The sequence below is a fragment of the Periplaneta americana genome, chromosome 1 (genome assembly GCF_040183065.1).
Source record: "Periplaneta americana isolate PAMFEO1 chromosome 1, P.americana_PAMFEO1_priV1, whole genome shotgun sequence".
In the NCBI taxonomy this organism is placed as follows: domain Eukaryota; kingdom Metazoa; phylum Arthropoda; class Insecta; order Blattodea; family Blattidae; genus Periplaneta; species Periplaneta americana.
The window spans coordinates 202,869,332-203,013,510 of NC_091117.1; the positions used below are offsets into that span (position 1 = coordinate 202,869,332).

A 144,179-nucleotide genomic window follows, 5' to 3' on the forward strand; every position below is an offset into this window, starting at 1 on the left:
TATAATAGTACATTATGCAACGAGCCTATAATGGTAGTAATTAAGATGCGAGTATGTTTATGAAACGAGCGCAAGCGAGTTTCATAATTTTCATACGAGCGTCTTAATTACCATTATAGGCAAGTTTCATACGACTTTTTATGCTCGACCATATTTCTAATTTGAAATTATTCATAAGTATTCATGTTATTCTTATCTGACTGAGGGCGGAACTAACCTTGTGCAATACCTCGTAAATTGTGAGATGTGCGCAGACGCGAAAGTATTGATTTTTTTCGAGAAACAGATGTCGACATTGACCTTGACATTGAAAAACGAGATGACAAATTGAATTTATTTGAATATTATTTACAAATAACCCTAATTATTATAGTAACAGAACTGACTTTATTTCAAATATAGGTGATTTATTGATTTATTGTTGTCTTTCGATTGCATATCCGAGAATAATCGATACTTGCGCTTTCATATTGCTACAATGGTATTTTCTAATTGGTGGAACACCTGAACTTTAATGAATAGGTGTACTTTAATGAGGTCCATTAAAGGGCTGCTACCAGGTGTATAATTACTACATTTCGGCATGGCCGAGCATACAAATTTCAATAAAACATTTTAATAATAAACATTGAAGGCAATAAACTGAAAGCAGTGAAATACTTATAAATGTCCCTTAATTTAATTTGGGAACATAGAATCATTTTTCTATGTTGATTTGGAAATTATGTGAATTTCTTTTTAAATTTAAAGAATTAATGTAATTTTCTTCATAATTTGCAGTGATTATTGGTGTGGACTTATATGAAATAATTAAAATATTTAAATAATTTTAGTTTACAAAATTCAGACATGGTTGAATAATGTGTGTGCGAATTTTCATGCAGGTTGATCCAACCAATCGTGAGAAAGATTGGAATTTAGTTTGAAAAATTAAGTTTACGGAAAATTAAGAAACATTACATTGTCCACTTTTGAAACAAACAGAGAGCCGAGTCGAGTCGAGTCGAGTCGAGTCGAGCCGAGCCGAGCCGAGCCGAGCCGACCCAAGAGCCTTGTTTTCTCATGTCTAACGCACAACACCATGCGAATACGCTGTCACCATTGGAATAGTTTAGCTCTGAATGATCATGGAAGCAAAGTCACAGAAGATCTTTATACTCCAGTTAGCAGGTAATTAGTAGTACTCTTAGGACACATTGCATAAAATACAGATCACTCAGATACATATTACCTACCTCAAACATAATGAAGTCACAAAATTATAAGAAAACTACAAACAAATCCACTGACACAATGCAAGCGTTTGAATCAACAGTACAGCTCTAACACTAGACTGGATTGACGTTACCGATGTTCCCGCTAGACTAACTCACCAAACACGGACATAGAGTGCTGCCATATCCTAAAACTTAGGCCCGGTTTCTTCAACCTTTGTTAAAATGCACCTAACATAGCGTTAATTAACTGTAAGTTAAAAGTATGAATTGCTGTTAAAAATATTGCGTTTCTTCAACTTTACATTTCACATTTTAACATTCTGTTTGTTAACTCTCTGTTAGGACGAGAGATTCTAGAGTTTAACCATAACCTATAAACAAGTATAGGCTCACTTCCGTTTTCTGAACTCTGACAATTGCGATTCTCGCTTGTTTCCGTTGTTTGATTCAGAGAGGAGAGAAGTTTTTCTATTCTCTCAGGTTTGATTTCTGCTTCTTTCCTCGTCTGTATCACAATAGCGTGGAGCAACGTATTGGTATTGCTGTTATGAAATGGAAAACACTGGAACAAAAAGAAATCGTGGGACAAATTTCTCTCCGTTCGAAAGAAGCCTTCTGCTGGAAATTATTTCGCAGTATAAACCAATTAATGAGAATAAACAAACAAACGGATCTAAGCTGAGGGCGAAAAGTGAGGCTTGGCATTAAATAGCCTACAACTTTGTATTAAATTCTGGTCTGTCAAATCACAGAAATCATCCGCTCTGTTTATGTATTCATGGATATCATTTTCTAAATAATCCAGATATATAACCATAAGTTCAGCATCTAACGCACCAGCCATATTGGATACTTCTATGCTAACAGAGAGTTAAATGATTTAACTGCATCAAATTGGGCAGTTAAATTAACATAGGTTTTAACAGCTTGTTAGTACTAACAGTAGTTGAAGGAATGCTTCAACTGTTAAGTTTACAGTTAAAATGGAATAACACACTGTTATAATTTAACGAAGGTTGAAGAAACCGGGCCTTAGATGCGTACCATTACAAACTTCGTATGAAAATCCTACTTTCCCCTACTCTCAGGGGTATATGGATCGGTGAAAATATCGAAAAAAACTATAAAAATGAAAATTTTGTTTTTAACCCTAAAAAATAAAATAATGTTTCAGTTTTCTAAATCTGTACTTATTTTCGCCCTATGACAGTTTAAAGCTCCTCAGGACGAATTTAAAGGGACCAGCGCGTGCTTGGAGCTGCAGCCCTTTAAACTGACACTCAGCTGTCGTTCTGACAGACTTTGTTCTTCACTCTAACTCGACTTTTCATTCAGTTCATATTTCGCGCTGTTATGTAGGAGAAAAATATGTGTGCTAGACCTGTATAGGAAGGAAGGATATCGATAGTATACGTATAAGCCTATCATATACATGCTGCAAATTAAAATTTCTCTGATGAATGCAGTTTTTCTCCAATCTCAATGAAATTTTTCACAGAAGTCTACAAAAGCTTGTGAAATAAACCGACACATGTGTTTTCTTCTGCTATTGAAAGTATTGAAATCATGTGTTAGGATGTAATAATTTTAAGAAATTGAAATATTAACAACTAAGAGGGTAAATATTTCTCTTCTCAAAAAACAATTTGAAAAATATGAAAAATATGTGTCATATTTTAAATCGTCTACTAGAAATAAATTATATATAAATTTAAAGAAAAATTAAATAAACTTTGAAAAATGGGACAATTATAATTCAGTATTAAAAAACAACAAAAATTAATTACAAGTAAACTAATTGGAATAACAAAGAGAAAATGTATGTATTGCATGTCCACGTTATAACAAATATGTAATAAAAGTTTCAGATTAATTGGTGTAAAAATGTAGAAGTTAGTAATTTCACAGATCCATAGCTTTAAAAGAAAAAGCATTCAATATTAAAACTCAGACCAGACACTTCATATCACAATATTGTCATTACCTTTCAAATACATATATGTTATTTTTGTTAGCAAACTGTATTAATTCATTCCATTTCTATAGAAGGATATACATGTACGCTTTTAGGCTTTCACGTATAATATGATCAGAATAAATACCGTACACGTTTTCTTAGGTAGGTCTACTCCATAACCCAATTAGTCAGAGCGACGATTCTGATGATATTCCTTGCATATTTGCTGTACTTTATTTCTTTATTATTTCACATTGTAAACCGAGGTTTTTAAACTTTCAGTTTGCAGAGCTATGCTGGCCACGCATCCAATCACCAGCAGCAGAATTGCACTCCAGAATTATTCGAAACAAATACCTGCGATATAAGTGTATATCTATTGATCCGTCCTCACTTTTGTGCCTTGTAGCTTTTCATTTAAAAAAGCTATTAACACAAAAATCCCATTAAAATACCAAAGAAAACTGTAACAACGCAAATATATTTTCGTTATTCAGCCAGTTGCTGTTCAAAAATTTAATTTTTTTTCTGTATTCAAAACAACATAGTTCGTAAAAGAAACATATTAACTTTTAAATTGGATCCTAAAAATGTTTACGTTGACTATTACACTTTTACTACGTCACACTACTTTTGACCAATAAAACGGTACGGAACAACGTATTTCAACCAATCATGACTGCTTCTCCCACAAATTGTATCATCTCCCTAGCATTTGTTATCACCTCCCTAGCAATTGTTTGTTTTTATCACATCTCTTTGTTTGCCAACATTGTGCGTGCGATAATTGTACAGGGACATCACTTTATTTTTACCAACATTTTTAACATTAACCTGGCTATACTCCGAAACACTGTTGCTCCCTTCCATTACAGGAGTTTGATGTTACTAGTGCAATATGTAAACAAATCATTTTACTAGGTATAGGAGGAGAGAAAAGTAGTGTATCCATTTATGTTCTAGGGAAATACGATATTACGATTTTCAGTTTGATGATCACTTTTACGGAATTTATCAGAATACAGTAGAGTAGTAACATTTTTTTTTTTCAAAAAACTCAACTTTTCTGGCGGCTATGTTCGTTATGTAATGTCTACTTTATTTAGCATATTAATTATTGATGTTAACATACAATATAGAGAGTGCATTTAAATTGAGGGGGTCGTAAGTAAAGGGCTGTAAGTGCACTTAAGTTACTTTTGAGAAAATGGGGTTTAAATATTTAAGCTTTCGTAAAATCGGTGAAATTTTTATTTAAATTTTAATGTGTGATGCGATTAAAATATCCCTTTGCCAGTAAAATTTTAGATACTTTAGCTTACACTGGATGCACTTAACTCATGTTATTACAAATGTCACTAGCATTCCTTTGCTTCTAGCCACCTCAATTCAAAATAAGCTAATCTGAATTTTTAAACAAGTTGCTGAAAATGGTTGCCGTTCATTACAATGCAGGCTTCAATTCTTTACGCATATTATTAAAAACATTTTGAAGCATATTCTCTGAAATTGAATTTATCGTTTCTTGAATATAATTTTTTAGTACGATATTATTAATATAGGTTCTTTCTTCTATAGAAAACGCAACCATATTTCTGAAACACACTATACACTGCAGTGTTTACTTCACTGCTTGAAGAGTTCGAATGCAACAGCGGCCGTAAGTTTGTGTGTCTGACGGGAGCAAGGACATTAGTGAAGGGGTGGGAATGAAGTACATTCAGAAATGCAGGTACAATAAAAATGCAAGTAAAAATAAAATGATGTCCCTGTACCTTTTAAAATAATTCATGTTCTGGAATAACAACGTAGCCATAACAAGCGTAGACTTCTTGAATGATTAGGCACATTAAAATGGGCCGGTAATTTTATGATCGACTGCTCTTCGTTTATTTGATTCCGTAACCATTACTGTATTAATACGTCAATTTTACCTTGTTTAAATACATAACTGCTGCAGATAATTCTATATTTTATATCACCACATAGCTCCTTTTATTGTTACTGCCGTTACTTCTACCACCTTCCTTCACTTCGTAGAAGCTCATTCTCACAACCTACTCCTATTTTTGTTTTAGAATTCATTCAACTGAAAGGAGTTAGAACAAAGCTGATGTTACAATGACGAGTGCCACATCTTTAATGTCTGAAGGTGACCTTGAAATGGGTGTTTACTGAACTATCCACGTATTAAATTTGATTACACACTGCTACAACGCTTACGAGTTATTAGGAGGTCACAACTTTTAAACAAGCTCTTCATGTTGACCATAAATAGCAAACAGAATTAAAATAGCAAGTAAACGAGACATTTATAATGTATTTTAACACCCCCCTGCCCAGTAGAATTGCCTCCACTTCCGTTATCTATGTGAACTTTCAGGTCTGTACTGATTGTTAAATTTATAAATTTTCATGAAGAGGTAAGATTTGAAAATTGCATATTTACATGAGTAAATATATTTCGGAAGAAAATTTGCAGTAAATGGTAATAAGTAATCAATTACGTCTATTATTAAAGCCTTCAAAAGAAATTATCTTCTCCGCGTTCAGTAGTAACACGTATTGTAGCCATATACCTGGACATCACTTTATTTTTACTTGCATTTTTTATTGTACCTGCGTTTCTGAATGTACGTGACTTCCACCCCTTTCACTAATGTCCTTGCTCCCGTCAGCCACACAAACTTACGGCCGCTGTTGCATTCGAAGTCTGCTAGCAGTGAAGTAAACACTACAGAGTATAGTGTGTTTCAGAAATATAGTTGCATTTTCTATAGCTTATTTCGCACAGGTACGGTGTGTAGCATGACTGAGTAACTTCATCTGTGTGGACTGAGCAGAAATGAAGATTAGAGTTACCGAAAATACGGTAATATGCTGAATAAAGTAGCCATTATATGAGGCCATGAGAAGTGAACATGATTAACTCCTTTTCCACAGATTTTGAGATATTCAAGGTTGAAGTTAAATACTTATTATTAATTCTATGATGTAGTCAAGAAGAATACTGCATTCTATGGGCTTTTTACTGAACTATGGAGTTAATCACATTGACCACTGAAAATATGGTCAATTTAATACATTACCGACTTAGAAACTCTGAAATTACCAAAAGTGGTGTTAATCATTCTGACTTCTGAACGCTTCATATAATGAATACAACCGCCTGAAGAGTTGAGTTTGTGAAAAAAAACCTGTTATTACTCTACTGTATTTTGATAAAATATTGTAAAAGTAATGATCAAACTGTAAATCGTAATACCGTATTTCCCTGTAACATAAATTGATACACTACTTTTCTCTCCTCCTATAGCTAGTAAAATGATTTGTTTACATATTGCACTAGTAACACGAAACTTCTATAATGGAAAGGGGGTAACAGTGTTTCCGAGTATAGCCAGGTTAATATTAAGAATGTTGGTAAAAATAAAGTGACGTCCCTGTATTTTATTTATTTTATTGGGTTATTTTACGACGCTGTATCAACATCTAGGTTATTTAGCGTCTGAATGATATGAAGGTGATAATGCCGGTGAAATGAGTCCGGGGTCCAGCACCGAAAGTTACCCAGCATTTGCTCGTATTGGGTTGAAGGAAAACCCCGGAAAAAACCTCAACCAGGTAACTTGCCCCGACCGGGATTCGAACCCGGGCCACCTGGTTTCGCGGCCAGACGCGCTGACCGTTACTCTAGTAGCCATATATGTTCATGGGTAACACAAATATTCAGTGCAGGTACGTAACCGATTTAGATTTATCAATAGATCTACATATGTGAAAATATTTGTAAAAACTACGCTTATTCAATGTCGGAATTTTTAAATGGTAGTAAACCCCAAACTGAAAGTTATAATTTGTAAAACAATTATATTACTGGTTGTTGTGTATGGTTATGAAACTTGGATCTCACTTTGAGAGAGAAACAGAGGTTAAGGGTGTTCGAGAATAAGGTGCTTAGGAAAATATTTAGGGATAAAAGCAATTAAGTTACAGGAGAATGGAGAAAGTTACACAACGCAGAACTACACGCATTGTATTCTACACCTGACATAATTAGGTCACTACATCGTATCACACTCATCGGACGAATCGCACGGATCGGAAAAAGACTATCTTTACTGTAATTGTTATGTAACCGCGTTCACTACATCGTATCGCACGTATCGGCTCTCGACAAATCCGTCCACGTTTCTCGGATGAGCAATTTTTCCGATGAGTGCGATCATGGCCTTCTTTAATAAATTAATTTTAATTGCTCAACTGTTACTATTATGTCGTGCCATGTTCAGTGTCGCGCCAAAATGGCAGACGGAAAACTTATTTCGCTTGTAGAAAACTGCGAATAATTATATAATTTGAGGCATTCCCATTACAGTAATCAAGTCGTTTCTTACATATATATTATGTAACCAATATCTTTTTCGTTTCTTCCTCTTCAATTAAGAAGCATGAAACAATTACAAATTCTTATTCGTTAACACTCATGAATAATAGACCTAACCTCAAAACTCCTCTGTTTTCAGCAATGTCAATATCGTACGTCATATGTTTTAAACAGCTGATAGAGAATCCGATGAGACGATGAGGTAGAGTAGTTACAGTGAACGCATTTCACTTAAAATATCCGTTGCGTGCGATTCGTACGAGGAGTGCGATACGATATAGTGAACGCCTACCTTAAATCCAGATGTTTGAGATGGGCATAGCATGTAGCACGTATGGGTTAATCTAGGAATGCATGTAGAGTGTTAGTTGGAAGACCTGACGTAAAATAAATTTGAGAGAGATGGGATACGATGGTAGGGACTAGATTAACCTTGCTCAGGATAGGGACCGAAAGCAATGTGAGGGCGGCAATGAACCTCCGGGTTCTCTAAAAGCCCTTTGTAATTAAATAAACTCTATTTATTTCCAAATGACTGAAATAACTGAAGTTAAGTCTAAAAAGGAGTAATCCAATTTCAATTAAAATGTATCTTGTATCTGGTAACAAAAATCCAATTAAAATTCGCTCAATTCCGTAAAAGAAATTATACTTATGAAGAAAAGAAGAACAGTGAAGAGTTTTGAACTCATGACAAGTTGCGCTATCTTATTTCCTCATTACGAAAAGGGAACAGAAACGAGAAGACTGATACAGCGCTATAAATAAATCAACGTCAGAAAGAAAAATTATAATCCGAATACACAATGTGAACGAACATTCGAGCAGAAAATAATACAACTTTTATTTACAAGTTTAACAAACCGAATAAAAGTAGTGTATCCTGAAAAGAAACTTTTGGCAACAGGCTATTGTTGCCAGTTGACATCACATAGAATGATAAATGTTCTTCAGTTCTGCTATGTAGCAAATATATTCTTGTCATTGCACATCCTCTGGTTAAGTGGAAGAAAAGGCCTCACGGCCTTAACTATATTAGAAAAAATAAAGCATTATTATTATTATTATTATTATTATTATTATTATTATTATTATTATTATTATTATTATTATTATTATTATTATTAGTAGTAGTATTATTATTAGTATTATTATTAGTAGTAGTATTATTATTAGTATTATTATTAGTATTATTATTATTATTATTATTATTATTATTATTATTATTATTATTATTATTATTATTATTATTATTAGCCTATTCATTTCTCTTTGTGCGTTCAGATTTGTACCTGACTCCTCTTCTTTAAATTATGAACTATCTAGTAAATATTTTAACTGTACCAGTCTGTATTCGAGACGTCAGGATATTGATTACACTTTCTTTAATAATGCTATTAATGGTGTCATTGATTGTGATTCTTTTATACATAACACCTACCTTAGAATTCCCGTGAAAGGTTTTCGTGATCAAAGAATTTTCTTCACTATATTATTTAAATCCCTTTCTTCAATAGTCAAGTGTATTAAAAGTGCTAATTTGCAAGATAAGATTTGATTTTACTTATGCATGATATATTCTTACTTGTTATTTAATATCTTTTATTAGGAACATATTTGGGGCTAAGCGGGATGAAGTTACAGGAGAATGGAAAAAGTTACACAACGCAGAACTGCACGCATTGTATTCTTCACCTGACATAATTAGGAACATAAAATCCAGACGTTTGAGATGGGCAGGGCATGTAGCACGTATGGGCGAATCCAGAAATGCATATAGAGTGTTAGTTGGGAGACCGGAGGGAAAAAGACCTTTAGGGAGGCCGAGACGTAGATGGGAGGATAATATTAAAATGGATTTTAGGGAGGTGGGATATGATGATACTGGATTAATCTTGCACAGGATAGGGACCGATGGCGGGCTTATGTGAGGGCGGCAATGAACCTTCGGGTTCCTTAAAAGCCATTTGTAAGTAAGTATATGTTGTCCCGCGCCGTGGCGTCGCGGTCTAAGGCGTCCCGCCTAGGACTCGCGTTACGGAATGCGCGCTGGTTCGAGTCCTCATGGGGGAAGAAATTTTCTCATGAAATTTCGGCCAGTGTATGGGACCGGTGCCCACGCAGCATCGTGATGCACTTGGGGAGCTACGATAGGTAGCGAAATCCGGTTGCGAATACCAGCTATAACGGCTGGGGGGATCATCGTGCTAACCACACGATACCTCCATTCTGGTTGGATGATCGTCCACATCTGCTTCCGCATGTGGGCGTCAGGCCAGCAGCCGGCTGGTCGGTCTAGGCCCTTCACGGGCTGTAGCGCCACGGATTATTATTATTATTATTATTATTATTATTATTATTATTATTATTATTATTATTATTATTAGATATTGTTGCCTTTGGTGAATGATTAATGTTGACCATTATATTGATTGTATTTCTATCATTCATTCTCATAATCATTTGTTCTGTTTTTTATTTTGTGCTGTCCACACCTGTGGAGTAACGGTCAGCGCGTCTGCCGCGAAACCAGGTGGCCCGGGTTCGATTCCCGGTCGGGGCAAGTTACCTGGTTGAGGTTTTTTCCGGGGTTTTCCCTCAACCCAATATGAGCAAATGCTGGGTAACTTTCGGTGCTGGACCCCGGACTCATTTCACCTTCATCTCATTCAGACGCTAAATAACCAAAGATGTTGATAAAGCGTCGTAAAATAACCTACTGAAAAAAAATTATTTCGTGCTAACTGTAATTGGTTTTGTGCTGTTGTTTTGCACATTAATATTCGAAATAAATAAATAAATAAATATTATTATTATCATTATTATTATTATTATTATTATTATTATTATTATTATTATTAAAAGAACTGCAACAGTATTCTATCCAGACATCCTCGAAAGTCAGTACGGGCAGATTAACTCTGTAAACATTTCAGATCAAGCAGCTGGAAAAAATTCTGGAATCTGAGTGCGAGAAGCTCCTGAACGATCAGTAGTCATTGGCTGCAGTTTCATGTTTGGCCACTTATCGAATTACGGAAGTGTCCATAATGACGGAGATCATGAACTGTTAATACATACAATGGCTAATGCAGTGGATTTCCGTGCCACACAACACAATTCATGCATCAGCGAGTTCGTATTGAAAGTTTTTTGTGGACAAGATTGTACTGAGGCTGCTTTCGTGACTGCATTCTACAACTCTGTCATCAGCATTATGTCAATTATTTGTTCACTAACATCACATGAAGTTAAAACGTTCACTAAGTCGTAATTTTACTACCTATCAATTTAAATATTGACGGCATATGCAAAAACTACCCACCTGCTACAAATCCCTGCCTTAACAAACAATATTGTGCATGTACGTATCATATCAAGTTCTGTAGTTGGGGCGGTACGGGCCGGTACGCCGTACCGTCTGAAATAAAAACTCGCTGTTACCGTACTGGTAATAAATATAGACTCGAAAATATATTATTTATGTTTAACTGGTGTTTAATACATCTGAAATGAAGGATATTAGCTGTTTGAAAAACATTTATTTTGATTTTGATGTCTGGCATCTCAAACCTTTGCTTAAAAATGCTTGTCCATTCGTTCTTTTATTGAAAACCATGGACTGGCACATCAGTTTGTAAATTTCAAGCCTGAAGACTGTCGTGGTATTTCTATGTAATATAACTTACTTACTTATTGGCTTTTAAGGAACCCGGAGGTTCATTGCCGCCCTCACATAAGCCCGCCATTGATCCCTATCCTGAGCAAGATTAATCCAGTCTCTACCATCATATCCCATCTCCCTCAAATCCATTTTAATATTATCTTCCCATCTACGTCTCGGCCTCCGTAAAGGTCTTTTTCCCGCCGGTCTCCCAACTAACACTCTATATGCATTTCTGGATTCGCCCATACGTGCTACATGCCATGCCCATCTCAAACGTCTGGATTTAATGTTCCTAATTATGTCAGGTGAAGAATACAATGCGTGCAGTTCTGCGTTGTGTAACTTTCTCCATTCTCCTGTAACTTCATCCCTCTTAGCCCCAAATATTTTCGTAAGAACCTTATTCTCAAATACCCTTAATCTCTGTTCCTCTCTCAAAGTGAGAGTCCAAGCTTCACAACCATACAGAACAACCGGTAATATAACTGTTTTATAAATTCTAACTTTCAGATTTTTTGACAGCAGACTAGATGACAAAAGCTTCTCAACCGAATAATAACAGGCATTTCCCATATTTATTCTGCGTTTAATTTCCTCCTTAGTGTCATTTATATTTGTTACTGTTGCTCCAAGATATTTGCATTTTTCCACCTCTTCGAAGGATAAATCTCCAATTTTTATATTTCCATTTCGTACAATATTCTGGTCACGAGACATAATCATATACTTAGTCTTTTCGGGATTTACTTCCAACCCTATCGCTTTACTTGCTTCAAGTAGAATTTCCATGTTTTCCCTAATCATTTGTGGATTTTCTCCTAACATATTCACGTCATCCGCATAGACAAGCAGCTGATGTAACCCGTTCAATTCCAAACCTTCTGTGTTATCCTGAACTTTCCTAATGGCATATTCTAGAGCAAAGTTAAAAAGTAGAGGTGACAGTACATCTCCCTGCTTTAGCCCGCAGTGAATTGGAAAAGCATCAGATAGAAACTGGCCTATACGGACTATGCTGTAAGTTTCACTAAGACACATTTTAATTAATCGAACTAGTTTCTTGGGAATATAATTTTTATTTTGTATTCAGTCTAAATGACATATCATGGTTTAAAAAACATCAACAACACTTACAAATGTAAATATTCATTGAATGTTATAGACAACTAATGTGCTAACTTTTTCGCCCTCGGGCTTCTTCAGGCATTTGACTCAACAATATCTTATACAAAATTTTACCATATGATGGCTGTGAAATATATATCAAACAATTTACGTCTAACATATTTACAAATCATCATAATTTTAACTTAACTAAATAATGGATTCCACCAACAAATGGATTATCCTATCAGTGAGATCTGTGTTCGCCAGGGGCGATTTCTCAGGGCATGCTATGCTTGCTGCGCAAGCCCAATATTTTCGTAGAATGTGTATTTCTCAAAATGGCGTTACATACATTAAAATTTATTTTAATTTTTGGAACATTGTATAGGCGTACTACCATCCGCAGGTTGCACACCGCAAGTATCGCAACGCTTGCTCGTTTCTCAGAGCTACAGGAAAGACATAGAAATAGTGAGAATATGATGAGCGCGCAAGTGCCTTCCTCCTTAGTCCGTCCTAGGCGCACATGCTTCTGTTATGTGTTATTTGAAGCTCTGGTCCGAGAGCTACACCAACGACTATTTAACGTTACACAGACCAGTATTGACAGCGGGAATGTGCTGTGATTTGCGAGTGCAATGTAATTGTATGAGCGGAATGCATGTGTTAGCTGCTGCATGTATTATTCATTCTTAAACATTAATTTGAAGTATTGCAATGAGTTCGGAATTGTGTGTTATTGAAACACCATTAGTATATCCATTTTCCCGAAGGACTATTCAAGAGAAGACAGACATTATAGAAAATATGTGCGCTCGTTCAGTGCAGCTCAATGCAACAATATGCATTGGTTGGCATGGTCGAAAAAAACTAAATAAACTGTTTTGTTGGCCATGTTTTATATTGTATCTAACTTCTACATCTGATAAGCGAATATGATCCATGATTCATAATGATTTCATAATTATAAAATAAATTATTTATGTGAGTCTGATTATTTTTATTAATTATGAATTATTATATCCTCCCATCTTCCCCTATGAATAAAAGAGCAAGCCTAACTTTCCTGACTAGCATTCGCCCCTGATGTTCGCACTCCAAGTACACAACTAACAGAAAATTGATATTGACCTATTATGAAGTTTAATAGGACTAAGAACCATGTGATTTTACTACATTATTGTAATAATCACACTATTATGAATTAAGAAATATATGATTAATACAACGTTTTTAGTCACAATCAATTTTATTACAAATGTAATTTTATTTTAATATCTGTACCTTTATTCGAATTTTAGGTTGTTTGCTTACCACAGAGATAACCATTTAAACTGTTATTCAATGATGTACACATGATTTGTAAATACGTTAGATGTAAATTGTTTTATGTATATTTCACAGCCATCATATGGTAAAATTTTGTATAAGATAATGTTGAGGCAAATGCCTGATGATGCCCGAGAGCGAAAACGTTAGCAAATTAGTTGTCTATAATATTCAATGAATATTTACATTTGTAAGTGTTGTTGATGTTTTTTAAACCATGATATGTCATTTAGACTGAATACAAAACAAAAATTATATTATAATACAGTGTATATTGACTATCGGAAAATCACTATTACCGTGGTATTTCTAATTAACACTAACCTTATGGAATGCCGCCTCAAGAAATCTACTGCACTGATTTGCTAATTTCAAAACTTGTGTAGATGTCTTCGCATAACACGAATCTTATGATGAGGCGCCTCAAGAATCCTGCTGCAGCGATTCACTAATTTTAAAACTCGCTCAGACGTAATGCTGAAAGTTTACTAGAGGAAAATATTGTCATTTTTATGTGTTCATAACTCTTGAGTTTTACGATAGTGTTCGGAAAGTAGAAAGTGTTGAATTAGTCTGATAGTGGATTTATGCGTTCTAATGGGTTTTCTTGTACGGGCGAACCCTGAAATGCATATAGAGTGTTAGTTGGGAAACCGGAGGGACAAAGACCTTTGGGGAGGCCGAGACGTAGATGGGAGGATAATATTAAAATGGATTTGAGGGAGGTGAGATATGATGATAGAGACTGGATTAATCTTGCACAGGATAGGGACCCATGACGGGCTTATGTGAGGGCGGCAATGAACCTGCGGATTCCTTAAAAGCCATTTGTACGTAAGTAATGGGTTTTCTTAATTGGTTGAGTACTTCAAAAAGGAAAGAAACAGAACGTAGTATTCACGTACAAAATATCTCAGAACACGAGACTTAGATTTGGAGGATGGCACTTTAGAAGCTGTGTCCTAGTCAGTCGAAGTAAGTGATATTTTGAAAGCTCTACCAAGAGATTTTCCATAATGTTGGTCAAAAGCTCAGTACAATAGCCTATTTTAAGAAATAAAACAGTTGGTTGGCTATAAGGAATGAAAAGTTGATTGTTTTATGTGTGTTCAAGTATGTAAACTTGGCTTAGATCCATCTCAAGGCACATGCTTAAAATCAGCCAAAGAGTGGGTCGATTGTGACGTTAGAGGTTTTGGAAACACTAAGGAAAAACAGTAAAACAGTCTGCAGATGAAGATACATGAATATAAGAAAAACTACTAGTCTTACAAAAAAAAAAAGTAGAGTAAGAGTGATGCTAATAAGAAGTCTTTAGAAACTGAGTAGACAAAATGAATGCGGTGCAGTATGAAACAACTATTAGAGTTTAAATCAGCATATAAAATTGGAAAATTTGGTATTTAATTAACTGATTTTCCAGCAGACATGAAGTTCTGTATACTTGTTTTTTTTTTTTAAGATGGGACATGACAGTTAAGCGGCCGAGCTTGGAACTACAGTGTCATGTTGCCAATATGGACTACCACGCTGCCAGCTGATGGAAGGTAGCAATTGCCGTTAAGATGGCTGACGTTAAAATATTCATTGACAACTGACATGAAGGTAAGAAAACAATACAAAAATCGACAGAGAATCAAAGACGAAACGTACCAATGCTAACATTGTGTACACAATAAATGTCGCCAAGAGAGCTATTAAACACTCGCCACGTATGAACTCTAAGTTTGGCAACTCAACCGCTGTTACCATAGCAACAGGCCTACCACGCTATGTGACATTCAGTCGTTTTTCCGATCGCAACGCTCCTGTCATGTCCCATCTTAAAAAAAAAACAAGTGTAGTTAAATGGATTAGATATTATGGGCAGAGCTTTACATTCCAAATTTAGCTGCACTAATATCTTGGTTCACATACCGTACTCGTATATACATAAATGAGAATTAGAATAGCCAAAAGCATATAATTTCAAACAATAAGCCTGTACTGCTCATACGTTTGAAATGTGCACTGGTAGAAAGTATACCTGTGCATTCTTTCTTTTGGTACCTAATTAAACTTCGAGACACAATAAATTAGAAGTTCGGTCAAAGATGCTATAATGTAGAATCTGATTTTCTATGGTTCTGATGAAGTTTCTCTTAAACAAATGATTGAATTTCCTTGTAATGGAGCTTCTGTTATTTTGGGAAGGAAAAACGGTGGTGTCAGTGAGTTACAGAAACTTTTCCACAATTTGATTGAATGGCAGTTCATCAACTGGCAATCCATGATACAAGAAATGAAATAAAGGGCTTCAATCATTTCTTTAACAAATTAAGTACCGGTACTTTGTTTAAAGTATGTCCTCAAAAAATCAAATAAAACTTCAAGGCTTCACCTGAGCTGAGTGAATAGTTCAGTAAAGTTGGGAAGATATTCTCTATTAGATGGACTGTCTCCAGTATCAGGACAGTGAAGTCAATGTGGGAAAGCGTAGAGCACTTGTAGACTTCAGTGAAATGCCTTACAATTATAAGCAAAGAGACTCTGAAGGAAGATCTGAATATGCATGTTGATTTTTTTTTTTTACAATATGGCAGTAGTCTGTGATGGCCTTATTATGAGAGATATAACAATTCCAGAAGCTGATAAAGCTATTAAGAGCACTGTTAAGGTCTTTGAATCTATGGTACATTTGTCAAGAATTTATGTTGAGCAGGTATTCTCTGCTTCAATAGGGTATAGAACATTTTAAAAAATATTTGACTACACAGCAGCACAAAGAAGTTGAAATAAACTCTGGTCAATTTCACAGAAGCCTAACAGAAAATCTCAAGCAAAGACTTATCAATCCCACACAAACATTCTACTTACATTCAGAATCAATTTTGTTTTCGTAGAGGCTTCAGCACAATACAATTCAGCAGTCTTCATCACAGACATACAAAACTCCTTCTTTAAAAGCTTCCCACTGAAGGAGTCTTCCTGGATTTGACTTTTTCTATGATCTGCTGCAGCCTATACTTTTACAACAGTATATATAATCTGGGGCCATAGCCTACCCGCGTTTATATAATAATAATAATAATAATAATAATAATAATAATAAATGGATTTATTTAACCTAGCAGAGGATTAAAAGTTATAGTTTGACAACTTCAAGTGAAACCCCGTAAAATACGCCAACTTCTGGAATTTCTCTCTTTCTTCTTCTCTCTCCCTCGCTCCTCGTCATTCAGTCACCAATCACCACGTAAATATCTGAGAGGGTGAGTGTGGGCACCGCGACCAATAGAAGAACCACTCTCCAGTATTACCACAATAACGGATTCTTCATTTTTGCCTCGACTGTCGGCTAGGAAGGTTCCATTATGCTAGCATTGCAGGCAACTAGTCAACCTTTTAATGCTTCTGTTAGCAGGTTTGACAAACTGTGAGTGGACCTGCAAGTACAGTGCAAAGTGCTCTCTCCCTTCCCCCCGTGCTTTCCAGTAGCGGCTGGTGATCGAAATCCTCGATGAGGCCAGATGCAACTAGTTTAATTGCCTCCGATAGAAAATGTTTATTTATGATATTAATTATTATTGTTGTTATATTATGAATATCATTATTACTGTATTATTATTATTATTATTATTATTATTATTATTATTATTATTAGTCTATTATTAGTCTATTATTATTACTAGTAATGAAAAATAATAATTCCACTCACCAAATAAGCTGTTATGCTGCGAGTTGCAGTGTAATGAAGCAACACACATTATATGTTGAAATTTCCCTTTCTTTCTTTTCTTTTTATTTTTTCCTTTGACAGCAACAAACAAGACCAACAGAGAAGTTTATTTTGCACCACATTACCACTTAACCATTTATGTTGCCCATACCAGGATGCAATAGAAACTCGCGTTTTAAGATTGTCTGTCAGAAAAATTGTCAGCGATGTCGTAGGTATCTCGGTCGGCTCTCTCTTTATTTAAAACTTCCTTCCTTTCAATATTATTTCTTCTCGAAAAAGGACACTCTTACAATGAATTAATTACACCAGCATTATTTCTGGCATATGTTTCTGTTTATATTTTCCCGAAATACATAACAACATTGGCCCATATTCACTACACGAAGTACAATAATACAACACTCTCTCTTAAGTCATAAACTAAGACATAAGAGGAGAGAATAGTGTGGGTCTCTGCCTGCCAAAGAGCTGGAATGTTTGTTATTTATGGCCTATTTAGGAAGACAAGTCACCCTATTCCCACCCCACTCTACCCTTAAGACCGGCCCATGGTTGAGAGGAGTGAAACCTGACCAGGCCAGACGAATTGTGCCTCAGTTACAACGTTTAAAGCGCAACGTCAAAAGCCCGCGAAGATACACGAAAATCCAGAAGCAGACCCGGCACGAGCGATCCTGGCCTCAGGAACAAATTTTACTGCAAAACAGGTCTATCTACATTACAAAGTTTTCAAATGCTTTTACAGCGATATATGCTTCATTCAAATAACTAATAGGCCTACATTACATAAAAACAAAATTTGATTTCAGTTAAGCCAAGTGACTGAGGCCCGGCCTCACTTGCCTCAGTCAATCAGCCGCCACTGGTGCTTTCTCACTTGCTCCTCCCCAAGACAGCCAGCGCTCACGTAGTAACTCGGTCAGGGTTTCAGTTCGATTTGTCAATCTATAGTTACATAGTTCAACATACAACTTACTTACATAGAATATTAAAGATTTATTAATTTGTCCTACAGAATAATATCTGTAATATTGACAATTAATATTTGAGGAGAAAAATTCGCTCCGGCTCCGGGGATCGAACCCGGGTCCTTGGTTTTACGTACCAAGCGCTCTGACCACTGAGCTACGCCGAATTCAATCCACAGCACCAGACCGAACTCTCCTCCTTTGATGTTTTCCTTCGTGGCCTGACTCCAAGTTAGGCACATACGTTGACGTTTTATGTCCAAATCAACTAACGTTATACAATGGGCGCACTCAACTGAGTGACTGTTTGGCCGGGATTCCACAGTTAAGTGCACAGTAATCTGTACAGAAATATGCACTGCTAGTTATGAGAATATTAAAGATTTTTTATTAATTTGTCCTACAGAATAATATCTGTAATATTGACATTTAACATTTGAGGAGAAAAATTCGTTCCAGCGCCGGGGATCGAACCCGGGTCCTTGGTTCTACGTACCAAACCGGTCCGGTGTCGTGGATTGAATTCGGCGTAGCTCAGTGGTCAGGGCGCTTGGTAAGTAGAACCAAGGACCCGGGTTCGATCCCCGGCGCCGGAGCGAATTTTTCTCCTCAGATATTACTTACATAGTTCAACATACCACACTTTATCAGATTCAAATAATTACATACAGATAATGAGATCAAAAGAGGCAGTTAAGTATAAATTTACCTAATAAAATAAAATTAAACACAGTGGAATACATATTAATGTCGTTAGAATCAGAATACGAATCACATAAAGTCAGAAGCCGATAATTCAATAAAATGTACACAATAAGAATAAAAATCACACCGTAAATCTGTATTCTTTTAAGTGCAAAGATGTACCAAACGGTTGGTTCTGGAACGCCAGCCTCACGAGAAGCACGCCGCGTTGATTTCGAAGGGCTGCGAACGAAGCTATCCCCTCAGTTTAATACATTAAAATAACTACTGAATTATCCAACACTTTTCTTGCCGACACTCGACAGCTGAGGCGACAGTAGCGCCCAAGAGGCCGGCTAGGTGGAGCAATAAGTCATAGGATTGCTACTATCATAAATCATATTATAACAGATTGCTCATCCCTATGTTTTTTGCTGGTTGAGTGGAAGAGAAGGCTTTACGGCCTTAACTCTGCCAGCTAAAATAAATTATTATTATTATTATTATTATTATTATTATTATTATTATTATTATTATTATTATTATTATGTTAAAGTCGGTAGCACTTTAAAGAGAACAACCGCCAGGATCGCCACCTGTCCGCCGTAAACGAACACGAGATGGCAGTACAGTCGCTAATGCAATTCAAATGGGAGTTATGACATGACGTACATGAGGAGAAACGAGCAATCTACGTTCCAACCATCCCGTATTATAAAGATAAATACCAACTTCACGATATCAGTGTTACGGGATTGATGTTTGGAGCAAGAGGAACGATACCCAACTTCTCTTCTCAATTCTGTAAGACCCTAGGACTGCACAAATCTTTTCTGAACGAACTGGCCCTCCTCATAATTAAAGAATCAGTCAAACTTTTACGGAACCACGTATATGGACTCTAATTCAGTATATGGAAAAAAATTGACGCACCATTATCATTTTTCTTTTTCCTTCTTAGCTTTCATTGATTCTTTACTTGAATTTTTTTTTCTTCTGTAAACTGCCATTGTTTGTTTTTATGTATTTGTTTGCCTTTTTCTTACTCTTTTAGCTCTCATCTTCTATTTTGTTCTTGTATTGTTTTGTATGCTTTGTCTAATGGCAGCCTCTAATTTGAGGAAGCTCTGATAAATAAAAATACCAACTAGATGGCAGCATAGTAAACCTGACAAGTTATCGTCAAAGCCTATAAGGCCGAGCAATCTGAGCATGTATGATCTAGGCTATTATAGACAAATGTTACAAATGCCAGCTTATGAAAAGAGTTGTTAATACATTTTTAATAATGTCTTTGAATAAAGGAAATGTGTGTAGTGCTATAATTTGCAGTGACAACAAACTAAAATCTTTCCGAGTCTGTAGTTATTCAGATTCTCTAAAGACGAAGAGAGGTCATAAAGTCATAACTCATAATCATAACCAACAGTTACCTGTTCGTCTGACAGAAAGAACAGTTTAAATACGTGTGAAAAAAGACGTACAATCGGTGTATGATTATTATTATTATTATTATTATTATTATTATTATTATTTTATTTTTTTAAGTAACACAGATTATTTGCCTTTAGGCTTACTTATCCATTTTACATCTTGTTCTTTTTATTTTCAGGAGTAGAAAATACTGATGATTTTTAGAAGATTAGATTTAATGAACAAAATTTTCGATTATTTTTATTTGTAGGCCTACATTAATACTAAAATTTGGTCACTTCATTTTGAAGAGTGTAGGACTATGTTAATGGATGCTGAAGGCAAGAAACTTATGTGGAATGTTACACATAACGTTATTTGGCATTCCCCATGCACCAACCCTAGATCTAAAAGAATCCTCACAAATTGAGCATAAGGGCAATGAAAATATTTATTCAACTGATTTGCTACTTCGGTGGACTTTGTAAGAGTAGTGCCATTAATGTCAACAGCAATGTGTAGATGGTATTTTCTTTTGTTTATTTATTATTTGTTAAGTTGCTCTAATTTTGTTATCTGAACACAAAATGAGAGATTCGATGTGAGATTGGTGTTGATTTTACAACTTCAATAAAAGTACAATATTTATTTGTTAATGAAATTAAAATTTCTTCATCAAACCTGTGCATTCACTTGTTCGCACGTACGTCATATTAGCAGTGCATGTAAATGTATCATATAAGTAGGATAAGTTAAAAGTAGGCACATGTGTGGAAAGTAGAAATGTATTGCAAATTGGAGTAAACTTACCTTAAATAAGCCATAACACCCCTATTGTGACTTAAAATAATAAAACAAATGCCGATTAAATATCCTTTTTTATTATCAAGTTTACGTCAGCGGTCGAGTTTACCAAAATTTACGGAAAATAGTTAATTTCTAAGGAAATAATGTGGATTACGCCACTCGATAAGATCTGCCCTCAAAAATTAATATTGACCCCCTTCCCTAGGCCAAAACTGAAATGAAATCATTTTTTTGAGAATACTAATATTGATTTTTCTCACAGGAAATATGTAGAGAGTTCAAATGATGCATAAATATATTTAGGAATAAATTGAATTTGCCAACCAGGTTCGAAAAATTATATATTTCAAACTATGATTCACCTTAAAGTAAGAAGCAGAAGAATTTGTTTATTTTCAATTTCTCGATTGATTTATAACTTTTTTCAGCTTAACTGGGTGTAAAATTCTTGTAGGTTTCTAAAATAAAATGAATAAGAATCATATATAGTTACTGTATGGTACAAAAATATAAAATAAATTACGTAATAGCCTATCGTTTCTCTGCTGTGTTATGTACTCTGCACACATTCAACTTGCCTGCCACTGGAGTTTTCAAAATTGTAAAGACCTTTTTAAGTCACTCTGTAGCCCTATATAATCTTTGCTACCTCTGTACAGTGAGAGTAGTTCCGAATTGTCCCACTAAATTGTCGTGTCGCAGTTTTCGCAGCATACTTTCGCAGACAAGAAAGAAAATATAAAGCTACAGTGCTCTATCTCTATTACTAGTGTCATTAACAATAACAAGAACATGCGCACAAACGTGCAATAATAACAGTTAGTATAATAAATATAACAATGTTAAGTACTGCCAAAGACAGATAGACTTATATTCTTTGATCACGGTGATATGATATTCAAACCTTCCACGGTCTATGAAATCGTATCTGACGTATCTGATCAAGTAGCATCATAAGCATCGTTTGCGATCAAAGTGGGTTTGTTGTTGTAAACGGCATACGATATTGGTTAGTTATAAGATTTGTAAGTATATAAGTTACAGTTTAGTTGGAAGAATAAAGATGTTTGTAAATTCCAGGAGCCGTTACGATGTTTAGAGAGTTACATATGCTTGGTCATCGTACTATTTCGCGAATCATTCAACAACATTGAGAGTAGCTTGGTTGTGTGGCTGTAGCCATCTTGTTTGTTTGCATGCCGGTCTACGAATCATAGAAATATGTATGGATGTAAGTGAACACATGTAGAATGTTTAATTTATTGACGGTGTTGTATATATTTATTTTTGAGGTAACTTGTGAAAGGTCTCCCGGCCCCATTTGACTACCATGAGTTTCCGAGATCAATTCAAAGGGGATGTACCCAATATGACTGATCCATCAACTGCAAATTCGAGGATATTCGTGGGGAATATACCAACCAGTGAAATGTCTAAAAAAGATCTTGAAGGAAGGTTTAATAAGTACGGGAAAATATTAGGTAAGTTATGACTACAAATAGGATGTTTCCGTTCATTTAATTGTTCACCAGTGCATAGTTGTTTCCCTAATGGCTTTCAGTTGGGAGGATCCTTTAACCCAGATTACCACCATTATCATGCATATTAATTTTCGAACAGAAAGATAGTGGCCTGACTTCTATTTGTTCTTTTCTTTTCGGAAAAAAAAAAATGGGTATTTTGCACTTTCGCCTGTAGCTAAGTAACAGGAAGCCGAGGAATGTGACAAGGTTAGAGTGGGTTAGTAAGGGGAAAAATTTTAGAACACGGATTGCAACTACCAAATTATGTCTGTGACAAATTTTGAGTACGTTATGAGAGGAAATAGCTAAATGAAGGGAGGCAGAGTACTGTGACTAGTTGAGAGTATGTTAAATGAAGGGATATCTAAGTAAGAGTGGGTCCATCGCTGTGGAGGAATGGTCAGCACGTCTGGCAATGAAACGAGGGTTCAAATCCTGGTTGGGACAGGTTACCTGGTTCAGGTTTTTTCCGGTGTTTTCTCTCGACCAATTGAAGCAGAATTGCTGGGTAACTTTCGGCATTGGATCTCGGACTCATTTCGCCATCATTAATTCACATATCATCATCCGGTAATTTCCTAGAAGACTGGCAAAATCTAACATGGCTGACGAAAACTACCAAAAACGTTCTGCCAACTATGAAGTTCAAATGTCGCCAAACATCACAAAAACAAAGATGGAAATTCAAATATATATCCACATTTTTGAAGAGGAACAAGCCCTCCGAAAAATTAAAATATAATTAATTTTTCACCTTTGATTTTTTTGGCGTTTGATGGCATTCGAACTTCATAGTTGGCAGTACTTCTCTGGCAGTTTTCGTCCGCACGTTACCCCCCAAAAATCACTAAAACACGAAACAAATCATAATTTATCACCTTATCAAATAAAATTCAATTCTCATTGACGTCTTCAACGACAACCACTTGACTTCAAGTATATGACACAGGCTTTAAGGCAATGAAGCACTGAACCAACACTTTGTCGTACAGTCAACTTCGCATAAATAAACCATGTGTTTACACTAAATGAAATTCTTTTCGAACACTTATTACACCTTAACTTATACAGAAAATTCAGTAAATAATTCCTTTAAACCACATAAAAACAGTTTTCTCCTCAACATTCAAACACATTTGTTATTCACCAGCGAAAGAACTAAACCATAATCGGCACAAAATTTAATACTTTGTTCTAAGTTCACACATCTTTCACAAATATACAATGACAAACTTTCAATAGTTTTAGCTATCAGACACAATATAACAACCACTCACGTCAAACAACCAAGAACAACTGACGTCATTATCCATTCAAAATTAATGAAAATTCTAGAACAAGTGACAACTATAAGCAATCAAATCGAAAGAAAATCACGGCGACACCCAGTATAAAAAACCTAGAACTAACATATAAAAGTCACTAAAAGTTCACTAACATTTAACTCTGAAGTAAAAAAAAGTTGATAATGCTTACTACATTCAACCAAGTGCCCGTCTTCTATGAAATTACCCATCATCCATACAATAGCCCGGGTTAGGTTCATGGTGCAGCGTGCCGTACTTCTACAAGAGCGCAGCCATTCGGCTACCCAATCATTCACAAGAATAGGAGTGGTAAGTACAATAAGCCTCAGGCTGCAGGTGTAAGCCTTCAGGTCCCTTCGTACAAAGGAAAGAAAAAAAGTAAGAGGAAGCGATAACTGTAGCAAGATTACAATCTGTTAAATGAGGCGATAGCGAAGAGACATGAGGCCGAGGATTGTGACAAGGTTAGGAGTGGATTAGATGAGGGGATAGCTAAGTGACATACGGGTCTCCGCTCAGCGAGTTGCCCGGCGCTAGCACGGATGTGGTATGCGGGAGATAACAATCACTCTCCGGGAAATTTCAGGCATGTTTGACGCTATAAGCACTTACCTTAGTTTTCGAAGTGTTGTCCCCCGGCCCGAGTACAAGCCTCACACCTTGAGAAGAAGCTGTTGGATACTCGTTGTCGTAGCTCCTCTCTCGTAATGGCATTAATTTCTCCACGAATATTCTCCTTCAGTACATCGAGGGTGCGAGGGTTGTTCACATAAACCTTGTCTTTTAATTGGTTTTGATAGTTAAACTGAATATACGATTTGGGTGTGCTTCCCTACAGGGGCAGTGGCATTTCTGTAAGGTTAGAGCCCAGTTTAGGTGTGTGTATTAATCGAAAAAAATGTTATATAAACATGCGTCCTATTCTCAATATTTTCTAGCCCCTAATTTTCAATTAATACACACATACACACACATCTAAACTGGACTCTAACCTTAGACGAAATGCCACTGCCTCTGTACGGAAGCGCGCCCTATAATTTGATTGGTATGATTTATTGTCATTAAGCAAAAACACCCAAAATGGTTGATGGCCCTTCACATTTCTGTATTTAGGAACTCACCATCACTCTTTACAGCTTCCTGTATTAACTATCCAGTTCTAAAAAAAATTACATTCCTACTCCTACAGCCCCATCACTCTAATTTCCGGCAGCCAATCGCGTTGCAGGTCCTCTACATTTAAACGTGTGCATCTTGTGTTTCACTGAGGAAGATGTTATTCATTTCTTAAGGCTCGATAAATACTTAATATAATCGCCCGCCATTTTGACTCTTTCATTGGCGTTCGCAGAAAGGACACAAAGACGTTATTTTCTGCTCAATTATTTGCTGAATTACAGTGCGTTTGATTTATTATCATAGGAGCTACGACATGGTAATGTTTAACGGTGTGGCAAATAGATTCCTCATATGGTAGTTCGGCAACGAAAGAACAAAAATGGCGAACGATACTACCTACCTGGACTTTATAGAGCCTTCACTTCCTAAGACGTAAGCAAAGAGGAGGAGTCACGCCGGGAATAACAGCGTCGCAACTATAACTGAACACATTTCCAACCGTATCTATTCCAACGACCATCCTCCAAATTCCTCTAATATCTGACTATTCCTTATGCCCTAAAGTAGCTTTCTGTCCTTCTCTATACGTTTATGATAATCACTACAATAAGATTCACTCAGTATTATTGTTCTTGGTTCATTTTTAGATCTATTCAGTCATTTACACTCGTTTTAAGACAACGTCCACACTCACACCATACTTGTCCGCATGACACTAAACTAACCAGTTCTCAAAATTACATTCGTACAACTGACTTCATACATTTCTAACCCTCTCTATTCTAACTACCACTTTTCAATTTTTTCTGTGCTTCAGTGGCTGGCCATGATTATATCTTTGAAAAAAATTGGAGTGCAAGAGGTCAAATGACTTTGTCAAACGCCTGGCATTAGAAAACAACAATAACAACTTTTCAAATTTCACTAATATCTGACTAATACTATCCTCTCCTATGCATGATATTTCAGTTCTATTTAATTTTTATTCTCGTTTCAAGAACTATGTACCACATTTACACCACACTTGTCCACATAACAAACCTTCTTGGCTACACTCCTAATGTCTGTTAACCTTGACCCTTCCCTTCTTCACTTGAACCCTTCACACCAGTTTCTTAAATTGTAATGTCTCTTCTTTTTTAACATTCTTATCTTCTCCTTCTTACCAGATCCCCTCCCCGGGTCTTACTTCTTTTTCAGCTCTTGACTCATTTTGGTATTGCTTCCAACAGCTGAGCGTTATGGCTTTGTATTGTTTGGCTTTCAGTAGCTGACTCACACGTTTCATTCTTCTTCGACGTCACACACTGATTAACATTACCTGACATCACTAGCTGTTCCTCTCGTACATTTAACCCCATGATGCACTCTGTCGCCTAGTCTGTTATTCCTGATGCTGACATCACATTATACCTGAGCATTGTCTTTCCTGCATTGTTGCATAGTTCTTTGCATGCCAACATATCATTTGCTCTCATGTTACACATTCCCTGTTACCAAATCCTAAACTAACCTAACTTAACAGTCACTAAAATCTTAAACTAACCTAACCTTCCACTAAAATGCCAAACTAACCTAACCTGTCATTAAAATCCTAAACTAACCTAACCATCACTAAAATCCTAAACTAACCTAACCTGCCATTAAAATCCTAAACTAACCTGTCACTAAAATGCTAAAGTAATGTAACCTGTCATTAAAATCCTAAACTATTCTAATCTAACCTAATCTATCACTAAAATCCTAAACTAACCTAACCTGCCACTAAAATACCAAACTAACCTAACCTGTCATTAAAATCCTAAACTAACCTAACCTGCCACTAAAATACAGAAGTAATGTAACCTGTCATTAAAATCCTAAACTATTCTAATCTAACCTAATCTATCACTAAAATCCTAAACTAACCTAATCTGCCACTAAAATACCAAACTAACCTAACCTGTCATTAAAATCCTAAACTAACCTAACCTGCCACTAAAATACAGAAGTAATGTAACGTGTCATTAAAATCCTAAACTATTCTAACCTAATTTATCACTAAAATCCTAAACTAACATAACCTGCCACTAAAATACCAAACTAACCTAACATGTCATTAAAATTCTAAACTAACCTAACCTGTCACTAAAATCCTAAACTAACTTAATCTAATCTCACTAAAATCCTAAACTAACCTAACCTGTCACCAAAATCCTAAACGAACTTAACTTGCCACTAAAACACTAAAGTAATGTAACCTATCATTAAAATCCTAAACTATTCTAACCTAACGTCGACCTGGTTGGCAAGTTGCTATAGCGCTGGCCTTCTATGGCCAAGGTAGCGAGTTCGATCCTGGGCCAGGTCGATGGCATTTAAGTGTGCTTAAATGCGACAGGCTCATGTCAGTAAATTTACTGGCATGTAAAAGAACTCCTGCAGGACAAAATTCCAGCACATCTGGCGACGCTGATATAACCTCTGCAGTTGCGAGCGTTAAACAAAAACTACATTCTAACCTAACCTAATCTATCACTAAAATCCTTAACTAACCTGTCACAAATCCTAAACTAACCTAACCTAACCTGTTACATAATTACGTAAGGCATAATAAAAGTCTAAACTCACTTAACTTGTCACAACACTCCATTTTCTTATCTCTACACACTTTCCGCAGGGTATGAAAACCAATCCAAGAACTTCACCTGACACCTTCTCAATTTTTCTCCTTATATCCAACACCTTGAGTGGGCTGATGAGATGTCAGAACCCACATTGAGTGCACACAAACTCTGTGTGACTTGAAATTGTGGTTTTCTATTAACTTGCCTACAGTATACTTGGCTCGGAAACATGACGGCCTCTCTTCTTGGAATTGGTAGTCTCTCATAAACCCCCATCCTCTACTCAAGCCCTAGCTGCGTGCCAGAAATACAATAGAGCCCAGCATTGCCAAATCTAGTAGTCATTGCCTCTACCTGTTGGGTTTCACCCATTCTCAGTGTCTTTGTCGACGTGTTGTTTTATACCGTTGTGCGCTTCAATATGTCTAATTTATTCCGGCCATGATTAATGAGTATTGAGCAGATAATCCGCAGCCAGGCCTCCTGATACACCTGAAGATCCGGGACCATCACAAGAACAAATAACACTGTCGAAGAAAACAGAATATCTTATTTACAGAGGAGCGTAGCTAAGAAAACAAAGTGTTAAAATTGTGTCTAACGTTAGAAATTCTATCCATAAAGTAATCGAAAGTTCAGGCAGTTTAATAAGTATAAATCTTAATCACTTAACATCGGACGCAACCGGCGGAGTTGGATATATGGGCATAGAAATTAAGAATTACGGTTCACCAACTAAAGAGAAAATAAACAAATTAAAACAGAATTCGGTAAGATAGACGATTTTATAAGTGATTTACTTCGCCGAACAGTATGTGAACATTACGCGAAATAGATATCGCCAACAGCAACACCATCCTTAGCAACCTAAATAATGACATTATTCACAGCAGTGCTTAAAAGTTTTCTAACTTACAGCAGTGAATTAAATGTTTTTAAATCACTCTACATGACAACCAACATATTAGCAATAGTAAAATAAATGTATATGAGCTTCTTCGCCAACACATTACAAAGAAAAGCCCTACAATTTAAAATTAAATTTACATACCAGTAATGAATAAAATATTGTATAGCATACTAGAGTAAACAGATTTTACGCGTTCGTGGAAATTATCACCCAAGGCGAAGCTGATAAAATCTAACTTTACTCTTTTGTACTATAAATTCTATAACTATTCAACGATCACAGTTTCAGAAAATTTTACCAGCGCAACATTCTTAATTAAGTATAAAATTCTGGAACTTCAATAACATGAGAATTTAACACTTATTATAGAAGTCTGCATTTTTTTGTTTATTTAGGCAAAACATGTTAGTGAAAATATAAATATAAAGTGTTTTTAAAATAAGTTTGTTCATTTTTATACCAATTTTGTTTTAGTAATTATAAATTAAGGTATATTTACAAAGATAATATAGTCTTTCTGAAAATCGCGGTTTCACGGAACACAGTTTGAAAAACGTTCGCAAATCACAATGACTTCAAGAATTGGCAACTCGGCTAAGGGTTTATCCCTTGCGCGTGCCTGCAGTTAACTGGTGAAGGGGATGAGGGAAGGTCGTCATGTTTGCGTGCGAAGTATAATGTATATATTATGGAAATCTAGCTTTCAGGTAAAGCTCCCTGTGAAGCAGACTTGAATAATTTCAAGAGAAAAATTATTCCGGGGTCAGGTATCGATCCCTGGACCTCTGGCTGAATGCACCAGTGCTTTACTCACTGAGCTACCAAGGAACTTCACCAGTCACCATCTCAATTTTTCCCCTTATATCCACACACCTCGAGTGGGATGATGAGACGTGTATATATCATACAAATTCCTTCACTGACATAAAGATAAATGTCCACTCTTTGTAATATAAAAAAAGTATTTGAAAAATCATTTCCTGAATTACAGAGACTTGTGTGTTTTTCGCTTATGGGTATGACGGTGTAACATTCTTAAATATATGCGTGATCTTAGAAACTCGTCTAGGGAAAATAAGTGTATTAGATTTTCAGATGGAAAATAAATCTTCAAGATGAACTCTCACAACAATGTGGATGTTTAATGGGACAGAAAACGTAAGGTAGCAAACTTAAAGTTAACTTAAATTTCAACAATAGATAAAGTTACAAATAATATACTGGTACTAAAAAATTGAAGTTAAAAAAACTATTGTTCTAGAAAAACAAGAATACAGGTAAGATGTAATGGACATGTAATATGAAGACAAGACAGCAAATTAAATAGAGAAATCTCAGATTGGATACCACCTGGAAGAAGGAAATATGGAATGACTGAATAAATGAATGCATGCATGAATTATAAAATGCAGAAAAGGATCATGCAAGATGAAGATTGTTTGGATCATGACATTTGGAAAAAGAAAACTAGACTATTTTTTGGTTGAGGAGACCTGTGTATGAAAGAAATATCTCTGTATATAAATAAACTAATCCCACTGCTCTATTTCAGGCAATTGCTGTATGAAAACTGAAATTATACCCATTCCTGTACATTTAAGCAGTTTTCTTGATGTCAAAACACACAGTACTAATTCTTATATAAGATTTTAAATTTTCACTTTCATGTTCAATCCAGACGTGAAAAGGAGTCTTCAAATCACTGTTCACTCACTTCTCTGCATGACTAACTATTTTTCAAATTGAAAACACTATCACGAGGTGAACAATGTTAATTACTTATTAAAGTCTATATCTATTATGTTATAGCTTAATAAAGTAAACTATGATTTGAAAGTGTACATCGATTTTTATTTTATATAGTTACCTAAATGTGTTCAGATAATATTACATGTTCAAGTATTTGAAAGTACGGCTTCTACTTTGAGTACCCTTTGAAAAATGATCATACTTTTTGAATAGTGAAGTAACATGCATGATCAATGTTTTGACAGTAGCCGTTACTTATAAAAAATGGGTAATTATGGTTACTTTTGGACTTAACCCTAACTTAAGATTGCCAACTTTTCAAAATTAAAAAAAAGTAAGATTTTTATCGACTTTTTGAGTGACTCATGCTTTCTTAATTTCTGTTTAAAAATTACACATTAAAGTATTACACATACAACCATTGTACACACACATTTTTGTGTCTTAATGTCTCATTTTTAACGACACTTTCATATTTTGAAATTGATTTAGCTTCATTTAGCAATTTACTGTCATTTTTTAATACATAAGGAACTCTTTGCAGGGCATATTAAAATTTATAACAGTTTAAGCTCTGAATTTATCAGTTCTGGTGAGCATCTGTTCCTCACATCAATCCATTTGTGCTTCATCATTGAAAACAAACACATTTGATCTAAGTATGCTCAGTATGGAACATATTCGGGAAATATTTGGCAGTTTCTGGTGAGCCACCAGTGTAAAGAATTTGACCACTTAGACACATGATCACCTTCTTTAGCAGTACAGTCAGTAATCAACTACCGGTACTACATCCATCGATAGTAGTATCGATTGTAAGCACTAGAGTGACCTCTGCAATAGTTCCAACGTGAAAATATTTTCAAAATCTAAATACAGCGTCAAAATAACAAAAATAATAGAAACTGTTATACAGTATTTCACTATTACCCAGCGCCAAATTCGAAATAAAGGAAGAAAGTGTTGTATAGAGGAATAAAAAAATGTAAGGCCACATTAGCATCCAGAAATGTAAGAACATAGGAAATAGTACATTATGCAACGAGCCTATAATGGTAGTAATTAAGACGCGAGTATGTTTGTTTATGAAACGAGCACAAGCGAGTTTCATAATTTTCATACGCGTGTCTTAATTACCATTTTAGGCAAGTTTCATACGACTTTTAATGCTCGACCATATTTCTAACTTGAAATTATTCATAAGTATTCATATTATTCTTATCTGACTGGGGAGCGGAAGTGACCTTGTGCAATATCTCGTAAATTGTGAGATGTGCGCAGACGCGAAAGTATTGATTTTTTCCGAGGAACAAATGTCATTGACCTTGATATAATCTAGAGAGTAAAATGAACATTAATCTTGATATAATCTGGAAATCGATTTAGACATTGAAAAACGAGATGACAAATTGAATTTATTTGAATATTATTTACAATTAACGCTAATTATTATAGTAACGGAACATAACCTTCTGCGACAGTATTGGATTTCCAGCCTCCGTGATGTTTCGCTAGTTGTCTTTCGATTGCATATCTGAGAATAATCGATACTTGCGCTTTCATATTGCTTTCTGATTGGTGGAAAACCTGAACTTTAATGAATAGGTGTACTTTAATGAGGTCCATTAAAGGGCTGCTACCAGGTGTATAATTACTACATTTCGGCATGGTCGAGCATAAAACATATAACCTGGCAACCCTATCCTAACTGCCATTTTTGTTCTTTTTTCTTTGGAATTCATGTTTATACCCTGGAGTTATCTTCAAACTAAGGACATGAAATATTACCGAAGTTCAATCAGTTCAATATCATGTTGGATTGGTGATGAACAAAGCAGCTTTGAGGTGGTCTTTTTCCAAATAATTTGCATTCTCAATGCATGACAATATAGTTGCATCAAAAAAGTTCTTGTTGTTTTTTAATGCCAGGTGTTTGACAATAAAGTCATTTGACCTCTTGCACTCTAATATTTTTCAAAGATATTATCATGGTCAGCCACTGAAGCACAGATTTTGAGGTGTTCCGAATCCATTTCTTGGTTTGAGTTGTACAATGTGCAGTTAGGGGACAGATATATTCCAAAAAAAGTTGTCAATTGATTCTGGCAGTGGTAAATTTTGATGGACCTGTATCGACATTATTTTATTGTTTTTGTGATTGTTGATAAGTGCACATGTGTATGGGAAGTCTGTTCATATGCTGCTAAAGAAAACAAAAGCTGTTTTCCCATAACACTAAAAGAAATGCTATTTTAATTAAATCAATATAAATTCCATTTAGTAATAGCGAAAGAGAATACACACAGTGGCTTGTCAACAGGAGGAGAATTTGAAGTAAATGTTGATCATCGAGAAATGAAACATTCCTCACTGAATGCTTTATCCCTTTATTGGGCATCCTATTACATTCAGTAATCCTCTACTTTGGGGAACTGTGGGATGTTCTCTTTAAAATATCTCTGTTTTGCATGTAGCCAATGATACACTCATTATTAGAAAACTGGCTTAAAATTTCTAAGTGATTCATATTACCAACAGAATGATTCCATAACTGTCATGGCACTGATTGTAATATTGATTATGTTAACCTAAAGATACGGTCACACGTCGCTACTTTTGCTGTGCAACTTTTGTACTGCAGATGCAAAAGTTGTGTGTCGTGTTTACACGTAAGCCAAAAGTAGCGTGCTGCACGCTACTTTTCGTGCTGCGCAACCCGAGTGCAGCAAAAGTTGCAACTGGAGTTTGCGAGTCTGTTCACACACAAGGCGCTACTTTTGCAGCCGCAGTCATGCTGCAGGTTTCCATCTCCGTGTTGACTTCTCAATATACATTTTGTGGTTATGTTCGCATTATTAACAAACTCATGCGAAAGCTTACTTATCTATTATTTGCTTTTCTGTCCTAACTAGTATTCAGAAATTAGCATTATTTTTACTATAAAGCTTTTAAAAACGCCTATATACTTAAATGATAACCAACAGCATATTCATGTAATCAATGTTGGCAACCCACCTGTTTGAAACTATGCTACAGAAAATTAAAAAAGTGAATTATATCGTCAGCAAATATGTTCAGACTGTGTTGTGCATTTAATAACTGTTACAAATAATTTATTTTCATCACATCTAACATTAAAATACATCCAAACAATAAAAGTATAATTGGCACATTTGGGTGGCAACACTGATCGCAACCGCAGCAAAAGTTTCAACAAAACCGAAATCAAAAATGCTGCGGCTGCAACCCTGAGAACCCTGTTCACACATCGCTACTTTTAAGCTGTGTGCAGCATGAAAAAGTAGCGAGCAGCAGGTTCAGCAGCCGCTACTTTTTGGGTTGCACCGTTGTTCACATGTCGCAGTACGTGAGTTGCGCAGTTTTTCATACTGCATCGCTGCAAAAGTAGCGACCTGTGACCGGTACGGACAAGTTAAGAATTAATTGCATAAGAAGTGTGCAGAAAGCATCATCACTGTGTATGCATTACCATTCATGTATCTCGGTAACAGTAGAACTGTGTGCAAGAATAATGTATGTATGGAACCATTAAACTTTATCATTGCTTCTACCCTAATCAAGAAAATTTATTCACACATTTTTAGCTACTTCATCCTAGAACTCGTGAATAATTAGCAATATCAGCAGCAATGTTTGTGGCAATAGATAAGCGGCATGAGTTCATGAGCCAGTGGTAGCAAAAAGGTTTTCGTCACCGTCTTGAAAAGATAGATCAGAAATCTGAATTACACACAGTATTACTGTAGCGGGTTTTCTTTTAGTTCCTCACTATCACTGTATCATCATTAACACTTTTTCTATTCATTCTAATATAAAGTTGGCATCAAAAAGTGACGAACTGTATAATTTAAAAGTTCATCTTACTGTATTGTAATAGGAAACATTGCTAATTGTCGAATATCATTGGGGATTGAAATATAATTTTAAGTATGATTTAACAGTTTTAAGAAGTATCAGATCAAGTCAGATTAAACAACGTTACCATAATTTTTTATACATCTTGATCACACAACTTTTAACGCTGTATCACTTAGGAATATGTATGATAAGACTTTCTTGTGTTAAATTTTAACGTACCTTGTGTACATGTTTCGACCTATTTTGGGTCATCTTCAGAACTGGTCGTTGTTGGTCTTGGCGCCTCTTGTTTCCTGTGAGGGTGCATTCGTAGTGTAGAGTCAAAGAGTGTATGTGTTTTGAAATTGAGTTGTGTGTTGAGAATATCGTTGGGGTGTGTACACTACGAATGCATTCTCACAGGAAACAAGAGGCGCCAAGATCAACAACGACCAGTTCTGAAGATGACCCATAAATAGGTCGAAACATGTAAGCAAGGTACGTTAAAATTTAACACAAGAAAGTCTTATCATACATATTCCGAACATAATTTTTTGTTTGTCATAACTGAACACCATTATCCTTTCATGTGCTACAGGAATCGCATTAAATCGTGGATTTGGATTTGTCCAGTACGAAAAGGAAACTAGTGCAGTTGAAGCCATAAAGGAGGAACATGGTGCAATATTTCGAGGCAAGAAAATTGGTAAGTTTTGTTGCAGAGTATATTGTTCAATACTAGTGAGTCACCACAATCATCTTCAGAAATTCTATTTGGCCGAGAATGTTTGTCAAACATCATATTAAAGAAATTACCCCCAAACTAAATTCAGCTTGTTTTGCTATTAGATCTATGCAAAAGATAGTAAATATCAATACCTTAAAAACAATATACTTTGCATACTTCCACTCGGTAATGAGTTTTGGAGTAATATTCTGGGGAAATTCCACAGACAGTAACAGTATATTTCTATTACAAAAAAGAGTAATTAGAATAATAGTAGGTGCCAAATCTAGGGAATCGTGTAGGACTATTTTTAAAAAAAAACTACAAATAATGCCCATGGCTTGTCAGTATATCTTTGTTTGTCAAACAGATTGGTAAAATACACTTTAAATTACTTTTTGCAAAATCACTTCAAACTCTTTGATACAGCTCTTATTGTTAGAAATATTACACTGACATTGATCATCATGCCAGGTGTATAAAGTACTCACAAATCAGCCTATTTGTATGTAATTGTATTTAGGGTGGAACAATGGGAAAGGAAGTAACTCTCAAAGCTTAACTTCCCTATGGATGTTAGAAAAACTGGATCAGCATCATTATGTTGAGTATAATATGTGACTACCAATAGATATAGAAATATAATGTGGATAAAAGATTGGCCTCTTCATGATGGCCCAAACAAATGATTCAATACATATATCAAAAGTAAGGTCTGTTGAAGACCTTTTAAAACTTGGATGGAGACTACATGAAGTTCATAATGAGCCACTAGGATCAATAACTTGCTATTGTATTGTATTGTATTGTATTTATTAACATTCCATGGTATTCATACATTGCTTACAGCTAGAATATGGAACAAGTCAAAAAACTTAATACTATTATAAAATCTTAATTTATAGTCACAGTTTAGATGAAATATATACAGACGAGATTTACAATATAGTCTACTAGTACAACACAAAGTTTTAGTATCAATTTCATGAAGTGTTATTGAATGTCATGAATTCACCTGTAGACTAGAAGGCGTGAGAAATTAGGTACTTCTTTAATTTGGCCCTAAATAATTTTATGTTTTGAGGTTCATTTTTTATATTGATAGGGAGGCTATTAAAAATTTCTACTGCCATATAACGCACTTCTTTTTGATAGCACAATAGACTTGACGATGGAGTATGAAAGTCATTTTTTGACGTCTATTTATGCTATGAACTGTTGAATTAGTTACAAAGTTTTCACGATTACATACGAGGAAGATTATTAATGAAAAGATATACTGACAAGCCATGGGCATTATTTGTAGTTTTTTTAAAATAGTCCTACACGATTTCCTAGATTTGGCACCTACTATTATTCTAATTACTCTTTTTTGTAATAGAAATATACTGTTACTATCTGTGGAATTTCCCCAGAATATTATTCCAAAACTCATTACCGAGTGGAAGTATGCAAAGTATATTGTTTTTAAGGTATTGATATTTACTATCTTTTGCATAGATCTAATAGCAAAACAAGCTGAATTTAGTTTGGGGGTAATTTCTTTAATATGATTTTTCCAATTTAACACATTATCGATTTTTAAGCCAAGAAATTTGGTTATTGTTGTTTCTAATAGGGATCTATTGTTAATTATTGCGCTAGAAATTTGCGATGTTGAATTTGGATAGGATTTAAATTGAATTATGTTATACCATTAAGTACGAGAAAAAATTCGTACCGGCACCGGGAATCAAACCCAGGCCCTCTCAGCTGTGCGCGCTGAGTGCTCTCTAACCAACTGAGCTATGCCGGGACCCGATTCACGACGCCGGCCGAACTCCTCTCGTAGTATCGTGTTACGGCCTTACTGCCTGCACTTGAGACGATACACATCATATATGTACAGGAGCGCATATTACATGACTTTATGGCCATATTCAACAACAGTTTCTTTAAACTGTTAACATCATATATGTATCAAATATGAATGAGGTCTCGCCCACCTCATTATATTTTGCTCGACTAGTATGACTAGTCAGTTTGTTTTTATACCATTAAGTACGAGAAAAATTCATACCGGCACCAGGAATCGAACCCAGGACCTCTCAGCTGTGCGCGCTGAGTGCTCTCTAACCAACTGAGCTATGCACAGCTGAGAGGTCCTGGGTTCGATTCCCGGTGCCGGTACGAATTTTTCTCGTACTTAATGGTACAAAAACAAACTGACTAGTCATACTAGTCGAGCAAAATATAATGAGGTGGGCGAGACCTCATTCATATTTGATACATATATGAATTATGTTAGTTTTGTTACAATTTAATACCAATTTATTGACTGAGAACCAGTCACATGTTTTGAAGAGAATTTCCTCTGTTGAAGATTGGAATGTGTTGGAGTTATTGGCTGTAATTACTATACTTGTGTCATCTGCAAATAATATGGGATGACCTACCTATGATGATTATTATTATTTATTTATTTATTTATTTTCCAATGGCGAGAATTGACAATCAAATCATTTTCTCCCTAGCTTCCCAGTACAAGCTAACAAGATCCTCAGTCTGTTGTGCAGTTGGGTTTAAGGCTGGGCAGAACAGAAGGTGTTGCTTATCCATGATTTGGTCAGGGTTGTTGCACAAAACACATCTGTTGGATTAGTATATGTGTAGATGGTGAGCCAGGCAGTTAAGTCCTGACATCAACCTAAATTTTGCTACAGCTTCCTTGCGGCCTTTATATTTTACTTCTGTTGATAGTTCATCAATTTTTTTCCCTGTGACTTCCGTCTGGCAGCTGTAATATTTTCATGCGTGTTTTCCATTTGAAATGCTTTCTTGATGTCTTCTATCTTTCTGCAGAGGTTTGATTTGGAGTGTATTATTGTTTGGGGTTTAGTGCCTTTTTTGGCAAGTTGATCTGCCATTTCATTGCCACATAGTTCAACATGTGAAGGTATCCACTGGTATTATTATTATTGTTGTTATTATTATTATTATTGTTATTATTATTATTATTATTATTATTATTATTATTATTATTATGTTGCTGTTGTTTTCTAATTCCAGGCATTTGACAATAAAGTCATTTGACCTATTGCACTCTAATATTTTTCAAAGATATTATCATGGTTAGCCACTGAAGCACAGATTTTGAGGTGTTCCAAATCCATTTCTTGGTTTGAGTTGCACAATGGGCAGTGAGGGGACTGACATATTCCAATTCTATGCAGGTGTTTGGCCAAACAATCATGGCCTGTTGCCAATCTAAATGCAACTACAGACGATTTTCGTGGTAAATCTGGAATTAACTGTGGATTATGATGCAGAGAGTTCCATTTTTTCCCTTGAGATTGTGTTATCAAATTTTGTTTGTTGGAGTCTAAGTATGTAGATTTAATAAGTCTTTTCAAAGAGTAATATGGAGATTTAGTAACAGGTCTGTAAGTAGCAGTGCTGCCCTTCTTTGCTAAAGCATCTGCATTCTCGTTTCCCAGGATTCCACAATGTGATGGTATCTATTGGAATACAATTCTTTTATTGAGTGATATTAATTGAGAGTGCATTTTAGTTATTTCTGCTTTTATTAGTATATTATTGTTATTATTATATTGATGAACAGAAATTAATTAAAAACGAAAAATGTTAATAGAAGGAAATGTGATGATGTTGCAGAGGTAAATCAAGTAAGAATGACAGGTGGTGGACGACGAGGTATGGATGGACCTGGTGGTCCTCGCAGAGGTGATTCAATGGACAAAGGAGATAACTGCAGGGAACGATCTCCTTTGGATGATAGAGGCAGGGACCGTGATAGGTATAGTTATATCTTCAATTTCACTTTAGATTAATGAGTATAAACCCCAGTTTGTTTACATATACAGTATTATCTACATTCTGTCTTCTGCATCTCCTCCTTTTATTTATTTAGTAAACTTGAGAAGAGAAACGACAATAAAAATTAAATTTCCGAACTTTGCCCAACACATGTTTACATATAAGGATCTGTTGCAACAGTAATCTTCTTTCTTTGTTGCTAAGAGTTGAGTAGGGAGTTTAATAAATTTCAGAAAATGTCAATCCTGGGAGAGAATGAGATAAATGCAAGATAATTTCCAAACTCCATAAAGCTATAAACAGTATTAGAAAACATACGTTTTTATGAAGAGAAACTTTTGCAACAGAAATTCCATTTCTTTGTGGTTCTCAAGTAGAGAGTAACTTTTTTCCGTCTATTTCGGACAAGTGCTCAGTTTTGCCAATACATGTTCAATCTCACAGGACCACAAAGACAAACCTTGAAGATCACTTGTGGTCTGCGGACCATAGTCTGAGAAACACTGTCATAACACATCCAGCCTCATAACTTTTCTGCCTTTATGTACTTGTTTTGTAAAGGAAGTGTCTGTAGTATAAGATCTTCCATAACATCACAATACTTTATGTTCAAATTGCAGAACTTGTCAGTAATGCATTAAAACCCTTCATTGATCATAACATTGCAAATTGATATTTGTACTGAAATAACCTCATCAAAAATTATTAAATAAGTATATAATAAATTTTCAATCTTAAGACATATCAACTTGCAAATGTTTATTTGCTATTTAATGAGATATATGAATGTTTTCGCCGTTTGGGGCATCTTTAGATATAACAAAAACATATAATCTGAACCTATAATAATAATAAATTATGCAAATAACAAGAATAAAGAACAATGTATGTATGCAATGCATGAGATTCATGAGCTTTATGTAAAATGTGAAATAATACAGGATAATTGTTGAATAACTCTTCTCGGGTTCTCAGCCAGGTGAGTTGGAGATTAGCTTCCAAGCTTTCGACGGCTAGCTCTGCCATCTGGCTAGCCGTCGAAAGCTTGGAAGCTAATCTCCAACTCACCTGGCTGAGAACTCGAGAAGACTTATTCTACATCAAACGCCGGGAAAGCCTCAAGTCATACAGGATAATTGTTGATATAATCTTTAGATTTGAAATTGAATTGGACGGATATTTTATACATATAGCTCATGTTACAAATAAAATATACAGTTATGATTAAAATTTGTCAATAATGTTAAAATTTATAATGATGATTGATAAAATAGATTTTAAGAATAGTCATTAGTTGAGGATTGTCGTAGGGTATACGATAATTTGCATAGATGATGTTCGTGTGTTATGTATGTATTTCATCTGAAAATTGAGATGGAGAAATAATAATAAATACAAGTATATGCAAGTTATTATATAGAGAGACAGATAATTATTATAAGACTACAGCTGGCTACGGACTGGAAGGTCCGGGGTTCGATCCCAGGTGGTGACAGGATTTTTTCTCGTTGCCAAACTTTCAGAATGGCCCCAAGGTTCACTCAGCCTTCTATAAAATTGAGTACCGGGTCTTTCCCGGGGGTAAAAAGGCAGTCAGAGCGTGGTGCCAACCACACCACCTCATTCTAGTGCCGAGGTCATGGAAAGCATGGGGCTCTACCTCCATGCCCCCCAAGTGCCTTCATGGCATGTTACGGGGATACCTTTACCTTTTACCTTTTTTACTTACTGAAAAACGTTCGCTAATGAACTATATGTTATTTTATGTCGGAGATTACTATTTCAATTTATTATCTGACTTGATGACATCTTATTGATTATAAATGACTGTTACGTGCAATCAGATTTGTTGAGATGATATTTGAAATGAATGCTCATTGGTTATGGATGTCGTAGGGTATACGATGATTTTCGTAGTAGATAAATCGTAAGTTAAATATGAATTTCAATCATTCACTGAAAGTTAAGTAGAGAAAATCAACATTATAAATTCGTAATAATTAGATGAGCTATAATATCAAATATATGCAAGTGATTTAAGGCAGCGATAATAATTATCTCCATCTCAATTTTCAGATGAAATACATACATAACACACGAACATCATCTACGCAAATTATCGTATACCCCACGACAGTCCTCAACTAATGACTATTCTTAAAATCTATTTTATCAATCATAATTGTATATTTTATTTGTAACATGAGCTATATGTATAAAATATCCATCCAATTCAATTTCAAATCTAAAGATTATATCAACAATTATTCTGTATTATTTCACATTTTACATAAAGCTCATGAATCTCATGCATTGCATACATACATTGTTCTTTATTCTTGTTATTTGCGTAATTTATTATTATTATTATTATTATTATTATTATTATTATTATTATTATTATTATTATTATTATTATTATAGGTTCAGATTATATGTTTTTGTTATATCTGAAGATGCCCCAAACGGCGAAAACGTTCATATATCTTATTACATAGCAAATAAACATTTGCAAGTTGATATGTCTTAAGATTGAAAATTTATTATATACTTATTTAATAATTCACTAGGCATATTGAAATATAAAAACGAATTGTAAATTACTCATCAAAAATGAATGAGAGAAGTTAAGCCGCGAAATAAGTGTTGTTTCTTATCATATTGTTGTCTTTGGATGCATTAGTCATTAATAATGCTTTCATCCCACTTGGTGCTTATTTTTTATTGTAGATATGAAAGTTTTTCTGCGAAGAGTGATCGTGAGCGTGAGCGTGAACGTGACCGCGATCGTGACCGTGACCGCGATCGTGGTTTCTATGGGCGGGATAGTGGGTTTAAGAAAGATGGACCATTTGCCGGAGCTGACAATTTCAGAGGAAGCATGTCAAGCAGAGACGACCGAGCATTCGGGTATGTAGCAGCAGTTTGCACATTCAGTTATATTTGGTGTTGCAGAACAGTGTTAAATGATACTGAATGTTTTGTTTTAGGAGTCAACCATATAGACCAAGCTTAACAGAGCCCAGAGGAAAAGACTTCCCACCGGTATCACAGATGGATAGAACAAATGATTGTGAGATTATTGTTGTCAGCAAGAATCAAAGGTAAGCAGTTGTCTTCTGTTAACAGTAAGATATATATTTTTTGAGAAATGTATTGTGTGGTTGGAACCTTATCTCGAACTATATCTCACATAATCTGTTAAAGCTGTAATGTGTTAGTAGACATACAACTGTTACAACGATTTTATTTTAATTATTAAAATAATATGGAAATATTTGTATAAAAATATTATATTACATGAAAATTTCATCATAAGGGCTGTTCCATATGAAATCGATCAGTAAAAAACCTCGCTTTTTTTTTATACTCTAATTTTTTCCCTATTTATAGAAGGTACTGAGGAGAGTGCGTTTGCAAAAATACACTATCGAAAGTCAAACAGTTTTCGTATTGTTGAGCGACAAATTTAGCGTATTTTAGAAAAACAAGCCTCTTTCAGCGCTCAGAACTCTGGAACCATTTACTGCAGAATATTGAACGGGAGCTCATTTTAAAGCTGACATTTGGTAGGTTATGATAAGAAGTAATACTTATTTTTATTGTGTACAGAGAGATAGATAATCTGATTTTACTTACTTTTAGGCTTTTTGCTCATTTGTAAAAATGTAAAAAAATATTGAGAAAAAACCTTGCATTATTAAGAGAGATTCGGCATTGTTTGCTTAGTGGTACGGCAATAAGTTTCGAGGGTATTAAATAAATTATTTTCACACGCCTAGACTTGAACGGCGCAGTACCGCATGCACTGGCCGAGAGATGATGATAAGCGCGCATTGGGCGTCATTTTACTCCTGTGTTTATGAAAACTTGTGATAAAGCTATCCCAGCTGTGCGCTACTAGACGAAACATCACGTGTTTGTCTCCTGGCCTTGCTTGTCTCGGCTAGCTCCCGTCTCACAGTCAACTGGTTAGTTCACGCGCGTACTATTTATTTTCTTTATTTTATATTTTCAATACTTTCTTATCAACGGTGCACCAGTAAAAAAATATGTGTTTATTTGTACTTTCAATGCGGAATCTAACTATATATTTTTTCCTAGGCAAAGACGTCTTAATGAGGAAAAATCTAAATTTCTCCCATTCCATAAAAAGTAAGAAAATCTGTTTATATGTCAATAAACCATGATTTTGATCATTGGGTGAAAGGGTTTCGGAGCTACAACAGTTTAAAGTTGCTAATTTTATGAAAACACGATAAGTTTAAATATTTTTAATTTAAACACTATGAAGTTCTGATGCCTCAAACTTTGCACAAAGCATTGTATCACAGTTCTCTACGTACAAAAAAAGTTTTATTGTATTTAGAAATTGTAAGGTCAATTTTCTCTATATTTCGGTCGAATTGAGATGGAATAGCTCATATACACACTCATTTCAGTGGTAGTGGTTGGCGGCAGCAGTTGTGAAACGACTTAAAATTTACAAATGCCCTTATAAATTTAGAAATACTTCGTTTTAATCAATTTCCTATATAATATATGGATAAAAATTAATTTTTCCTCAATTTGAAACTTCAAAGTCATTTTTCCCAGAACTAAGAAAAAGGACATTGATGGTTTTGGCATGAGAGAGACGATAATGTATTGTTTTGTATTATCTAATTGGCATATATACAGACAAGCTATAGCATTATGACAAATGCGATTCACCCTGTATAATCCTGAAGGAGAAAAGGAAGAGCAGTGCATGAATAGAAAGAAACTAAATATTTCATGCCAGTTGAAGTTGTGTTAAATTAGGAACAGATATGAAGGTAAACAAGAATGTTGAAATATAGACATAGACCTACACCTTTTATGATTCTGTATGTTATAGGGAATATGCTGAATACATTGAACATCGCCTGAAACAGCTGGGTCTTACAGTTGATCTTTTATTCCCCAATGAAGAGGTTCCAATTGGCCGTGTGCTGGCAAATATTTCCGGTCGAGGCAGTTTATATGCAATTGTAGTAATGCCTCAGAACGAAGTGCACCGCAGCCTTACATTAAACATCTTGCATGGGTTGCCACAAGGTAAACAAATATGTATCATATGAATTTTTTTTTAAGTTACTATTTTAGAATATTTAATAAAACAATTAGTGCTTCTATGTTAAACAATGAATTGGCCCAGGCTTTTAGTATTTTATTTACATAATGATAGTTTAAAAAACTGTCATTGCACATATCAGAAAGTTACAACATATTAAAATTAACTTAGTACAGTAATATAAATAACTTACTTTAAGTTTTTTATTACTGCATTAAATCAAGGAAAGTAATATAATCCTAACTACACTGAAACAAGTCTTGTGTGACAGCCGTAATTGCTGTTACACATTCATTGTTCTTTAATTTGATTCAGATTAGTGTTTCAATTAAAATTTGTGTAGTACATTTATTATGAATAGCCAATAAACCTAGCAAAATAAAAAAAAAACTTAAATTTGCTATTATCTGAAAAGGAAGTTAAGGTCCTTAGCATATACTTTTTTTTACTTCTGTCCAGCAACTAGTTGCATTTCACTTGATAGAACTGAAAATCTTGCAATGATCTTAATATTTATACATCTATCTGGTACTTTATATGAATTTCTTTTCCTGTTGCACATTAATACATGACGTACTTTTATGCACTGTTATGTGAGATCGAAAATGAAACCCACTCATTCCCTTTCTTGGAATGTTAATATTGTAGTTTAAACGAAAGTTTTGTTGTCTTTTATTTTGATACCTGTAGATGCAAATGCAAATAAATAATTCTCTGTGTGCATTACTGCAATTATTCTATTACTTGGCCAATTTTGTGATGCTGTCCACAACGAAGCTTTTGACTGCTGACCTACTTGCGTACAACATCTACATAATCTGCTCGTTTCGTGAATCTTTCTTCTTTTAATTCTTTAGTGAATCATTTGAACATATGAATTGCAAGACTCTATGGCAGATACTGTGAAACTTGCAAGGACATTTGCTGCGAAACCTCTTGAATGTCCTTTGCAATATGTGGATCTGCATTATCATGTTAAAACTTGTCGACTTTTCTTTATCATTCGGTCTTCACCACTGAAAAGAGTTTAAAGAATATTGTAATATTTGGCTTTGACAATAGCTTGAATTTTATGATGGAAACTATAGGTTCCATATCAGAGAAGGCAGTAAGTGTAATGTTCCTAGTCGAGACACGTTCTTAGAATATTTTTGCGTAATATGAGCTCGAATATTTTCATTCCATTACAAACGGCTATTCCATTTAATTCGAAAGGTGGCACCTTGTTTCATACACTGCCACATATTGGTGCGACAAGATCTCTCTCGGTGTTATGTATATTTCTGAAGGAGTTACAAATTGTCCAAAGCATTGAGGTAGCTCAGTGTGAGCAAACTGTTTGATATCTAAGTTTCTGAATTGGCTGATTGTGCAGTACACATTTTGAATTCAGCAGGCAGTGCACGAATGCACCTCATTGGGTCCCTATAAATAAGCAATTCAGTTTATTGGTTGCAGTTATACAGTATAACATAGATACTTAGGATTGGTATTCTCCAGGCTAGAGGACCGTGGTCTAACAAACATTTCATCCACTACGCCGGTGGACATCATCGTTACCATGGTACATGTGAGCGGAGAGATTTGCTGAGTGTACCAAGGGCCATGGTCTATTGGTAATGCAACCAAACCTGTCGTCCACTTCTCCTGTGCACATCCTCAGTGGTGTGGTACATGGGAGCGGAGAGATTTGCTAAGTGTACCAAGGGCCATGGTCTGTTGGTAATGCAACCAAACGTTTCGTCCACTATTCCGGTGCACATCATCGGTGGTGTGGTACACAGGAATGGAGAGATTTGCTGAGTGTACCAAGGGCCATGGTCTGTTGGTAATGCAACCAAACGTTTCGTCCACTTCTCCTGTGCACATCATCAGTGGCGTGGTACACGGGAGCGGAGAGATTTGCTGAGTGTACCAAGGGCCATGTTCTGTTGGTAATGCAACCAAACGTTTCGTCCACTATTCCGGTGCACATCATCGGTGGTGTGGTACACGGGAATGGAGAGATTTGCTGAGTGTACCAAGAGCCATGGTCTGTTGGTAATGCAACCAAACGTTTCGTCCACTTCTCCTGTGCACATCATCAGTGGCGTGGTACACGGGAGCGGAGAGATTTGCTGAGTGTACCAAGGGCCATGTTCTGTTGGTAATGCAACCAAACGTTTCGTCCACTTCTCCTGTGCACATCATCAGTGGCGTGGTACACGGGAGCGGAGAGATTTGCTGAGTGTACCAAGGGCCATGTTCTGTTGGTAATGCAACCAAACGTTTCGTCCACTTCTCCTGTGCACATCATCAGTGGCATGGTACACGGGAGCGGAGAGATTTGCTGAGTGTACCAAGGGCCATGGTCTGTTGGTAATGCAACCAAATGTTTTGTCCACTTCTCCTATACACATGATCGGTGGTGTGGTACACGGGAGCGGAGAGATTTGCTGAGTGTACCAAGGGCCATGGTCTGTTGGTAATGAAACCAAACGTTTTGTCCACTTCTCCTGTGCACATCATCGGTGGTGTGGTACACAGGAGCGTAGAGATTTGCTGAGTGTACCAAGGGCCATGGTCTGTTGGTAATGCAACCAAACGTTTCGTCCACTACTCCTGTGCACATGATCGGTGGTGTGGTACATGGGAGCGGAGAGATTTGCTGAGTGTACCAAGGGCCATGGTCTGTTGGTAATGCAACCAAACATTTCGTCCACTTCTCCTGTGCACATCATTGGTGGTGTGGTACACGGGAGCGGAAAGATTTGCTGTGTGTACCAAGGGCCATGGTCTGTTGGTAATGCAACCAAACGTTTCGTCCACTACTCCGGTGCACATGATCGGTGGTGTGGTACACGGGAGCAGAGAGATTTGCTGAGTGTACCAAGGGCCATGGTATGTTGGTAATACAACCAAATTTTTCATCCACTACTCCTGTGCACATCATCAGTGGTGTGGTACACGGGAGCAGAGAGATTTGCTGAGTGTACCAAGGGCCATGGTCTGTTGGTAATGCAACCAAACATTTCGTCCACTACTCCGGTGCACATCATCGGTGGTGTGGTACACGGGAGTGGAGAGATTTGGTGAGTGTACCAAGGACCATGGTCTGTTGGTAATGCAACCAAACGTTTCGTCCACTACTCCGGTGCACATGATCGGTGGTGTGGTACACGGGAGCAGAGAGATTTGCTGAGTCTACCAAGGGCCATGGTCTGTTGGTAATGCAACCAAACGTTTCGTCCACTACTCCGGTGCACATCATCGGTGGTGTGGTACACGGGAGTTGAGGGATTTGCTGAGTGTACCAAGTGCCATGGTCTGTTGGTAATGCAACCAAACGTTTCGTCCACTACTCCGGTGCACATGATCGGTGGTGTGGTACACGGGAGCGGAGAGATTTGCTGAGTGTACCAAGGGCCATGGTCTGTTGGTAATGCAACCAAACGTTTCGTCCACTACTCCAGTGCACATCATCGGTGGTGTGGTACATGGGAGCAGAGAGATTTGCTGAGTGTACCAAGGGCCATGGTCTGTTGGTAATGCAACCAAACGTTTCGTCCACTACTCCGGTGCACATCATCGGTGGTGTGGTACACGGGAGCGGAGAGATTTGCTGAGTGTACCAAGGGCCTTCGTCTGTTGGTAATGCAACCAAACGTTTCGTCCACTACTCCGGTGCACATCATCGGTGGTGTGGTACACGGGAGCAGAGAGATTTGCTGAGTGTACCAAGGGCCATGGTCTGTTGGTAATGCAATCAAACGTTTCGTCCACTATTCCGGTGCACATCATCGGTGGTGTGGTACACGGGAATGGAGAGATTTGCTGAGTGTACCAAGGGCCATGGTCTGTTGGTAATGCAACCAAACGTTTTGTCCACTTCTCCTGTGCACATCATCAGTGGTGTGGTACACGGGAGCGGAGAGATTTGCTGATTGTACCAAGGGCTATGGTCTGTTGGTAATGCAACCAAATGTTTTGTCCACTTCTCCTGTGCACATGATCGGTGGTGTGGTACACGGGAGCGGAGAGATTTGCTGAGTGTACCAAGGGCCATGGTCTGTTGGTAATGCAACCAAACGTTTTGTCCACTTCTCCTGTGCACATCATCGATGGTGTGGTACACAGGAGTGGAGAGATTTGCTGAGTGTACCAAAGGCCATGGTCTGTTGGTAATGCAACCAAACGTTTCGTCCACTACTCCGGTGCACATGATCGGTGGTGTGGTACACAGGAGCGGAGAGATTTGCTGAGTGTACCAAGGGCCATGGTCTGTTGGTAATGCAACCAAATGATTTGTCCACTACTCCGGTGCACATCATCGGTTGTGTGGAACACGGGAATGGAGAGATTTGCTGAGTGTACCAAGGGCCATGGTCTGTTGGTAATGCAACCAAACGTTTCGTCCACTACTCCTGTGCACGTCATCGGTGGTGTGGTACACGGGAGCGGAGAGATTTGCTGAGTGTACCAAGGGCCATGGTCTGTTGGTAATGCAACCAAACGTTTCGTCCACTACTCCGGTGCACATGATCGGTGGTGTGGTACACGGGAGCGGAGAGATTTGCTGAGTGTACCAAGGGCCATGGTCTGTTGGTAATGCAACCAAATTTTTCGTCCACTACTCCTGTGCACATCATCGGTGGTGTGGTACACGGGAGCAGAGAGATTTGCGGAGTGTACCAAGGGCCATGGTATGTTGGTAATGCAACCAAACGTTTCGTCCACTACTCCTGTGCACGTCATCGGTGGTGTGGTACACGGGAGCGGAGAGATTTGCTGAGTGTACCAAGGGCCATGGTCTGTTGGTAATGCAACCAAACGTTTCGTCCACTACTCCGGTGCACATGATCGGTGGTGTGGTACACGGGAGCGGAGAGATTTGCTGAGTGTACCAAGGGCCATGGTCTGTTGGTAATGCAACCAAATTTTTCGTCCACTACTCCTGTGCACATCATCGGTGGTGTGGTACACGGGAGCAGAGAGATTTGCTGAGTGTACCAAGGGCCATGGTATGTTGGTAATGCAACCAAACGTTTCGTCCACTACTCCGGTGCACATGATTGGTGGTGTGGTACATGGGAGCGGAGAGATTTGCTGAGTGTACCAAGGGCCATGGTCTGTTGGTAATGCAACCAAACGCTTCGTCCACTACTCTGGTGGACATCATCGATGGTGTGGTACACGGAAGCAGAGAGATTTGCCAAATGTACCAAGGACAACTTGGTACACTTAGCAGATCTCTCCTCTCCAGGTACCATGCCACCGATGATGTGTACCGGAGTAGTGAATGAAATATTTGGTTGCATTACCAACAAACCACAGCCCTCTAGCCTGGAGAATACCAATCCTAATGACACCAGCCATGCAAGCCTACATTCTAACATAGATACTGTTTATCTCATGTTTCCTTGTATCTAATACACCTCCATTTAATTGCAGTAGAGTTGCTCACACAATGTTATATACAGCTAACATTCATCAATAAATTAGCATAGGTTTACAACCTTCATCACAGAGAAACTGTCTCACTCCTCATTGGTATTTTTTAACAGATTTTTCACCGTAAGCGTCATTTTAAGTTCTCTGAGATCTTGTCTCAGTCATGTTGCAGAACCAACAAAAATTTATATGGTACATACAAGCGATGTATGACATCTACCATCACGTGTTTATATTTAGTACTTATTACACTCCGAAATATTTTAATATGAAGTACGTCAGAAACTGAATTGATCCTCTGTGTACACAATATGCAAAAGTTGTACGTCTCAAGTTGGATTGATCTGTTGTGTATCTATTACAGTGGAACCTCGTTGCATTGTTCCCACTATCGTCGTTTCCGGCCTTTTTCTGTCCCTGAAATAGTGTCATATAAATAACGCTATTTTTTCCCTAACTCCGTTATTTCTTGAACTGTCAATTTATCGCATCGATTGTTGAGAAATTACGGTCCCAACACAACATTATTTTCCCACACGAATAGCTCTTTTTTACTTCGAAAGGATAAAACTCCTCGCTTTCCATTATTATTTTTGGACTAAGAAGATACAGAAGAAGATTACGAACCTGAGACTTTGCCATACTTTGTGGATGCGAAATAATGTTACACCGCCGTGATATGTTACGTGATTTGTCGTCTTACTGCAGCACGCGAACTCTCTGTATGCGTTTGGTAATACGAAGAGTAGTTACCATGAAAACGGACATTGCGTTCTATAAAGAAATACATTTTTTTAGTACCTTATTTATGATTAGGCCAATTTTTCCACATAAGAATGATGTGGAGGTAAATAAAAATTTAATCATTTTGAAATGTATTATGCAGTCTTACCTAACGAGATTTGTCATCTTAATACTACGGCTTGTGTAGAATCGGCTGTGCTAGAGAACATGCCAATCTCTACAGGGCAAGTATTTATGTTCTTTTTTTCCCTTTTCTGAGAAGAGCCTGAAGGTTTGCACCATAGCCTTAGGCTTATTGTGCCGACCTCCTTATTATGACATGAATGTTGAAGTCCTTAGGACTGCATTCCTGTAAGTACGTGATTCACTGCTTTGTGCCATCTTATCGATTCAGCTATAGCATCCAGGTCTGATGGAGTCTCTCTGTTGTCCGCAGTCTCCCCAGATATTGGCATCTGTTCGCAAGTCACGTACTACGTCCTGCTGCATCCTATATTGACCTGAAGATCGTAGCCATCTGTCTAAGGGAGCTATGTGTCAACTAAATCCCTGTTCTGTTGTCCACTGTAGAAGCCCGTTCAGCTCCCTAGGATCATATGCAGCTTCCTCAGACATGACACCTGTAGGTGAATCACGCACTACATCTGCTTGATCTCTTGGTCAATCTCCAACTATTGTAGATGATTAATGAAGGCGAAATAAGGCCGACGCCCAATGCCGAAAATTACCCAGCAATTCTGCTTCAAATGATTGAGGGAGAAAATCTCGGAAAAATCCAACCTGGTAACTCGTCCCAATTTGAATCCAGGCTCCAGAGGTCTGCATCGGACGTTTTCGCTCGAGTGCCAAGTAGTTCATAGCATAATCCGAAAGGTAGCGCACATGCATGATGGGTAAAATTGTCGCAAGCGATAAATCCTTGAACGGTATAAGCCGAGCGTTAGACATTCGTTCTTGTTCACTGATGAACTGTGTAGTAACGTCATAGATGTTTATCATTTCAAAACTTTGCAGTGTTTAACTAACCTCTCCATAGTACAACTACAAAACTTGCTTTAAAATGTAATGTAAATATTGTAGGCAAATGTTTTTTTTTCCCCCACACAGGAGTGATTTTGTTTTTCCCACATCTGATAGATGTTATTGGATGTAAATGTAATTATTATAAACGGAGAACACAATTACGATAATGCAAGAAATGTATCAAGTTTTCTAGTAGTAATAATAATAATAATAATAATAATAATAATAATAATAATCTCTAATAATTAGTGTATCAATCTTTGCGTCTGTAACAGTTGTGCAGCATGATTATTCGTTTTATTATATTTTCTGGGATGTTATCTCTGTACTAATATTGTTATTAATCTACTGCTATATCAATAATATTTTGTAAAATGTTTCTACATTGTCGCAGTATATAGGCGGAACACTATGTATGGACCTGTCATATTATATATGTGGTAAATCAAATATTGAATAATTATTAATTAGGAATAATAGCTGTATATCGAAGTTTTTCATACTATTTTATTTATAACTTCATGTTACTGTTTTGATACATTCCATTAGACGTTTGTCATAAACGCAGAAAATAAAGCCTTATTTTTACCGTGTGAGCAAAACATATGCGTATCTTATCTGTCGCCTTCCATACAAGATAAGACATGTCAGTGAGATGACCTTGTACTATGCTTCTATTTATTACGAGCAATCTTATCTCACTCGAGCATGCAACACTCGACCAAGTTCAAGCTAGCGATTTAACTCCAATGCAGCACTCTGCCAGGCTCACTCATGTCACGGTCAGGCTTGCTAACCATTACTCCACAGCGGTGGACGTGTTCATTGAATATGTTCAGTATATGTTTATATACTTGGACATGTGTAAAAGGACTAACTTTGTAGAATTACTAAATAGCAAGACAAATCTCGGTATTGCTTTCGTGCGATAAAGTATAGGCCTAAGTTGTGACGCAATGCAATAGCATGGATAAATATATAATAGGATGCGAAACTTACTGAGTTTCTCGTAACACATACTAGAGGCGCTGTTGTAGAAATTGATCTTGCTGCCATCTGTTTGTGGGAGGGGCATTATTACATCTAGCAGCGCACCAAGTAGCGAAAAGAGTAATTACTCCATGCATTTAGCAGCGCACCTGGTGACGAAAATGTTAAACTGTGCAGAAAGTATTCCCTCCCACCTTCATCGATATTCAAAACTAACCCAATTTAAAATAAAACATATACAGTTTTATTCCTCACAGCATATTCTACTGAAAATTCTTACCGGAGCCAACAGGAAGATAAAAGAGACGATGTGTTTTACACTACCCTATTAAAATATAACCAGACAGAGACAAAAAATAAAGCAAAAGGTTAGATAATTGGGATTGTATTCTTTGGGTATTTATTGTACAGCACAATGGAAAAGTCTGCAAGAACTACTTAGATAGTTCAATTTATTATATTACTATTACTTTACAATACATTCAACAACATTATTTTTACAACGTCCATAAACATCACTGTTTAACATACACTGCTTATACATACACGTATCACTTTATCTTCACTTATTAGCAAGTTTCAGTCCTCCGTCTCCGCTCCTCAACTCTCCCGTACAGCAATATCTCGAACGGATTAATAGAGAACTCTGGGTAATGTACCCAACACGTAGTTCTAATGTTCACTACCTACGACATTGGGCGCTGATCACCTTATTTCAGACCCCCAAATCCAGGTGGTGCTGACCGCAGTTTCGCATCCTATTATATATTTATCCATGGCAATAGTATGGGGTAATGGAAGTCTGCCTACTTGTAAACGTTAGTACTAATTTTAGTACTAATTTTTTGAGAATGGATTTGTGGCAATCTATCTCTGTATTCTGAACATATCATGATTCCCGACCCTTCTTTTTACCTTAGGGGATCATTATCTGGAATTTACTTCAGAATAAAGGCGTAAAATGTGCACAAAATAAAAGTCAATGACAGACTTTTTAGCAAGAAATTGTGTACATAGTCTTCTATTAAAGGTGCATTCATTATAATCAATAATTATTTAGTTGTTTATTTTGTGCCATATAAGCATATAATAGACGTCTTTGTCACAAGTTTGCTACTTCGATAGAATTGTGAACAATCGATAATAATAATAAACTGTGACGCTACAGCCCGTGAAGAACCTAGACCAACCAGCCAGCTGCTGGACTCACGCCCACATGCCGAAGCAGAGATGGACGATCATCCAACCAGAATGGAGGTATCATGTGGTTAGCACGATGATCTCCCCAGCCATTATAGCTGGCATTTGCAACCGAATTTCGTTACCTATCATAGCTCCCCAAGTGCATCACGATGCTGGGTGGGCACCGGTCCCATACACTGGCCGAAATTTCATGAGAAAATTTCTTCCCCCATGAGGACTCGAACCAGCGTGCATTCCGTAACGCGAGTCTGAAGCAGGATGCCTTAGACCACGACGCCACGGCACGGGACTTGTGAACAATCGATACCATTTGATAATATATTGCAATAAATATAATATATACATATCAAAATGAAGCTAAGGTGGCTTACAGCATAACTTAAAATGCTAACAAGAATGAAAAATGACGATGTATGTCCAGTATTATTTTACATTATTTAAGATAATTGTTAAGATTAAATGGATCGATTATGTGGTTATTTCTCCCTTAAATTTTGTAGAAGACAGTGGGATGCGTCCATAATGATGTAGTCTTATACACGTAAAATACGATAATTTTTAATGGTTTCCCAATACAGTTTTTTCTCCACTTTCGTTTAAAAGACGATGGTTCGAGGTTTCACTGTACAGTATGTAGTAGCTGTGTGTTTCTTATGTGTTTGTATGAATAATGACATTTTTTTTAACAGATTTCTCTCTCTTGTATTTGAACTTAACTCTTCGATTTCAAGATCTTGTGCTAAATACTCGTAATTCAACAAATTGTAAAAAGGCAACACCACCATATTATTTTACGAAATTTTGAAGCTGCAGGTAATTTCTTCACATTCTCTTATTCACTTCCTTAATAAAAATTTATTATAATGGAGCCTAATTCTTGAAAGCCATGTAACTATTTGTAGTGAACTTAATATTAATTGGTTAGGTCATAGCTGGTGCAAGGTGAAAATCACTAGGAGCAAGGTCTAGACTATAGGGTGGGTGATCAGAAAGTTCCCATCGAATTTGTTCCAGCATATCTCTGGTTGCAGCAGCAGTGTAAGGGTGGGCATTGTTGTGAAGAAGCACAATACCGCGGGAAAGCATTCCACGCGTACGATTTTGGATTGCTCACCAAGGTCGATGCACCATAAAAATGCTTAACCAGGGATTAGGGACAATTTTAACTGATGGTTACACTAACAGACGTTGATGCACATCGGCATTAAAGTGAGCGTCTTAAGTGTCTCATATCGAATGTTCCCCAAAAAAGTAGTAGTCTGTTTCCTCTGTTTGGTTATTTTACAACTATACTGTTAACCTATCATCGTAGTATTTGGTGTTATGAGTCTGAGAATTTGAAGAGATTAACAGGTATTCGTCTTAGATTTGTGGAAAAGCCCAGAAATAAGTCAATCATGTAATCAACTCGAGCGGAATTCGAACCTATCCTGAGCGTACCTCAGAGCATGAAACCTGTTTGCTACCACTGGACCGTGCTAGTGGGCTGTTCTGTTTTATGAAAATGTGACCAATTACGGCTACTTCGAGTATGCATTGGAGATGAGAAACTGAAGTTACAGCTAGCCTACTATACATACTCTACAGTTTTCTAATGTAAACTGATGTTGTGCCTGTTAAGCATATCAACAAATTTACCAAGATAACACAAATGGATTGGACACTATGTCGTAACTCTCTGTCTTTCTGACATGATTTATATACATACTACACTTGCTTATGGATAGGAGGGATTTCTTATTTAGATACTAGCTGTACCCGTGCGCTCCGCTGTACCCATTAGAAATAAATATAAAGTAATTATATAATTAAAATAGGACATTTGATCCAGGGAACATTCGTGTTTGATAGAAGGATAAATCGTTTATTATGTTACTTAATTTAAATTTAATTAAAAAATTAAAATGCGATCATTTTGATCCAGAGACCTCTCATTTGGTCATAAAAATTAGTTTAGGAAATACAGGAAACGAATATACAGAATAGCCTATCAAGTTTTCGGTGCATAAGAATCTATTTTAATCTTACCTGTCCTCGATTCACTCAGAAGTTACTGTAATAACATTATAGCATTATGTCCATCTAGAGAAACTACACTTTCCAATGGTGAATTAATAATTAATTATACAAATCGGTTAATTTAGCTTCAGATATTACTTCATAGAAACGCAGAAACGTTATCTGTAGGCTATCTTTCATAGCTTTCGATTGTTGCTGTCCAAAGCTCCTTATAGACGAAGTCATTTGTTTTTTAATTCATTATACGGCCTTAGATGGCAGTTATTTTAATTTTAAAACTCATTTATCTCATTAAATATCAGTCCTATTAAAATTTTTCAAAGAATAAAACTTATCGGAAATGATTTTTAAAGAAATATTTGTTATGTAACATTTTTCATAAAAATCAATAATAAGCGAGATATTTCGATATATTTAATTCAGGCCCCCTTATAACCCCCCTTTTAAATAATGTATTTTGAATGCCATATAGCCTAAAATCTAAGTTACAACGAACTTAATTTATATTCCAATTTTCATCGAAATCCGTTCAGCCATTATCGCGTGAAAAGGTAACAGACAGACAGACAGACAAAAATTTCAAAAAAGCGATTTTCGGTTTCAGAGTGGTTAATTATATATGTTAGGACCAATTATTTTTGGAAAATCGAAAATTACCAGAAAAATTTCGGCTATAGATTTATTATTAGTATAGATGTGATCTCAAGGTTTTAAAATAATCACAAGTTTAAATATTCACTATTACTAAGTTTTTGTTAAGTACTAAAATTGGACTATTAAATATAAAATATCGAAATAGAACAGTTAAATATAGAGTATTAAAATTGAACAGTTATTTATGAAGCATCAAAATTGCGGTTAATTATGAAGTATCAAAATGGAGTAGTTAAATGTAAAATACAAAAATTATATATTACAGAGATACACCTACAGTTTACTGTAGGGCGAACCCTGGTGCCACTCAGAGGTGATGCCATTTTCTGCCTTTCTTCTGGACGTCGCGAAGTTATAACTGCTGTTGCATGACCATTGCTAATGACTAGAGCTAGGATTTGTATGTAGTAAAAGCTAATATTTTTAGACGGTATAGTTTATAAACATGTAAGCCATGCCCCCCCCCCCCCCGCTCCTTATACTTGCCATTCTTGTCATTCAGTACTTCCATTAGTTAGTGCTAAGGGTCTTTAATCCTCTTAACACCACTTACAAAACAGCGGGGGGGGTTTAAAAGCTGCATTGTCTAGTCCTTGTGACTTTTCTTGTATTTCGAGTCTTGTCAACCAGGCTTAAAACCTTCTTAACCAGCATCAAATCGACTCAACTATACTCGGTGTCATTCTTAACTCATACTACATATAAATCCTAGCTCTACTTATGACTAATGATGCGCTAAACACCACCGACGCACTAATGATCATGTTTGGAGCTTCATGTCCATTTTATAAGTTTATTCGAACCACGCTCTTGTGGCTTAACAGAGCGATGCTGTTTTGCCTGCGAATCTTCTAAGGAAAGAGAATTGCACTGAAGATCACCCATGCTATTGATGTTTAACCTTTGATTGAAATTTGCGTTTCCTGTTATCACTTGGGGCAATATTACGGAACTCTCATAATAATCAAGGTTTGAATCGTCTTTACAAGCTGCATAATCGAATATTATAATACGTTATGAATGAAGTACAATTCCATTACTTTCACATACCATGAAAATATGGTCATAACCAAAGTTATGATACTTGTCGTAATCCTTGGGCACAACACTCACACTTTCGTACCTACATGTACCACCTTCATTTAAATCTGCTATCCTTGCTCCCTGATATTTTTAACTAGAATAATTGTCAACGTTTTCTTATAGTTACAACAACAATGACATCAGGATTCTGTGAAAAAAAACGTTTTCTACAGATGCGTTATCAAGAATCATAAACGAGTTAGTTGTATTTTTAAAGCCAATCGAAATGCAACAGCGTGCTTAATTTTATGTTTTACTTGCGTAAAATGTTGCAAGTAACAAGCGTGTGAATCGAACTGTTTTTAAAATTGAATGAAAACTGAACACTGAGTTAGAGGCATGAACTTGAGAGCATCATTTTTCCGACAACTGCACAAGCAAGTCTGTACGTCAGGACTCTTCTCTCCAACTTCTCATCATGCTTTGCTTAGTTCCCTTTTGTCTTTTATGTTTAGTCCCACATTGTTGACAAACACTCAACTCTTAACAAGCAAACCTGAAGTTCTGCTAGCTTATACTGAGGTGACCTTGATTGCATATAGATGGGAACCAGCTCTGTGCTCGATATCACAAACACCACGTTCTGGTTCACACTTCAGTAGCTCACTTTGTGTAATAGGTTTGCCCTTTCATAGTTGCCAAATGTTGAAATGTGCATATTCTGTTTCGTGATGAAACGAATAAAAATGTACTTTTAATTTTACGTAATTTTTGCTTTTTCTTCATATGTGAGGTTATATGTATTTTAATATTGTGTTTCTATGTGTGAATGATTTTAGATTTATTTATTCTCAGTGTATAAAATGTAAATGTTAATTTTGTCGTATTTGGATCACATATTCGTTCATTTCTGTACACTTTTTTTTTTAACATTTCTTATCATGGGTCTTATATTTTGGGATCATTAATTTTGATTAAAGTACTTCGAATAGAAGTAAATACAGCAAAAGTTATACAACACTCAAAGACTTTCTTGTTATTGGCAGTGAAAATTGTAGTCTGCTACTTTCTGAATTATTATACTTATTTTCCATATCTGTCAGGCTTTAATGTTGGCACATCACTTAAGCATGAGGCTGATATTGGAGATTTTTTTAATTTAATCTCGTTTTCAATTTTATTGCTTTAATTTTTTTATGGATGAGTTTCCTTAAAATAAAATGAAGATATATATTATTGCTTTCCTTAATGCAGTGTTCCACAGTAAGCAGAAACTGTTTCAATATTACACTATTCTGATCCTTTGTTTATATTCGAAGATATCTTTCTGCATCATGGAAGTAAAGAACATGGTATTGGAACCTTCAACTACTCAGCTACAGTTTTTCTGTTGAGAGACATAGGCTATTTTCAGCTTGCTTTGTCATGAAAATGGATGTAGTATTATCTTCGCATAATACTGGGTGTTCAGTTCAAAGTGTGTCATGGCTCGCTGTATGCCGTCATGTGGCTAGTCAATGAGCCTAGAGAATTCAATCTTCCTACACTTCCGCAGAGGTGTATTACTTATGTGCCAGAGAAGTTGCCTAGCAAGTACGGCGTTCATTCAGAAGAGTACTTACCGATACAGTGAGTTTTTTATTACTGTCGGGATATGGGGAGGGGGTTAAGACGATTACTTACATATTTGTTGACATTAATTTGGACGGTCAACATGGACACGGAGCATTTGATTTGTGTTGTGGAATGTTGCCGTACGCAACCGATGATAACAAATACCCTGCGCACGACTTGCCCGCGCAAAACACAGTTCCAAAGAGGTTATGGTAGCACACAGACCGTACAGACCGCCATCTGTTGCTACGACGTTCAAGTTATACCATACAAGTTCTCAAGTTCAGATTGAACGCCTTGATTAATAGGCAACTTCTCTGACACAAAAGCTGAAACTTGCTTCAAATCACTAACTCATCAACAGTGACGTCATGACACACTTTGAAATGAACATCCAGTATTGACGACTTCGTGGCAATGATTAGTGAAAAATTTTGCTATTTCAAATAAGCAATGTTGAGATAGTATCACAACCAAGGAACTATTATAAGGAAAGAAGCAATAACTCTTATCTTCTGTTATTTTAAACATATGGCATAAATTACTTCAGGGTTAATTGGAAATGTAGAATAACATAGTAAGTACCTATGTAAGAAAAAAAATAGATTGCACAGATCTCTAACTCAAAACAATTCTATTATTATACTCAGGCTTAAAACAGTGAACTGACATAATTGGAACATAGATACAAGACTATAGACTGCAACTTTCACTGCCAGTAATTTGGCAAGCTTTGAAAGTTGTTTAATTTGGTTTTTCTATATTTTCTTTTACATTTTTAATTTCCACCTAAAATAATAACGTCAAAATTGATTATCCCAAAAGTGCATCCTCTTGTTAGGAAGCCTAAGCTTAAGTTCTTAGCAGATATGCTTTTCTAAATACATGCGCTAATAAATTTTGACATCCTCTTGCGTATGTTTTTGTGTGTTGCGTACACGATATAAAAGTTACTTTATTTCATTTCATGAAGTCTAACCTATATAAAATTTTAGAATGTTGTCGTGCATTTCATTTTTTCCCCAATATGAAAGCATGAGTTATCTATTTGTGGTACAGTGGGACCCTACCATTGCAACGGGCTTTTTTATATTTGATGCGTTAACGATGATGTCTCACTTCTGAAACAAGATGTAATTTGAAATATAAGATTTTTACTTTATCTTTAATTGGCTTCAATTTACGTTCACCACTATTTATGCGTGCATAGTTTCGTTGGTTCTATAGCCGTGACCTACAGTATTAGCTTGCGAAATGTCAGAGGTGATTTACAATTTGCGGTATAAAGTTTTCTGCAAAACATTTGTATTCAACACATGTTCGTAATATTTTGTTGTGTGTTTATCTTTGTGCTGTTTTTATTTTGATGGAATTTTCAAGTTAAATTTTTATGTGCAGTCTTGAATGTTTAATGCGTAGGAATTGTGCGGTCATTAGATTCAGCTGTACAAAGTAAAAACGTAGGAAAAAAGCTTTATTTCGTGGAAAGCGAAATTTCGAAATCAGATTAATAGAGAACTAAATGCATAATTTGATAAAATTTCGGGAATTGTTACAAATTTATTTAAAGACTATAAACAAACATCTTACAAAATGCTAATAAGTACCAGTACTGCAGTTTATAGCTCCTGTTGTAAGTATGGCTTGAGATACAATATTGAGTTACTGTTATTCATATTAATGCCGTTCAAAATGCTTTTTTGTTCTGTATACATCATAATAGCATTTCATTGTATTTATAAAATAACTCAGATTTACACTTAATCGATTTTATCTTCGTAAATTCAATTCGTGAGCACAGTAAAATTTTACAGTTTTGCAATTGCTATTATGTATGAACTATTGCATGGAGTAATATAGTTTGTACCTTGAAGTTATTAGAACAGTGTCGTGTAGTGCGGTTATGATTTCCACCCGCAGAACACCGAAACATGCCACTGGAAGATGCCGTACCCCTCATCATGCGAAACTTTGAGGCATACATGCGTGGAGAGAAGATGCCAACAACAATACCGACCCCAATCTCTGTGGTATCGAGCAGTGTTCCATTGACTGACAGGCATCCTGAAGCCATCCAGGTTAGGGCTGATCTTACTCACTTGGCAGCAGAAAACGGTGGACATGTATATTATATTTTACAGTCAAAACAGGTAAATAAGATAATTGAAAACTTTGTTCCTGGTTTTTGTCTGCAGCAGCAAGAATGCTTATTCAACAAAACAATCGTAAGTCACAGGTATTTCAATATATTTGCTTTTCTTTTTGTCATAGAAAAGTGAAAGAAATCGATATAATATGTGAAACATCGAATATGACACAATTCAGTGACTGCTGTACTGAAATGTGAACTGCCATCTGTGTATATTTAATATTTATATTGCGTTCTTCCGAAAAATTAAAATATGTTTACTGCCACATTGTTATTCCTAATCTGAAAATGTCTTTTCTGCCCTGCCATTTACATTTGATTTAGTCATGCATCGGGTAATTTCTTTGTCTTTATCTATTAGGAAATTTTAAATGAATTTGTTGTCACAATTAAATATGCAGTAATATATGAAATTGAACTAAATTAAATTTATATCAACTTTCCATAGAAAATATTATTTCGGAATATGTATGATAAGAACTTTCTTGTGTTAAATTTTAACGTACCTTGTTAACATATTTCGACCTATTTTCGGTCATCTTCGGAACTGGTCGTTGTTGGTCTTGGCGCCTCTTGTTTCCTGTGTGGGTGCGTTCGTAGTGTAGAGTCAAAGAGTGTATGTGTTTTGAAATTGAGTTGTGTGTTGAGAATATTGTTGGGGTGTGTTTTCGTGTGTCTGTATATTTCATATTGTTGTAGTGTGTTGAGTTTCTGGCTTTTTGGTTGGATGTGCAGTATTTCCATGTTTGTGTTGATGTCTCTGTAGGTGTGGTTGGCATTTGTGATGTGTTCTGCATATGTGGAGGTGTTTTGTAATTTTGTTATGGCTGTGATGTGTTCTTTGAAACGTGTTTGAAATGATCTGCCTGTCTGTCCGATGTAGAAGTTGTTGCAGGTGTTACATTTGAGTTTGTATACGCCCATGTGGTTGTATTTGTTTGTTGTGTTTGGGTTGCATTTGTTTTTTGTGTGCCAATACAACCACAGAGGCGTATACAAACTCAAATGTAACACCTGCAACAACTTCTACATAGGACAGACAGGCAGATCATTTCAAACACATTACAAAGAACACATCACAGCCATAACAAAATTACAAAACACCTCCACATATGCAGAACACATCACAAATGCCAACCACACCTACAGAGACATCAACACAGACATGGAAATACTGCACATCCAACCAAAAAGCCAGAAACTCAACACACTAGAACAATATGAAATATACAGACACACAAAAACACACCCCAGCGATATTCTCAACACACAACTCAATTTCAAAACACATACACTCTTTGACTCTACACTACGAACGCACCCACACAGGAAACGAGAGGCGCCAAGACCAACAACGACCAGTTCCGAAGATGACCGAAAATAGATCGAAACATGTTAACAAGGTACGTTAAAATTTAACACAAGAAAGTTCTTATCATACATATTCCGAAGTGATACAGTGTTAAAAGTTGTGTAATCAAGATGTATAGAAAATATTAAATAACTTCTGTAAAATTGTACTTCCTTAGTAAGTATACAGCGTGTATTGAAATAATATATGAAGTAACATTGTGGATATTCTCTTCAAATGTGAAAACTTACTTACACACTGAAAATTATTGAAAAGATCCCATCTGGACTAATCTGGTGTCCACTATGAGCTGTATTATTCAGTTTAGTTCTGAAATAATTTGCAACTGACGTGGAACATGTGTCATGCCAAACTAAACTTGTTAAAATGCAGTCATATTACAAGTAAAATTAAAAGAACGTAGGAATTAGATAAATTTTAAACTGAAAGCTATAGTTAGTTATGTACATACTACTAGAACCATTTATGTCACTGAAATGTTTGAATGTTAGACTTTCTTCCATTTATTTTCAAAATTTCATCATTTCTTTCATAAATGGGAGATAAATTATCCAAATTGAAATTTCGAATGTTACTTTCCTTACTTTAAAATATAAATATAAATAACTAAATACACACCCATATACTGCCACTCATAAGTTTCCAGGCAAATCAATTAAGTGAATTTAACTTGATAACCTGTCTTTGACTTACATCACCAATACTTAAGATAAACATGATTGGTTGGTTACGTGCTTGTTAATGCCCAGCTTGTTGGAGCACTTGCATTTGTCATCTTGGATCCAGAGGAAGGTCTGTGCTGTGTAATTCTCTGTATTTTATTAATTGTTCTCTGTCGGAGTGAACAGTTCGGAGAGGTATAAATGTTGTATATTCTGTAGACTTGCAGCCAGGCAGTTGTGCACTGTACATACAGTAAAACCTCTTTTTAATGTTCCCATTTTTTAAGGAATAAAGTCTTGGCAGAGCTACCATAGAAACATTGTAATTGATTCATGCTTTTAAGGATCTCACTTTTAAGGGATACATTTGCATAGATTTGCGAGTACACAACCTGTTTTAACATAATTTCGAACTTTTTCAAACATTTGTGATTGATTTCTGAACAAGATATTGTGACACCAGTGTGGCTCCATAGTACATTGTGATAGTGTTCATCAGTTTCTCACTCAATGTTGAAAGTAAGCTTGTAGAAAAGTTTTTTTGTGTTTGCATATGAAAATTGTAAATTGAATTACAGTACTAAAAAATATGTTATTGTGATTTCGTCAAAATATATTGTGTATTTTGCTGAAGTTTGTTGATGCATATTTGCTAATGATCAGTTTAATGAATATTAAGAAATGTAAGTATAATGCAGTTAAATGACCCAAGGATATTTCAGTCTCTACTCTCAGCCACTCCTTTCTTACATTAAATGAAAATCTTCTTTTTAAGACAAACCCTTATATTCATTCATTCATAGTGTTCTGCCCAATGGCAGGTCTTTCACTGCAAACCCAGCATTCTCCAGTCTTTCCTATTTTCTGCCTTCCTCTTAGTCTCCACATATGAGACATGTCCATAAAGTAACTTTCCCACTCGTCCCACAGCTGGCAAACCATATGTTGTGAGAAGCGACTGCGTGTACGTGATAGAGTAATGTCCTGGCATGGCGCATGCGCTAGCAGAACTTCCCGAGTGCTCTCAGTAGCTTTGTTGCATTGGTTGAAGATGGACGCTCCTACTCCAGCTCCTGCTGCGTGTGAAGTGCAATCAGTGATAAAGTTTTTGAATGCAGAGGGCATAGCGCCGATTGAAATTTGTTGTCAGCTGTGCCAGATCTATGGGCCTAACGTCATGAGCAAGCAGATGGTGCGTTGCTGGTGTAGACAATTTTCAGCAGGACGCCAAAATGTGCATGATGAGCGCAGTGGGAGGCCAACCATCATCACAGACGATCTTGTGAAGCAACGCACCATCTGCTTGCTCATGATGTTAGGCCCATAGACCTGGCACAGCTGACGATAAATTTCAATTGGCGCTATGCCCTGTGCATTCAAAAACTTTATCACTGATCGCACTTCACACGCAGCGGGAGCTGGAATAGGAGCGTCCGTCTTCATCCAATGCAACGAAGCCACTGAGAGCACTCGGGAAGTTCCGCTAGCGCATGCGCCATGCCAGGACATTACTCTATCACGTACACGCAGTCGCTTCTCACAACATATGGTTTGCCAGCTGTGGGACGAGTGGGGAAAGGACGCACCTCGTATCTTAATGTCGTCTGTCATGATACCTTTTTCTGCCTTGAACTCTTCTGCCGTTCATCATTCCTTTCAGTGGATTCTTCAGAAGGCAATTTCTTCTCAACTAGTGACCCAACCAATTCCTTTTCCTTTTCCTTTTCCTTTTCCTGAACAGTTTCAGATCATTCTTTCTTCACCCACTCTTTTCAGCATGGCTTCATTTCTTATTCTGTCTGTCCATTTCACATGCTCCATCCTTCTCCATATCCACATTTCAAATGCTTCTAGTTTCTTCTCTTCACTTCGTCATAATGTCCATGTTTCTGCCAACCCTTATATAAGGAGAAAATAATTACTCCTCCAGACATTCGTTAAAAACAGATTTTACTGTAGTTTGAAAAGTGCAATGGCATTAGTCATTTGTTCTGGGACAAGACACTTTAAGTATAAAATTTCCTCTTTCCCCCCCCCCCCCCATTATGAATTTCCGGGTTCATTTTTTGTTCAATTGGTTTTTCAGGGTGTCTGCCAGTAACAAAAGTAACTAATTTAAGCAGTTGATAACGAAAGTAACTAATTTAAAAGACTCTTAATGATCGTAGGTAACAAAATTATGCGTATTGTTCTGCTTCACTTAACTGTGGCTAAAGTGGAGCTGAAACAGCCGCAGTTCCAAAAACAAATGTTATTGGAAGAAAAAGCTGAGGAGATGAAATGAAAATAAGGGAACTTAAGAAACAAGCCTGTTGACAGATCATAATATGACTGAATGTGATCTGTGTTTTTTGTCGTGCTTATGAGTAATTATTAAGTTGTGATAACTAAAAAGTAACTAATTTTTGTTTCACATTTTCCGTTGACACCATGTTGTATTGATGAGTATTTTTGAGCTGTGGAATGGTAATTTTTGTAGCTAGTCTGTTGGCTAATATGTCAGCCCGTTCATTGTCTTGTAAACGACAGTGTGAGATATTGACTGTAGTACTGTTTTGGGGCAGGGTTGAAGGCTTCCAGTTTGTGTGGAGTTTATGCCTAGGGATATGTATGAGTAGAATCTGCAGGATATTACTGCACCTTCATTGTTGTTCCTTATCAGGCATCCATCTGTGTAAATGTGTACCCACTCTGACTCTGGGTATCTTGTGGATGGTTTCCAGTGCTATTTGCTTTTGAATGTTGTGATCATTTTCCTGTGCCTTGATGTTTTCTCTTAATTCTGTGTTGTAGTGTACCGGTATTTTAACTTTCTTATTAAGATTGGATGATCCAGATAGTTCTTCGAAGTTATCAGCTGTAGGTTATGTATTATTTGTAGGTGTTTAACTCTCTATATCAGGGATGTGTATAACAGAGGGGAGGTAAATGTGATCCACTCCTTCCTCAATATTTCGGCCGTGTTTACATCATTGAACTTGGCATCTCTTCTACTTAGGGCTGTACAAAACTAATGCAGCATGCCATTACATTAAACATTTCAAATCAAGTAAAATATGTAATATAAGTATTCATATAATCATTATGGTTTAGCACTCATAAGTAATCACTTAATAATAATCCGTGGCGCTACAGCCCGTGAAGGGCCTGGACCGACCAGCCAGCTGCTGGCCTCACACCCACATGCCGAAGCAGAGGTGGACGATCACCCAACCAGAATGGAGGTATCGTGTGGTTAGCACAATGATCCCCCCAGCCATTATAGCTGGTATTCGCAACTGGATTTCGCTACCTATTGTAGCTCCCCAAGTGCATCACGATGCTGGGTGGGCACCGGTCCCATACACTGGCCGAAATTTCATGAGAAAATTTCTTCCCCCATGAGGACTCGAACCAGCGCGCATTCCGTAACTTGAGTCCCAGGCGGGATGCCTTAGACCGTGACGCCACGGCGTGGAACTAATAATCACTTACAAGCTCTAAATCACATATGCTACTGTATATTAGGCTAAACACTATTACTACGTAAATGTAAAGCAGTTTCGATATGATCAGCTGTTAGGCCCGTAACACACTTCAGCAAGAAATATGTAATATGTTTGTCGAGCTATGGAAAATGCTTTCCTATAGCACGGAGTAATGCTCAAAATAAGGCATAGCTGACATTGGTCGGCTAGTGATTTTTTGAAAACATAGCTACGTATTTCCCACTCCCACAGATAACCTAACCTAATTGTAGCCTATAAAATTTATATTGCGTGAATTAAATTGAACAGTTAATACAAAGTAAATGTTCAGATTTATGTAACTTTATTTCTATCAGCGCATATCAAACTGCCTTCCGTATGACGTAATCAAATTCGTGTTTTAATTATCTATACAGCAACATATTTCTCTCTGCAGTGTGAAGATGTTAGGCTAAGCTAAGCCATGTCCACTTGTCACATAGTTCATAGCTCTCGCTGTAGTGTGTGACTGGCCTTAGACATCTATGCACAATATTTTTCATCAGGTTCACTTTAGAAAATATAAGTGAATTCAAAGATTGCCAGCATCTTAGCGAAATTACGTAAGTTAGGAGACTTGTTATTAGGTAATAATTCATACAATTCTTTGCTGGTTTTACCTGGCATTTGTAAAAGGTATTTTTCTCTATGACTCGCCTAAGTGTTTGAAATGCGATAAATTGATTGGACTACATTTTTCAACTCGTAGTGATTGTCTGGATTGGCTTTTCCATTAACAAATTATTTTTGTAGATTCTTGAAAACTTTCTCACTATTTCAACCAGCACAACAAATTACTTTAAAATAACACATTGCTTTATCACATGTAACAACTATTTTATTAATATAAGCCATTTTTAACAGTTTTGTTTAAACTCGTTCCTATAATATTACAATGACGTACCAAAGTACATATGGAGTTTCAGTGCAGTAATGTTGCGTTTCCGTATGATGAAGAATTAGTAGAATGGAGAAAAATTCTCTTCGGTGCCGGGATTCGAACCCGGGTTTCCAGCTTTACGTGCGAGAGAGAATTTTTCTCCATTCTACCGATTTTTCATCATATGGCAATGCAAAATTACTGCTCTGAAACTCCATATGTACTTCGGTACATCATAGTAATAAAGTGTAAGTAATCACTTTGTGATTCAAGACGGCGGTATGTTCCATCGGACCTTGGCCACTCAGTCACTCGAAATGGTGCACCTCTGTACTTGTGGTTGGACATTGTGTCTGTCACAGATACTGTGACACGGTACACGAGGGTAGGCTAACAAAGGGGAACACAGTAGGTAGAACTTACAAATGAAAGGGATTAATCCAGCATTGGAGCTTGAATCTGGTGTGGCTTGGTGGATAAATTGCCAGGACATAAAGCTGGAAACCTAGTGCTGGAGAGAATTTTTCTCCATTCTACCGATTCTTCATCTTACCTAAAATTTTGCTAAAATTCTTCATATGTTCAAGGTCAGAGTGCTGTCTGATATTTTGTTTTATATAAATCTCAACTGAACAATCAAGGTATTGAAATTTGCCCTTATTCATAATAACATAATTGTATTGTTCCCATGTTTTTTAAAATTAAAACGAAACCTACAATTCATTCGCCACCTCTGATTAGAATGCTATGGTTCTACACCAGTGGAGTAATGGTTAGCTCGTCTGGCCGTGAAACCAGGTGGCCCGGGTTCGATTCCTGGTCGGGGCAAGTTGCCTGGTTGAGGTTTTTTTTTTTTTTTCGGGGTTTCCCCTCAACCCAATACGATCAAATGCTGGATAACTTTCGTTGCTGGACCCCGGACTCATTTCACCAGCATTATCATCATCTCATTCAGATGCTAAATAACCTAAGATGTTGATAAAGCGTCGTAAAATAACCTACTTAAAAACAATAGAATGCTATGGTACAGAGTTCACTTCTGCTTGCTGTACTTGCATGCAGACAGAATATTTGTGGAGGGAGAAATGAAGGGGTGGTGTATACATTGCTCGTGTGCCCATCCCTGCTCTATATGAACCTTTCTTCTCTTTTAATGTTACATATATTTTCTGTGTTATTCCTTCAATATTGTTGGGAATTCTCTTAAATTTTTCGTACAGGATGAGACTTCTTCTTTCCTTGTCAGTTTGTAAAGGATTATTTGTAAAGGCTTGTAAGGCTTCGATAGGTGTGGATGAAACTGAACATTTTATAATTTTTTATGAAGAACGAATGGCTTCATTGCCAAATGTCCTGCATTAGAAAACAACATAATTCTTAATGCCTGATTTTATACTCACTTTTGTCAAGGTTTGATTTGGAAGCTGTATTAATACAGGGAGATTATTGTACTGCAGGACTCTACTCCACGGCTCGTGCTGCCTTTGTCTGTTATTGCGATGTGGCATTCGCCGGTTACATTTACCACATATTCACGTTAAAAAGAATCTGCGGTTAGATCTGTGCCCGGCAGAAGTTTCAGCACAACCTGTTGTCGCCATCCTGGTTGCAATGAGACGGAAACTCTTGGTCACGTGTTGGGATTCTGTCGAAAAACGGAGCTGCTGCGCAACAATAGACACCATAAGGCCAGGACCGGTATTGCTGATGTCCTCAAGCGTCGTGGATGGGAAGTACACGAGGAGATCCACTGCGTTTCATCCTTAGATTCGAACAGAAGAGAAGATATTGTAGCCATCCACAGGACTCAATCTAAGGGAATAGTTCTTGATCCTACAATCCGGTTTTGAGAGGGATGCCCTGCAGGCACAACACGTTGATGAGGAGAAGAAATCCATTTATGAGTCCTGCATCCCATACCTAAGTGAGAAATATAACATTCCCACTAGTCAGTGGAGTGTTTCTGGTCTTTTGTTTGGTGCACGTGGCACACTTCCTAAATTCACATGGAATATTTTAAAAGCACTCGGTCTCCGATTTTTTGAAATTAAAAAAATTTTATTAAATATTCTTAAGGATTCTATCCAAATATTACATTACCATTTATATTTTCGCCATTGATGATTCTATTGGGTTTGCATTTCTCTGGATGTTTTACTAAACAATTCCTGTATTTAATCTTTTTGTCTTTCTGAATTATTCTGTAGCGCTTTTATTCTGGATCTTAATGGTCACCCTCATTGAGGGCAGATTATTTTGTTAAAAAATAGTTGTTGTACCTTTATTTACATCCTGACCTCGAAATGGCCACCATCCACTGCTATACATGCCTCATGTTGTATGAATATGTTTCTGGAAACCCCTTGCAATTCCTGAAGTGAGATGTTGCAAATTTCTGTAGTGATGCTGTTCTTCAGTTCGTCTATTGTGTGAGGATTATTTTAACACACTTTGTCTTTAAGAGCTCCCCACAGATAGAAACCACACAGATTCAGGGGATCTAGAGGGTCCGCAGATTTCTATTCACTATTTGATATGTCTAGAAATTCAAATATTTAAAATTACTGAAAAACCTGACAGGATAGAAATAAACGGGTTGCATTTTTTAATTCTACAGAAAAAATCTGTTTAGAAACAGTAATTCATTGTTAGATATAGAAATCCATGCAGAGCAGTGTTATGAGAAAGTTTTTGTTCATATTCATTATTCAAGTTCCAACTTGAAAGTATACAAATGAAATTTGGTGAATTTATTTTATTATCGTCGTCTTTGACTTTTGTTATTTCTACAAACTGTTGTTCATTACTTAATAGGCTACCATTACTTCTACTCATATAAGGCGGCCGGGTAGCTCAGTTGGTAGAGCAGCTGGTTACGGACTGGAAGGTCTGGGGTTCGATCCCAGGTGGTGACAGGATTTTTTGTTGTTGCCAAACTTTCAGAACAGCCCCGAGATTCACTCAGCCTCCTATAAAATTGAGTACCGGGTCCTTCCCGGGGGTAAAAGGCGGTCAGAGCGTGGTGCCGACCACACCACCTCATTCTAGTGCCGAGGTCATGGAAAGCATGGGGCTCTACCTCCATGCCCCCCAAGTGCCTTCATGGCATGTTACGGGGATACCTTTACCTTTTACTTCTACTCGTATTGTCGAAATTGTATTAATAATTTTTGCAAATCATGTTATGGTACATTTCTCCTATATGACTACCATTCGCACAATCTCGAGCATCTAGTTGTGAAAAGGTTTGTTTTGTTTTGTAGACACACTGTTCTTGTGATGTAGGCATTTGAAACATGTCAGCTGTTAAATTCATTGTGAAATTCAGTAAATAGACATAGCATTGTATCAAAACAGTCTATTTACAATGTATGGAATTGTACAGTTTATATTGTTTTTCTGTTTAAGACCTAAAAGAAATGTAAAGATTAATCACGTTTGGTTAAACTAAACCAATCGATAGTGTTAAAGATTATAATACTTTTTAAGTATAACATAAAAGAAATAGGCTATATTTTTATGTGACAAGATTCATTTTGGAACAAATTGTTGCTATAACATGGTTTCATAGTATTTGACTACTTTTGTTGCAGTTTTATGGATAATTGGCTCTTGACTAGTATAATGGTTTTATTTCAAAATTCCACAAAATTACTACTTACACAAAATCTACTGTTGGCAATTTTCTGTGAATGTAAGAAACAGTGGCAAATGAAACAGCATAGATTATACAGAGTGACTAAGATAGGAATTCATTTTTTAAACATTGGTAATTTAGTTATTGTAATTATTCACAATATTTAATTGAAATGAAAATACAGTCCATGGAAGTTATTTATGAAAAATCTCATCCAAATATCTACCTTCACAGTGCTGACACTTCTCCAAGCGTGACCTCATACTACCCATTACATGTTGATATATTTGCTGCAGAATTTCTGCCATTTCACTGTATGAACGTGTTTAGTCACGTACGCGAGCAAGAGGTCTGATTACTGCGATAGCGCAGCACTTACTGTGCATACGACTTTCTGCTGGTGCTGGTCTAGCCGTGGCTGACTCACCCTATAGTAAAATCATAACGTGAGATGAAATTACTTTGTGAGCTCTCTTTAATAAATTTATATTGCTGTCACTTAACTTTTTGTGTACCTAAGGACTTATAAAGTTCATATTTCGCATTAATTATTTGTTTGTGCGCATTTTAACATAACCATACTGTAAAGTAAGATACGAAAAATGTTAAACAGGAAAATCAAGCCTAAGAGATCATGCTGCAAGGAGTCCGTACCCAATCTCTAACTAAACAATTTAATCAAAGTATGTAATATTAGGAATACAGGAGTAAACGTTTTTGCTTTAAAATGCTGCGGAATTTTGATGTATTATTTCGAAGAAACTGCAGATATTTGCAATTCCTTTTTTTTTTATTCTCGCACTTCATACTGGAGACGGCCTTGTTTTTTCAACATTTCGAACTGCTTAATTCACCAACCTCAGTAGTGAGATTGTAAAAATCTCTGAAAAGAAAATATGGAGTTTGGAATAATCTGCCACAGTTAATTCACTTCACACATTTTTGTATGAAATAATGATTATACAGAGTGGACTGCTCGAATGTACCTAATTTCAATTGTATGTGACTGGTAAACGGTTGAAGATAGAAACCTACAGTAACATTTATATGAAAGGAAAACTCAACAAGTTTCGATATGCACATCACCATATCTCTACATGAGCTCCAGGAGTCACTGTGATGATATCGAGGCGATAAACGATTTCTTGGCAAGCACATTGGAGCATGTCTTCTGGAATGCTCTCAGTAATCTCTATGACGCGCTCCCGAAGATCCTCAGATCCGCACATTATGCCGGTTTACTTTACCTGACACATGGAACGTGGCTTGGAATAAAATCAGGATCAGCGCCGAGACGGTCTAGCATTGTATTGGCGAATTCCACTCGTTTGGGTTTGTCATCTGGCTCCAGACGTTGCATTAACTGCACTTTGTATGCGTACAGTTTGTGATGTTTGTGGACAATTCGTTGCAATGTTGATTTTGGTACTTGAAGTTTCCGCGGGCTTCGTTCATATGCGGCTTGAACATTTGTAAACATTTCATCGGATGTTCTACGACCGCCACCATGCTTCTTCAACACCGATTCTGTAGCTAAAAATGTATCGTGCCACTTCTTAATGCTTCTAGCAGTTGGAGCATCATGGTTAAACACTCGCCGATACTGCCTTTGAACTCTAACAATTGATTTAAACTCCGCATACCACAACACAGTTTGTGCTTTCATCTGCAGTGTCGCCATTTTGACAATTGATATATTCTACGAAAAGAAACCATGTCTGCGCACCATCTACCGACACGATTCGAAACGAGTTTTCCTTTCATGTAAACGTTAGCGTAAGTTCTATCTTCAACCGTTCACCAGTCACATACAATTGAAATTAAGTACATTCGAGCGGTCCACCCTGTATTAGTTTAGTTTTGCCGTGTAAAATGTGTATAATGAGATAGTAACTATGTTGTTTTGTGTGATATTGTTCATTAGCATTACGTTGATTGATGATTGCTGTTCATTTGAAAACTGATCTTAGCTGAATTGATTTTAATTTTCTTTTTGCATGTCTCGTACATATATGTTTGCAAGTTTGTTCGTGTATCTTTGACATGCAGTGATTCTTCTGTATGGAGCAAGCAGCCTTACTTCGAATTTTTTCAGCTTAGCAATCTGTGACTCTGAACCCAGAATATATATTTTTTTCAGAGGAAAGCACAGTAAAACTTAGCCCACCAATTGTATTGCATTATATGGTGTTAATAAAGATGTGATGCATTTGCATTAATCTTGAGATAATATCACAGAAGTTATAACGTAAAATAAGTATTATATTGCAGGACTACTTCGTCTGTGTTGTATGTGATTGATATGTTGTAAAACATCGATTTTAATACTCATCCCCTCAACCCCCAATGTCGGTTCTTTCATAATTCCTGTATAGTACAATTTTTGGAAACTTTTCGATGCTGTTCCGATAAAATTTATGTACTTTGAAGATTTTTATATGATGCAAAGGCTTCCAGCTCAATTTGTATTTTTTCGTGTTTAATAGCACTGTGAAATATCCTTTTTAGATCTCGGATTTCAGTAAATTACGTCGAATATTATTTTGCGTTGTAGTAATAATAATAATCCGTGGTGCCGCAGCCCTTGAAGGGCCCAGACCGACCAACTGATTGCTGGCCCCACGTTCACATGCCGAAGAAGAGGTGGACGATCATCCAACCAGAATGGAGGTATCGTGTGGTTAACACGATCCCTCCAGCCATTATAGCTGGCTTTCGCAATCGGATTTCGGTATCTGTCGTAGCTCCCCAAGTGCATCACAATGCTGGGTATGCACCGGTCCCATACACTGGCCGAAATTTCATGAGAAAATTTCTTCTCTCATGTTTGCGTTGCAGTTGTATTATACAATTTCACCTGAAGTCATTTGAACGTGATTTTGTTTTCCTCGATTTGATCATTTGTCTACATGTTACTTTTGATGCATCGATTTAATGTTTCTGCTCTCATTTTAATGCTTTCAGTGTTATATATGGATGAGAATGCCATACATCTTTAAAAAATCGTCTACTTCATCAGTTCTTAAATCTCGCTCGTTATAGCTACCATACAAAAACTGCGTGTTTTTGTATTAAATTTGTGTGGCGTATAATATTGTCATTACTTGAGCAGAAGAGTTTCGTGAAACGCCGCTTTGAAATGCAATGGTGAAAATTGTGTTTATTTCACTTTGCGTTTACATGTTCGAATAATTGGTTCCGTGGACTTATTAATTTAGTGAACTCGTTTTAAAATGTACTGCGATATAATTATCGTTGTCATCATACTCTTTCCATATCATCAATTTTTATAATGTTCAAGGTTATATGTTGAAAAATTACAAAAACATCATTTATTATTGTGTTACAGAGAACTGCAATGTTATTTGATATGCTTATAAACTTCAGCTACTTCAGTTTGTAAGCAGGTATCTTTTAATGCAAATTTAATATTGCTGCGTTTTTCGTGTCGTAAATGTAGTAAGTTCACTGATTTAGATAAACATTATTGGCAAATGCTTACTATTACAATGGTTAAATTTGTGATTGTAATGGTAAAACATGGTTTACCAGAGTTAGAGAGGATACTGAAATACAGTAAAATTCCTCGTATCCAGCACCCAAATAACTGGCTGGCAATACCAAAACAATGGCACTTTTGGCTAGGCAAAAAAAAAAAAAAAATAGTAATTCATGCGAAAGGGAAGATTGGTTTTTTGGATCGCACATGCCGCATACTGTTTACTCTTTACATTGTTCACGCGTGAAAACATAGACTGAAAACCCTGTTATGTCCCTGGAGATCAGTAAGCTGTCACTTGGGCCTTGCAAACAATTCGCAGAGACGATGTCTTTAAATTTACCACTTGAAGTCGCCCATTCGAAAGGTGTTGGGACGAGTCTAAGTAGGAAAGTGTGAAATTCTCTGTTTCTACAGGATTGTAAAAGTTTCATTCGAGTGATAGTATATATAAACAAGAAGACGTTAGAGCTATGTTAAAGAGGTTCAAATCATCGAGTGCTACTTCGTCTTTACAGTTGCAACGTTGGCTACACTGCTCTTCACGTCACATGGCCGCTATTTAAAATTGTCATAACGTTACGAAAACGTTTAGTATTTTTTACGCTATTATGCATTGCAATAAACTATGAACTGATGAATGTACATTACCGTATTCAGTACTAAAAATAAACATTGTATGTATTTCAAAACTTTATTTTTAAATATCTACATATATAAAAATTACTAAATTTAAACATGAAAAACAATGTTTGTGCAGTACAGTATGTCTTTACATAACCTATAAAACTATTTTCCAATTATCCGGCACTGGCTTTGTTCCACAGTTGCCGGATATGAGGAATTCTACTGTACTATATTACAATACAAGGTTGGGAAGTGCTTTTTACAAAATCGATGTTTTTAATTACCGAGATTTGTAATGCACTTCACAAACGTGTATTTTACAACATTTTTTGCACGATCATATTTTGTAAATTGCAAATACAATATATTTTGGGAACAGATGCATTATAGGGGCCACCCATCACACATACGCAAAAAAAGGTCAGCAGAAGTAATGGTTCGATTAGCGTTTGTAGCATTCGATATTCGATAAGCATTAAATACTACCAAATTAAAAAAAGGAAATAAATTTAAACAGCTTCTTACTACTGATGTGATTAAATTACATAAGTTAGGTCAGATGCAATAGTGTTCATGAGTAGGATAGTTATATACAATAAAAGTGATTTAATACAGTTATATAACTGTATTAAATCACTTTTAATGGTTCGATTAGTGTTTGTAGCATTCAATATTCGATAAGCATTAAATACTACCAAATTAAAAAAAGGAAATAAATTTAAACAGCTTCTTACTACTGATGTGATTAAATTACATAAGTTAGGTCAGATGCAATAGTGTTCATGAGTAGGATAGTTATATACAATAAAAGTGATTTAATACAGTTATATAACTGTATTAAATCACTTTTATTGTATATAACTACTGATGTGATTTTAGTCACTTCGTATAATATTTTTGGTCCAGGGAAAATATATTTTACTATTACTGCCGTTATTTCCATTTTGAAGTGGGCTACAAGTCAACAATATGAAACTGACTGTTAATTTATAAGTTGGCAACATATTTTATGTCGATTATAACAATACATATCGATAGTAGCATTCTTACCATTCAACCAATAAGGAGATTGGCCCCTATAAGGCATCTGTGCCATATTTTGCATGGAAAATTTAGAGCAATATTATTCCAAAGTCTTCGCAAAACTGCACTGTAATGGTAACTAAGTAACAATAAGTGCACTGTAATGAGTCTTTTTCGGTATAGTTTTATGTTATGAAGAATGGTTTCTCTAGCAACAAGTTTCTGTGTGGGAATTCTGAGTTTCAAGGCCTAACAACAATAGCTGTAAATATAACAAAAAATACGATCGTGCAAAAAAAGTTTTTTATAGCAGTTTTGCATAAAATTATAAGCACCTTGTGTTGTTATTCATCTGACATTTCTTTAGGGCCATCAAGTGAGTTTACTGTTGTTAGTTGATATCTGCTTGCAGGCACAATAGGAGCAATGCAGAAAAAGAGGCAGGACATGTACATTTCATATCAAATCTATATTAGCACGAGTTAAAAATTAGTACACAGATCACATGCTGTTCCGCTGCTTGTACCAATATAATAATACATTACATTGCTATGCGCTTCCCCTTTAATTTCCTATTACCAATCATTGTTTAAATTGTACTACCTAAATTTATTTCATTTTATATATATGCTATTCTTATTGTTCCATGTAATATGTTCCAATAACCAATTGTGATTAGTTCTGATACTGAAAGTGTGTTTACGATATTCAAATGCGTACTACTGTTCAATGGTTAAAAGGTGGATGTCAACAAACACTGATAACGAGAAAGCACGTCATAGCTTCTGCTACTGCTTATTATATTGTTCCAGAGGAGGAATTGACAGTTTAGTACGAGTCACGAATTGCAGTATTTAGTGACTAGAGTCGACGGCAATTCGGAAGGTGGTTGTCTGCTAGCGTTTGCGTCGAGAGAGACAGATAGAGAGAGCAAGACAGCGTACAACATTGCCACATCGTACTTCACGAGCACGTGCAATACAAATAGCGCAGGAGAGAATTTAAATTATCAAAAGACAATAATGCCTTAGCCGTTGATTACTGTAAGCATGACACCAAACAAACCCTCTTTCCTTCACCAGCAATATTCTTTGCACGGTTCTCAATCCCACACCACATGCTTCTGCAGTCGTTTCTTGCACGTTGGCAACGTTGCTGCCAGCATCAAGATGGCTGGCAGCATTCTGCTCGTTAACGTTTTTAAAATAATTATACACGTTAAACACTATTTTCCGTGCCTGCTTGTGTAATACTTGCCTTTTTACAGTCTCTTCTTCCATTTATTTACCTTACATACACACAGTAAATGTTAGTTTTACTTATTCAATGTATTGGAACACTCGCACGTGTACAAACGAACTCGGGAAGTGCTTGTTATAGACTGATTCTGATTGGTTCTACTGTACAAGCTTGTGACGTCACACACCAGAAATGCTACAGCACATATAGAAGCTAACCGCCTTCCGAAATGCCATCTAGTCTAGCAACCAAGCAGTCAGTGTATGTACTGTAGATGTAGGGTAACTGGCTGAGTATCAATATCACGTACTCTCTAGAATGGCAATAAAGACTTCTCATAGTGTGAATATGCTGCCATAAAAGATAATATAAAATTTTAATTGAGAAGGGATCTCTTTCAGGTTCAGTCTCCGCTTTACAGTTATATAAAGAATCACTACACTCAATTAATACATATCCAACATTTTTACATTTTGTAAATTTGAAACTGCAAATTTTATGCGTGAATTCATATTTCGGGTTGAGATGTTGAAAGTAAGGAATAAGAATGAAGAAATGCACTTATGTTTAATAGTAGAATATAATTTTATTTATAACAGGTCGCCATCTTGTATAAACTGAGAGTAAACATGTCGATTGCTATGGTAACTGTCATGCTCTATTGTTTGCTATCCATTGCTTATAATCCCATTGCCATTGCATATGCCTCGACATTTTGATTATTCTCTCTTATAGTTAGCTCAATTTCACTTGCTAATTTTTGCAATTTAACTTGTTGGCACTGATTGTTTCTCAATTCAGATCGTAGTCTGGTTAGTAACGAATTGTTTGACATCACTCCAAACGTTCTATCACTTCGTATTGACTAATGCTGCCGAGCTGCTCATCAATTTGTGCCCCAATTTCCCCCTTCTGCATTTCACTAGATGATGTCATGACTCCAATTTAAGGTCACATTGGATAGACTTATCCTTCGTCTGTTGATCGCCATTTACTTAATTGTCCACACCTGTGGAGTAACGGTCAGCGCGTCTGGCTGCAAAACCAGGTGGCCCGGGTTCGAATCCCGGTCGGGGCAAGTTACTTGGTTGAGGTTTTTTCCCGGGTTTTCCCTCAACCCAATACGAGCAAATGCTGGGTAACTTTCGGTGCTGGACCCCAGACTCATTTCACCGACATCACCTTCATATCATTCAGACGCTAAATAACCGAGATGTTGATACAGCATCGTAAAATAACCCAATAAAAAATTACTCATTGGAATATGTAATGTAATTTTAAAATCATAGAACTACAAATTGTGTCAAAATGTCTTGGTCAACTTTCTGGGATGGCACCCTAGTACTGGACTGAATTTATAGACGCATTCACGTCAAAATGACCAACATAATATTGAGAACATTCGAAAGGAAGACTCTGTGGAAGATTTGTGGACTAGTCATACAGAATGGTATTTGGAGACATCACTATAATAGAGAGCTTGATAAATAAAAACGGGAGATGACATAGTAAGATTTGTAAAATCCTGAAGGTTACAATGACCAAGTTACATGGGGAGGAAGGATGATAATTTCATGTCTAAAAGGACTATGGAAGCCAAAATACTGTAATTCTGCCAGAAAGAAGGGAAATCCGAGGTTAAGATGGGATGGACTATGTATTAAGAGGATTTGAAAATAATTAAGATGAAAGGGAGAGAAGATGAAGGGTATGAAAATGCGGAGGAAGATTGTAGTAGAAGAGGCCAAGAGTCACCAAGGACTGTAGTGCCGAATGGAAGGAAGAATATTAATGTTCCTTCTAAATTTCCAGGGATCAAGGTGCCGGTGCAGGTGTTACGTGCTGTCTCTTCTCACTTTATAGATCTCTTGGATATGGAACAACAAGTTTTGATGGTGAAATCATTGCAATAAGTGAAAGTCTCAGGAATCTTCTATGCCACATCAATAAATTTAGGAATGCAGTTATATTGTCAGACTCCAAAGCAGCTATTCTATCAATAGTCTCTAAACACACACCTTCATCTCAAACAGCAGAAATAACTAAAATGCTCTCTCAATTAATATCACTCAATAAAAGAATTGTATTCCAATGGATACCATCCCATTGTGGAATCCTGGGAAATGAGAATGCGGATGCTTTAGCAAAGAAGGGCAGCACTGCTACTTACAGATCTGTTACTAAATCTACATATTACTCTGTGAAAAGATTTATTAAATCTACTTACTTAGACTTCAACAAACAAAATTTGATAACATAATCTCAAGGGAAAAAATGGAACTCTCTGCATCATAATCCACAGTTAATTCCGGATTTACCACGAAAATCGTCTGTAGCTGCATTTAGATTGGCAACAGGCCATGATTGTTTGGCCAAACACCTGCATAGAATTGGAATATATCAGTCCCCTCACTGCCCATTGTGCAACTCAAACCAAGAAATGGATTCGGAACACCTCAAAATCTGTGCTTCAGTGGCTGACCATGATAATATCTTTGAAAAATATTGGAGTGCAAGAGGTCAAATGACTTTATTGTCAAACGCCTGGCATTAGAAAACAACAACAAATTTTAGTAATGAAAGTAAACTTGTGGGTTAGTCATATAACAGTTTTAATGATGTAAAAGCAAGCCTTCCTCCCTCATACTGTCTTCAACATACAGGTACAGGTATATGCTATGAAATAGTGCTCATAGATTTCTCTCTTGAGTTGTGAGTGCTTTGAATAAATTTGCCTGTACTGTTTCATCATCTTAAGAATGCAGGAAATAATACTGATACCGCAAACTATTGACGTCAATATTTTGATGAAAGTACAGATTTCAGTGTTCATCAATGTCTCTGAATCAGTTCGACCATTGTACTACAAAAGTCGCAGACCAACTTCAGCTTTCTTATTGAGAAATTTATAGAAATTTGGAAATCTTCTCACTATCCGTGAGCTGCCACAAGGGACAAAGAGTACTTAACCATACAAATGTTTACAAGTTCAGTGAACCATTAATTTTGTTTTGACAATAAAACTAGTACAAGAACATAGCTGCAAATACATTTTGTGATCGGTGGAAATAAACCTAGTTTTAGAGAGGCAAGTGTTACAAAAAAGTAAAGAATGCTAATGAACTTGGTTTCATTTCGAATATAGGTGATGCTTCAGGAAAGCAATTGATCCTTTCAATGCAGCTAAAGTTACAATCGGAATAATAGATGTAGGTATTCCAAGCCTCTTAAACACATCTTTCATGAAGAGAGTAGCGGTACCTCTTGCTCCAACCAGAAATCCGATTACTTCAAGTTCTTCTAGCTGGTACTTTTGGAAGTAATATGGAATGGTAGGATTGTAGATATTCTTTTTTTCCTTATCCACTTCTGTTGGCTGTTCCTCATTCGTTTCGAAATGCACAGTGGGATCAATTTATGAATCCAGATCTTGTAGATTCCTTGAAAGCTATTATATCTATGCGCCTTGTACTGCCAGTGACAGATAGACCATGTACTTCTTCAAAGGTGTTGTAATCAGCATCTTTAAGGGCAGTGGCTATAATTGATCGTACTTGGTGGTGTCTAGCATTTCGCAGACCTTCGCCGTGCAGACAGGATCCCAGGACTCAACCTCGTTGTGGCAATGTCTACAACGGTTGTCTTGAGATCTTCCCAGCACAGCACGTACTGCAGCAACATTTCCAACCATTTTAATGCCATCGCGCCATTCGCTGTTGGAGAGTCCTTCGTGTTTACAAATCCATTTGTTGGCACTAGGATATTGTTTAAATAAAACTACGCCTTTCCCTTTCTGTGGATGACGACACCAAATATCAAATTCTCTGTTCCTCAGAAGGTTACGAATCTTTGTAGCATTTAAGAAATGTTCATTAGTATTTTCTTTACACTTCAGCTCCTCATATTCTATTACTATAATAGTAATAATGATAATATAATATGCTCGAAAAAAGAACGCTGTGACAAGCGCGCATCTGTATTAGAGGTTTATATTTTCATAGTTTATTTAGTTATTAAAATATTCCTGTTCCTTCATTTCTAGAGGTCAGAGTAAAGAAATTCGCAATGAAAAAACTTAAGTCTGTTGTTGCGTTTTATTTATAAATTATAATTGCACATGTTTTTAATTTTTATAGGTTTTGCTGAACCTGTTAAGTGACAACCGACAATTGACAGTACTGCAGTATGACCGTGTAATTCGCTACTTACAAGATAAGCGAGAGATGCAGATCCAGTTGGAACTCGGAGATGCCAAGGACTTAGCCCCTGTTAAGACTACTCAAGGTAAGGATAACATCAGCTTCATCAACTTCTGTGGGGTTTTGGGACACTTCTTTCATATAGCTTGGTCTTCTAATAGGATGGAAATTTAATAGATTAATAAACAGTATTTAGTAGCAGTTCCTGACTTATGTTCTGTAAGTTTCATTTACTATCTTCATATTGAAAGATAGTGATGTCATTGTGAGACGTGTGGTCTTAATTAGTATGAATATGAGCATTTTATTGCATCACTTTTCAAGTGTATTTAAAGTCAAACAGGAAGAAGAACAGCATGTGCTTAATGGAAAATTGATAAATTCTTTACTATCCAAATTTGGTACCTCCAGTTAAGTTCTGTTTTTTTGACTTGTGAAATGTTCCAAATAGCATAATTTAAAATTAATTTTCTGGCCAACCATTCAATTACAGATTTAATTTGTAGGTGAGTGGGTGAGATGAAGGAAGGATGTAACTTGTTGGTAGCCACCTTCCCGTAGTGAGTTCTGGGTTAGTGTACCCTGTAACATAGAGTTCATACCTTCGTTTTTAATCACTTCATACTATAGTCCTGTCGCTCTAATTTCCGGCAGCCAATCGCGTTGCAGATCGGCTACATTTAAACGTGTGCGTCTTGTGATTCGCTTATGAAGACGTTATTCATTTCTTAAGGCTCGATAAATACTTAATATAATCGCCCGCCATTTTGGCTCTTTCGTTGGCGTTCGCAGAAAGCACACGAAGACGTTATTTGCCGCTCAATTATTTGCTGAATTACAGTGCGTTTGATTTATTATCATAGGAGCTACGACATGATAATGTTTAACAGTGTGGCAAATAGATTCCTAGTATGGTAGCTCGGGAACGAAAGAACAAAAATGGCGAACGATACTACGTACCTAGACTTTATAGAGCCTTCACTTCCTAAGACATAAGCAAAGAGGCGAAGTCACGTCGGAAATAACAGTGTCGCGACTATAGAATTACCTTTAAAAATTTTCAGATGTGCTCACCCCCCCATAATCCTAATTTCTAAATTTTGATTAGAAAGAGTAACATATCATGCCAGTACAAGCTTAGTAACTTACTGAAGAAAAGGTTTATGTTTGATAATAATTGAATTTTATTTGTAATATAAAAATACTGGGTGGCTGGGTAGCTCATTTGGTAGAGCAGCTGACTACAGACTGGAAGGTCCGGGGTTCGATCCCGGGTGGTGATGGAATTTTTCTCATTCCCAAACTTCCAGAACAGTCCTGAGTTTCGCTCAGTCTCCTATAAAATTGAGTACTGGGTCTTGCCTGGGGTAAAAGGTGGTCAGAGCATGGTGCCGATCACACCCCCTCATTCTGGTACCAAGGTCACAGAAAGCATGGGGCTCTATCTCCCCCCCCCCCCCAAGTGCCTTCATAGCATGTGAAAAAAAAATACTACATTAATTTCAACTTCTATACAGTCAAATGTCATTTTAACTAATGGCAGTGTAACGAATTCGTCAGTACAACGAAAAAAATTGTTTTCCCCTTCCTTACCTGCATAAGGTTCCATGTTAAATTATTTCAATTGTACGAACGTCAATATAACGAACATTTCATTACAACGAAAATAAAAATTTTCCCTTGATGATGCATATGATCATTACAATAAAGATGTGTGAGAAGAATAACACACCTACAAACATGAAACCAGAAGATTTTATTGATGTTGACAGTGCAGTGACTGTTGAAAAGGAGATTACAGAAGAGGTCGCTAGTAATGTAATGCAAGAAGAAGGTGGTGTGAGTGAAAGTAATGAAAAATATGTATGTAGTGACAATGATAGTGAAAAAAAAAAGTCTCTTGCCAAAGCTGTAAATGTTGCTAATGATTTATGGCTATTTTTGCTGGACAAAAAAAATTACCAAAGGATGTGACAAAAAGTGCAAGTGTTACTGTAAATTATCTAGAAGAATCAATTGTAAAATGTTGAATTCAGAAAAAAATTATAGACTTTTTAAGTAAAACACACAGTTATGACATTTGTGTAAAAAGTAGCATTGATCATTATTACAGTATAACAGGGTCCCTAGAAATTCGTTAAAACGATATTTGGCTGTACATACATCAGTAGGTACTTATGGGATAATAATAATTACCTATTCTTACAGTATTAAATTAATATTTGAGGAGAAAAATTCGCTCCAGCACCGGGGATCGAACCCAGGTCCTTGGTTCTACGTACCAAGCACTCTGACCACTGAGCCACGCCGAATCCAATCCACAGCACCGGATCGAACTCTCCTCCTTCAGTGTTCCCCTTTTTGGCCTGACTCCAAGTAAGGCATATATGTTGACGTTTTATGTCCAAGTCAACTGCCATTATACAAGGGGCGCACTCAGTTGAGTGACTGTTTGGCCGGGATACCGCAGTTAAGTGCACAGTGATCTCTACAGAAATATGCACTGCTAGCTATGAGAATATTGAAGAGGAGAGTTCGATCCGGTGCTGTGGATTGGATTCGGCTCAGTGATCAGAGCGCTTGGACCTAGGTTCGATCCCTGGCGCCAGAGCGAATTTTTCTCCTCAAATATTAATTGTCAATATTACAGATATTATTCTGTAGGACAAATTAATACAATCTTCAATAGTATTAAATTAGCCATAACAATTTCAAGTTACAATCTGTGTTAAGCAAAGAGCTATCAAATAATTATTAAGTAATTGGGAGTAATTATACATAAGTCCTAAAAATTCAAGTCCATTGTGCTTCAGCTAAAAAAGTTTTAAAAAAATTGAAATTTTTTTGTGCATAATGCAACTTTTTTTTCCCTATCCAACTTTGAATTTCACAAAATAAATAGCTCATTTTCGATCCACCCGAGTCATGCTCAGTCAGTACATGATATTGTGACTTTTAATTCAACATAATAATGTAACCTTTTATTCACAACAATAATGACTTCCTATAACTGAATTTAAACACTCCCGTCAACAATGGGTATTTCACTCCACACAGCAACACAGTATTCGTTATTGCACTCTACAGACGACAGTGACAATTCACTTGGATTATTGAGAACAACAATGTACTGCTAATCTCAGCTTATGTTCACAAAGCACTATTTACAAACAAAACTGTCAGTTCTCAGTTCACAGTTCGTTGCCTTAGCTAGTTCTTCTAGCTCATTCACTCAAGTTCACAGTATATCGAACCCAAGACTTCCAGAGACACTCGAACTCAAGATTTCAGGATACGCCACACTTGCCGGGTAGCTGTCACAGCTGCGGTCCTCCTCAAGTCGAACCCAGGTCTCGAAGTCTGGCTTCCTTGATGTTCACTGCTGCTTCACAAGACTGACTCGCTGTTCTAAACTGAACTGGCTGTGCAGTTCACTCGCGTCTTCTGTTTATTAGTTAAACCACACTTCACAAACCTTTGACCCTGGAAATTTCCACAGATGCCGAGAGGATGGTGCTTCTTGAGACTTCTCCGGATTTCTCCCCTCAGTCGCAGTTGCTTTCTTCCCCTCCTTCCTTCACCACGCACCGCGCCACAGTGCTGGTCTTCCCCTCTCCGCGCCACACTGCGCCTTCCTTCTGCCAGACTTGCTTTTGATTCTCGACCCAGCTGTCACAATATTTTTAAGAGAATAGTGTAAGATATTAATGTAATACAATGAATCTTCAATCATTCATTTTAGCAGTAGCACATTTTTAGGAAACTATTTTATTCATTTTAAAATTCAACCTTGTATATACAGTATGTTTCATACATAATGTAAATTTCTAATATTTACTAAATAAAAGACATTAACTATTCCAGAGCCAGCCAATAAGCAGCAGGTGGACCTACAGCACCGTATCCTGAACATCTTGAACAACACGTCAAATACAGGAATGCCAAATGCTGCCCTTCCTACTGTTGTTCCTGCCCCGGTGGCACCAGTGCCTGCTCCAGTGGCACCTGCTGGCGGCAGCTGGCCTCTTGGTTCTCAGAGTGGTACAGGCCCTACACCACTGCTCAACGATCCTACAGTACAGAAAGCACTAGACAGCCTCATACAAGGAGATCTACTCCGCAAGATTTCGTCGTCAGCAACACCTGCCACCACTGCAGCCTCCTCCTTGGGAACGCCGCCCTCACAACCTCTGTTTGGTGCATTTGCTGGTGGGTCAGGCCGTAGGTTCTAGAATCGAGAGTCGTGAGTCTGAGGATAGAATTATGAACAGGTAATTTCAAATTGAAGTGCACGGAAGGGATAGTGATACCAGAAAGCATTTTTTTTTTTTTTTTTTTTTTTATAGGTGTGTTTATAGAAAACACTGTCAATGAAATTTTCAGTGTAATTTTGAGGTATGTGGTTGAAGTAAAGACTAAATTATACTTTGGACATATTTCAAATCACTTTCCTCTTCATGCAAAATCAGAATAAGAATTGACGACGTGGGAAAGTTTGGAATGTTTGAGTATTTGACTCATCCAGTATTGCAGTGTGAAATTGACACTAATGGAATGCTGCCACTCATTTAGATATCAAAAAAAGGCACTTTTCAAAAATCAGATAGGCACTGTAATTGTAAGTGGTATTATTATATGTGTAATTAGGATCCTGAAACATTTTCTTACAAACAATGACTATTGTTAAATCCAGAGCATTAGATAAGTACATTGTTCTTACATGTAGATGTTATTGATTTTATTTTTCCTCTAAAAGTTTTAGAATTGGGACACAACTTTTCATTTAATGGAGCACTATTATGTGAGGACATCGGTTCCTTCATATGCACTTCCATATTTCTTCAGTTTAAATTACAATCACAGAAATAATGTGAAAATTTATTAGTAGGGTGTGTTTCAGTCCACGGTACATATAGCACGGACTGTTGTCTGTTTTATACACTAAGAACACAACTTATGTTATAGAGCTCTTATTAGATAGCAACTGCATTCCATTATAGTTGATAGATAACATTGTGGAATGCATACCCGTATGTGACGTGAATACATTATTTCTTCTTCCGTAGATATATTGTATTAAAGAATTCTTTACAATTACTATTCTTATGCAAATACGTATTTTATGTACTCGGTTATTAGTTACGGTTTTCTGAAACTCTTATCAATTATCGATGCACAACAGATGACATCACTTTACACAGTCCGCATATCCATTGAAGCATGATAAACGTATTCCATCCTTTCGTAGTTGCTGATGGGTTCATCAGTCATCACTGTGGCAATGTATGTAAGTGATAAATTAAATTTTCGTATAAATATTGTTTCAATCAAAAATGTTCAGAATGGAATTGTATGTTTCAAGGAATTTATACGAAAATGTAAGGACTGTACTAATCAGTGAAAGATGAGTGTCACTATTTTATTTTGTATCGAACTATATCATCAAGCTGACATAGTGAATAATAGTGAGCAAGTTTGTGCTTTCTTGATCTGAGTGAGGGAGAAAGCAATGATGAATTGTTTAGAAGAGGAGTAAATTGGACTTTCTCCATGCTGATGATTTTCTTAATTATACCTTACGATAATTTAATGGTTGAAATTAACAATATATTTACTTTCTTTAAAGTCAATAAAGATTTATTGTACAACTTCAGCACATTCATCGATTAACTATTTCACGAAAGATTTTATTACATTCATGAAGTACCTCATTTCCACATTACGACCATGGTGTGCTCTGGGTTGTTTCGTTTTGGTCACATTCAAACCAGTATGTATGATATGACTTGCATCAGTTTGACGTAGTAAATTGAAATACCTTATGAAAAGAAATGCAAGAAATAATTCATATTTTATCAATCTTATGTTATATTGATGTTGCATTATATAATTTTGCCCAAATTTCCTGCCTTGTTGTACTTGAATTTATATAATGAAAAAGAACATGCAGTCTCTAATAATCATTTCGATAACACGTCTGTGTAGCTCATAAATTAGCAATTATTAATTTAGTGTTACATTTTATGTATTCTACCCTATATGATAAATTTTTGTACAGTAGACAAAGTTTTATAAGTTTTTATTTTCATAGGATTTCCGGTATTTACTAATTTTATATAAACATATGCTAAAAGGTAAATGGGTGAATATTCTGAAATGGGCAAATATGAATAACAAAAACTGGAAAAAATATATTATATTAAATTGTGTACTTTTTTCTCACATTGGTTACATTTGCTCCTATTATTGAAGATTCTGGTATTAGTTGAGCTTAAAAAAAAATTTTTATGTGAGATTTTCTAATTTAAAAAAAATCCAAGGGATTGTTATCTTTCCCTTACAGCACATTGTTTAAGGTATCTTCTAAACTTCTGTACTTCAGATTTCACTTGTCTTCGAACATTTTTATTTTCACGATCAGTCATATCTGCTATTTTCTTTCTTTTTTTTTTATATTCTTTGCCATAGTCCCTTTTTTTCTGCAACTCCTCTTCAGTCATATTTGCCCTCTGCCTACGTATCTTCTCCCTTTCATATTTCCTACTTTCATCATCAGACTTTTTTTTATTTCCTATAAACAATCACATGAAATAATATTCGAAGTTACTTTATACACCAGTATTTAATAATTTTATGTTAAATGAAACCTCGTCCCACAGTAGGGACCAACGTTACAGGGATAATTTCCGCAATAGTTCTAACAAAATAAATCGTTAAAAATATCATGGAGGTTAGATTTTTTAGTCGACAAACATTGTAATGTTTTGCATATAATACGAAAGTTTAGTATATACAAACTATATTTAACGCCGCCTGGGACTGGTGTTACCAATAGAAAACATAACATTCAGTCATCAGCGATGATTTTTGTATTTTTCAATAAAATAAATTACGATAATGGACGAAAAGTTTTTCTACTGGCGCCATGTTGCCTTCTCATCACTGCCCACCATTAAAATTTACCACATGAAGCAAAATTGTCTTTTGTGTAGCTCTTTTATTTAGAGGGACCGGCATTACGAAATTTTTGGGGACAAACTTTACGTTAAAGTTGTGTCCTTCCAGAATTAAACAATTCCTGTCTTTCATAAGTATTTTAACTATTTATTTTTATAATTTTGGCCGAGGAAATAAAATCAAATCGAAACAATCCGAGAAAAACTTAGTCAAACAGAGTAAAATGTAGTTGGGGACATAGGGACCATAGTTACATTTTGACGTTTGGACGTTATTTTTTAATTATAAATTTTAAAATTAATTCTTTTTTACTTTGTGTCCAACTAAAACATGTGAGAGTTAATTAATTAAACGCAAAAGTAAGCAGTTAACATTTTCAAGAAACTCCTTAAATCAGCCGGGACATACATTTACCCATTTCAGAATATTCACCCAAATATCAACATAAGCATGACTATCACCATAAATAGAAGCATAGAATTTAGACCATTCATGATCAGAAATGCAAATACAGAAAGGAAGTTAAAAAATCACAGTAACATTGAAACCAACCCACTAATTCGTAGATTTTTACATCACAAACTATTGAATTTTGTTGTAAAATGATTGTTTAGGAAATCTGGTCGACTTTTCATTACCAAGAGATCCACATTTACTTATTTTCTTTCTGTTGTTTTTAGTTTGGTTAGTTGCAGGTTGTACCACAAGGTGAAATGTATCTGCATTTCATGAAACTGGAGGAATGACAGTAGCAGGGCTCGCCAGAAGTGATGAATGGATAGAAGGCTACTTCTGCTACCTTTATATCTCCACACCAACACCACCTTCACACCTAAATGACTCCCTTTACTTCCCACATGCTTGTGGACAGTAGTTGTTTGGTATGCTCTGAAATCGACAGTTCTAAATTAAGTGACTGTCATATGAGCAATAACTTTATGACAACAGTGAAATTGAAGTAAAATATTGTGTGAGAAATCATTTATTGGCAAAGAAAAGGATAAGGAATGTATTTGCCTAGAGGAAAAATCTGTTTCTTTCCATGCATCCTCCACTTCTGGCTAGCCATTATGTAAGTCTGGCATAAATATAGATATAAAAATTTAGGACTTTAAAAACTCTTCGGTTTTTGTTCATATTTATGTCAACCCATTTTAAAAGATCCTGTTTTATTACATATCTGTTTTTGTTTGTGCTTGCATTGTGAATAGAACAATAAATGTGGTGTCTGAACCAGTAGTTGATGTTTAGCAGCTCGTCATTGATTGTTCTCTGAAAATGCATAGAAAGTATTTTGCACCAAATAATTATATACATTTCGGAATATTTCTTAAAATAGGTATTATTTGCCCAAAAGCTTCATTAACATAGCCACCTTTAATCTAGTTCACAGAGTCCTCACTGCATTGTAATAAAGATTTGTCTAACCCAGTCAAATTCTGTATTGTCTCTTGCTGATCTTTCGATTTGCAGTTAAACATCTGGATAAGGGCAGCACTGCTACTTACAGACCTTTACTAAATCTGCATATTACTCTGTGAAAAGATTTATTAAATCTACATACTTAGACTTCAACAAACAAAATTTGATAACACAATCTCAAGGGAAAAAATGGAACTCTCTGCATCATAATCCACAGTTAATTCTCGATTTACCACGAAAATCGTCTGTAGCTGCATTTAGATTGGCAACAGGCCATGATTGTTTGGCCAAACACCTGCATAGAATTGGAATATATCAGTCCCCTAACTGCCCATTGTGCAACTCAAACCAAGAAATGGATTCGGAACACCTCAAAATCTGTGTTTCAGTGGCTGACCATGATAATATCTTTGACAATAAAGTCATTTGACCTCTTGCACTCCAATATTTTTCAAACGCCTGACATTAGAAAACAACAACAACATCTGGATAAACATAATAAAATAAATTCTAATGCTTGTTTTGTCCATAAAGTCCATTTTTTATGGTTATGTACTTGTAGCATAGCAAGATAAAGATATGAAACGGCCACTACATGCAAGAATAAAGATATAGTCACACGTCACTACTTTTGCTGTGTAACTTTTCTGCTGCTGCTGCTGCAAATGCTGTGTGTCATGTTCACAAGTAAGCCAAAAGTAGCGTGCTGCGAAACCCAAAAGCTGCAAGAGTTGTGACTGGAGTTCGCAAATCTGTTCACACAAGGTGCTACTTTTGCAGCCACAGTTTAGCTGCAGCTTTGCATCTCTATGTTGATTCTTCAATGCATTCGGTGGTTATGTTTGTGTTAGGTTTTTTTTATATATTGGGTTATTTTACGACGCTGTATCAACATCTAGGTTATTTAGCGTCTGAATGATATGAAGGTGATAATGCCAGTGAAATGAGTCCGAGGTCCAGCACCGAAAGTTACCCAGCATTTGCTCGTATTGGGTTGAGGGAAAACCCCGGAAAAAACCTCAACCAGGTAACTTTCCCCGACTGGGATTCGAACCTGGGCCACCTGGTTTTGCAGCCAGCCAGACGCGCTGACTGTTACTCCACAGGTGTGGATTTGGGGTTTCAGATTATGAAACTCATGCGAACCTTACTTACCATCTGTTTCCATTATAAAATAGAGAACAAAACACTAAACTACAAAAAGCGGAAGGTGCTGGCTCAGAGAAAGAATAAAAGTACAGAACATTGTGGTTACAATCTCCTTTGAGAGTTACACTGAAGGCCATGAAAATATTTTTTGCGAATATAAAAGGAAGAGTATTATTTTTTAATTCTTCCTTATTGCATTGGTGCAATTTATTTTGAACATCTGAAATTTACATTGCACTTCTGCTAAAGCCGACTGACAATGATTTATATTTTATTCTGGGAATTGACATTTGCAAATTTCACAATCACTCTCTTGGTTCATGTAGACTTATTATTTATTTTTCTGTCCTACTCACTAGTACAGTAGAACTTGGTTATAACGACATCCAAGGGACCTTGAAAATTATGTTGTTATAAACGAGTGTCGTAGTAACCGAGATTCACATTATCAATCTAGTGAGGTGGAAAATGAAAAATTAAAAACATTAGGCTTATTTTAGATTTATGTATTCACTTTTAAGCATACCATGAACACAATAAAATACACGTACAATTATAAATACAGAATTCTGTATTAAAACAGTTTGTTCAACTTATTTACTGAGGAGTGAAGTAATCAGTCATTTTACTCTGTTGTCTCCTACTTGCCCAATATACACTTTCTAAATTAAATTCTATGTTCATTATTTCAGTTGCAATTTCACTGCTCCTTCTCCTAGCTTCATAGAAATGTTCACAGTTCTAATGGCTTCTAAAGTATCACTCACTTCTTTTAGTGGCCATACTGCGTTAAAATGCGTGCACTTAGTGAAAATTTCCTGTCGAAACTGACTGCATTAATACCACATGAATTCGGCCAGGTTACAATGGGATGGGGAATCTGCCTGCATTCCAGAGGTCTATGATAGAAGGGAACAGTAAAGGATTTGCCAGATTTCAGCAAAATATTTTGGTTCTTAGAAAAATGTATTCCAAACTGAGGTTGAAAATGATGTTATATGCGAGGTAGACACATATACGTTTGTCGTATTAAGCAAGGTAGAAAAGCAAATGTCATATGGGGAATTAGTTGGGACCACAGAATATTTGACGTTATAGGTGAGGTGTCGCACAAAACGAGGTCGTAATAACAAGTTCTACTCTATTAAAAAATTGACATTTTTATTGAAGCTATTAAAAAACTCCTATATTTCAGTGATAACCAATACCACAATTATTGTAAACAATCTTGGCAGTTCTCCTGTTTCAAACTATTCTATGGAAAATTTAAAAAAAAAAAATAATAATAATAATAATAATAATTCTGTCTTCAGCATACATACTGTCTGCATTGTACATTTAGCAACTGTTACAAATAATTTTTTTCATCACATCAAACACTAAAATATACGCAAATAATATAAAATTCTGGACAATTTTCCAGACACGTCATGATTAACGACATCATTAAAAGGGCCCTAATTTCTGCTGGTTTCCCTACCATTCTAGAACCCAATGGCATAAATCGTTCTGATGGCAAACGTCCAGATGGCTTAACTTTAACACCATGGTCCAAAGGCAAATTTATGGGATGCCACTTGTTATAACACCTTCGCTTCTTCTTATTTGCCAAAACTTCCAAACTCGCGGGGTCAGCCGCTGCATCTGCTGTTACAATTAAACGCAATAAGTATCTCGATCTTCTGGATAGATATAATTTTGTCGTTTTCGCTGTAGAATCTATGGGCCCTTGGTGTTCCGAGGCGAAGTTGTTAACTTCTGATATCGGCAAGTATTTATCAGAACTTAACGGCGACTCTCACTCTACGGCTTTCCTCCGCCAAAGAATTAGTATTGCCATTCAACGAGGGAACGCTATAAGTGTTATGGGGACTTTTCCACAATCTAAATCGTTGGAAGAAATATTTTATTTCGTGTAGAGCTGTAGAGAGTATTTCGCATCCTTTAGTTTTGTTGCTAATTTCTCGTAATATAGTATATATATAAAGTATCATTGGCACATTTGGGTGGCAAAACTGGAAAAATTTCAACAAAACCTATATAAAAAATGCTGTAACTGCAACCCTAAGAACTCTGTTCATATGTCGTTACTAAGCTGAGCACACCATGAAAAAACAGTGAGCAGCAGATTTGGCAACCGTTAATTTTCGGGTTGCAGTATTTTGAATTGCAGCACTACAAGTTGCGACATGTGATTGTACCTTAACTCTCCAAGCTTTCTCGGTGTATCATCTGAAATTCGATATGGACTGCTCTGATAGCTCACCAGACATCAAGTTACAAAGTGATTCATTCTTCCAAATGGTTCTGTCATTAATGATTTTTTCAGCACATCACTATCACTTCGTAGCAACGTTATATCGTATTTTTAGTTCTGAGAAAATATTTGTTGTTTACAAAAACACTCACCTTTGCCATTTCTTAGAAATGCTGTAAAATCTAATTTCTTCGTCAGTCCTTTTCTACCTATAGTGTAGAGGTTTTGATGAGAGTCTGCCATGCCTTCCTATCCTGCAATTGGGTCTTCACTGGATTCCAGCCTATTCCCTTCTCATGTAACCCAGCCTTGATGTTGTCCTCTTGATTGTAAAATCTAAGAAAGAATTTAATCCTTGTACTGCGTACGTGTTTTTTTTTAAGAACTCGGTTAATAATTAATTTCTATAATGAATTAGATTCGTAGTTTGACTGTGCATTTTATAGGTAAAATGTTGAAAGAAGTGGCTTTTAAAGCACCATAAAACACAGCTGCTCTTATTAAAAAAGCAGCACAGCAAAAGAAGTGAAAATATTTATATTTGTATACCCATTATGTACATTTTTAATATTAGTTCGTATGTTTAGTGCCTATTTTGGATGTTTTTACTACCTTTCTGCCCACTTAATTTTAATGTTTTAAGCACACACATGTCTAAGCTCTACTTATGACTTAAATGTAAATGTAAAAACGTCTCTTGTTCATTGTTCCTATGAAGAATGCTGGTGCAGCCCCATCTGTATTTAGATGTTGCGCCATCTTTATTCCAGCAAGGTATAAAACACCCAGGAATGCCGAAATTTCTTGAAAATCTGTGTGTGAACAGTCAACAACACATTGACAGCCAACAGCTACCTCCAGCACCAAAGAGACAACGCTAACTGTTAATGACATCACCTGACCAGGCATTGCTAAAGCAGTGAAGATGAAGTTATAACAATAATAGCAAAAATTAGATTTTTCTAATGAGTGATTCTAGGTTAAAGCGAAGAAAAGTCAACAATAAAGGAGTTTTGTGGTTTTTCTTGTATTTTTCAGTTTATTACATACATTCTACACAAATATAGTACAGTCTTTATCTATTTTACACTTATATCCATCTACAGATTGCTTTATTTATTTATTATTTGTTTGTATATTCATAGATTCATTAATTTATTTAAGATCCACTTCATAATTTCTTTTTCCTGTCGTTTCTCAGAACTCAGTTTATTTCCCTTACTTGCAATTAGTTCTACAATAATATTTGTTATCATACATTATAAAAAATAATTTCCTTGTGTACATGTCTTTTATTGAAAATTATTTCATTAGCCTTATCTAGACTTATAGATTAATGAAACAAAACTTCTCTAATATGCATATTAGCACGGTATATGTATATATTGTGATATTAGTCTATTAGGATAAATCGTGAAACAGCGAATGCCAGTAGGGGAAGTTATTTCCACCCTCGCCACTCGGCGCCTCTCTCGCCTGCTCTCTCTCTCTCTCTCTCTCTCTCTCTCTCTCTCTCTCTCTCTCTCTCTCTACTATGTGTCCCGCTTTGGTGGATCACTGCCTACCGCCTTGCATGTATTTCATAACATGTACTAATACACAATACAATCAAATTAGGCCGCATTAGACAACAGCCCAGTACCTTATCGTATCCGCCTTCAAATTCTCCCTGCACAATTTGAGGAAGAAGTACTCATCTTCGGTACGGCTCATCACGACACATGGTTCCGTCTGTACACGAAGTTGGACACGGACACAATGAAGCTCTACCAGCGCGTGTTAACACTTATGCCACTCCCCACAGTCAACCCCTACCAAGTTAAATTCACAATCCCGACACTTTCTACCCACACTATTCGGTCATTGTTCTCTGCGCCATTCCATCATTGTCCCCTTGAACATAAATAGATTCATTTTCCCTTCTATCACCAACTCGCCTCGGTAGCCGAGAGGTCTAAAGCGTGACCAAAAAGAATGCATGCGTTTCGTTAGGAAGATACTCGGATCGCATACTAGCCCCTGCGAAGTCATAAGAAAAAAAAAAAGAGACAGGAAGCAAGGAACAGAGAAGGAGAGGCTCGAGGGAGGGAGGGGGGAGATATATATATTTTGCAGTGTAGGCTTTCACGGCCGGAGTCTATAGATCTAAATTCATTTTCCGGGCTGAGAGGCCTCTCAGCCCAGAAAATGAATCTATATATATATATTGTTTTTTTCCCCCCCCCCTCTTTTGTTCCACTTTCCTCCACTAGATGTCACCCCCACCCTAAACCCCTATTTCCACTCTTTCCCGCTAGTGTGTGTGTGGGGTGAGCTTGTAGGGGAAAAGTGGAAAGGGGACATGGGCAGAGCTTAGCGTTCGCTGTTTTACGATTTGCCTGTCTATTATTCACCATAATAAAATAGCATGCAACAGAGTGATTGTAACAACGACACTTAGAATTGAATGTTGTTTAATCTACTTTCACTTTTATTTTATCTTGGTTATGTATTCCCGATTTTAAGTGAACTTTTTTTTTCAGTGGACCTAACCTACCATTCATCAAGAATCTCTATCCGTTCTTTACTCACGCTGTTAGGTTTGTAGTGTAGTTAATAACATAATTAATGCTTTGTTCAATGTTATCTTGCACTCTAGCTATTGTTATTACACTTTTTGAGAACCTCCTCGAAATAATGTATACTGGTATGACATTTTTGTGAAAAATCTCATGTTGGAGAAACGTGCTGTAATGGATGAAAGTTATATTACATTTCTCTTGCCAAATAGTAAACACAGTTTGCTAGTTGCTTGTACATTGTTTCTATAAAGCTAGATGACTGATACAATACTAACAAAAGTTTTAAAAGTTTACTAAAATCTAATAGTTTCTACTCTCACCTACTTTGATGACTTACATTGCTTGTACACGTAATATCCTTCAGTAAAATATGTATCCGTTAGAATTTATCTACATTACATGGGTCAAGATAATGTTACTTCACACGCACATTTTGAATTTGAAATTACTTCAGTTTATTGGTATTAAAATTGTGTTCAGGATGTCAATAATCTTCATATCTACTTCATATACACTTGCCGAATACCAGCCTAGTTTATTAGACAGTGTTATTTTTCTCTTAAATGCTACATTTAAACTATTTTTTCAAAGTAATGCAATTATCATACCTAAAACAGCCATTCATTAAACTACCCATGCAGTTTAGCTGTATTCATCAGAAACCAATCAGGCATAGGTACACTGGGTTTCCATTAATTCCTTAGTTTCTTAGTCTTACTGATGACGAAAACTGCTTCTATACTTCCACCCCTATTGTACATGTGCGGGTTGACTCTCCTGTATTTTGTATTCTGGTTTTGAGTGGTGTTTATGCTAGAATAGTAGTTACACAATCAGAATTGGTTTGTGATGTATTTTCAGACGTGCTTTTTGTATATCTGTTATATACAAGTTACTACAACTGAATAGACTCTAGTGGACTTTATGTTGTCAGCAGTCAGCTGGATACATTAAGATTGATTTGATTTACAAGTTACTAGCATTACATTGGAAGGGGGATGAAGTACTGGGTGTAAACAAACTTCAAAACATGACAGCATTAATGGAATAGTTTGTACGTTGTTCAATAAAGGTCTTAATGCAACTTACATTAATTTCAGTTAATTATTGTTCCTTAAAAGCCTTAAGTAAGTAACTCTGTGTTTGCTGTGATCATTTTCCAGTCTTCTACAAGTCGGTGGAGTGTGACAATAATGACAGACAAAATTTTCGTAGTGGCTTGGCAAATCCATTTCATCTCACTGAGAGCCTTCAGTTCTATAATAGATCTCTCCATGTAAAGGTACGGTCACATGTCGCTACTTTTGCAGCGCTGCAGTACAAAAAACTGCGCAACTCTCGTACTGCGACGTGTGAATAACGGTAAAACTCAAAAAGTAGCGGCTGCCGAACCTGCTGCCCGCTACTTTTTCATACTACGCGCAGCTTAGAAGTAGCAACGTGTGAACAGGGTTCTCAGGGTTGCAGCCCAGATGTGCAAATGATACTTTTATTGTTTGGATATATTTTAATGTTAGATGTGATGAAAGTAACCTTTATTAAATACACAACACAGTCTGAGCATAATTTCTGATGATATTCATTTTTTTTAATTTTCCGTAGCGTAGTTTCAAACAGGAGGGTTGCCAACATTGATTACGTGAATATGCTGTTGGTTATCATTTAAGTATATAGGCGTTTTTAAAAGCTTTATAGTAAAAATAATGCCAATTTCTGAACACTAGTTAGGACAGAAAGGCAAATAATAAATAAGGAAGCTTTCATACGAGTTTCTTAATAATGCGAACATAACCGCAAAATATATATTAAGTCAACACGGAAATGAAAACCTGCAGCATGACTGCGGCTGCAAAAGTAGCGCCTTGTGTGTGAACAGACTCGCAACCTCCAGTTGCAACTTTTGCAGAACTCGGGTTGCACAGCAGCGCGCTACTTTTGGCTTATGTGTGAACACGACACAACTTTTGCAGCTGCAGTACAAAAGTTGCGCAGCAAAAGTAGCGATGTGTGACTGTACCTTTATACTGGACATCAATAAAAAAAAAAAAGTGAATGTGCGACTGATCCTGACATGAAAATGTACAATGTACAAAGGGAGAAAGCTGCTGATACAACTTTTTTTTACAAACAACAACAGCGAGATCAAGTCAATGATTTACACTAACTGTATAAAATCACTTGGGGTGTATTTTTTCTGAATAGAGTTTGTACACAACAACTGATTCCTTAATTACACTGGTATCATTGTAAGTTTGTGCAATACAGTTTTGCATATATTTTATGCACATTTATTCAGTGTTTCTTTTACTCGTATGTAGATTAGAAGTGATGCATGCAGTGTTAACAAGATTGTTGGTCTAAATCCTGAAAACATTCATAAATGCTACTATATAAGTAAAATGGGACAACAGATAACTGTACAGTTTCAGTTATAACTTTAATAGACTTCAAAGAGCAAAATAAATGGCCCTATCTACTTATTTCCTTACACTGTCAAAAGTACCACCGCGAGAATATTTAAGATTCCAGTCTGAATTGATGATGGATATACTGAACATTTTTGGGCCTTGTAGTTTATTTCGTGCAATGGAATTATTTTAGATATCAGCTCCAGAAACTCGAGGACATTTTTAGATTTTCAATTATCTTGGATTTCATTGTTCTCTCTCTGAGCAATACCTTGTACAGCAGTAAATTTGAGGATTTTAAATTTTTTACATACATATGATTTTCTCGTATCTTAGTTGCATATGTTTCACTTACCAAAGATCTGACTGATTTCTTTTCTTATGCAATTCAACATTTTCATGTTTTCTTATCCCTGAGTCAGGGAGAAAAGTACTTTCTTCCACTTCTTATATCTGTCATTTGTTAGCAATGAACAACAGCCACCCTCAGTTTAAAAAGAAATGGCACAAGAAAGAAAACACAGTATCATGAGAAACACTATACTCCAACCAGGAAAATGTTTCAAACCATCAAGACTCGAAACTTAATTTAACCTCCTGTTGCCCAAATTTTATTTTTAGATATTCATTCGACATGTTTGTTGAGGACCATCAGATACTGCAAATCAAGCTTTCAGGTATAACTCCCTGTAAAGTTGATTTGAATAATTTTGAGGAAAAATTGTTCCGGGGCTGGGTATCGAACCCGGGACCTTTGGTTAAACGTACCAACACTCTACCAACTGAGCTACCCGGGAACTCTACCCGACACCGATCCAACTTTTCCCTCTATATCCATAGACCTCAAAGTGGGCTGACATCCGTCAAGCAACCAACATTGAGTGCACACTAACTCTGTGTGACTTAAATTGTGGTTTTCTGTTAAACAAACAGTGACGTGTATTATGCAAATCAAGCTTCCAGGCATAACTCCCTGTAAAGTTGATTTGAATAATTTTGAGGAAAAATTGTTCCGGGGCTGGGTATCGAACCCGGGACCTTTGGTTAAACGTACCAACACTCTACCAACTGAGCTACCCGGGAACTCTACCCGACACCGATCCAACTTTTCCCTCTATATCCATAGACCTCAAAGTGGGCTGACATCCGTCAAGCAACCAACATTGAGTGCACACTAACTCTGTGTGACTTAAATTGTGGTTTTCTGTTAAACAAACAGTGACGTGTATTATGCAAATCAAGCTTCCAGGCATAACTCCCTGTAAAGTTGATTTGAATAATTTTGAGGAAAAATTGTTCCGGGGCTGGGTATCGAACCCGGGACCTTTGGTTAAACGTACCAACACTCTACCAACTGAGCTACCCGGGAACTCTACCCGACACCGATCCAACTTTTCCCTCTATATCCATAGACCTCAAAGTGGGCTGACATCCGTCAAGCAACCAACATTGAGTGCACACTAACTCTGTGTGACTTAAATTGTGGTTTTCTGTTAAACAAACAGTGACGTGTATTATGCAAATCAAGCTTCCAGGCATAACTCCCTGTAAAGTTGATTTGAATAATTTTGAGGAAAAATTGTTCCGGGGCCGGGTATTGAACCCGGGTGTAACTTAAATTGTGCTTTTCTGTTAAACAAACAGTGACGTGTATTATGCAAATCAAGCTTTTAGGTATAACTCCCTGTAAAATTGATTTGAATAATTTTGAGGAAAAATTATTCAAATCAACTTTACAGGGAGTTACACCTGAAAGCTTGATTTGCATAATACACGTCACTGTTTGTTTAACAGAAAAGCACAATTTAAGTCACACAGAGTTAGTGTGCACTCAATGTTGGTTGCTTGACGGTTGTCAGCCCACTTTGAGGTCTGTGGATATAGAGGGAAAAGTTGGATCGGTGTCGGGTAGAGTTCCCGGGTAGGTCAGTTGGTAGAACATTGGTACGTTTAACCAAAGGTCCCGGTTTCGATACTCGGCCCCGGAACAATTTTTCCTCAAAATTATTCATCAGATACTAATTTAGTGATGTCAAGGTTGTACTCTTTTCACTCTTATTATGCATGGGCACAACACATTACAAGGATAAATGAATGTGAACATTAAAACAGATTAAAGCAAGATTATAATTGAGTTATTGTATTGGCCTAAACTATTAGTTGTCAAGATGAAAGGGACTTCTTGACTATAGCTTTGTATCTGTACAAGACATGAAAGTATTTCTTTTATGTTCCGTTATTTTATCGGGATGCCCATCGTGCTCAGTAAAATTTAAGGCATGCCCTTAGTCGGCATCTATGATCACATTTATTAACATTTTATGTAATTTCATTATTGACAGTAAATAGGCGGTATCTATGCATGACCCAGGGCATTGAAAATGTAAAATGAGATCCTGCTGAACAAAGATTTTCAGATCATATGAAAAAAAAATACATTTCCATTAACAGAATTTTCAAATGCTTTTAGTCTTTGGTCTTTAAAATAACTTAATTTTACTCAAATTCCGTCTCAGTTATTCGAAGAAGTCTTGCATATTAGGTATGTTTGCACATGTGTTATTTCAGCAAAGGGAAGAAGTACTACAATTAATTTCAGTGTTGTTCCCACTGCTATGGAAATCTTTTTTTAACAATGGGGGGAAAAAAAAGGTTTATTTCAGATCTTTGGGTGGTCTCCAACCAACCTCCGAAATTGCTACTGATTATAGTATTTTACAGACTCCACCATAGTGCACTTCGTAATCAGTTCTCGTACATATTCTTGAGGAGGGTAAAGTAGGCATATATAGTGTTCATCATCTGAAACATAATGTAGAATGATTATTCTTCTGAAAGCATGCAGTGAAACATTATATTAAGTAGTACTGATATAGGATTGTGAATTTTTACTTTATTTTTATGCCTGAACCATATTTTGCATATAAAAATCGTCCAACTAGACTACACAAAATCAGTCTTGCGGAACAGTCACCCTTACTAAGCAGTATGAGACATTGTTGCTTACCCAAGTCTGAATTAACCTTCTCTCTTGTGTTACATATTTGTACTTTTATTATTTCTCATGAAATATATATGCCATAATATGGATCTGTTTCTATACCATTCATAGTTAATTCAAACTTTGCTATCTTAGTTTCTCTTAATTTGAAAATAATTGCTCACTCCACAGAATTCAGAGGATGATTAAATTTTGCAACAAGGACAGTATTGTATTGACATGGAGACATTTGAATGTTAAAAACCTTTCATACAAAGAAAAGTGCCGATAAATACATTTTTGGACAGTGCTGATCAGAAGGTTTTGTCAGGTAGAGGGTGAAATTTTTTCCTTGCACTCGTGATGCAATAACCCTCAGTACAATCACAACTACATATTTTTTCACCATGCTTTTAAAACTAACTAACCCTTTAAATGTAAACCTTTTTACCTTGTAGGTGTTTTTTCAAATTATATATAATACGCTTTGTCAAATCTGGCAACCTTTTCATAAAGAAAGCTTAATTAATTTGGCAATTTATACTGAATTTGTTATTAATTTCCAATCCGAAAAAAGGCACTGCTAGCAGGATTTGGGAGCGTTGTAAGAGGGTAAAGTTATGCAGGATTATATATGAAATGTCCAGGGACCATATAAAAAGAGTGCAATAAAGGGGATAGCCTTATAAGCGGGAGTGTATTAACAAGGTTTTACAGTATATGGTGAATGGTTCACTCTTACATAACTTTAGCAACATCTTGAAGGTAGTGAATATAATTCCACAAGAATTTCCTAAGAAACAATATGTTACTTCTATTATCCTATCATTAATATTCGTGCAAGTTTAGGCGGTACTTTCAGCTTGTCAGTTATTCCTTTACTTTGAAGATATCTTCTTTTACACTTTGCATCCGAAAGACTTATACCACTACTGCACACAAATTTCTAACTTTTAACCAGGAGTTCGTATAGCTGTATAATTGGGTAAAGTCATGTTGGGTTAGTTAGCCAAGCGGTTTAAGACGCACAAGATATATCTAACCAGCATATAGTGTCTAAGATCGAAAGTTCGCGTCCCGACCAGTGCAGTCGATTGAGCTTGTAGTATAGGATGACGAGGGCATATGTAAAACAACCAGTGTAGTGGTACGCATAAAAAAACAACAAAATTGAAAAATGATAGATAATTTTAGTCTACAATAATAAGGTTGTATATGTACAACTGCTGGATTCAAAGTGTTAAAAGCTTCGAAAGATTTTTTAGTTTTTGTTATCTTTTCTCTTAGTGTCACAAAATTTTGTAATTCTGTACACAATGTCCTTTTTTCCTGTAGAACGTCCTGCCACAACTGATGGAGAAAGAACCATTGTGAGTGTGTGGTACCGTCATATTATACATGTATGTCTCTTAAAATCAGGAGTTAGGTCAATAGCCTGTCACGGAGTTTCCTAACTTTATCAGGACAGAATATAAGAATAAAATCTGCCATTAACCTATAATGTCCACTCATATGTCATTACATTGTCATAGATCTCATGGTATGCGCACACATCATAATTTTTGTTGTGGCTGTGTAAAGAGTTTAATTTATACCGTGCCTCTTATATGTATGAGCCAATCATGCTCTTCCATTAATTGACGAATGTCTTCGGCACCATTTGCACCACACTTGACTTTCTCGAAGAAGTGTAGGAATCATTGCATTGATGTGTCTAATGCTGCTTAGAATAGGAATGTGTCCAATTTGAACATCCTATGTAGTAAATAGCTCTCTAGATGGTCAAGTAACAACAAAGATTGCATTGATGTGTATGTAACAGCAGATATTCTTGCGACCTACAGTGCCATAAGTTCATAATGATGCTTGACTGCACACACATTGCTTAATAGAATCTGTTGGGCCCTCGGCCTAATCTCTAAGTCTTAAGTTTTGCAACATTCTGTATACTTCTTACGTATGAGCTATTCCATCTCAAATTGACCGAAATATAGAGAAAATTGACTTTACAATTTCTAAATACAATAAAACTTTTTTTTATACGTAGAGAACTGTGATACAATGCTTTGTGCAAAGTTTGAGGCATCAGAACTTCATAGTGTTTAAATTTAAAATATTTAAATTTATCGTATTTTCATACAATTTGCAACTTGTAGCTCTGAAACCCTTTCACCCAATGATCAAAATCATGGTTTATTTTGATGCTGAGAAATTAAAGTTTATATTGACATATAAACAGATTTTCTTACTTTTTATGGAAATGGAGAAATTTAGATTTTTCCTTATTAAGACACCTTTGCCAAGGAAAAAATATTTTTAAAATATATAGTTAGATTACGCATTGAAAGCACAAATAAACACACATTTTTTTACTGATGGCACGTTGATAAAGTATTGAAAATATCAAATAAAGAAAATAAATAGTATGCGCATGAACTAACCAGCTGACTGTGAGGCGGGAGCTAGCCGAGGTAAGCAAGGCCAGGAGACAAACACATGATATGTCGTCTAGCAGTCATGACTGTGCTAACTTTATCACAGGTTTTCATAAACACAGGAGCACAATGACGCCCAACGCTCGCTTATCTTCAGCTCTCGGCCAGTGCGTGCAGTACTGTGCCATTCAAGTCTAGGCATGTGAAAATAATTTATTCAATACCCTCGAAACTTATTGCCGTACCACTAAGCAAACAATACCGAATCCCTCTTAATAATGCAAGGTTTTTTCTCAATATTTTTGTACATTTTTATAAATTAGCAAAAAGCCTAAAAGTAAGTAAAATCAGATTATCTATCTCTCTGTGTACCATAAAAATAAGTATTACTTCTTATCATAACCTACCAAATGTCAGCTTCCAAATAAGCTCTCGTTCTATGTTGTGCAGTAAATGATTCTATAGAGTTCTGAGCGCTGAAAGAGGCTTGTTTTTATAAAATACGCTAAATTTGTCGCTCAACAATACGGAAACCGTTTGACTTTAGATAGTGTATTTTTGAAAATGCACTGTCCTCAGAACCTTGTATAAATAGGGAAAAAATTAAGAGTATAAAAAAATGCGAGGTTTTTTACTGATCGATTTCATATGGAATAGCCCATATAGTATGTATGTTTTCTTATAAAAAGAAAAATATAAGTTTAGGTAATAAATTGCCAAAATGTAAAATATAATACTCACCGTGCCAAATGTCTCCAAGGAAATGATGTAGAATTTTGAACCTGTGAGACATACAGCTTTTTGGGATCGCACCATGATCATTGCCAGGAACTGTTTAATTTTATTAGATCGATGGTACCATTGGCATTCATAGGCTGCCTTGTATACCTCCAGGCTCTGTGTCAAAAGTTGAATTATGATTAATTAGTAACACAAAACTATAGCCTACTGAAATATACCCATTACAGTGCACTTATTGTTACTTATTATGATTAACTAATTTACCATAAGCACAATAAAATTCGTTCAGGACACTAGAAAATTCGTAATTCGTACAAATAATTTATCAGCATATCAATAACAACCTCATAAAATTACTTACAAAAAACACTCCCAAAAATAATATACACTTATGAAAAAATAAATAAATAATTATTTGATTAACAATATTTTCACCGTTACAATTACACATATACAGGGACATCATTTTATTTTTACTAACATTTTTAATATTAACCTGGCTATATCTTTAGAGAACCGGAAACACAGTTTGCTATTCCCTTCCGCGGCTGTAGTTCGATGATACTGGCGTAAAACACAAGCAAATCACTCTACTAGGTATAGGAGGGAAGAAAAGTAGTTCATCCATTTACGTAAACTAGGAAATATCGCGATTTTGAGTTCGATCATTTTCATTAGGTTTTTGTTTAATCAAAATACACTACTGTATTAACAATAAGTGTTTTTGCTCATGAACTGAGCTGTCCATTCGTACGAAATTCAATTTTGCAATGTATATTATACTGTTTACAGCACATTAGTGTACAGTATAGAGAAAGAAGTTAAATTCAAAATAATTACAATCTGAATATTTAAACACATTTTTGAAAATGGTGGCTGTTCATTTCGATACAGGCTTCAGTTCTTTTGTGCATATTATCGCACTATAGACTATTACATCTAATTCCAATTGCCAGTTTCGTCCTTCATACTAGTAACCCATGTTGAAATAATTCTGTACCTACTCTATAAAAGAGTACCTTACGTACTGTAAATTCAATCTTCACTTCTGCCTGACCCGCACAGATAAAATTACTTACACATGCTATCTACTGTCCGTCCAAGTGGTTATGCCGCGGGATCGTAAAAAAGGGGAGAAATCACGTGACAGTTAATTACTTAACGAGGCCCTTTTATTTAATTATTTTAAACAATTGTATAATATTACGTAAACTTCCAATTCCTAACAGAAATTAATGTTTTCAGAAAAGAGCCAAGACAGAGGGGCGAGCAGAAGCAGGTGGGGGAAATCGGGATGCGACATAGGCAAACGGACGACAGTACCTGTGCGAAAATATGATTCAATATTGAAAGCTCTTTCGTCACTGGAAAACGCGAACATATTTATGGAACGTACTATACTTCACTAACTCAGTGCTGTTTACTATATGCGGCCTCGATTCTGTGTGGACAGTTGTAACTTCATTAGTAGAAGGGGTGGGAGTGAAGTACATTCAAAAACTCAGGTACAATAAAAATTGAAGTAAAAATAAAATGATGTCCCTGTATAAAAACTAAATATAAACATTTACATAGAGATAATAAATTGTACAGGAGAAAAAGTTCGTCCAAAGGGGTGGACTCTGGAAGAGTACCCAAAACGCTCATTGCATTTCCGCGTTGAATAGCAATACTTAAGCGTTGACACAAATAAGTAGTGTAACAGCGCTCACCAGTAATGGAGATCAAAATTTGGCCGATCTGAGATACCAGAACTTTAGCGTCATGACTCCAAGGACCGAAGGTCTCCACAGCAAATGGGACAAAGATATAATTGTCTAAAAGATGAGCATATTTATTAATTAATTAAATAGACACTCCTTCCTGATTCCTGCCAGTGGTGGTGCCAGCATTTTTAATTTGGGAAGCACTTGTGTGGGCAGAACTTAATAAAAATAGACAACCCACCTTCTGCACCATGCCATTGAAATAATTGCTGTAAAAGAGATTGTTTCTGGTCAACACGAATATCTATAATGTTAAATATTAGTACCCACTGGCACACAATTATTGTTCCATTTGCACACCTCTGAAATATCAAAATAAAAAACACAAAATGAAACAAAATTTGAATTAAGATTTTTAACAAATTTGAACTTGAACATTTATGGCATAATCCGTAGTTATAAGATATGATAGGAAATTCAGTACTAAGAAAATTATACACTAGAGATATAATTATAAAAAGTAAATAAATGAAATGATGAATAAACTGGATTGGACGTATTCAGAAAAAAAATTCAGCTGCAGTCCACCAAAGTCTTCTCCTGTCCCTGGCATAAACTCCCATTTCTTCTCGTGTATATGTAATGTATGGTTCAGTGAGTGCTGCAAGGTGCCCGAATGATTCTCTTTTAACAAAAGTTTTTCATTTTAGCGACTTCTAATTAATTATGATTGAGAATCATATTTGAGAAGAAATACTTCATTTGATAGGATATTGACCAATACTAATTTTTATGTTTTTTATTTTATTGGGTTATTTTACGATGCTGTATCAACATCTAGGTTATTTAGCGTCTGAATGATATGAAGGTGATAATGCCGGTGAAATGAGTCCGGGGTCCAGCACCGAAAGTTACCCAGCATTTGCTCATATTGGGTTGAGGGAAAACCCCGGAAAAAGCCTCAACCAGGTAACTTGCCCCGACCGGGATTTGAACCCGGGCCACCTGGTTTCACCAATACTAATTAAAGCATAGTTTCCTTTAACTCATAATTTACAGTGAGGTTTTGTATATCAGTTAGGAGAATTTACATGTTCGGACAAAAATAGTGGCATTCACAGTGATGGTGATATATAGGTATATTCAAATGCAAATTTTTGTTAAGCTAAATAATTTTCGAATTTTGTTCTATCTTTAATAATCACAATAATAAGGCTGAAAACTATGTTTTTTATTGTGCATATCTATGGCTTCATTGCATGTTCTTTTGTATTAAAAAATAATATATACATGTAAAGAGATAGGGTTGGAAGTAATTCCCGAAAAGACTTAAGTATATGATTATGTCACGTGATCAGAATATTGTAAGAAATGGAACTATGAAAGTTGAAGATTTATCCTTCGAAGAGGTGGAAAAATTCAAATATCTTGGAGCAACAGTAACAAATATAAATGACACTCGGGAGGAAATTAAACACAGAATAAATATGGGAAATGCCTGTTATTATTCGGTTGAGAAGCTTTTGTCATCTAGTCTGCTTCAAAAATTCTGAAAGTTAGAATTTATAAAACAGTTATATTACCGGTTGTTCTGTATGGCTGTGAAACTTAGACTCTCACTTTGAGAGAGGAACAGAGATTGAGGGTTTTTGAGAATAAAGTTCTTAGGAAAATGTTTGGGGCTAAGAGGGATGAAGTTACAAGAGAATGGAGAAAGTTACACAACGCAGAGCTGCACGCATTGCATCCTTCACTTGACATAATTAGGAACATTAAATCCAGACGTTTGAGATGGGCAGGGCATGTAGCACGTATGGGCGAATCCAGAAATTCATATAGAGTGTTAGTTGGGAGGCCAGAGGAGAAAAGACCTGAGGGAGGCCGAGACGTAGATGGGAGGATAATATTAAAATAGATTTGAGGGAGGTGGGATATGATGGTAGAGACTGGATTAATCTTGCTCAGGATAGGGACCAATGGCGGGCTTATGTGAGGGCGGCAATGAACCTCTGGGTTCCTTAAAAGCCAGTAAGTAATAGGGTTTTTTTAACACTTTGTGCATGAATGTTTCTGCTTTTACATTATCCTTGCAGAATGTAATTTGTTATCCTTCAAAATTGTTTCCTTCATTCTCGTGGAAAACACGCCCGTTTGGCATTTGATCAGCAGAACAAAAGAATCATAGTAAATTAAATCTCTCTGCTTTGTTACCATGGAAAAAAAAAACTTTTTGTTTCTCAGTGGAAGAAATATATCCTAAAACAATAAAATAAACATTTTTACAAGCTTTCCTTTGTTCTCGGAAAAAAACAATAAAGACTCGAGAATAATCGCCTTAAAGCTCAGGAGTTGGTAAAATACTGTTAATGAGCTGAACTGTTGCAAATATTATGTGGCAGATGTCAAGGTTAAAATTGAACCCGTGAACTTCGCCCACCTATGACTACAGCACATCCTATTCTATTGACTGAGATTCGATTTCTGGTTTTAACTGGAGTGATTGTCACATTTCCTTTATCTTTTCAATTTCCTGTCACCAGCTATCTCCATGTCATCTTACATTTTATGTTATTAAAATATATGACAGGATGATGTAAGAGATCTGATAAGATCATAACTTTCTTTCTATTTGATGCTTTCAACTATGTATCAGTACTAGTCAGTAATGCCAGTTGGTAGGAACTGCAAAAATCCTTTTGTATGATATCCGTGAGTTGTAAATCCATACTGGTAGGGAGGGATCTCTCACACCACTCCTTTACAAGGGATCCAGTCAACACAGTTGCTCATGGTTATAGGACATTTGGCTGCTTCAGAGTCGAATATGAAGAAACAGTTAAAGTGACATTTTCTTGTAACGAAAGATAATAAAAGTAATATTTTAGAATTAGTTTTCACTTATTCTTCTTTTATGAGTTACTAATGACCTCAATTAATTACTATGAAATGAAAAAAGAGACACATTCTTGACAAATTTCACATAAGCATTATAGGTGTCCAATGTGGATGCCATTGGTGACATGGCAGATGTAAAGATGGTGGTCAGTTTCTGTTGAGATACTTTTCAGTATATTCTCGGATATCAATTTGCATTGTAAAAGAGATGCAGTTCGTGTATTTGCTATGGCAATGGAATAGATACCCGGCATAGATGAATCCCCACAAAAAGAAGTCGCAGAGTGTTAAATCTGGCGATCTTGGAGGCCAGAGCATCATTGACAAATCTTCATTACTAGCAAATCCAACATTCAAGAAGGGTTACATTCTGGTATTAACGAATATCCCTGTGGAAGTGTGAAGGAGCACCATCCTGTTGAAGGATTAAGTAGGAATGTCTTATGTTGAGGTAAGAATGACCAGTGATAGTAGGCTCAGAAAGAAAGAAGGAACCGTACACTTTGTGTCTGCTTATTGCAAAAAACACGTGCACATTTAGTGAGTGTCTTATATGCACAACAGCTCGACAGGAAGTTGTGGATCTTCTGAGCCTAAGATTCTGACATTTTGACTATTCAATTTCCAGTTCAAGTGCAAGGTGGCCATCTTGTAAACAAAATATATCTGCAGTGTAATCAGGGGAGTTTAACTCTTATAATAAAGATGTATCATCGTCGAAATTCATCAGTATGCCAGAGTGTTGTGAGCCATGTTCTGATGGGAATTATGGGAAAGCAAGTTGTTAAAAGTGTTGTCGATCTGATAATTTTAAACAGGATTTATGAATATACATTATTTATAGAATCTGTCAGTTTTATAATATTGATGTCCACACCTGTGGAGGAACGGTTAGTGCGTCTAGCCACAAAACCAGGTGGCTCCCGGTCGGGGCAAGTTACCTGGTTGAGGTTTTTTCCGGGGTTTTCCCTCAATCCAATATGAGCAAATGCTGGGTAACTTTCGGTGTTGGACCCCAGACTCATTTCACCAGCATTATCACCTTCATCTCATTCAGACGCTAAATAACCTAAGATGTTGATAAAGTGTCGTAAAATAACCTACTAAAATAAAATATAATATTGTGAATTTTATTAGTAACAACAATGTAATTTATTCGTCACAACAATAATTCCTTTCTACAATTCACCTTAAACGCTCTCGTCAACAATTGGATCTTCACTCAACAAAGTATTCGTTATAGCACTCCACCGACGACAATGACAGTTTACTTGGATTATTACGCACAACAATGAACTGTTAATCTTAACTAATATTTACAAAGCACTATTTACAAATCAGAACTACCAGTTCTCAGTTCACAGTTCTTCTATCTCAGTCACTCGAGTTCACGGTATCTCGAACCACAGACCTTCAGAGACAGTTCACTGTACTCGAACTCGGGTCCCTCCAACTGCGGTCCACTGCACTCGAACTCAGGTCCCTCCAACTGCGGTCCACTGCACTCGAACTCAGGCCTTCGGATGCTGACGCAGATGCGGACGCACACTCGAGTCGAACTCCGGCTGGCTTGCTTGCTCTGGCTTTCTCACTGACTGAATAACTGAAAACTCTGAAGACTCTCTAGTTCGCTGGCGCCTGCTCTTTTATAGCAAAATCATAGTTGCGAGAACCTTCTACAGGTGTGTAGAGAATTATCTCAATATCTCTACATCGATAGACGTCTGGAATAATCGGGAAGGTCGTTCCACATCCACTGCGTAGCAGCTGCGCGCGCAGACTCGTCGCGTGACGTAATACACCCTCTCTCCCTTCTCACCACCGCGCGACGTCACTCAATGTTCCGTGGAGCCCGTGCGATCTGCTTTCTTGCGGGACGCTGGTCGTGAGTTCGATTCTCACGTCGCTGTCACATTGCCCCCTCCTTAGGGCTGCTCGTCCCGGGCAGTCCCTTGGTAGGCTGCTAATCGGTCCAGATGCACCACCATCATCTTCCCTCGAGGTTGTCGCTGGATCCGGTACACCACGTCGTTGATCCGGGTCACCACGCGGTATGGTCCATCCCAGGCACGCTGCAGCTTTGGTGATTTCCCTTTGGTCCTGGTAGGTCGATACAGCCACACCAGGTCGCCCTCCTGGAATCCTGCAGAGTTGGCTAATCTGTCGTAGCGCACCTTCATCCTGTCGCTGGCCATCTTGAGGTGCTCTCTGGCCAGTTGGTGAATTCCATTCAACTTCTCGGTGAGTTCTGCCACATAGTCAGTCGCTGGCTGGTCGGCGCTGGGTGGCGTGCCAAACAGCAGATCACAGGGCAGGCGCAGCTCTCTCCCGAAGACCATGTTTGCCGGTGTCATCCCTGTTGTATCGTGGACCGAAGCTCTGTAGGCCAAGAGGAACAGTGGGACTCTGGCATCCCAGTCTCGTTGATGGTTGGACACCACCTTCCGCAGATGCTCTTCCAAGGTTTTGATGTAGCGTTCCACCATACCATCGGACTGTGGGTGGAGGGGAGTGGTCCTGGTTTTATGCACCCCCAGACGCTCGAACAATTGTCCCATCAGGTTGGATTCGAAGTTGCGCCCCTGATCGCTATGCAATTCCCGGGGCACCCCGAATCGGCAGATGAAGTTGTCAAGCAGCGCGTCGGCCACCGTCGAAGCCTCTTGGTTGGGAATCGCGTACACCTCTGGCCATTTTGTGAAGTAATCCATGGCGACTAGCAGGTAGCGGTTCCCGCGATCCGTGACCGGGAACGGTCCAGCAACGTCGATGGCGATCCTCTCAAAAGGAGCTCCCACGTTGTACTGCTGCATGGCTCCCCTGCTGCGGGTCCTTGGTCCGCGACTGGCTGCACAGGTGTCGCATCTTCGGCACCATTGTTCCGTGTCGGTCCTCTGATGCAACCAATAGAACCTCTGCCTTAACTTGTCCAGCGTCCTGTTGGCTCCCAGGTGGCCTCCACTCACTCCAGCATGAGTCTCCTCCAGCACTTCCTTCACCTTGCTCCTGGGCAGGACAAGTTGTTCTATGCGGGTCCTTCCATCGGCCGACTCCCAAATCCTCTTCAGGATACCGTCCTTGACAGTGAAGGATTCCCACTGGGCCCAGTAGCTCTTGTAAGTGGTGCTACGGTTGGCGATATCGGCCCATACTGGTCTCTGGCCGGACTCCACATCACGCAGTAGCTGTCCAATGTTTGGGTCCTCCAGCTGCTCCCTCCTTATGGCGGCGTTATCCCATCCTGGGCTCGGCTGGGCGGCAATTGCTCTGACTGCGTGGGCGCCATCCCGCTCTTCTACTTTCAGGCAGTGTTTGCAGCCATCCGGGCACGGACGTCGTGACAGGGCATCAGCGTTGGAATGTTTCTTCCCTTGTCGGTGTTCAGAGGTGAAGTTGTACTCCTGCAGACGTTGAACCCAACGGGCGGTCTGCCCCTCCAGATTCTTGAAGCCCAATAGCCAGGTGAGTGCAGAATGGTCTGTCCTCAGATGGAATTCCTGGCCATACAAATATTTGTGGAAGTGCTTCAGGGCTTCCACAATGGCAAGAAGTTCTCTACGCGTCACACAATAGTTTCTCTCAGCCTTGGATAGTGTTCGGCTGAAGTAGGCAATCACCCTCTCTTGCCCGTCCTGTTCCTGAGAGAGTACTCCGCCGATGCCTACGTTGCTAGCGTCCGTGTCGAGCGTGAACTTCCTTCCAGGGATGGGATATCCCAGTACAGGAGCAATGCAGAGCGCCTCTTTCAGCGACTGGAAGGATGACTCCGCCTCGTCTGTCCACTGGAATTGTCGTTTCTCCTCGGTCAGCTGGGTTAGAGGCTTAGCGATGTTGGCGTACCCAGCTACGAACCTTCTGTAATAAGTGCAGAGGCCGAGAAAGCGGCGCAGCTCCTGCTTGTCCCTCGGTCTCGGCCATCCTCTGACGGCTTGTAGCTTCTCCGGGTCCGTGGCCACTCCGTTGGTCCCTACTACGTGTCCCAAGTAGTTGACCTTCTTCTGGAATAGATGACATTTCTTCGGGTTCAACTTCAGTCTGGCTTGTCGCAGTCTCTCGAACACTTTCCTCAGGTTCATCAGCTGTTCGCCGAAAGTCTTGCCCACCACGATGACGTCATCAAGGTACAGCAAACAGGTGTCGTATGTCAGGCCTCTCATTACGGACTCCATTAGTCTCTGGAATGTAGCCGGGGCGTTGCAGAGGCCGAACGGCATAACGGTGAACTGCCATAGTCCCTGGCCTGTAGAGAATGCCGTTTTCTCCTTGTCCTCAGGATGTAGCGCCACCTGCCAGTATCCTGACTTGAGATCCAACGTCGAGAACCACTCTGCTCCGGCCAGGGTGTCCAAGGTGTCGTCAATTCGTGGGAGGGGAAAGCAGTCTTTCCTGGTGACGTCATTCAGTCTTCTGTAGTCCACGCAGAAACGCAGGTCCCCATTCTTCTTCTTCACCAGCACCACAGGTGATGACCAAGGGCTGTCGGATTCCTCGATGACCCCTCTTGCTTTCATGCCCTCCAGTTGGCTGTCAATCTCCCTCTGTTTAGCTAGAGGGACGCGTCGAGGAGGTTGTCTGATTGGGCGAGCATTTCCGGTGTCAATGCGGTGCTGAACTTTCTCCGTTCTCCCGTAGTCGTTTTCAGACAGACTGAACACGTCCTGAAACTCTGTCAGTAGATCGTGGACTTGTCTTCTTTCTCTTTTGCTTAAATTCGCCGGCAATTCTCGAGCCAGCTCTTTCAGTGATGGATCTAGATCTGGATGTGGTCGGTGACACTCCTCGTTTTCTGCCAGCGACGTCACAGACACCACCGGCTCGACGCTACCTAGTACAGTTCCACTAGGCACCTCCTTGTCCCGATTGGTGACATTCAGGACCCTCACCGGTACCACCTTCTGATTCGGGAGTAGGGATCTGGCCACATAAACCCCATCTATCGGAGTTGTTTGCGAATCGAGGAGCAGGTTTCTCTTAGGTTGTCCGTCCAGTCTTGCCGTCACCACCATCTCGCAGCCTGCCGGGATTGTCACATGATTCTCCAGGGTGAGTCTGCTGGCCATGTGTTGGTCTTCGACGTCCCTCAGGAACACTTCATCCTGACCAAAACGCAGGATACGGCGCCTGACGTCCACCGTTGCATCGAAGATCCGCATGGCGTCGAGTCCCAGGATGACGTCTTCAGTGATGTTGGCGACGAACACCCACATCTCCAGTCTCCTCTTTCCCAATGTCAGATCCAGGAAAACCTCCTTTTGGATGGGCAGGTTCTCGCCTGAGGCAGTACGTAGCTCATACCGGCGCAGCGGCGTCCTCCCAGGTAGGCCACGCACGACTTCCGGTCTGGCGATAGTGAGCGACGCCCCGGTGTCTACCAGTACTCTGCATGGGCGGCCTCTTATCCATCCGTCAGCAATCAGCCCATCGTCGCATCTTCTGTTAACCGTCTTCAAGATCAGCCGAGGGGATGGTGATGACGGCGCCGACGTGCCCCTCGTCGCATCGGCCCCTTTTAGTTTTCCTGTTTGTGACCAGATCGGTCACAGTCCCTCCTCAGGTGTCCAGGCTCGCCGCAGGACCAGCAGGTGGGCACTCCTCGTCTTCGTCGCTCGGGTGATTTCGGTTGACGTTCCTCGACGTCGGCCGCCGCGACGCTCCTAATCCGGTGCGATGCCGAGACGTTCGCCGTCAACTTGGCTGCCTCCATCCTGAGGGCCGCCGCCAGAGCTGCATTGATGGTGCGATGCTCTGCCAGGAGTAGCTGTTGCTTTATTTCCGGGTCTCGAACTCCGCTGCCGAAGGTGTAGGCCGCCTCTCCAGCGATGAAGTCATTAGGTAGGCCCCTGAGCGCCTTATGGGCCAGTTGTTCCACCGCCATCGCGAATTCTTGCAGGGACTCGCCTGACTGTTGGACCCTCGTTTTTAGTTGGGTCCTAAATGCTGCAGCAAGTTGATGGTCACCATAACGTCCCTCCAAGGCCGCCATTATCTCAGCGGCTGTCCCATCTTCTGGAACGCTGTGAAGAATCTCCGACGCCTGTCCCTGAAGCGCGGCCAGCAGCTGAGTAGTTTTCTCTGCTGGCGTCCACCCATTGTGCTCTGCGATGGCCTCGAACTGGCGACGGAATATCGCCCAAGACGTCATACCGTCGAACTTTGGCGTCTTGACGTTGTGATGTCTGGCTGAGGGCGATGGTTCCACATGGCCACTACATGAGGTCCTCAATTCTGACGTCGATCTTTCCACGGCCCGTTGAACTTCCTCGGCAATTATCTGTTTCTGTTCTCTAGCCTGGCGATCCACCAACGCGAGGATGTGCTTGTTTTCTACAGCATGTTGGTCCATCAGCACACACGTTTCCTCTTGACGACGCTCGAGATCGCGGATTTTTCCGTCGAAATGGTCTACATCCTGTCTCAACTCGGCTACTGTCTCGTTTATAGTTGTAAAATTCTGGTTTAATTTATCCAGATCGGCCTTAAGTTCGTCTTTCACAATGGCGACAATTCCATCTATGTGGGCCGAAACACTTTCGATTTGTGTAGTGACGTCATCTTTCACTCCGCTTATGTCGTTCTTGACCTCACTGATGTGCTTGTTCATGTCGTTCATGTCGTCTTTCATTTCTGCTTTTACGTCACTTATGTCCTTTTTCATTTCAGCTTTCATATCCGCGATGGCTTGCAGGATCTGCTGTAGGTTCTCCATTGTCGATAATATCCCACTTCTGACACCAGTGTGAATTTTATTAGTAACAACAATGTAATTTATTCGTCACAACAATAATTCCTTTCTACAATTCACCTTAAACGCTCTCGTCAACAATTGGATCTTCACTCAACAAAGTATTCGTTATAGCACTCCACCGACGACAATGACAGTTTACTTGGATTATTACGCACAACAATGAACTGTTAATCTTAACTAATATTTACAAAGCACTATTTACAAATCAGAACTACCAGTTCTCAGTTCACAGTTCTTCTATCTCAGTCACTCGAGTTCACGGTATCTCGAACCACAGACCTTCAGAGACAGTTCACTGTACTCGAACTCGGGTCCCTCCAACTGCGGTCCACTGCACTCGAACTCAGGTCCCTCCAACTGCGGTCCACTGCACTCGAACTCAGGCCTTCGGATGCTGACGCAGATGCGGACGCACACTCGAGTCGAACTCCGGCTGGCTTGCTTGCTCTGGCTTTCTCACTGACTGAATAACTGAAAACTCTGAAGACTCTCTAGTTCGCTGGCGCCTGCTCTTTTATAGCAAAATCATAGTTGCGAGAACCTTCTACAGGTGTGTAGAGAATTATCTCAATATCTCTACATCGATAGACGTCTGGAATAATCGGGAAGGTCGTTCCACATCCACTGCGTAGCAGCTGCGCGCGCAGACTCGTCGCGTGACGTAATACACCCTCTCTCCCTTCTCACCACCGCGCGACGTCACTCAATGTTCCGTGGAGCCCGTGCGATCTGCTTTCTTGCGGGACGCTGGTCGTGAGTTCGATTCTCACGTCGCTGTCACAATATTGATATTATTATTATTATTATTATTATTATTATTATTATCATTATTATTATTATTATTATTATTATTATTATTATAGTATAAAATCGTATGTAATATCCATCAGGCTGCATGACATGAGATGTAGTTCTGGTTTTTGCCACTAATAACTGTAACATTCACTTACAATTTCAATAATCTGTCGAATTGTCGATCTCCTTTCTCTTAAATTTTCTAATGAAGACATTAACAAAATTTGTCTAATGGTATTGAGAGATTCATTATCCATTTTATACAATCACTTGTATAACACTACGTAATATTTTTTTTACTTCATTTCATTACTCTTCATTGTACTTTCATCTCATGTTTCTCTGAAATCAAATTGTACTTTATTTTTAAATTTATCATTGTTCCATATTCTCTCTGCAAATCATATTGTATTTTATTTTTAATTTAATCTCTGCTTTTTATTCTGGATCCTAGTGGTCAGCCGTAGATGTTGGCCAGATGTCCCAAATTGTGGAATTTGTTGTAAGGTCTGTGATGTAACTATGCATACAACAACATACAAAGACCACGAGCCACCACTAGACAATAAACACATACAGGTTAGAGGTTAAGACTTTCTTCCTTTATTTATATATACAGGGTGTTCCGAAACTATTCGTTCAAATTAATACAGAAGGTAGAGAACATGAAAACAAATATATTTCGATAAGGAATATATGATCTCTGAAGTCAACTTGTAATGTTATGGAACATTATGTTAGTGGTGCTGACGTAAGCTGTTGTGACAGTGTTGCTGACTGGGAATGTGTACTGACATTCAAAACTGCTCTGTGTACAGTTGGTTGGCTCTGAGGTCTGCTTGGGAACATACCGATTAATTCGAAAGCAGCACCGCCTAGTGACAACAACGGTGACTTCCTTGTAAACACACCACCCAGGTCACCTGACCTCACGTGTCTGGATTTCTTCCTCTGGGGGCATATGAAGCAGCTGGTGTATGAAACTGTTGTGGAAACAGAAGAAGACCTCGTCGCTGGAATTACTGTCGCTGCTGATGCCATTGCGGACATGCCAGGTATCTTCGAGCAGACACGACAATCAATGGTCCGACGATGTACTTGGTGCATACAGGCTAATGGTCGCGCATTCGAGCAGTTCCTGTGAATGCCACTGATGTAATTAGCATGCTAAACTACCTTCTGTGTAAATCAGAAATTGCCTTCAGGGACCATATGTACCATTACAAAATATATTTGTTTTGATGTTCTCTACCTCCTGTATTATTTTGAACGAATAGTTTCGGAACACCCTGTATATATATATATATATATATATATATATATATATATACACACATACATATATACACATACATATATATCCCCCTCTCTCTTTTTTTATGCGTGGTTTTTTAAACTTCTTTAGTGCTTATAAATCATATAAACCCTGACAATAAATATGATGTAAAAGTAATAATTATGCATACTATAGTACAACAGATGTGTCGTAAATTAATACATTTAGGCTCGATTGTATAAAACTCCCTGACTAAAGATCAACTTTGATCGTAGATCGAAAAGTGAACCGAGTTCAGACACTTCTTCTATTGTATAAAACTTTTCTGCGATCAAATTACCTTGGTTCAAATGCAATCTAAGTTCACGTGAAAAGGATTTGGCAACATCGCATAAACAGGTGAAATACGTGATGCGCGAACCATGTTATACAGGCTTGTTCAATGTTGCCAATCTAGCGACTTTAACTCTTTTTCAACAACAATTTCTTTTAACTTTTATATTGCTTAAATAGGGATTTAGTGACGTTTTTAGCACCCCATAGTGACAAAATTTAATCTTTCTTTGTAGATAATGAGAAATCTAGCGACTTTACAACTACTTTTTGACGACTTTCCGTACACTCTGTTGGAGACACTGGTTTTTTGTGCTATGTAAATAATGGCGGACAATAAGAAGAAGGTTGACTGTTCTCCGAGTTGTTATCATGTTATGGTGTTTGATACTGCTAAACATAATAAAGCTTTATAAAACGACAATTTTCGTTTAGTAATACAGTTAATTGAAAATTTGTGAATGTACCTATCATATCCATTAATAATTAATGGTTTTATAAGCATAATATAATTATAGGTTATGTTATTTGATACTGCTGAACACGATAGAGCCTTATAAAATATAAGATTGTTTGTGTATTAAGGCAAGAAATTGAAAGAAATATATATAAATGTACCTAACATATCTATTAATATTAATAATAATGGACATTTTATTTGCACAATCTGTCACTCGTATATTTCAAACAGAAAAGAAATAACTGAACTTGGATCATCTAACTTAATCGGAGAAATTTCTTCAGTCAAAGTTGACTTTAGTTTGAGACAAATTAATCTCAGATTAGACTTTATACAACACAAAATTCCAAGTTCATCTGAAACAAGGATCAATTTAACCTCTGATCTAAGATTAAATGGTTTATACAATTGGGCCTTAGTATCGCTTGGTTATGACTGAGGAAGATATAATCCTTAAAGCACAAATGAATACAAATTTTAAGTACTGTCTGTTATTTTTTGTTACTTACATTATCCATAATGGCTGTTCCATACCAGCAGAATGCCAGGGGTGTAGACATAGCAGCACAGAATGCAAATACAAATTTTATAAAATTGCTGTATTGGCTCAATGTCTGTAAAAAACAAAACAGAATAGGGATATTATTTTTAGGTCACTGGTACAACATACTATTGAATGGTAAATCTTCTCTTTGTTACAGAACTCTCTTCAACAAAACACAGTTTTTTTAAACTCTCTAATTTTGATAAAATTGACGAATTAGGAACTACTAAAACCTTCGGAATTTATAGGGTCACGTGATCTCCAACCGTTAATTATCCATTGGCGACATCCATAAAAAATGAATCACATTCACAGTTGTGTTTTCTTGAAGGTCACAAGCATGGATGAAAGAAATTAACAACTTTTGGAGATAAGCAGGACACAAAGTTGAGGAATCTTCAACAAAATGAGTATCACAACGTGACACATACTTTCTTTTATGTTCCACGCACTTCACAAAAGTTCAGTTTTGTAATTCTGCTAATGTCATCAACATTTACAGTTTGTTACAGTTTATCCAGACGTATATACACGCAAATGTGACGAAAACTTCGTTTTCTGGATTGCACTCATAAGACCAGTGGTGATATTCAGCCGGTTTGCACCGGTTCGGACAAAACGGTTGTTAAATTACTTTTAGATAATATTTGCAATTACCATGGAGATATAACATATTTTTAACGTAGGTACACATGACAGAACTGGTTGTTAAACTTCTTGAATATCACCACTGCACCTACCAGTCTGTAACCAGCTGCTCTACCAAGTGAGCTATCTGGCCGCCATATATATATATATATATATATATATATATATATATATATATATATATATATATATATATATACGAGGGGGATCCAGGAAATAACGACCGTTCGCACATACCCGCTACGCAGCTGACTCCCCTTCCTTGTTTGAAGGTCAACTGACTTCCTTAACATGTGTTCTCATAATGTTGTGAGTACTGGTTGCAACAAGTCGCCATTGTGCATTTTGTCTTACTTCAAAATGAACGACGTGATTGATAATCCCACCGACTGTGAGGTGAGGAGTGTGATTCGATTTTTGATTGCCCGACATTTGAAACCTGCAGAAATTTACCGGCAATTGAAAGAAGTGTATGGTGATACTGTAATGAATGAAAGAAATGTGAGAAAATGGTGCAAAATGTTCAAGAATGGGCGAACAAATGTCCATGATGAAACTCGACCCGGACGCCCATCACTCATCACAGAAGACCTGAAGACTAAAGTGAACGACAGAATCTTGCAAGACAGGCGCACATCACTCGACGAATTGCATATTCCCTTTCCTGACATTTCTCGTTCTTTGCTTGGTGAAATTGTGTCACAACATCTTGGTTACCACAAAATCTGTGCACGATGGGTTCCACGGCAACTGAGTGACCAACACAAAACTCAGAGAATGGCCTCAGCATTGACATTCTTGATGCGATATCACACAGATGGAGATGCCTTTCTTAATCAAATTGTGACTGGTGATGAGACCTGGGTGTCTCACAACACCCCAGAGACCAAGCGCCAATCACGTCAGTGGCATCATCCCTCATCACCCAAGAAACCGAGAAAATTCAAACAGACTCTCTCAACACAAAAAGTCATGGCTGCTGTCTTTTGGGATCGCAAAGGTGTTCTTTTGCTGGATTTCATGCCAAGAGGCACTATGATCAATGCAAATCGTTATTGTGAGACTTTACAAAAACTACGGCGAGCCATCCAAAACAAGAGGCGAGGAATGTTTTCGAGAGGAGTTGTGCTTCTTCACGACAACGCCCGCCCGCACACTGCTGCTTCAACTCGAGAATTGTTGGATCAATTCGGTTGGGAAATCTTTGATCATCCGCCCTATAGTCCAGACCTTGCTCCTAGCGATTTTCACCTTTTCACTAAGCTGAAAGACTTTCTGGTTTTGGAAGTGATGAAGAGTTGAAGAAGACAGTGAACACCTGGCTTAATGAACTGGCAGCAGAGGAGTATAACACGGGAATTCTAAAGCTAGTGAACAGATACGACAAATGTTTAAATGTAGGTGGTGATTATGTAGAGAAGTAAAGGAAGCTTCAGTTATGTAACAGACTTTGTTTTTTCAAATAAATATATATTTTTTTTAATTATTACAACAAAACGGTCGTTATTTCCTGGATCCCCCTCGTATATACAGTGAGAGACAGCAAAAAGTTACTGCATGCAGAGGACGTCAGGAAACATTGCCCGCAATCCATTGCTCTACTCACCTGTAAGCTGTAGCAGCGTGAGTGGGTGTTCATTTTCATTACGACAATTCTAAATTATTAGTTAAGAGTTACCTAATGAATGAATGAAGGTGAAAACTGATGTAAATATTACCTTTCATCAAAGCAGCTGTTGAGAATGATGTCCGGCATTCTTGATACAAACATTGCATCATGTTAAAAAATTCCACCTATCACTGTCTGATTTCATTCTCCAGGACTTCAAGAGTTCGTGGATTGTTCTTGTACACTTTCTGTTTTAAACTTCCCCACAGATAAAAATCACAGGCACTTAAATCAGGGGAACGAGAGAGAAACACTCCATTTGTCAACTAAACACTTTGTACACTTCTCGCTTTCCACGCACTCCATCCCCACCACTCGCGAATTTTAGACCTACCATAATGAAACTGAATGCCCACCCATGCCCTTACCAGTGAGTCGAGCAATGGACTGCAGGCAGCCTGTTACCCAACATCCCCTGCATAATGTGGTAACTTTCCACTGCCTCTCACTGTCTCTCTCTCTCTCTCTCTCTCTGTGTAAATACATTTTTTTTTTATTTTATTAGGTTATTTTACGACGCTGTATCAACATCTAGGTTATTTAGCGTCTGAATGAAGTGAAGGTGATAATGCCGGTGAAATGAGTCCGGGGTCCAGCACCGGAAGTTACCCAGCATTTGCTAGTATTGGGTTGAGGGAAAACCCTGGAAAAAACCTCAACCAGGTAACTTGCCCCGACCGGGATTCGAATCCGGGCCACCTGGTTTCGCGGCCAGACGCACTGACCGTTACTCCACAGGTGTGGACTTGTATATACACACATAATTGAATTGAAAAAGTTAAAAACATACCAGTGCTATTTGGAATGCCATAACACACCCCAGAAGTTGACGAACAAAGAAAAGCACAAGGAATATAGGATCTGCTACTGAGTTGACATCTGCAGCGAAACTGAAACAAATTTACAAATTACTGTACATGTAGTATTATATATAAAATTAATTTAATTGATAAATGACATACTATGCTTATCTATTCATAAGCAGACAGCCTACTGAAAAATTTCCCAAAATTTCCAAAGGCCAATCTGACCCTAGTGTCATTGAAAGAAAATATTGTGGCGGCACACCGAAATATTCTGGCCGCATTGGGAGTGTATGTGCACGTCGGGCGGAGAGGGAGGTGCGGGGAGACGAAACTGGAGCTTCGGAAGGTGCTGTAGTGCGATGCGTGGCGACGCGGAGCAGGGGGGGAACATCTAGAAATGGATCCCCCTGGAAGGTTCGCAAAGCCACGTGAACCGAAGATTCGAGAATGTGTGATTTAATAAATAAAAGGGCGAGTGAGTCAGTCAGCTGCGAGAGAGCTAGCTAGTCTTCAAGCCTTGGAGCAAGGTGAACATGAGTTCGACGTGCAGTGATCTTGAGTGAGTCTGTAACTGTGGCAGTGTCCAGACGAGTGCGGCATATCCGGAAGTCTTGGGTTCGACGTGCAAGGAACCGCACCTGGAGGGCGGAGTTCGACGTGCAGGGAACCGCGTCTGAAAGACTTGGGTTCGAAGTGCAGTGAACTTTATCTGGAAGTCTTGGGTTCGAAGACTCGAGGTTCGACGTACCGTGAACTTGAGTGAGTGAGCCAGAAGAACTAGCCAAGGTGAACGAACTGTGAACTGAGAACTGACAGTTCTGTTTTGTACATAGTGCTTTGTGAACATTAGTTGAAATTAGGAGTACATTGTTGTTCTTCTCAATAATACACGTAAATTGTCATTGCCGTTCGGTGGAGTGCAATAACGACTGTGTTGAGTGGAATACCCATTATTGACGGGTGTATGATTAAAGTTATAGTCGCGACGCTGTTATTCCCGGCGTGATTCCTCCTCTTTGCTTACGTCTTAGGAAGTGAAGGCTCTATAAAGTCTAGGTAGGTAGTATTGTTCGCCATTTTTGTTCTTTCGTTGCCGAACTACCAGACGAGGGATCTATTTGCCGCACCGTTAAACATTATCATGTCGTAGCTCATGATAATAAATCAAACGCACTGTAATTCAGCAAATAATTGAGCAGCAAATAACGTCCTCGTGTGCTTTCTGCGAGCCCAACGAAAGAGCCAAAATGGCGGGCGATTATATTAAGTATTTATCGAGCCTTAGGATATGCATCAGCAAATCACAAGACGCACATGTTTAAATGTAGCCGACCGGCAACGTGATTGGCTGCCGAAAATTAGAGTGACGGGACTATAGAAATAAAAGTCACGCATTATTGTTGAATAAAATTTACAATATATTGATATTTATTATATTCAGCCCCCACATTCCCCCCTCAAACAGTCTGAGGTGTAAGCCTCCCTCCCGTCTCAACAATCTGAGGTGTAAGCTCCCTCTCCTGTCTGGAGGGGAGTGGGTTCCGCTGCTGGCTGCCAGCTTTCATAGCTTGACATCCACGGAGGCCGGCCGAGAGAGTCAGCAGCTTCGGAGGGCTACCACAGGCATGATCTGAAAACCAAATAAGACAACCAGAATGATGAGGGAGGAAAGGAAGTATCGAGAATGAGTGGGTTCCATATGCCTGATATTTATCCATAGGAGTGAGGGAAAAACCTCACCCAAGCAACTCGTCCCAAGCGGGGAATTGAACCCCGGCCCGCTGGGTTCAGGAGCGAAGATGCTACATCGAGACCACAGTGGTGGACTATACTCGTCTTATATCATTTCTTGCTGTTCTTAATATATTCTCCTTGATGTTCATAAACATAAATGATCTGCCATCACAGTCCTGAAATTCAGAACCATATATGGTTGAAAAACACCGAAGTGCTGGAGATACACACTCCAGGACCATTAAGATGAGTGTGCATCTACTGTGGAACTTTGATGGGATCATCTTTAACATAAAAACATCCATTAAACAACTGTCGAAGGAATAGAGAGGGAAGAGTAAAATATATTCCGAGGGAGACAGTGAGGGTCGGTGTGTATCAGAGTGCTGCATTGGAGTTAAATTGCTCGCTTGAACTCGGTCGAATGCCGCGCACTCGAGTGAGATAAGATCGGTCGTGATACGCTCGTAATAAATAGAAGCACAGTACAAGGTCATCTCATCGACATGTCTTATCTTGTATGGAAGGCGACAGATAAGATACACATAGGTTTGGTCACATGGTAAAAATAAGGCTTTATTTTCTGCGTTTATGACAAACGTTTAATGGAACAGTCAATGGAACGTACCAAAACAGGAACATGAAGTTATAAATAAAATAGTATGGAAAACTTCGATATACAGTTATTATTGCTAATTAATAATATTATTCAGTATTTGATTTACCACATATATAATATGATAGGTCCATACATAGTGTTCTGCCTATATACTGCGACAAAATGTTATGTTTTATTTAACGACGCTCGCAACTGCAGAGGTTATATCAGCGTCGCCGGATGTGCCGGAATTTTGTCCCGAAGGAGTTCTTTTACATGCCAGTAAATCTACCGACATGAGCCTGTCACATTTAAGCACACTTAAATGCCATCGACCTGGCCCGGGATCGAACCCGCAACCTTGGGCATAGAAAGCCAGCGCTATACCAACTTGCCAACCAGGTCGACTACTGCGACAATGTAGAAACGTTTTACAAAATATTATATAGCAGTAAATTAATAACAATATTAGTACAGAGATAACGTCACAGAAAATATAATAAAACGAATAATCATGCTGCACAACTGTTACAGACGCAAAGATTGATACACTAATTATTAGAGATTATTATTATTACTAGAAAACTTCATATATTTTTTGCATTATCGTGATTGTGTTCTCCGTTTATAATAATTACATTTACATCCAATCCCAAGGGAAAAAATGGAACTCTCTGCATCAAAATCCACAGTTAATTCCCGATTTACAACGAAAATCGTCTGTAGCTGCATTTAGATTGGCAACAGGCCATGATTTTTTGGCCAAACACCTGCATAGAATTGGAATATATCAGTCCCCTAACTGTCCATTGTGCAACTCAAACCAAGAAATGGATTCGGAACACCTCAAAATCTGTGCTTCACTGGCTGGTCATGATAATATCTTTGAAAAATATTGGAGTGCAAGAGGTCAAATGACTTTATTGTCAAACGCCTGGCATTAGAAAACAACAACAACAACATTTACATCCAATAACATATATCAGATGTGGCAAAAGAAAATCACTCCCGTGTGAAAAAAGAAAAAAATTTAGCTACAACATTTATATTACATTTTAAAGCAAGTTTTGTAGTTGTACTATGGAGAGGTTAGTTAAACACTGCAAAGTTTTGAAATGATAAACATATATGATGTTACTACACAGTTCATCACTGTAATAAGAACGAATGTCTAACGCTCGGCTTATACCATTCGAGGATTCATCACTTGCGACAATTTTACCCATCATGCATGTGCACTACCTATCGGATTATGCTATGAACTACTTGGCGCTCGAGCGAAACATCCAATGCAGACCTCTGGTGTGTATGGTTAAGAAAAAAATTACCATGACAGCACTGGTTTGAAGTATATCCATTACGCTACACCATGAGAACCACTTATCATTCTCATTGAACTAATTATACTTACTCAATAACAGCACGATGGTAGTTGACGAAATTTACTAAATAGTGTTTCACTTCTAAATGATTCTCGTCCTCAGTCATTTTGCTTTGCATATTTAGAGAACTGTCATTATCCTTCATCGTTGAATAACCTTCCCTTAGTTCCTCAAGTTCATCTCTTGTGCAGTCAGATTTATTGACTTCTTCCAATGAATTTGCACTCTCCTCTGCTATTGGAGGTATAATCTGATCCATATCTTCCAGAGCAGTGGAGAGTATCTTAAATTGGGCGGCTATATGAATCATCATGGATACTAGACTCATATCAATTGACTTCAGAAATCCCGTCCCTCCAACATAATATATGCATTGCGACACAAACATAATCTCAAAGTAAGGCGAGACAGTGATATCGAATGGATACCAAATAATGAAGATAAATTTAAGCCATTTTCTCAGATCCTTCTCAATTTCATCCAAAGGCTCGTCTGAAGTGGTATGTTTCAAAAGTTTCCGATTTATAAATGGCGCCGCTGTCCATGCTATCATCATCAAATCTAAAATAATCATAACGGTCTTTGTCATTACACGTGCCTTTCTTGTTGCTGTGTTAAATATAGTTTCTGTTTTCTCTGTCAGTCCAACAGTTGACATTTTGGGGATAACTTCAGTTTGGAATATATCAAACAGTTTTTCGAGCTCATGTCTCTTAATCTTCCCATACGTGGCCTCAAAAATGCACATAATCGAACCAAGCAAATGGAATAAATTGTGCGTGGTAACATCTAAGTTTCCCCAGAAATGGTAGAAGGCCAATAACTGTCCCAACATCACCGGAACAAAAAGAATATAATAAAGTACAAAAAAGAAGTCGAAACATCGCTGTTTGAATGAACTAAAAATTTCTTCTGGTGCTGTAATTATTCCTGTAATGTACATCAATTTCAAATTTAAATCCAGTGGGTTCTTTTCAATTTTTCCATTGCCATAATGCTTATGAAACTCCGAATTTGTCACCATCTCAATTGTCTAAACTTCTGTTATGTTGTAATAAACACAAATTCTCTTGTCGTATTTAGATTCTGTTCAAGAAGGGAATGTTAAATTCTACCAAATCGGTAGTCTACTTTTGTTATACAAGATTATATAAGAAATTCCCTTGAGAACTTCACAGACTTGGAGATTTTTATTTATTTATCAAGTTCTTTTCAGATCATTGCTTTGACACTTTTGTCTTTGAAGATGAAACCTTTTGAAGAATAGTTAGGCTGTTACTTAGAACTACTGACAAAGTGAATGATAAGTTCAAACATTCTTCTGTACAGTAAAAATTGTGAAGCATTTTAAATAAGATTTAGAGTCTTCTTTGAAGATTATTATCATTGTTAGAATATGTTACATAGCATATTATGGATCAATGTCGAAATAGGCTACACTTTCAGCCATACCTCTTTCTTTAAGAAACTAAAAAAATTACTTATCAACTTATTAGATTCTGAAGAATAAGCTTCTGATATTGGCAGAACCGAAATTCAAAATTTCATGCTTCTGTTGTATATCCCTGCTAAAGACAATCCTATCCATTAGTACCTAAAAATATACAATGGTTTAAGGGGTTAGGTACAGCTTACAGCAGTAAAATTTTGGAAATATTCAATATATTACTGTATCTTGTAGAACATTGAAAATAAGTATGTGTAAAACACTATCCTTCTGCTATATATATATATATATATATATATATATATTTACGATTAAAAAAATATATATATTTTTGTTTTTTCAAAATCCAAAATGCTGGCTGGCATTTCACTGTGCAGTGATGAAGCGTTTCCCTCATAACTAAAAAACTATCCAACATTCTGTGATGAAATTTTTTGTGTGTATTTATGCATGTCATATCTACAATACGATGCAAAATCACTTCTCTACTTTTGATGCATTGCCTGATAAAAAATAAATTTATTTTAAAAATTGTTAAATAATATTACTTTCTTCTAACACAAAATTATATTAAGAAATGTAGTTGAAAGAGCATGATATTGTAAACACGAGTTTCACCAAATAAAAGAATTCCCATTATATGTCCAGGCATATAGCTTTGATACCATATCAGTGAAAAAGTTGGGTCAAGCTAGCTGGCTCATGACGAAAGTGAGGAAAGCAAAATAAACAAGAGGACAGTAGCATTGTCATAATTCTTATTTGAAAATAAAGAATAATATCGCTATTTATTTTTTTGTGTTGTGCTCTAAAAATATGTTTTTTATATATATAAAATTTGGACCACCTAAATGTTCTAAGTTCCAGTTGTAACATACTGCGTACCGGTATGATAAGTAAGCACTGAGCATGCACAGTATGTTATGACTGGAACTCGGAAAATTCAGATGGCCCAAATTTTGTTTCTGTGTTTGTACCGATGTTTGCATGTATGAGTGAATCTTTCGCTTAAATAACATGGAATATTGAAGTGTAATCAAGTTCAGATAATTTTGGCAACATCTGCACTGTACGTCAGTCAGCATGGGGTTGATAGCTAGTCCTCAGTAACCACACCATCATTTTCTACAATTAATGTGTTTATTAATCACCGGTGTTGTGAGGTAGCCACTTCTGGAAAGGACGACAATAACGATAGCAATAACATGACCTCAACCCATCCCACTGTGACATGGCGGCCTCCCATTCAACTCTAGTCGAAATGTAATGAGTGTGACAGTATAGTCGTACCATCGGATCTTTGTCCCCCGTAAGATATGCGAACTGAATCTTAATTCCTTTTCAGCCTCGGCAATTCACTTCTCTCCCTGTATTCCTATTTCTCTCTTTTCTATCCCTCTCTCTTTCTCTCCCCCACTTCTCACAATTTTGAGCCTTCTTGCGGGACAGTTTATTTGCACTTGGGGTCCAGTGTTTCAACTCAACATGAATACTGTAGCACGGAGTGGCGAAATAAATATTATTAAGCAAGTACGTAATAGCATTTTGCGATGAAGAGAAACAAACAGGTCAATATCTGTTTCCTATAAATCAGGCAACGAAAAGAGCAGCTGCGATCACAGGTGGGGCTTATTTTATTTCAATTGATTACGTATTAAAATTAATTACTTAACTAATACTAATATAATACAACTTTTTTATGTAATTTATATAGGCAGATCAGAGCGCCTAATAAAGAAAATCAGGCGAGAGGGAGTCTGTGCAGGAGATGAAAAGCTAGAGTCACCAGGGAAGAACAGACCAAGGGAACCTTTAATTCTTGTAGATGATACAGAGCGATGTATTTTAAGAAGAAAGATACAAGAATTTTATACGATGCAGAAAGAAGTTCCGACATTGGAGAAATTATTGAAGGTTGCGAGAGAAGCAATAAATTTCCAAGGAGGGAGAGAAACGCTACGGAAAGTGATTCGAGACATGGGATTCAGATTTTAAAAATGTAGAAATACAAGATGTACTTTGATTGAAAAAAAATTATATTGTAGCATGGAGGGCCAGTTATTTAAGAAAAATTGCGAAATTTCGCAGAGAAGGAAAGTATATTGTGTATTTAGATGAAACATGGATACATCCACATTATACTGTTAAAAAATGCTGGCTAAGCGATGATGTTTCTGATGTAATTTCAATTTAACCAATAAATATCCACTGTAATAATATAATTATCTGCAAACAATCGTAAGTCAATCAGCGTCATTAGACCTGCTTAAATTAAATTATGAATAAGTAATAATTAACCTTACATTATTATAAGCAATATTCAAGAGACATGACACTGTTTGGCAGAAGTTTGGCAACATCCCTATTCGGCAAGGTTCGTGGCCTGCTGTTTGACGTAGTGGGAGAGAAACGGGTGGAATGGGGTGAGTAGAGGCGTTAACTTTTCCAAGAACGACGACAGCGCTGAAGGGGCACAGATCCGATGGTGTGACAATAATACTAGTTTAAGGCAGTGCTGTCATGAGGACCATGGCATATAACCTACGATTTTTAATGATTTGTATGGGAAACAGAAAATTTTGTTCAATGAGACCCATATGCCATATGGGTGCCTTAAATTTTGTACATGAAAATCTATATGTTGTATGTGTAGATCTATACTGATCTTAAATCATTTCTTCCGATTTCACATTTCTGATAATCCTACTTGTCTGTGGTGTAATAATCATGATGAAGATCTGGAACACATTCTTCTATACTGTCCATCCATAAATCACAAAAGAAGTAAATTAAACTCATCAATACCAGTTGCAGAAGACACAGCCCTGCAGTATATATTGACTACACCCCACCTCTGGCTACTAGCAACAGGCATCTATAATGAATACCGATCAAAATACCCCTCATTTCTCGTGAAAAACAACAACTGAATAGACTGCAGTGGACTATAGTGGATTTTATGTTGTCAGCAAACAGTTGGATATATTAAGAAGATTGATTGATTAAATCATTTCTTACTGTTTTTAATATATCTTCTTTGCAGTAGCGGCTGGTGATCAAAATCCTCGGTAAGGCCAGATGCAACTAGTTTAAGTGCCTCCGATAGAAAATGTTCGTTTATGATAATTATTATTGTTATTATATTATTAATATCATTATTACTGTATTATTATTAGTCTATTATTATTACTATTAATGAAAAATAATAATTTCACTCACCAAATAAGCTGTTATGCTGTGAGTTTCAGTGTGATGAAGCAACCCATATTATGTGTTGAAATTCCCCTTTCTTTCTTTTCTTTTTATTTTTTCCTTTGACAGCAACAAACAAGGCCAACAAAGAAGTTTATTTTGCACCATATTACCACTTAACCATTTATGTTGCCCATACCAGGATGCGATAGAAATTCACGTTTTAAGATTATCTGTCAGAAAAATTGTCAGCGATGTTGTAGGTATCTCGGTAGTCTTTCTCTTTATTTAAAACTTCCTTTTTTTTTCAGTATTATTTCTTCTCGAAAAAGGACACTCTTAACAATGAATTAACTGCGCCATCATTATTTCTCTCATTGTTTCTGTTTATATTTTCCCGAAATATATAACAACATTGGCCCAGATTCACTACTGTACTATGAAGTACAATAGTACAACACCCTCGCTTAAGTCATAAACTAAGACATAAGGGAGAGAATAGAGTGGGTCTCTGCCTGCAAAAGAGCTGGGATTTTGTTATTTATGGCCTATTTATGAAGACAAGTCACCACTGCTATTCCCACCCCACTCTACCCTTGAGGCCAGCCCATGGATGGGAGAAGTGAAACCTGACCAGGCGAGACGAATTGTGCCTCAGCTACAACGTTTTAAGCGTAAACTCAAAGCCCGCGAAAAGACTGGATATGCTTAAGCCAGACCCGGCACGAGCGATCCTGGCCTCAGGAACAAATTTTACTGCAAAACAGGTCTATATACATCACAAAGTTTTCAAATGCTTCTACAGCGATATATGCTTCATTCAAATAACTAATACATTATATAAAAACACAAAATTTGATTTCAGTTAAGCCAAGTGACTGAGGCCCGGCCTCACTTGCCTCAGTCAATCAGCGCCACTGCTTCTTTGATGTTCATAAACATAAATGCTCCACCACTACAGCCCTGGAATTCAGAACCATATATGGTTGAAAAACACCAAAACGCTGCAGATACACGCTTCAGGACAAGTAAAATGAGTATGCATCTACTGTGAGACTTTCTTGGGATCTTCTTTAAATAAAACTTGTTTTAAATTAAGAAATATAAAAAAAAATTCTTTGCGTCTTCTTTAACATAAGAACATCCATTAAATGACTGTCGAAGGAATAGAGAGCGAAGAGTAAAATATATTTCAAAGGAGAAAATGAGGGCTGGTGTGTATGGGTAAGAAAAAAATCACCATGACAGCACTGGTTTGAGGTATAATCTGACATCATATCCATTACGCTACACCGTGATGAACCACTTATCATTCTCATTGAACTAATTATACTTACTCAATGACAGCACGATGGTAGTTGACGAAATTTACTAAATAGTGTGTCACTTCTAAATGTGACTCGTCCTCAGTCATTTTGCTTTGCATATTTAGAGAAGTGTCATTATCCTTCATTGTTGAATAACCTTCCCTTAGTTCCTCAAGTTCATCTCTTGTGCAGTCAGATTTATTGACTTCTTCCAATGAATTTGCACACTCCTCTGCTATTGGAGGTATAATCTGATCCATATCTTCCAGAGTAGTGGAGAGTATCTTAAATTGGGCGGCTATATGAATCATCATGGATACTAGACTCATATCAATTGACTTCAGAAATCCCGTCCCCAAAACATAACACATGCATTGCAACACAAACACAATCTCAAAGTAAGGCGAGACAGTGACATCGAATGGATACCAAATAACGAAGATAAATTTAAGCCATTTTTTCACATCCTTCTCAGCTTCATCCAAAGGCTCGTCTGAACTGGTGTGTTCCAAAAGCTTCTGATTTATGAATGGTGCTGCTGCCCATGCTACGAACATCAAATCTAAAATAATCATAACAGTCTTTGTCAATAGACGTGCCTTTTGTGTTGTTGTGTTAAATATAATTTCTGTTTTCTCTGTCAATCCAACAGTTGACATTTTGGGGACAACTTCAGTTTGGAATATATCAAACAGTTTTTCGAGCTCATGTCTCTTAATCTTCCCATACGTGGCCTCAAAAGTGCACATAGCTGAACCAAGCAAATGGAATAAGTTGTGCGTGGTGACATCTAAGTTTCCCCAGAAATGGTAGAAGGCCAATAACTGTCCCAACATCACCGGAATAAAAAGAAAATAAAATAGTACAAAAAAGAAGTCGAAACATCGCTGTTTGAATGAACCAAAAATTTCTTCTGGTGCTGTAATTATTCCTGTAATGTACATCAATTTCAAATTTAAATCCAGTGGGTTTTTTTTAATTTTTCCATTGCCATAAATCTTATCAAACTCCGAATTTGTCACCATCTCAATTGTCTAAACTTCCGTTATGTTGTAATAAACACAAATTCTCTTGTTGTGTTTAGATTCTCTTCAAGAAAAGAATGGTTAAATGCTACTAAATCAGTAGGCCTAGTCCACTTTCACTATACATGATTGTATAAGATGTTCTCTTGAGAACTTCAGAAACTTGGACATTTTATTTATTTATCAAGTTCTTTTCAGATCATTGCTTTGACACTTTTGTCTTTGAAGATGAAACCTTTTGAAGTATAGTTAGGCTGTTACTTAGAACTACTGACAAAGTGAATGATAAGTTCAAACATTCTTTTGTACAGTAAAAATTGTGAAGCATTTTAAATAAGATTTAGAGTCTTCTTTGAAGATTATTATCATTGTTTGAATATGTTACATAGCATATTATGGATCAATATCAAAATAGGCTACACTTTCAGCCATACCTCTTTTTTAAGAAACTAAAAAAAAAAAATACTTATCAACTTATTAGATTCCGAAGAATAAGCTTCTGATATTGGCAGAACCGAAATTCAAAATTTCATGCTTCTGTTGTATATCCCTGCTAAAGACAATCCTATCCATTAGTACCTAAAAATATACAATGGTTTAAGGGGTTAGGTACAGCTTACAGCAGTAAAATTTTGGAAGTATTCAATATATTACTGTATCTTGTAGAACATTGAAAATTAGTATGTGTAAAACACTATCCTTCTGCTATATGAATATATATATATATATATATACATTTACGATTAAAAAAAATATATATTTTTGTTTTTTCAAAATCCAAAATGCTGGCATTTCACTTTGCAGTGATGAAGCTTTTTCCTCATAACTCAAAAACTATCCAACACTCTGTGATGAAATTTCTTGTGTGTATTTATTCATGTCATATCTACAATACGATGCAAAATCACTTCTCTACTTTTGATGGATTGTCTGATAAAAAATAAATTTATTTAAAAAAATGGTTAAATAATATTACTTTTTTCTAACACAAAATTAAAATATATATATTAAGAAAAAAGAGCATGATATTGTAAACACGAGTTTCACCAAATAAAATAATGCCCATTATATGTCCAGGCATATAGCTTTGATACCATATCAGTGAAAAAAGTTGGATCAAACTAGCTGGCTCGTGACGAAAGTGAGGAAAGCAAAATAAACAAGAGGACAGTAGCATTGTCATATTTCTTCTTTGAAAATAAAGAATAATATCGCTATTTATTTTTTGTGTTGTGCTCTAAAAATATGTTTTTTATATATACAAAATTTGGACCACCTAACTGTTCTAAGTTCCAGTTGTAACATACTGCGCATGATAAGTAAGCACCAAGCATGTGCAGTATGTTATGACTGGAACTCGGAAAATTCAGATGGCCCAAATTTTGTTTCTGGGTCTATACATATGTATGCATGTATGAGTGAATCTTTCGCTTAAATAATACATGGAATATGTTGTTGTTGTTTTCTAATGCCAGGCGTTTGACAATAAAGTCATTTGACCTCTTGCACTCCAATATTTTTCAAAGATATTATCATGGCCAGCCACTGAAGCACAGATTTTGAGGTGTTCCGAATCCATTTCTTGGTTTGAGTTGCACAATGGGCAGTTAGGGGACTGATATATTCCAATTCTATGCAGGTATTTGGCCAAACAATCATGGCCTGTTGCCAATCTAAATGCAGCTACAGACAATTTTCGTGGTAAATCGGGTATTAACTGTGGATTATGACGCAGAGAATTCCATTTTTTCCCTTGAGATTGTCCTATCAAATTTTGTTTGTTGAAGTCTAAGTATGTAGATTTAATAAATCTTTTCACAGAGTAATACGTAGATTTAGTAACAGGTCTGTAAGTAGCAGTGCTGCCCTTCTTTGCTAGTGCATCCGCATTCTCGTTTCCCAGGATTCCACAATGGGATGGTATCCATTGGAATACAATTATTTTATTGAGTGATATTAATTGAGAGAGCATTTTAGTTATTTCTGCTGTTTGAGATGAAGGTGTGTGTTTAGAGACTATTGATAGAATAGCTGCTTTGGAGTCTGACAATATAACTGCATTCTTAAATTTATTGATGTGAAATAGAAGATTCCTGAGACTTTCACTTATTGCAACGATTTCTCCATCAAATCTTGTTGTTCCATATCCAAGAGATCTATAAAATGAGAAGAGACAGCACGTAACACCTGCACCAGCACCTTGTTCTCTGGAGATCAAGGATCTGTCGGTGTATAAATCAAGCCAGTTTTGTGGAGGGTACCTAATATTAATTGTCTCTAAAGACAATTGTTTCATTATTTCAGTGCCTACTTCTGATTTCAGTATTTCTTCTGTTAAATTTAGATTCTATTCTATATTTAATATAGTTAAAGGGTTTGGTTTAATTTGTAAGTTTTCTTTTAAATTCGGGATATTGATTTTCTGCTTTAATTCTTGAACCATGGATATGAAACTTTTTTGAGTTTTCAATCTACAGAGAGGACTGTATGAATGCCAATTGTTTCATTATTTCAGTGCTTACTTCTGATTTCAGTATTTCTTCTGTTAAATTTAGATTATATTCTATATTTAATATAGTTAAAGGGTTTGGTTTAATTTGTAAGTTTTCTTTTAAATTCGGGATATTGATTTTCTGCTTTAATTCTTGAACCATGGATATGAAACTTTTTTGGGTTTTCAATCTACAGAGAGGACTGTATCTGCACTGTACGTCAGTCAGCGTGGGGTTGATCATTTTTTACAATTAATGTGTTTATTAACTAGCGGTGTTGTGAGGTAGCCATTTCTGGAAAGGACGACGATAACGATAGCAATAACATAACCTCAACCCATCCTACTGTGACATGGCGGCCTCCCATTCAACTCTAGTCGAAATGTAATGAGTGTGACAGTAATACTAGTTTAAGGCAGTGCTGTCATGAGGACCATGGCATATGATAACCTACGATTTTTTAATGATTTGTATGGAAAACAGAAAATGTTGTTCAAAGAGAGCCCTATGGCATATGAGTGCCTTAAATTTTGTACATGAAAATCTATATGTTGATGCGTAGGTCTATACTGATCTTAAATCATTTCTTACTGTTCTTAGCTTTTGGGGTAGTGCCAGTGTGCCATGGCACCACGAATGAAAGAAACAAAAAATAATATCCTAAAAAGCAGTTGTAATAGTTTGTTTCTACACATTTTATTCATATTTCATCTGAACGAGCGTGCGCACAGATCGGCACCCACTCTTGCAGCATTTCTCCGAACATTGGAGCCACTTCAGTGTGGCACTGCCTACGTCCATATAACAATTTACAAAAGGCTCCTGATTCAAGTTTATATGCGTTTCTTATGGCAGACTTTGAGCCGAATTCAATTTCACTCAGTAGTTAATATTCCGCCTGCTAGAGCACAGTAATGCAGAAATTTCGCTAGATGGTAGGGTTGTTGGAGACGTTAGGAGGGGAACCATTAACCGCAGACTTGCACGAAAACACAAGTTAAAGTTCCGCGCCAAATGTTAATGTAATGTTGCCAATTCAAAACTAATGCACATAACTTGGATTTGAATGTGTAAAGTATTATCCACTTAACTATACTGAATGCAGAGATAGTCATGGTTGTTTTTAGAAAGATAAATATTTTTTTTATGAAAAAACTGTTTGTTAATGTTGTGTAATATTTGTTTTATTTTGCGGCAACTAAATATCGCTACACTGTTGCTATAGTATTGATGCTTTTGTTAACGATACACGAGATCTGTGCAGGACATGAACATGTATTATTCAGGCCGCTGCCTTGGATTCATCGGCCTGTTAAATAAAGTGCAAACCTGTTCGTTTATTATCTATATCACTGTTTATCTCGTGTGTTTTTGCCAGTAATTTTACTAGTTATAAAAGTTATTTGTATTTGACTAACAATACTGTGAAAGTTTTGCAATATCTGTATCTGTAAATTTCGTTATTAGTTTCGGAAATGTTATTGTAACTGTTACTAGATGCATTATTAACTATACACCTGGTAAAATAGCTGGTTAATTAATGTGTTTTATTTAACATGTAATGTAAACGTGAGTTGCAGTTATCAGTTTCACTAGGGTAATTTGCGTAAACCTTTTTTCATTTTTGGCACCACCACCAGATTGCCTCATCGGCCGCCTTTGGTTCTTAATATATCTTCTTTGATGTTCATAAACATAAATGCTCCACCACTACAGCCCTGGAATCCAGAACCATATATGGTTGAAAAACACCAAAGTGCTGGAGATACATGCTCCAGGACAATTAAGATGAATGTGCATCTACTGTGAGACTTTCTTGGGATCTTCTTTAAATAAAACTTGTTTTAAATTAAGATATATAAAATAGTACATTATGCAACGAGCCAATAATGGTAGTAATTAAGACGCGAGTATGTTTATGAAACGAGCGCAAGCGAGTTTCACAATTTTCATATGAGCGTTTTAATTACCATTATAGGCAACTTTCATACGACTTTTTATGCTCGACCATATTTCTAACTTGAAATTATTCATAAGTATTCACATTATTCTTATCTGACTGGGGAGTGGAAGTGACCTTGTGCAATATCTCGTAAATTGTGAGATGTGCGCAGACGCGAAAGTATTGATTTTTTCCGAGGAACAAATGTCATTGACCTTGATATAATCTAGAGAGTAAAATGAACATTAATCTTGATATAACCTGGAAATTGATTTAGACATTGAAAAACGAGATGACAAATTGAATTTATTTGAATATTATTTACAATTAACGCTAATTATTATAGTAACAGAACATAACCTTCTGCGACAGTATTGGATTTCCAGCCTCCGTGACTTTCGCTAGTTGTCTTTCAATTGCATATCCGAGAATAATCGATACTTGCGCTTTCATATTGCTTTCTGATTGGTGGAAAACCTGAACTTTAATGAATAGGTGTACTTTAATGAGGTCCATTAAAGGGCTGTTTCCAGGTGTATAATTACTACATTTCGGCATGGTCGAGCATAAACAATTCTTTGCGTCTTCTTTAACATAACAACATCCATTAAATGACTGTCAAAAGAATAGAGAGAGGAGTAAAATATATTTCAAAGGAGAAAATGGGGGCTGGTGTGTATGGGTAAGAAAAAAATCACCATGACAGCACTGGTTTGAGGTATAATCTGACATCATATCCATTACGCTATACCGTGATGAACCACTTATCATTCTCATTGAACTAATTATACTTACTCAATGACAGCACGATGGTAGTTGACGAAATTTACTAAATAGTGTTTCACTTCTAAATGATCTTCATCCTCAGTGGTTTTGCTTTGCATATTTACAGAAGTGTCATTATCCTTCATCGTTGAATAACCTTCCCTTAGTTCCTCAAGTTTTTCTCTTGTGCAGTCAGATTTATTGACTTCTTCCAATGAATTTGCACCCTCCTCTGTTATCGGGGGTATAATCTGATCCATATCTTCCAGAGCAGTGGAGAGTATCTTAAATTGGGCTGCTATATGAATCATCATGGATACTAGACTCATATCAATTGACTTCAGAAATCCCGTCCCCAAAACATAACCCATGCATTGCAACACAAACACAATCTCAAAGTAAGGCGAGACAGTGACATCGAATGGATACCAAATAACGAAGATAAATTTAAGCCATTTTCTCAGATCCTTCTCAGCTTCATCCAAAGGCTCGTCTGAAGTGGTATGTTCCAAAAGCTTATGATTTATGAATGGCGCTGCTGCCCATGCTACCATCATCAAATCTAAAATAATAATAACAGTCTTTGTCAATAGACGTGCCTTTCGTGTTGCTGTGTTAAATATAATTTCTGTTTTCTCTGTCAATCCAACAGTTGACATTTTGGGGATAACTTCAGTTTGGAATATATCAAACAGTTTTTCGAGCTCATGTCTCTTAATCTTCCCATACGTGGCCTCAAAAATGCACATAATCGCACCAAGCAAATGGAATAAGTTGTGCGTGGTGACATCTAAGTTTCCCCAGAAATGGTAGAAGGCCAATAACTGTCCCAACATCACCGGAATAAAAAGAAAATAAAAAAGTATGAAAAAGAACTCAAAACATCGCTGTTTGAATGAACTAAAAATTTCTTCTGGTGCTGTAATTATTCCTGTAATGTACATCAATTTCAAATTTAAATCCAGTGGGTTTTTTTCAATATTTCCATTGCCATAATGCTTATGAAACTCCAAATTTATCACCATCTCAATTGTCTAAACTTCTGTTATGTTGTAATAAACACAAATTCTCTTGTCATATTTAGATTCTGTTCAAGAAAAGAATGGTTAAATGCTACTAAATCAGTAGGCCTAGTCCACTTTCACTATACATGATTGTATAAGAAGTTCCCTTGAGAACTTCACAGACTTGGAGATTTTTATTTATTTATCAAGTTCTTTTCAGCTCATTGCTTCGAAACTTTTGTCTTTGAAGATGAAACCTTTTGAAGAATAGTTAGACTGTTACTTAGAACTACTGATGAAGTGAATGTTAAGTTCAACCATTCTTCTGTACAGTAAGAATGGTAAAGGCCGAAAAATTAACTTTAGCGGCTTGCACCATCTAAATCTGTATTCGTACATAGCCTATACGGGATCGAATTCAGACGGCAGTGACAATCGTTATACAAACTTTAAGAGGGTTTTAAACAAAATATTTCATCGTATAACAACAAATGAGCCGTTCAGAGCAAAAGTGGTGTAAGTCAAAATTGGGTAATGAGGGTTAAAGTAAACATTCTGTAAAATACAGCGCAAAGTAGCAATTAATATGTCCTTCTTGCTATCCACTGACTACTAATAGTTTAAATAAATTGAATATTAATTGCTACTTTGCGCTGTATTTTACAGAAAGTTTACTTTAGCCCTCATTACCCATTTTTGACTTACACCACTTCTGCTCTGAACGGCTCAAATATAAGCCAACATTGTTTCATTATATGTATCAGAAACGTTACCAGTGTTTTAAACAAAACAGTTTATCATATAACCCAACATTGTTTCATTATGTTAATCAGGAACCCTTCACAAAAATTAAAAATTAATTTCGCAACATAAAAGTGAAAATGACAGTTCTTATCAAATTTGAGCTATTTCCTGAAAATGAAAATCCAGAACTTGTTTCTCCGACATTTCCACTGATTGAAGAATCATGAGTTGGAGATTCTGATGCAATGCTGTGAGATACCGTGGATGTTGACGTGGATTATCACTCATATTTTCACTAAACTAGGCAATACCTTTCATAAATAAACTAGTTCTTATCAGGGGCGGACGCAGGATTTTTTTTCAGGGAGGGATTTTAGGAGATAGTAAAAATGGAGTAATGAGAAATACGTTTATATACTCACAATTTGTTTCTGAGTCACATACATTTACAAGTTGGCCTGAGTAGCGTAGTAGGTATAGCCTCCTGTGCTCGAAGTTGCGGGTTCTACCCCAACCCAGCTCGATGGCATTTAAGTCTGTTTAAATGCGACAGGCCTCATATCAGTCGATTTACTGGCATGTAAAAGAAGTCCTGAGGGAAAAAATTCCGGCACACCTGCGACGCTGACATAACCTCGGCAATTGCGAGTGTTGTTAAATAAACCATAATTTTTTTAATTTTAACATTTACAATGACTGCAATACAAAAACAATGACAGAATGACATTTACAGAAGAAGGTGACGAGGCTTCTTAGACATTTCATCCAGTACTTCATGAGCTTTTATTTCTACATTTTTATGTATATACATCAAGGCCAGTCCATTTAATCTGTCAGCGCCTATTGTGCTCCTCGAGTAAGTCTTCAAACACCGCAGTGTTGAGAACGACCGTTCTGGTGTTGCTGTAGTTACAGGCAACGTGCAGAAAAGTTCAGTGCCTTGCGAGTGCAGGGAAAAATAATTTCATTGCACCTGTTCAAAGATGATATAAAGTCAGTAGGTATTAGGTGAAGATTTTTCTGATCAAGGAAATTTCTTCTCCACATCTTCAATTCATTGAAGAAAGACTTTGGTGATGCCACTGATTTACTATAGCCTCAATCTTCAGCTGATGCTTGCACTATGTTTTTAGGCAGAAAAGTTTGTATGGACTTTAGGATTCCCTTATGATTTAAAAACCTGTCCTTGAGCTGACCAATGAAATAGTCTAAGAAGAGAAGGAAAATTAAAAGCCTAAAATACTCTTCATGACTCTCTGTCTTGAAGTAAGAACGCTGTGTTTGTCTTCCTGCAGTTCTTGGAATTTAACATTTTAGCAAAGAGAATTTACATGGAAAACTCTCTAATTCCTATGTACATTCACGAATTAAAATTAATATTTTTGTTTCTTGTTTCGTATTTTTCTCAAAATTTCAGGAGGGGATACAGTAAAATCCCGATTATCCGTCACCGTTTTAACCGATTGGTGGATTATCCGACTGTCTTTCTCTCTCGCTCTTTTTGTTTTGCAGAAAAATATGAGTATTGTACATTATATTAAGACGATTTTTTTTCTACAGAGTGTTTTACAAACCTTTACCCTTACGCCGTATGATCTACTCTTCGAGTGGTCGTACTGTCTAACTTCTATGCAAAATGTCTTCCACAGGTGTCAAAAGAAAAGTGCAAGTATTTGAGTGGTTTGGGAAATGAGAAACTGTCTCATCACAATACGATACAGGAATTATGACTGTCCACGACTTAATGAAAACCAAATATAAAGTGTATCAAATTTGTAAATCTACAACATGAGACCTCTACTATTTCTATCTCTCCACAGCCGCTGTCATAAGAAGTTTCCTTGACCGTTAAAAACCCGTCGTTGAAAACGAGACCTAAATAGTGAACTTATGATCCACTACCTAACGTGTTAAATGAAAAGACCACTATGGGAATGACGAAACTATATTATGCACTTAGTTTATGAACACCTTTTATAGTACGGATTATCCGATTTTTTCGATTAATCGTTCACTCCATCATCTTCATTACCACGGATAATAGAGGTTCTACTGTATATCCTCTTAATCCTCCCCTTTGCATCCGCCCCTGGTTCTTGTGTATTGTTGTCTAGAAATGAACACTCAGAATATTCACTGCTGTCTATATCTGTATTCGTACGTAGCCTATATGAATACCTTCTTCTGTACACTGAAATTATGTGCCAAGAGAGAAATTTTAAGATTTGTTCATTAAACACTATTTACCGAACTTATTCTAAGAATCCCTTAGGAGCCTGGAGTTGGTATGTACGTACACATAATATCTGTATTTGTGAAAATATGAATAGAATTTATGTGTGGGGGGGCGGGATAGCCGCTGCAATCTAATTTCAGAGCATTTATTGTAAACGCTCGTAGTATGATTTTTCTTTCTCATTAACTTCAAGAACAATAGTTAATCATTTATGTATTCAACTCATTATAGCGAAATGTAGCCACCACTGTCATAAGCAGACGCACCATGTAGTGAATGTTAAAACAATCGGTAATATAATCAAATTTACTTCATCATCATCATCATCATCATCATCATCATCATCATCAATGGCACGACAGCCCTTCATGGGCCCTGGCCTTCTTCAGAAGTTTTCGCCATTCCTCCCTATCCAATGCCAAACTTCTCCAATTTCTAACACCCAAAGTCTTGATGTCATCCATCACACAGTCCTCCCATCTCAATCTCGGTCTCCCAACCTTCCTTTTTTCCATCGGAATAAATTTAAAAATTCTCTTTACAACTCTATCATCTTGCATTCTCACAACATGCCCGGCCCAATCCAATCTTCTTACTTTTATGAATTTAACAATCAGTGGCGTAGAGTGAAATTTTGAGCAGGGGAAGCCAACTCAAGTTGTCTTTCATGTACATATGAGAAAACGTATTACAAAAATATAGTCTTAAAATAAATAGTAGTCAATGTCAAGCCAGCAGTCCGAAGATTGGTTGGAAGCTCGGAAGTGACACCAATAAGGCATGGCCTCAAATGGTACGTAGTAAAATATGATTTCATGATTTACACATATCTCTAACAAATAGACATGGTCATTTGTTTTTTAAATCGCACTTTTGTTCGTAAGTCAGTCTTGATAATAGAATTGTCCTAAAAATTCAAGTAAATTGGTGTCAGGAACTGTTATTTCGCTCATTATTTATTATATTAGCACACAATGCACACTAACACTTCAACTGAACACATCTCACGAAAGGGATAACTCGGAAACTAAATTATTTGCAATGTCGAAGCTAGCTTCTTGCGAGCCTTGCGACCAGGGTAGTTTAGTTAGAAAGGGATGGAAAATCTGTGGGGTGGGTTACACAGAAGAAACCGGTCTGCTTGGAAGCTGGGTTATTTGTCTATGGAGGCTGGTGTGTGCAGGCTTCTTGTTTACTGCTGCATCACAAATCATCCTGAGCTGCCGCATCACAATATTTAACGCGTAAATATAAATTCTATTAAAATTAATAAATAATTTTGTTCATAAACTGCAGGTTTATTATGAAATTATTATTAATTGGGGAAGCTGAGCATTTTAGCTTACATTGACGCTACGCCACTGTTAACAATGTCCGGCTCATTATATAATCTGTAAAGTTCAAAATTATATCTTCTCCATGTTCCGTTTTCTCTAACTGGTCCAAAGATTTGCATAAGAATCTTCCTTTCAAATGTACATAATAATGTCGCATCTGACTTCGACAATGGCCAAGTCTCAGATGCTAAGATAGTACAGACCTTATAAGAATTTTATACATCATAATTTTTGTATTCCTAAATATAATTTGAGATTTCATATGTCTTCTAAGACCATGAAAGCATCTATTGGCAGATAATATTCGTTTTTTTTTTTATTTCAGAACTAACATTATTTTTGTTATTAATTCCAGAGCCAAGATAGATAAAACTATGGACAGTTTCAAAGAGCCTATTTCCAGGTAAGGGGGTCCATTTATATTGGCTCTTGTGACTGGCAATCAAATTTACTTAGACCCTACATTTCACTTATTTCGCTACAATTCAGTTCTTTTATTTTGTTTCGAATGATATTAGCGTTTAGAGTTTATTTTCTTCAACTACACTATACCGTAATTTATAAGCTACATGGAAAGAAATACTTTGTAATATCGGACAATTTGACAGTATTTTTACAGACGGGACTAGGATAGTGTCTCGCAAAGTGAAACGTGTGTGGCTTTGTTAAAAAGCTATCTGAAACACAAAGTTTTAATGGTAGTGCATTATTCACAGAGTTCTCTGTA

The 144,179-nt window shown here is 37.0% G+C and overlaps 2 protein-coding genes and 1 non-coding gene across 9 annotated transcripts; 2 read left to right on the forward strand and 1 right to left on the reverse strand.

The window, feature by feature from the left end:
- Positions 1–18,876: 18,876 nt before the first annotated feature.
- Positions 18,877–18,949, forward strand: TRNAT-AGU (transfer RNA threonine (anticodon AGU)). Its single transcript has one exon. It is a non-coding gene; the product is annotated as a tRNA-Thr (tRNA).
- Positions 18,950–21,940: 2,991 nt separating this feature from the next.
- LOC138706524 (nuclear receptor coactivator 5-like) lies at positions 21,941–89,656 on the forward strand. Of its 7 annotated transcripts, none has more exons than XM_069835917.1 (10): positions 21,951–22,075; positions 22,550–22,738; positions 34,928–35,035; positions 38,711–38,852; positions 41,603–41,782; positions 41,863–41,976; positions 43,752–43,951; positions 60,588–60,745; positions 81,398–81,545; positions 85,325–89,656. In XM_069835917.1, the coding sequence occupies exons 2-10, from the start codon at positions 22,588–22,590 to the stop codon at positions 85,690–85,692; spliced, it is 1,569 nt and encodes a 522-aa protein (XP_069692018.1). In that variant the 5' UTR covers positions 21,951–22,075; positions 22,550–22,587; the 3' UTR covers positions 85,693–89,656. The 7 variants fall into 7 exon arrangements, with proteins under 7 accessions (XP_069692056.1, XP_069692018.1, XP_069692008.1 ...); XM_069835907.1 differs by lacking the exon at positions 21,951–22,075 and adding an exon at positions 22,140–22,282; XM_069835926.1 differs by lacking the exon at positions 21,951–22,075 and adding an exon at positions 22,250–22,266.
- A 10,362-nt stretch (positions 89,657–100,018) lies between these two features.
- On the reverse strand, positions 100,019–122,399 carry LOC138706546 (odorant receptor coreceptor-like). The gene is made up of 4 exons (XM_069835980.1): positions 122,232–122,399; positions 119,090–119,194; positions 104,371–104,526; positions 100,019–101,016 (listed from the first exon to the last, which is right to left on the reverse strand). Exons 1-4 carry the CDS (start codon positions 122,250–122,252, stop codon positions 100,960–100,962), a joined length of 339 nt encoding a protein of 112 aa, XP_069692081.1. The 5' UTR covers positions 122,253–122,399; the 3' UTR covers positions 100,019–100,959.
- Between the last annotated feature and the right edge of the window lie 21,780 nt (positions 122,400–144,179).

What these genes read in the sequence shown, in the direction of transcription:
- LOC138706524 (XM_069835917.1), top strand. Translation starts at nt 22,588, where the DNA reads ATGAGTTTCCGAGATCAATTCAAAGGGGATGTACCCAATATGACTGAT. An exon ending in TAAGTACGGGAAAATATTAG is followed by an intron (nt 22,739 to 34,927) that starts GTAAGTTATGAC and finishes CATGTGCTACAG; the next exon opens with GAATCGCATTAAATCGTGGA. An exon ending in ATTTCGAGGCAAGAAAATTG is followed by an intron (nt 35,036 to 38,710) that starts GTAAGTTTTGTT and finishes ATGATGTTGCAG; the next exon opens with AGGTAAATCAAGTAAGAATG.
- LOC138706546 (XM_069835980.1), bottom strand. Translation starts at nt 122,252, where the DNA reads ATGGCATTCCAAATAGCACTG. An exon ending in TGGCATTCCAAATAGCACTG is followed by an intron (nt 119,195 to 122,231) that starts GTATGTTTTTAA and finishes TGTTTTTTACAG; the next exon opens with ACATTGAGCCAATACAGCAA. An exon ending in CCTTGGAGACATTTGGCACG is followed by an intron (nt 101,017 to 104,370) that starts GTGAGTATTATA and finishes ATTATGTTTCAG; the next exon opens with ATGATGAACACTATATATGC.